Source organism: Phragmites australis, chromosome 4 (assembly GCF_958298935.1).
Source record: "Phragmites australis chromosome 4, lpPhrAust1.1, whole genome shotgun sequence".
Classification (NCBI taxonomy): Eukaryota; Viridiplantae; Streptophyta; class Magnoliopsida; order Poales; family Poaceae; genus Phragmites; species Phragmites australis.
The window spans coordinates 47,542,203-47,673,906 of NC_084924.1; the positions used below are offsets into that span (position 1 = coordinate 47,542,203).

At 44.8% G+C, this 131,704-nt stretch overlaps 11 protein-coding genes and 1 pseudogene across 12 annotated transcripts; 3 read left to right on the forward strand and 9 right to left on the reverse strand.

Annotated features, from left to right (window-relative positions):
* Positions 1-14,468: 14,468 nt before the first annotated feature.
* LOC133916936 (E3 ubiquitin-protein ligase WAV3-like) lies at positions 14,469-17,089 on the reverse strand. The gene is made up of 2 exons (XM_062360832.1): positions 16,923-17,089; positions 14,469-16,631 (listed from the first exon to the last, which is right to left on the reverse strand). The coding sequence occupies exons 1-2, from the start codon at positions 16,938-16,940 to the stop codon at positions 14,664-14,666; spliced, it is 1,986 nt and encodes a 661-aa protein (XP_062216816.1). The 5' UTR covers positions 16,941-17,089; the 3' UTR covers positions 14,469-14,663.
* Positions 17,090-21,862: 4,773 nt separating this feature from the next.
* Positions 21,863-27,179, reverse strand: LOC133916937 (uncharacterized). The gene is made up of 2 exons (XM_062360833.1): positions 25,624-27,179; positions 21,863-23,225 (listed from the first exon to the last, which is right to left on the reverse strand). Exons 1-2 carry the CDS (start codon positions 26,842-26,844, stop codon positions 22,164-22,166), a joined length of 2,283 nt encoding a protein of 760 aa, XP_062216817.1. The 5' UTR covers positions 26,845-27,179; the 3' UTR covers positions 21,863-22,163.
* Positions 27,180-29,122: 1,943 nt separating this feature from the next.
* LOC133916938 (large ribosomal subunit protein eL21x/eL21w-like) lies at positions 29,123-31,136 on the reverse strand. The gene is made up of 2 exons (XM_062360834.1): positions 30,811-31,136; positions 29,123-29,523 (listed from the first exon to the last, which is right to left on the reverse strand). Exons 1-2 carry the CDS (start codon positions 31,045-31,047, stop codon positions 29,263-29,265), a joined length of 498 nt encoding a protein of 165 aa, XP_062216818.1. The 5' UTR covers positions 31,048-31,136; the 3' UTR covers positions 29,123-29,262.
* Positions 31,137-31,904: 768 nt separating this feature from the next.
* On the reverse strand, positions 31,905-35,256 carry LOC133916939 (uncharacterized). 2 transcript variants are annotated; one of them, XM_062360836.1, is made up of 4 exons: positions 34,938-35,256; positions 34,041-34,707; positions 33,412-33,498; positions 31,905-33,283 (listed from the first exon to the last, which is right to left on the reverse strand). In XM_062360836.1, exons 2-4 carry the CDS (start codon positions 34,434-34,436, stop codon positions 32,408-32,410), a joined length of 1,359 nt encoding a protein of 452 aa, XP_062216820.1. In that variant the 5' UTR covers positions 34,437-34,707; positions 34,938-35,256; the 3' UTR covers positions 31,905-32,407. The 2 variants fall into 2 exon arrangements, with proteins under 2 accessions (XP_062216820.1, XP_062216821.1); XM_062360837.1 differs by having other exon boundaries at positions 34,041-34,733.
* A 17,241-nt stretch (positions 35,257-52,497) lies between these two features.
* LOC133916940 (uncharacterized) lies at positions 52,498-54,201 on the reverse strand. Its single transcript, XM_062360838.1, has 3 exons — positions 53,331-54,201; positions 52,929-53,101; positions 52,498-52,799 (listed from the first exon to the last, which is right to left on the reverse strand). The coding sequence occupies exons 1-3, from the start codon at positions 54,006-54,008 to the stop codon at positions 52,664-52,666; spliced, it is 987 nt and encodes a 328-aa protein (XP_062216822.1). The 5' UTR covers positions 54,009-54,201; the 3' UTR covers positions 52,498-52,663.
* Positions 54,202-58,511: 4,310 nt separating this feature from the next.
* Positions 58,512-66,358, forward strand: LOC133916941 (pentatricopeptide repeat-containing protein At2g03880, mitochondrial-like). Its single transcript, XM_062360839.1, has 5 exons — positions 58,512-60,794; positions 61,186-62,048; positions 62,432-63,042; positions 63,156-63,996; positions 65,984-66,358. Exon 1 carries the CDS (start codon positions 58,565-58,567, stop codon positions 60,227-60,229), a length of 1,665 nt encoding a protein of 554 aa, XP_062216823.1. The 5' UTR covers positions 58,512-58,564; the 3' UTR covers positions 60,230-60,794; positions 61,186-62,048; positions 62,432-63,042; positions 63,156-63,996; positions 65,984-66,358.
* A 2,152-nt stretch (positions 66,359-68,510) lies between these two features.
* Positions 68,511-71,324, forward strand: LOC133916943 (plasmodesmata-located protein 3-like). The gene is made up of 3 exons (XM_062360840.1): positions 68,511-69,572; positions 70,507-70,614; positions 70,759-71,324. Exons 1-3 carry the CDS (start codon positions 68,822-68,824, stop codon positions 70,764-70,766), a joined length of 867 nt encoding a protein of 288 aa, XP_062216824.1. The 5' UTR covers positions 68,511-68,821; the 3' UTR covers positions 70,767-71,324.
* Positions 71,325-77,799: 6,475 nt separating this feature from the next.
* LOC133914887 (noroxomaritidine synthase 2-like) lies at positions 77,800-79,168 on the reverse strand (annotated as a pseudogene).
* A 2,524-nt stretch (positions 79,169-81,692) lies between these two features.
* LOC133916944 (noroxomaritidine synthase-like) lies at positions 81,693-83,629 on the reverse strand. The gene has a single exon (XM_062360841.1). The coding sequence runs from the start codon at positions 83,483-83,485 to the stop codon at positions 81,950-81,952; it is 1,536 nt and encodes a 511-aa protein (XP_062216825.1). The 5' UTR covers positions 83,486-83,629; the 3' UTR covers positions 81,693-81,949.
* A 13,617-nt stretch (positions 83,630-97,246) lies between these two features.
* LOC133916945 (noroxomaritidine synthase-like) lies at positions 97,247-99,154 on the reverse strand. The gene has a single exon (XM_062360842.1). It carries the CDS (start codon positions 99,027-99,029, stop codon positions 97,503-97,505), a length of 1,527 nt encoding a protein of 508 aa, XP_062216826.1. The 5' UTR covers positions 99,030-99,154; the 3' UTR covers positions 97,247-97,502.
* Positions 99,155-108,509: 9,355 nt separating this feature from the next.
* LOC133914888 (uncharacterized) lies at positions 108,510-115,691 on the forward strand. Its single transcript, XM_062357863.1, has 5 exons — positions 108,510-108,566; positions 110,264-110,971; positions 111,101-111,289; positions 111,373-111,495; positions 115,440-115,691. The coding sequence occupies exons 1-5, from the start codon at positions 108,510-108,512 to the stop codon at positions 115,542-115,544; spliced, it is 1,182 nt and encodes a 393-aa protein (XP_062213847.1). The 3' UTR covers positions 115,545-115,691.
* Positions 115,692-116,480: 789 nt separating this feature from the next.
* LOC133916946 (uncharacterized) lies at positions 116,481-117,642 on the reverse strand. Its single transcript, XM_062360844.1, has one exon. The coding sequence runs from the start codon at positions 117,499-117,501 to the stop codon at positions 116,740-116,742; it is 762 nt and encodes a 253-aa protein (XP_062216828.1). The 5' UTR covers positions 117,502-117,642; the 3' UTR covers positions 116,481-116,739.
* Positions 117,643-131,704: the final 14,062 nt, after the last annotated feature.

Below are 131,704 nucleotides of genomic sequence, written 5' to 3' on the forward strand. Positions count from 1 at the left end.
ATGACCCTTCTCCGTCTTAGCTTCGCATCAATCCGGAAGTTCCAGATTCTGATTCATCTGGGAGTTCCGGATTGGGACCAGGCCGTATGTTCTGGATTCTGGACTGAACTTTCGGATTCTGGATAGAACTGAATTTCAAGCGAACCAAGCTCGAGCAATCCGAAAAATAACAAATTAAATCGACAATCTTGTTAACCACTCATCACACATAAATCAAGATATATTTTAACTTGGTTTCTCAGAAACGAAAGGGGAATGTTGTGTGTTTGACTTCCCATTTTGCACTGGAAAAAAGTACTTGAAATTTTGCATAGATTCATCTAATCTACAGTTAGATTCATCAAATTTTATCATCTATTTACGCTTGGAATGTTCTTGTTTCGATTTTTTTGATTCGTTTGTTTCGATTTTTAGAGAGAAGTTGCTGCGTTCTGTACTGGGGAATGGAATGAATCGGTTTGGTCAACTGATGGCCGTTCATTAACGCTGCATCGTAAGGCAGAAACGATTCTATTCATTCTGGATCAGAAGGATGATGTTTGACCGATTAATTAAAGATTAGTTGTGCATTCGTAAGAATGGTTGCTATCTCAACGTCATTCGTAAGAACGGCGCAGCATGCGGAGCATAGCCAGCGACAGCGTCATGCGATCGATCCGCTCGTGTCGCCTCGCCGGGCGTCTACCGCAACGTCGCGCTGGCGCTGCGTGCTTCTCCCCCCCCCCCCCCCCTAGGCTCACGGCGCGCCGTGGCCGGCCCGACACGCACGCGCACGCGCACGGGCATCCCGGTTGCGTAGCACCCAGATCATTCATCCTTCCGTTGTACACAAGGCAAAACGCGGCCGCGCGCGCGTCCGGAAAACGGCCGGTCCTCGAGTAACACTAGCACCGGTCGGCGCTCGGCGGGCGCAGTTTCGGTGCGCGCCGCGCCGTGCGCCCAGCTAGCCGCCTTCCCGCACCGAGGAACGCGCGCGCGCTCGGCCCCCTCCGCCCCGCGGCGCTCGCCGTCCCGAGCCCAGCCACTCGACCGGGACGGCCTCGGCAGCGCGAATTCGCGCTTCCAGGACGTACGCCGTGCTTGCGACTTGGTATGGCGGACACGGACCTGAGCTGCGTGGGTTTCGGTGAGTCCGGATGACGTCGATCCGTGCACGCACATCAGCTGGTTTATTCACTTCAATTTGACCGGGACATTGGATAAAGCGGATAAATCTACTTGCGCAAACACGTGCACGCGTAAGCAAATTATAGGACTGTTCAAAAATATCATCGTGAGATTTCATATATGTCATTCATCCCGCGATTTAATAGCTAGGTTGAAAAGTAGAGAGAGTGGGTGGATACGTGTAATCACAGATAAGATCTTTCGTAGGATCTTATACTATATAATTTGCTTCCCGTGTACACCACGGTGAAACAACCAAAATTTTGGTTTCACGAGCGGATTGAACATTGTTTAGTACTGGTTCGATGAACAATTCATCAAGTTGGCGGTACATGTCAGCTGACGCAATTAAACGGAAGTAGATGCTAATCCTGTGACTCCCGGAACAAACGTGATCCATATTTGTTGATTAGATGCGTGTCGTGTTGCGTTCAACGTTTGGGTGCTACAAAACGGAAAAAAAAAAACCCGTAGAATTGGACTCCCTAAAGGCATACCACATCGGCACCGCTCACTGGAAAGTTTAGAAGCAGTAATAACATGCAGGTTTGAATTTGATTCAACAAAGTCGATCGAGCATCATGAGAAACGTGTCAGATGTACCATGCACTGTATGTACAAGAACGTAACGTTTCATTGTTCAAATCTTTCCCTTCCCTTCACGAATTCGACATGCTATTTTTGGTTCTTCGATCGGTCCAATTTTCAGTGCCTCTGTAGATGGCCATATAAAAAGAGCTCTAAATTAGCAAGTGCATGCTACTATCAACCACTGTCTCCCCATCTATCTACTGCTCATGTTTATGAACCTCACGGCGATTTGTGCAAGTTGATCGAGTTGTCTGAGTTTGATCCATTCGTCAAGCATACAAATCAATGACTCGTCACACAGATATAAATATCGGCAAGACTACAAATGTCAAAGGCTGACAGAGACTCGTAACGACAGAAACGGCATGAGTGGTTGCATCGATACATCTCCTGCATTCTCGATTGTTTGCAGCATGTAGGGGTATGCTACTGTTTTCCATGATCTGGACGTGTAACCACAAGATGCTACTCCACATTTCTTCTGAACCCAAGTGCTAAACAGCTAGCATATCCCATACAACGCATCCTGCATCCACCATTGGATTTAGTCACAACGAGCTGAATCCTGCATCCTGCATTCATTCGATCGGTTGCATGTACATATCCATAAGGTTCCAGCAACATGAGAAGTCCACTCTCCAGTACCAGAAGCATCAAGATGAGCAGTCCTAGCTATCAATTTCAGAACCATTGGTCAGAGAGATTCCTCCCCCATACAGTTGTGCAAATGCTCCTTTTGGTTAAATGCCCTTTGAAAACTAGCCATTTCAATTGCGTGTGACTAAATCCTGAAAGAATCCCCGAAGCGGAAGAGAAGACACCGACGATGCAGTTTCATCGCACCATATGCATCTCCTCAAAGATGCAAGAGAGGACTCAGAGGAGAGTAGTACCCGAAAAGGACATTGTTCATTTGTTCTTAGTCTTGACAGATGGGCGCCGGAGTAACAGATGGAATGCAAAGACTCGTCCAGTGTCCAGTCCTCCTGCATGCTAGCTGCCCATTTCCATGTTTTAATCTGAAACACACACGCGAACGAATCAATGACCATGTGGCCTATCTAGCTACCTTGTTCTGATAGCGCCAACATGATACATGGCCCAACGGACCAAAAACGGTGACGCAGCACCGGGACAGATTCTGGATGCTGACTTGTTTCGACGTTTCCCGTTGACTCAGAAGGAATTTGGACCTCAAACCAACGCCATTGGTTTCCTTTTGAAATTATCTTTCCAACCATATGTGAATCGTCGAAAACGGAGTCCGGATGCGTCCTGGGCGTCCGTTTTATTGCTCGCTGGTCCTGGAGGCCGAGGCTGATTCGGACTCGAGTTGGACTGGACCTCCTGCTGTTGTTGGACGTCCTAGCTGCTCCTCCACGCCTCCAAGTCTTCCTCTATGTGTTTCCTTATCCTCTCTATGATTCCTAAACAACACATAATCATTAGGTAGTAATCTATTCTCAAAATTATATAAAGAGTTGCTTAGGAACGAGCTCACCTCTAAATTTAATTGTCGTGCGCGAGCTCTTGTGATTGGACCTTGAAAGTTCAATGGAGAATCATTGTATGTATCCGAGGGAGTGATGTCCTCATCATCCTCCCCCTCTTGAATTGGAGTCGTCCTCGACTCAAGCTCATCATCGGCTCCCAAGTAAGGTTTCAAATCTGCAATGTTAAAAGAAGGACTAACCCCGAACTCGGGTGGCAACTCAAGTTTATATGCATTATCATTTATTTTCTCAATTATCTTATAAGGACCAGCAGCTCTTGGCATTAATTTAGACTTACGCAGCTCTGGAAACCTATCTTTTCTTAAATGTAACCACACTAAATCACCCGGTTCAAGTTTGACTTCTTTCCTACCTTCACTACCAGCAATTCTATACTTTTCATTCATCTTTTCGATATTTATTTTAGTTGTTTCATGCAACTTACGAATAAAATCAGCACGTGCACTAGCATCACTATGTGTTCTTTCAGTGGTAGGTAAAGGCAAAAGATCAATAGGAGCGCGAGGGGTAAAACCATATACTACCTGAAAAGGACTTACCTTGGTGGTAGAATGTGTTGCCCGATTATAAGCAAACTCCACGTGGGGCAAACATTCTTCCCACATCTTCAAATTTTTCTTCAAAATAGCTCTCAACATGGTACCCAAAGTGCGGTTCACTACCTCCGTTTGGCCATCAGTTTGTGGGTGGCAAGTAGTAGAAAACAATAGTTTTGTACCCAACTTATTCCATAGAGTGCGCCAAAAGTGACTCAAAAATTTAGCGTCGCGATCTGAAACAATAGTAGAAGGCATACCATGCAAGCGAACAATCTCTTTGAAAAAGAGGTCAGCAATATAAACGGCATCATCACTTTTATGACAAGGTATAAAATGTGCCATCTTAGAAAAACGATCCACAACAACAAAAATGCTATCCCTCCCCCTCTTAGTCCTAGACAATCCCAAAACAAAGTCCATCGAAATATCTGCCCAAGGAATAGAAGGAACAGGAAGAGGCATATACAAACCATGTGGATTCAAGCGAGACTTAGCCTTTTGACATGTGGTACAGCGTGCCACGAACCGCTCAACATCTCTCCTCATCTTTGGCCAAAAGAAATGTGTGGCCAACATATCCTCCGTCTTCTTAGCACCAAAATGTCCCATCAATCCTCCTCCATGTGCTTCCTGCAACAACAAAAGACGAACGGAACCAACTGGAATGCATAGACGGTTAGCTCTAAACACAAATCCATCATTGATCACAAACTTGTTCCATGTACGTCCCTCTTTATAGTTCAGCAATACATCTTTAAAATCAGGATCAAGCACATATTGTTCTTTTATTGAGTCAAGTCCAAAAATTCTATAATCAAGTTGGGACAATAAAGCATATCGTCTAGACAAAGCATCAGCAATTATATTATCCTTCCCTTTCTTGTGTTTGATAACATAAGGAAAAGATTCAATAAATTCAACCCACTTAGCATGTCTACGATTCAGATTATTTTGAGAACGAAGATACTTAAGCGATTCATGATCTGAATGTATAACAAATTCTTTAGGCCACAAATAATGACGTCACGTCTCTAAAGAACGTACAAGTGCATACAATTCCTTATCATACGTAGAGTAATTAAGAACAGGGCCATGCAATTTTTCGCTAAAGTATGCAACGGGCTTACCTTCTTGCATCAAAACACATCCAATGCCAACTCCACTAGCATCACATTCTAGCTCAAAGGTCTTACCAAAATTTGGAAGTTGCAGCAATGGTGCGTGCGTAAGCTTGTCCTTCAAAGTGTCAAAGGACTCCTCTTGTGCCTTACCCCAATGGAACACCACACCTTTCTTTGTCAACTCGTGTAAGGGGGCAGCAATGGCGCTGAAATCCTTCACGAAACGACGATAAAAACCTGCAAGTCCAAGAAAACTTCTCACCTGTTTGATGTTTTGGGGCACCGGCCAACTCTTTATGGCTTCAATTTTCATCTCATCCACCTCAATTCCCTGTGGAGTAATAACATAGCCAAGAAAAGAGACTCGATCCGTGCAAAAGATGCACTTCTCAAGGTTACCAAATAAACGTGCATCACGTAAAGCATTAAAAACAGCACGTAAGTGATCCATATGTTCATCCAAAGACTTGCTATAAATCAATATGTCATCAAAGTAAACCACCACAAATCGTCCAATAAAAGCTCTTAAAACCTCATTCATCAAACGCATGAAAGTGCTAGGTGCATTAGTTAAACCAAAAGGCATTACTAACCACTCATATAATCCGAATTTAGTTTTGAAAGCTGTTTTCCATTCATCTCCAAGTTTCATTCTAATTTGGTGGTAACCACTACGCAAGTCGATCTTTGTAAAAATTACAGAGCCACACAACTCATCAAGCATATCATCAAGTCTAGGAATAGGATGGCGATATCGAATAGTAATGTTATTAATGGCTCTACAATCAACACACATACGCCAAGTACCATCTTTCTTAGGAACCAAAATCACAGGAACAACACAAGGACTAAGGCTCTCACGTACATACCCGCGGTCCAAAAGCTCTTGGACTTGCTGCTGAATTTCCTTAGTCTCCTCGGGATTGGTTCGATACGCAGCACGATTTGGCAATGTTGCTCCTGGGATCAAATCGATTTGATGCTCTATCCCTCTCATAGGTGGCAGTCCCGGGGGTATCTCAGCTGGAAAAACATCATCATACTCCTGCAAAAGGTTAGTGGCAGCAGGAGGTATCGAACTAATAACATCATCAAGCGAATACAAAACTCGTTTGCAAACCAAGGTGTAGCAAATATCATTATTAGAAATTTCAGCAAGGTCACTTTTTAGTGCAAGCATAACACCACCCTTCAATTTTATGCCCTCTACCTTAGAACTAGGTGTAGACTTATCCTTTTTAGGTCGGTAAAGAGAATTAGCAACTTGCTGATTTTCAGATTTAGTATCACGCAAATTAACAGCTCGTTCTTTATCAGCTTGTACAATTTCAGCAGGGGTCATAGGAACCAAAGTAATTTTCTTTCCTTTATGCATAAAAGTATATGTATTACTTCTACCATGGTGTATAGCATCATTATCAAATTCCCAAGGTCGACCCAATAAAAGTGAGCAAGCTTCCATAGGTACCACATCACAGTCAACATAATCAGCATAGGAACCAATGGAAAAAGAAACTCTGCAAGTTTGTGTTACCTTAGCTTTTCCAGCATCATTAAACCACTGAAGATTATATGGATGGGGGTGTTGGCGTGTGGTCAAGCCAAGCTTCTTGACCAAATCTGAACTCACCAAATTATTACAACTACCTCCATCGATGATGACACGTGCTCGCCGATTTTGGATGACGAAGAAAATCTGGAACAAGTTGTGGCGTTGCAGCTTCTCTGGTTGTTGTACCTTTGTGCTGAGCGCCCGCTGCACAATGATGCTCCTATAGGTCGCTGTGTCATCACTGCCCAAGATTTCGTTGCTCTCCTCAACAACTGGTTCTTCTTCTTCTTCAATGTCAGAGGCGCTGATGTACCCATCTTCCGTTGCAATGTATGCCCGCTGACTTGGGCAATCCTTCTGCACATGATCGAATCCATGGCAGCGACGGCATTGAATGCCAGAGGTGCGTCCCGTTGATGCAACAGAGGAAGCACTCTTGGAAGGTCCCTGCAAAACAGAATTTTTACCTGAGCCCGAAGGTCGTGTAGTGACAGGATTTGGTGCCGTAGCTGCTTGTTGCTTGCTCGCTGGTGAGGGAGCCCTGTAAGTGGATGGTTTGGACAGCCCAAATGATGGTCCTGTGCGCGGCGTGTATGTGGTGCTGGCCTTGTACTTGCCCTGCTGCTCACGCCCCTGCAACTCCTTCTCTGCAAGCATAGCAAACTGAAACAACTGGTTGACATTGTTAAATTCTTTATAATCAATAATATCCTGGATTTCACGTCTCAAACCCGAATAAAATCGACAAATAGAATCTTCGTTTCCCTCTACTATGCCACAACGCATCAAGCCCTTTTGAAGCTCACCATAATAATCCTGCACAGATTTATCTCCCTGTTCTAAGCGCATCAATTTCTTACGCAAGTCTCTATGATAAGATGGGGGAACAAATCTATCACGCATAGCAACCTTAAGCTCTTCCCATGTACGAGGTGTGGCACCATCTGCAGCTAAACCAGTCCACCAAATAATAGCAAAATCTTTAAACTCACTAGTGGCTTGTCTAACTCTATGTTGTTCAGGTACTTGATGGGCACTAAATTTTTGCTCTACTGTCATCTCCCAATCAAGATATCCCTCAGCATCATAATGTCCCGAAAAAGAAGGTATAGTAAATTTAACCTTAGCATAAGGATCTTCAGGAGCTCGATTATACATACCTCGATGGTGGTGGTGATGTGGAACGCCACCCATACCTGTGGTGTTAGTGCGAAGACGACGCCGTAATCTGTTTTGCAATGTCGCCGCTAGATCAACATTAACATCGTCATCATACAACTCATCACCGGTGTTGCTTCCATTCACATCTTCGTTGTGCACAGGACGGTTTTCCAAAGCATTTACCCTGTCGGTGAGCTCGGATAACAGTTTGTCCACCCGCTCAACCGCGTTTGCGAGTTTCATCTCAATTATCGCTTCAGTTACAGCCTTGATGACTGTCTCCCTCATCTCCTTCTGAGCATTGTCTACAACAGCTTGTAGCTGCTCTTGGCTGACACACTCCTTGAAGTCCTTTGGCGTTTTATCCCCTTCAACTGACATTGTGGAAACAAACACAACAACAAACAGTGAAGGTTATCCCTAATAATCGTACTACAAAGATGGAGTGGTGCCTCTCAATCAAGATCAGCAAAGGTAGACACCTTACCAAGCTCTTACCAGGGTTCTTACCAGCAAAGCAAAGGATACCTGGAAGGCGTGCGAGCGATTGCAGGGATGCAAACCAGTGCTGTTCAGAGGAATCTGTGGGGCTTGGAAGGCACACAAAGAGAACAAATATGTATATGTGAAACACAAATCAGAAACAGATAGTAATGCTGAATTATAGTCCCAAGTACTTGTTCTCGTTGCTGGCCTAAAGTGTTGCAAGTACCAAGTATGTGTGTTAAACAAGGTGGAGAAACAAGTATGATGGATAGGAAGAGCAACAGAAATAAAGAACTAAACAGCACACGCTAACACAGCTCACTTTGCCCTTCTCTATGTGCTCCTCTAGATATTGTTCCTCTTTTGCCCCTCTCTTTTTTCTATTTTTTGGGCTGTCGTTGTATTTTTGGGAAAATTCGACTTTTTCTTTTTATTTTTTTGATATTTTTTTTTCACTTAGGAGCACACAAGAGGGAACCACAGAAAATTTGAGCTTAAACAAGTGAAAGACGTGACCTGTAGAATTTTCTGATGTTCAGCCGTAAAATGAGAAAAATATTTGGAAATTGAAAACTCAAACTTCGGAGGCGAATTTGGGAATTCTGATTTCGCCGAACCCGGCAAAGCCGGGGACGAACGGATCCGAAACGCTGTTTCGATGCGAAAAACTCTATGACTTTTCTGAAAACGGAGTTCGTATGCAAAAGTTATGCCCGATTTGAGAAACGACTCCGAATTAGAGGACAAAACGGGAAGAAAGTGGGGAAAATATGCGACGGAGGCTAGGGTTTGATGGAAACGGTGGGGAAAAACACACGAACTAGACTCTAACACGACCTAACCAGCAACAAGACCTTGACCAGGACACAAACTCAACACGACGAACTCTGAAACTGAAATATGCAAAAGCTAAAGGCGCGGAAGGGTTGTAGGACAGGAAAAAAAAACGATATGGCAGTGGACTATGGAACGAAGGCGAAAACACTCGAAACTAAGGGTAGATATGAACCTGACGGTATACCTGAAGCTCTGAATACCACTTGATATGAACAAGGGTTCCTGATCTTCCGAAAGGTTCTGGTAACTCTCGATTTGGTGGAAACGAGACACAAGTCGATCCGGCTTCCGAACAACACAATCCGAAACCCCGCAATCGCAGCACCACGTCTCCTCTGGTTATCAACCGGCGTTGCACGGTTGACCTCGCCAAGAAGGCTAAAATCCTTGCCTGCGAATCGAAGAACACAAGCAAGAACAAGGAAGAATGCAACCAAATTGCAGATGAATGATTAATCTCACGAGTTGGGGTCTCACATGATATGAACAAGGGTTCCTGATCTTTGGCAGAGGCGAGAGTGTCGAAGCATGCAGGTTGAGACGCTCTTTTGGTTGTCGAAAACCGTGCTTGCCCCGGGTAGTCATGGCATGATCATTGATTACCGGAGGGATTGGCACTGTTGCAGAGCGCGCAGCAGCTTGAGCAGCCGGGGCAGTCGGCGCGCGCTCGGCCACAGACCCGCGCACGGCAGGCTGACGCAGAGTTTGGACAGATGCGTCAGGAGCCTGGGAAGCCGCGCTGGATGGTTCGGCCTGGGTGCGGGCGACAGGAACCGCAGGTGCAACGTCAGCCTCTGGGACCGGAGCGGGCGCGTGCAGCGCACCGGCTGTCGGTGCATGCCCGGCAGGTCCTGACGAAGAGGGCCCCATGGGTGCTGTAGGAGGGGAGGCAGTACCGGAGGGCTGCGCCGGGGTAGCCCTGCTGGCAACGACCCGAGGAGCAAGTCCTATGGGGGCAGCAGGAACTGTGGGGGCCGTGCTGGCAACAACCTGTGATGGGAAATCAACAGGGGCAGCACGACGAGCACCATGGTCGGTGATAGCAGCAGTACGACCTGCATTAACACAGCCAAGCAAACGAGGTTCGATGGGGACCGGTATAACGTCGAACTCCGATAGAAAATCAAAGTCGGATGAAGGTGGTTGGGGGGACATTTCAGCAAACGGAAAGGAGGACTCATCGAAAATGACATGACGAGAGATGATAAGGCGGTTGGAGGAAAGATCAAGGCAGCGATAACCTTTATGGTTTGAGGCATAGCCGAGGAAGATACATAGGGAGGAGCGAGGCGAAAGCTTATGGGCAGCCGTGGAGGAGAGGTTGGGGTAGCATTTGCAACCAAAAACACGAAGGTGGGAGTAGGAGGGATGGTCGCCATGGAGGGCGAAATATGGGGTGGCAAAATTAAGTGTTTTGGTGGTGTGACGGTTGAGCAAATGTGTGGCTGTTTGTAAGGCTTCGACCCAGTAAGCGGGAGGGAGGCTAGCTTGAAACAAAAGGGACCGCATGATATTATTGGTGGTGCGAAGGATGCGCTCGGCTTTACCGTTCTGCTGGGATGTGTAGGGGCATGACATACGGAGGTCGACGCCATGAGTGAGAAAGAAGGTGCGTGATGTGGAGTTGTCGAACTCACGACCGTTGTCGCACTGGACACTCTTAATGGTGCGACCAAACTGTGTGGACACAAAGGAGAAAAAGTTAGCAAGCGTAGGAAATGTCTCGGATTTAAGGCGAAGAGGAAAAGTCCATGAAAAATGAGAGCAATCATCAAGAACAACGAGATAGTATTTATAGCCAGAAATGCTAACAATGGGAGATGTCCATAAATCACAATGTATTAAATCAAAGGTGTGACTAGCTCGCGATGACGATGAGGCAAACGGCAAACGAACATGACGACCTAACTGGCAAGCGTGGCAGATAGATGTAGGGTCGTTTTTATTACAAGAGATAGCAGAACTGCTAGCTAACTTAGAGAGAGCCTCATGACCAAGATGACCGAGACGACGATGCCAAACGACGGAGGGCTGGGTGTCAGCGAGAAAAGCCTGAGGAGACTGATGTGCTGACGCCGAAAGGAGCGGATAGAGCTGCCCAGTGCTATTGCACCTGATGATCACGTTCTTGGTTTGAAGGTCCTTCACAGAAAGACCATACGGGTCAAACTCAACAGAGCAGGAATTATCAGTGGTAAAGCGACGGACAGAAATTAAATTTTTAATAATGTGGGGGGAAACAAGAATATTAGAAAGAAATAAGTTGCCCCGAGCAGTAGGAATAGTGGCAGAACCAGTGGCGGTGACAGGCAGCAAGGACCCATTACCAACGATTATATTGGATGGGGTAGAGTGTGAAGGCAGAGTGGATGAAGTGAGTATACCGGAGTTTGACGTCATATGGGACGAAGCCCCCGAATCCATATACCAGTCCGTCGTTGGTGACGGAGTTAATGTCATGGTGCTGAAACTGTTTGCCAGGGTGGCCGGATCCCAAGGACCGAGGGGCCCCGGAGCAGCAGTGGGTGCCGAGGGCTGGAGGGGCGCCTGAAGCATCGGCAGCTGGTGCTGGGCCGGCGGTATCATCAGTGGAGCGGCCCATAGTGGCGGCGGAGGGAGGCCCGGCAGGAATGGGCTGCCAGCTCCCGCCTGGAGTGGTCCGCCAATGCCCACGGGCCCCGTGAAGGCCGGATGGGGCGGAGCAAAAACGGCCTGGCCAGCCGGCCCAGCCAAGAAGGCTTGGTGTGGAGCTGGGCCGCGCTGCTGGGCCGGCGCAGTGGGGCGAGGGCCTGGAGACGCTGCGCGTTGCTGGGCCGTCCCGGGCCACAAATGAATAGTACCTGTCCATGGATTGTAAATAGAAGGCCACATGTTATTAGAATTTTGACGCCGACGACGATTCCGGCTGTTGCGGCCACCGCCGTTGCCGGAGGACAGAGCTGCGCCGCCAACGTTGTTGCGGCCCTGAGGGGGTCCCGACTGAGCATGTTGAGAGGCCCCACCAGAGCCGCCAGAAGCTGGACGAGGTGCTGTGGCCACCATTGCCGTAGATGGGTGGCCAGACTTCGTGGACATGGTGATTTCCTCGATGAGCAAATCGTTCTTGACGTCGAATAAGGATGGGAGCGGCTTCTGACGTTTGATGATGGCGCCCATGTATGCGAATCGTTCGTTGAGACCGCGTAGAACCGAGAGAACAAGGGTCCGATCGAGGACCGGTTCACCCAAGTCGCCTAGCATGTCAGCCATAGCCTTCAACTTCCGACAGTATTCGCCGATGGAGAGATCCCCTTGGACGAAATTGCGGAACTCGGCATCAAGAATTAGGGCACGGGTTTCTTTATTGCCGAGGAACTGTTCTTCGATGGCAAGCCAAACATGCCGAGCGGAGGCACCGGGTGTCATGACGTCGGCGAGGAGCTCAGGCTGGACGGACGCGTAGAGCCAGGATCGGACTGTGCACTCCATATGCACCCAGTCCAGATCGTCGGGGGGGTCACCGTCGAGTTGGACATGGTCGAGCAGATCGTATTTGCCGAGAGTGTTGAGGAACAACCCTCGCCACGTGCTGTACTGATTTGAGTGGCGTTCGAGAACGATCGGAACCAGGGCACGGAAGTTCTGCACCGCGACGGCTTGGGCGTGAAGGGCGGAGCTGATAGCCTGGGCGTTGGCGAGAGCAAGGGCACGGTTGGCTGCCGCGCGCTCTTCCTCTTCCGCGCGACGTGCGCGCTCGGCATCAGCGGCCGCCTTCTCCTGCGCCTCCCGTTCATGGCGCTGGTCGTCAGTCTCCGTGGAAGCCATGGCGATGGGTGTGCGTGTGGTGGCGTCCGGTGGCGGGAAGCGGACCGGGCGGCCTAGCGGCGGCGGAGGAGATGGCCGGTGGCTAGGGCTTTCTGCGGAAGAGCATAGGTCGCAGGAGCAACAGCCTGTGATACCATGATAGCGGATTGATCACGTAAATCGAATTGATTCATTAGATCACCAGATGTGGTTACATATATAGGTGCTCTACTACCATATCTCTATCTCCGGTTTATAGAAATAACAGACCGAGAGAGATTCTAGGAGAGCTAGCATAACGAGCGTGATACAAACGGCTCATGCACGATACGTGCGGCCTGGCCATGCACCATATGTGCGGCCATGCATAGCTAATGCCTAATATAAGTCTAACATGTTCAAACCTGGCGGCTCTAGAAGCAGAAGAAAGATCGAGCAGAATGCAGCCATCTCCAGAGCCATAAGGCGACGACGGTGCGGCGGCGCTGAGCTTGGTCTGCGTGGAGAAGTAGGACGGACTCGTAGCCGCAGCATCAAAGCGTCCATCTGCTCGGCGACCAAACCACGTCCGGGAAACTAGCCCCGGCCACATGTTTTTCGGCGCGGGGGTTGGTTGGGTTGGATTTGGACGACTCGGTGCTTGGGGTGCTCTGGATTGGACGGAGGTGTGGCGTTCAGACTCGTCTGTCATCTCTGCTCTCCGGCAAGGTCGTCGGGGAGTCCTCCATGAGCTAGTGCTATGTGAGGATGGTGGTGCACGTGCATGGACAGACGGAGCGAGGCTCGCTCTCGATCGCCAGCTGCGTAACTGAGTGGCGAGCGAGATGGTTGGCTCCGTTTCGTTTGGAGAATGTTCGATAGTGATTGCCATCTCCCAACCAGGCGTTGACCTCCGCGTTACGGGCTCGGCTCGGCTGGACGACGTCGTCATGGAAGTCCACCGTTGTGATTACGTGCAAGTCGTACATTCCTTTATGAGACTCGCACTCTTCAACGCACTTCATTACAGGCAGGCAGCAGAGGTTCAGGCACTTCTTTGCGTTTGCCTGACGAACTGCTGCGAACAAGGGACTCTGGGAGACGATGCAGTTCCATTCCATAGTTACACGAATTTCTGGCACTGTCAAAAAAGCAAAAAAGAAGGACGTGTTCTTTTGCGGGAAAAAGAGGGGTGGGGGAGATACGAAAATTTCACTAGGTATGATTTATTAAGATCATTTATTTGTGTTGAAATTTGTGTTAAAAGAGATAGGTAAAAATCAAGATTCATGTTGAAAGAGATAGGTGAAAAATAATAGAATATATGTGAAAATCAACATATAAATGAGTATTATGGCCGGAGGAAAAAATTGGACTGATATCTCCAAATCACATAACTTCCATCAAATGGGCTGAAAGTTCCTATCACAGTAGACCGTTGGTGGGCTTTGTACTATTCATAATGGGCTGGCTACACTACCCTAAATTTGTAGCTAGAAAACCCAAAGAATTTGCCGTGACATGAATAAGGTACATGAAATAGCCTGAATATTCTGCCGGTAGGTTGTTGCTAGGCTTTCATTGATTCAATATGGGCTGTTTAGACAGGCCCATACATGAATTGTCATGCCCCATCAGGATCCTTTTTGTTCTTTCCATATTTCCCTTGAAAGGCGTCCAAAGATCTCCGGATTTCAGTACATTCATTCCTCTCCCAAATTTGTACTTATAAAACCAAACGAAAATATGAATTTATATGGCGCGATGCAAACGCGTTCGTGAATAAAAAGGTATAAGCTAGTGTATCCCCTTTGATTCAGAACAAAATGTAGAACTCTGAAACAGCACTCATGTTCCCAATTATTTCTTCAGAACACAAACAGACTCCAAGTCCAAGCTCCCTCTGTATAATAACTCGCACACGGCAATACGTCTACTGCATTACTACTTCATTCGGTCCAGAGCTTCCAGGTTCTTCTCCCGCCTTGGGCTGCTGCTGCTCGGCCGACGCCTCCCGCGCCCTCCGCGATCGCAGCAGCATGGCGCGCATTGCCGGCGTCTCGTACGACGACGTTTGCGCCGCCTCGTTCGACATCCCTTCCGGCGCTACCGCGTCCAACACCCTTGCCCCGCCTGCCGGTCCATTGATAAACGCCATCGAGTTCATGGACGCTACACCGGCGCCAGGAGTAACCGCTGCGGACAGCGGCTGCAGCTGCCTCGAGTTCGAACGTTGTTGCGTGTGCATGCTGATGCCGGCGAGCATGTACGCACGCCCCGACCGCGCGTAGCTCACCCGATTCGACACGCGCCTGCGCATCTCCTGCAGCTCGGTCCCCAGCGCCAGACTCGTCGCGTCGCCGCGCCGTGCCGCCCCCGACTGCGCCACCGCTCGCTGCCTGTTCTCGAGTATCTCCACCGCCTCCTGGTGCGCGCCACGCTCCGCCGCCGCCCTCGCCGCCGCGATGTCCTCGGTCGCCTCCACCCGGACGCGTTCCCGCTCCACCTCCACTGAGAGTTCCGCGTCCACCACGTGTTCCGGTCTCATCGCCACCGTATCCTCGGCCGTCACGTTGACGTTCGCGCCACCCGCCACGTCTCGGTAACTGCAACTCACTTTGATCAGAGTAGTCTCGGTCTCGCCGTCCGTTGCTTCCGCTCTTGGAACAACCAAGAACAGCAAGAAGCGCCGCTCCTCGTCCGCGTAGAGCTCGCCGACGCGGACCGAAGCAGAGCGGCCATCCTCGTCGATGCGGCTTTCGTAACGGCCGGATTTGACCGAACTGATGCGAACTCCAGGATGCCGGCAAGCGATGGCAATGCGCGCCTCCTGCACCACGACAGTGAGCAGCCCGCCGATGCACTGCGCGAACGCGTCCTGGATGACCGCCTCGTTCTCGATAAACGAGAACGTCCCGGCGGTCGTCTCAGCAATGACGTGCATCGCGGCCGCGTCGTGGTCGTTGCCGAAGCCAAACGTGTGGATCGGCGGAGTCCAATTGCCAGTACCAGTAGGCATGAAGGACGGCGGCACGAGCACCTCGTAGCTGGGTGCGCTGCCTTCCCCGCGCCGCGTCATGGTGTAGTTGTCCTGGCCGTCGGAGAGAAGTATGACGCTGGAGACGGCGTTCCTGTACCGGCGCTCGTCGAGCACCTTGGCTGCCTTCCGGAGCCCCTCGGCGATGTTGGTGCCGCCGCGCGCCACGAGGGACTCCACGGCGCTCATGGCGAGACCCTTGCCGGTGTCCGACATGCGCAGGAGCCTGGTGACGCGGCGTGCCCCGGTCGAGAAGGACACGACGCTGAGGCGGTCGCCGGGGCCGAGGTTGTCGATGACGAACCCCATGGCCTGTTTCAGAAGCGCAAGCTTTTCCCCGCTCATGCTGCCGCTGACATCGAGCACCGTCACGAGGTCGAGAGGTGCGCGTGGTGCGTCGCTGGCGGCCACTTCGCCGTCGATCATCCCGGGAGCTTTGACGTGCACGAGGACGGCGAAGTTGTCGTGAGACGAGTCCCTTGCGATAGCCGAGTACTCGGTGTGTGTCTCGACGACCAACGCTCCACTGGATGCAGCAGCTGCTTGACGCTGGCCGTCCTGGCCAGAGGGCGGCTCCACCTGCTCGTCGTCGTCGAACACTTCTGGCTCCGCGGGCTGGAACGGTGGCTGCACGCCGTGAATGGGCTCCTGCCGCAGTAGCGTAGGTGGCATCGACGACGGCTGTGTTGGTCGCAGGAACGGCAACTCGTTCCACTGCGCGTTGCAGAGCGGGCAGACGAGGTGGCCGTGCGCGACGCTCGTGGAGATGCAGTGGAAGTGGAACGTGTGGGAGCACTCGGCCTGGAAGATGGCCTGCCCAGCGCCGGCGCCCATGCCACTGAGGCAGATGGCACACGGATTTCTCTGCATCCAAAGCAAGCATTGAAGAAATTTCTATAAAGTATTTGTTCATCATGATGTTCTATAAAGTCACCAGTAAAAAAGTCCTGAGATCATCATGAAGAAATTTATCTGTCAGATTTCAAAAACCAAGCATCTAAGGATCTAAACAGATTTAATTGACCAACATCTGTGTTCTATCGATAAACCTGAAACGAATGGCACCTCTTCTAGGAACCAATCGAGATTTTGAATACAAAGTACAGATGAAATTTCTGATAGAGAACTGCAAAATTCAGGGGAGAATTTCTTCACCTGGTCAGGACCGTCCATGTTGGGTGAGCTGCTCTGAAAATTGATATGGTATGAACAAGTCTGTGAGATAGCTGTGGGATATAAGCCAAGTGCTTCGGCTGGAAGGAAAGAATAACGATATTGGACATATCGCCGTGCTTGCCACGTTATGCTGATGCCGGCCTAGATCCCTAAACAAAAGCTGAATTCCGTAGCGCTGTGGTCAGGTCAGCCCTGAACTAGTCCATAGCCCCTATGGTACGATGTCCTTTTCTTTTTGTCTAGAGGATCAAGACCTTGTTTATTTAAGCCCTAGCTGTCTAGATATCTATAGATTCACTAGTAAAGCTAGAGCTCTACCAAACTAGTAGAATTGGAGCTAAGTAAAGAGCATTTGGGTGATAGTCGGAAGGCGACTGAGTGCTGGGGGCGGAGGGTGGGGTGGGCAAAGGACAGGGACAGCAGCGAGCGACTAGGCATAGGGTGGGGGCGGTGTGCGAACTACTGAGGGGTATTACCCTAACGGTTTTGTGAGCATCTTTTACCTGCTCCACAAATTAATATTGCAAGGAGACTAAACTCTATGAATTATACTACTTCAAAAAATATGAAACTACCCTGCTTAGCAGAACTTTACTCAAATCCAACGTGGATCCTAATCTGAAGATCTACCAAACACCCCTTGAGTGACTGGTCGACTGCGTTGAAGTGTGGAGTAAACATGGCTGGTTAGGAAAAGGTTAGAGGGATCCCTCCCTGATAAGAGAAGTTAGTTTCTTGGAGCCCGCCTTTTTTTTTTGTTTTGGACCATCCGTTGATCATGGTTCAATGGCCACAAGATTTAACATGGTACGGAGCAACAGAAAATCAAATCTATGTAGCCTTGTCAATATCCGGTAGATGTATATAGAAAGCTACAGCACATCAAGTTTGCTTGAATAACAAAAATCCATATGTAACATCTAGTCATTTAGATAAATAATAAGTATTTTGATGATTAATGATAATCATATTATTGTATCTAATAAGTTTGTTTTGAAGAGCAAATTAAAAATTTAATTTATAATATTGTTGGACAATCTTGATCCCTTAATTGATTGGATGAACGATCAAAGTATGTGAATGTCAATATTAATGATCCTCTAGTTTTAAGTGTCACGAGGAGATAAATGACACTTAGAATAGTATATGATATCTTTTTTCATTCTTTAACCGTACTATAAAGATGAGCTAAAAGTAGTAGTTTGATCTAGTTATGTCTAAACTTGGTTGGATATATACTCATGAAATTCTAGTACTAGGTAGCTCAGAGAAGCATATGAATGAGTTGAAGTAAAGTTAGAACTCAAAGAAGTTTGAATTGAACATGTTCTAAAAACTTATATACATCGGATGGTTTGACGCTGAAGCATTTATACACATCAGAGTATTTGTTTAGAAGCAGACCTTAATACTAGTACATGCTGGATGATTCGACGCAGTAAGTTGGATGCACCGAAGTATTTTTCATAAGATCGTTTTCAAGTTTGTATACGCCGGATGGTTCGACGTATACACCCGATGCTTCACCAGAGTAAAGTCCAGAAGTTTCTTCTGTTGAGTGGAAAAAGAACTTTTACACACGTCGGATGGTTTGGCACATTCATCAGAAGCTTCGCCAGAGCATTTGGTGCAATAACGGCTAGTCTGGGTGAACGATACACAATCTAGTGTTGGTAAGCTATTCACACTGGATCTTCCGACATGCACGAAAAATATGAGTGGTTCGGCAACGGCTAGTTTTGGACCTCTTGCCCATATACCCCCTCCCCCTCATTTCGTCTTCCTGGTATCCTTTGCCATTCAGAAGAGTTGAAACAATTAGTGTGATATCAAGAGACAAGGGAATGCACTAGAGTGATTTGCAAAGTTTTTAATTAAAGATTAAGGACATTATTAGTTCAAGGAGAGTAGCAAATGTGCATCCAACTATAGTTTAGGCTTAATTTAGGTAAGTAAAGCTATTGACTTATTACTCTTGTTGGTTAGCAACACTTAGCCGGTCTTGGTGATTAGAAGTGTCTTAGTGAACTCCTAAAGTTCCTGTAGGAGCCCCAAGAAGAAGCTTTGTACTTGGGTTGATGTCCGCTAATTGAGAGATGGAGAAATGATTATTACTAGAGAGCACTTGAGTCTTAGTGGCTCAAACGAGAGTGGTATCTTTAGTTGATGCTCCAACGAGAACTAGAAAATGTGTCAACTCCTCTATACATCGGAAAAGAAAAATTGATGTCTTCTTACTCATTTCTTTACTTTTTCGTATTTACTTCCTGGCAAACTTATGTTTTTCAATTATCTTTTTGTTGCAGCTTACATGTTTTCTCGCTTAGCATTCTATTAAATTTGTTCGTTGTATTTGCTTTAATATTTATCTAAGATAAAGTTGTTCGATAAAAAGAATTTTAATTATAGCTCAATTCATCTATTCGATCGTTTCACTCTCACCCTCAAACAATGATGTGTCAATTGCAAGTTTAAAAATGAGATTCGCTAGTTGTCGATCATCTAGGATTTTGTTGTCGCAGTCACATTTTATGGATCGTCTAGGATTTTGTGTTTGTTGCAGTCACTTTTTATGGCCCTTGGACCAATGTGCTTCGCGGTTTGTGATGTGATTTGTTCCATAAAATGTTATGTAAAAGGTAACTCGTGGGAAAATGTTCCCAGGTAAAAAAAAAAAAATTGTTCAGCTCGATGCAACTTTAAAAGAAAATGTTCCAGACATAAATGTGATTTGTTTCATAAAATATGACTTATGCAAAAGCAAATCTAAGTCACTTGCAAGGGATAGGGTTAAAAAGTTGATCTAGAGGGTTCGATCTAAATCCACTGGTTCAAAAAAGTGACTTAGAGATAAGCATAATCTAATCACCTTAGAAAGGGGCATCCCCTTTAAAATGGGACTCTCACGCCGAGGGCTAACACCTGCCTGATGTTCTGGATGATCCATAGAGATGGCATTAATGTCATAATTCTTCGTATCTTCTTTGTTTGTAGATGCGTCGAATTCTAAGAAATGAGTTTCATCTTTCGAAATCTTCTTCTCTATGTTGACGATTACTCAAAAGTCGAGGCAACAGTCATAGTCGGGTTTTCTGACCGACAAGCCAGATGATCACATATGTACCTTGCCAGCAAACCCTAGGTTGAAATTTGCCATAGAGCGATAAACCTTTGCCATCATAGTGATAAACCTACATCAACTCATTATGCTTCATATAGATGTTGGGTACAAAATCATTGTAGAACCCACAATCGGAGTAGCCCAATGCTGGAGACTGATACGCTTAGTTGATGAAGACATATCTTGTCGTGATCCCCACGGACGGCGTCAGTTGTCGATAATTGATAAAGTTGGTTATACAAATACTTATTTAAATAGAGATACCTAGTCATCAACTGTACATATTAAATAAGAGGACACAAGATTTTATACATGTTCTGACATTCTTAGGATAATAGTGCTATGCCATATTTCGTTTTGATTAATATTAGGAGAAGATAATTACAATGGGAATTTGTCTAGATCTAATTCTAAATATCTTAGTAAGTTATCTCATATTCTAAGTCCTAAAGCCATTATTGAATAAATCTAATCGTGGCTCGAAGCTGTTATGAATCTCAATAGATTATTTCTGCTTCTATCTGATTATGTTTGCTTTGTATTGTTTATTCGACTTCTCGCTTTGTATTCCTTCCTTTTGGACGTACCTCCTCCTCTCCTTATATATTTGAGTTGAAAAGATATACCGTATTTCACGTCTTTGAGTGTAATATTCCTGGATTGCACTACTTTTGAATATCTGGATCACTCGTGCCTAATCCTAGGATAGTTTCCAGATAGAATATGATGAATTGTTTAAAATATTATTACATATTTTATTTATCTCATGGTGGTTATAGATCATACGTGGCAAAAACTACTCCACATTGGCAAATAAAATGTCAACATCAGTAAAACCACTCTGTAAAACCGGGTCAGGGGGTGCAGTATCCGGTATTGAATAGTTTGGGGTGTAGATCAAGTCGAGTTTTTATTTGAGGGGTTAGACGAACAAAATGAATTGTTGAGAGAGTCAAGTAAACTTTTTCAGTGAAAATGCCCGGTGACCCAGCACGGCTGAGCACGAAGTCGACCCTGCCTAATTTTGGCCCATGTTTAGACGGGAAATGGTATGCATACTTAATTTTTTACTTAACGTGTACGGATACCGTGATTACTGCTGGGGGCTAACGTGATTCCATTTCACCGTGAGGTGTTGCTCCTTTTTTTTTTTCCAGTGAGTCTATCCGTCCGTGAATTTGTTCGTAGACGGGAAGTAAGAATGGTTCGTATATATACCACTGCTTTTTTAGATTCGCTGTTCTGTTGGGCGTACGGGTGTAAATGGTAAATCTAAGGATATCTATCTAATCTTTTTAATTTAATTAGTTCGATGTACTTGCATGTAGTAACGTGGGAGTACACGCTGCTAGCGAGTGGCAACACGCGGGAAGTGGGCCTATGCGGGAGTGCGGGAGCTCGCACTGCATCACGTGACATGGGCCCACATGGGGAGTAGAGCGGAACATAGGGGCGAGCGGGATTTTCGGGAGCGGAACGCTGAAAGAGTGGAATAGAAATCCGTAGACATTATTTAAGTAGTACAGATTAATAATATTTTTTAAAAATTAAGTTAATTTTTTTTAAAATAATGTAATTAATCAAATAAAAGAATATTGATAGATCTCGTTAGATTCACCTATTTGCATCTCTACTTGGACGGGTCTAGGCACCATTTTCCCTCCCGACAGAATCCGGGCTTTTCCTCAGTCAACATGGGAAATGCGTCAATTGCAACTGTACACGGTTTGCCTTGTACACGGTTTTCATCTGGGCCCTAGGACTCTGCGCCCACCCGTCCCGATCCACTCTGCGTTCATATATCCAATCTAAAAATATTATTCAAAAATTATATTGGTTGTCAACAACGCGCAGTAACAAATAACCACTGATCCATTGCATCAGCAGCAGAGTGCAGACCACTCAGAGTTCGAGACAACCTCTACGTACATACATTAAGGTAAGACATTCAATTCAACAAGATTAACACAAGAGTGACATCTCTAAATACAGCAACGGGAAAAGCCGAAAAATGATGCAACTTCTCGCACAGAGAGAAGTGCGCGTTTCTAGTTTCTGCTAGTTTCTTCACACTCGAAAGCCTCCACCGTATTGCCGGATCATGGCACAGCGGAGCAGACGCTGCTTTGACTGTTGTGATCGTCTCTACTAGCCGCAGCATCGCCACCGGCCGACGAACCCGAGAACTCGTCGCCGATCCCCGCGTGGTAGAGGAGCGCCCACAGGTGCGTGATGAACTCGCCGCCCTTGCCGAGCTCCTTCTGGTGAGCGCCTATGTTCCCGTGCGGCGCCATCGATATTATCAGCTCGCACCACAGCTCGGCCAGCACCTTCCACGGGTCGTCGCCCTGCACGCACTCCGGGAGGTTTTTCGCGAGCTTCAGGCCTCTCCACACAATGCCGGCCTCTTGGTTATCACTATGTGTTTCGGGCTTGCCATTAGCTTCCTTCTCACCGCCGTTGGCTTCTTCTTTTCCGTTGATTGCTTTTGCTTCGTCGACTAGCTTGCTGCACATGTACCGCACGGAGTTGTTGGCGATGGGGAGCAGCTTGGGCTTGTAGAACAGCAGGTAGGCACAATATTTCGACAGTGTGGTCGCCACAATTTTGTAGTCCTCCGATCCTTCAATGCTCCCGCCGTCCTCCAAATTGTTCGATCCTTCAATGCTCCGGCCGTCCTTCAAATTGTTCGATCCTTCACTGCTCCGGCCGTCCTCCAGTTCGCTGGTTGCGACGTGCCACACCATGATCGTCTCGATGTTTGTCGGGGCCTTGCAATAATCTGACAGCGCTTCGTAGCCTTCCAGCTCGATTCTCTTCTGTCGCCGCTCCAGACCTCTTGTTAAACGTTCTCTGCTCTTCAGGAGCGTATCACGTATCGTTGTCAGCACAGCGGCAGGAACCGGCCGGAGAGTCTTGCATTTCTTGACGCGGAAATCTTCGTCTCCGGTCAGCAGGACGAACGATCTTGCGGTGTGGTACAGCTTGACGATGCCCTCCGGCAGGCATCTTTCCTGGGTCGCTTTGAGAAGGTCGAACTGTCCAAGAGAGCTGCCAATGGGCTCCGCGATCTTGCCGCAACAGACGAACCGCAGTAAGCTGTTAAGGAAGGAAGGGCGTCGAAGGCACGGTTTCCGGACATATTCAGAGATCACCATAACCTGAAACATGAGTAACATGGCCCCCGTTACTTTCCAAATGTAAGAACAGTACCTGTAAGCTTAATTGTAGGCATAATCGCCCACATGGTGACTTTAAAAGAATGTAACAACAGTAACATGAGTAGGAAACAGGGCAAGCGACGATTAGCTCGAATTTGCAATTGCTCGTGATGCTTTTGCCTGAAAGATGCAGGAGACATTTGGTTGGCGTGAAATTTGATTATATTCACCAAAGTTGATCAACCTTTTATAATATATTTAAAGTTGATCATCTTTTAATAATATGTCTCATATAGACCAGTTTCTAACAAAGCTTATCATTCACCTATCTTACCTAATATTAAACTTTGTTATAAACTGTCTCTGTGAGACATATGATCAAAAGATGATCAACTTTAAATATATTATCAAAGATTGATCAACTTAGAGACGTATAATCAATTTAGCCTTGGTTGGCTGCATGCGCAATCTGCCTGGTTTATTTTAGGTGTTTTTGAAGTTTGAACAAACGCGCCTAATTCACATGGGCCAAATGTGCCCAGGCACGACCAAAAAAGATGGGCTGAATGTCTGGCCCGTCCACGTGTACGAGCCTAGGTTTCGGCCCATCCATTCAAGCCCGACAGCCCATAGTGTGCCGCGCTTCTATGGTGATCTACACTTGGATTTTTTTTTTGGACACACTTGGAATTTTTTACCTTTTAAAAACTAATATCTATTATATTATTATTTAAGAAAACAATAGCCATCATGTTCGCTCGTAAGGTCACGAAATTACCTAAAGATCTAGATCACTTGTTGTTATAAACATCTAACGATCTAAATTTAAAAAAAAACATATCAAATATGATTAATAAATACCTAAATTCGGAATTAAAAATTATGAAAAACTAACAATTTTTCATACAGTTTGGGAACCAAAATATCTAAATAAAGAGTCGAAATAAAATTATAATTATATTTATTAAAATTGAGGCTAGAATAGAAAAGATAAAGATCCATGCCAAATATAGTCTTATAAAAATCAAATTATTATAAAAAATAAATACCTAAATAAAGAGTCCATGTAAAATATAATTAATCAATAGCTAAAATTCGTAATAAAAAATAATATTTTTTTATCAAAATTCTTACTAAGATAATAGATTAAGAAATACCGTGTAGCTTAAGATCGTCACATCAAGCAGATATCAGCAAGAAAAAGCAAATCTATTCTGATTTTAGTTGGATTGCCTACACCTAATGCACGATTTTGATAATTGATCAAAATATATTTGGATCAAACCAATATATATATATACGATTTAGGTACAAATTTAAAGCATAAATAATTTTTTTCTACTAACATAATTTTTATTTTTTTAATTTTATGCATTTTATAATTAAATGATACTAACATCATGAAAAACTATATATGCTAATTTTTAATTAAAGATTATTTTGATAAAATATTATAACGAGGTTAGCCACACTAATAATATAAGTCACACTTGCTAGTTAGTATTTGATACTACAAGTTGTAACAAACGTTCCCATGTTCGGTTTAATCTTTATTCCAAGGATGGTGGAGGACGTTTGGAGTGAATACTTGCAACACATTGGAGCCGGTACCAGACTTCGATCAGGACCAAGCAAGAGATGCTACAGGGAGCATCACCTGTCTCAACTCTCAAGTGCAAGGCACCATGTGAAACTCATGTGAATCAAGGCGACAGTAAAAGACGACGCCCAAATGCGACAAACCCAACATAAACCAAACACTCGTACGTGAGCTAGTTTTAATAACAGCATGTGAAAAACTAATTTATTTTTTTAAGAAGGAGGCCGGGATGCTTTCCAAACGGCGCCGACGTGGCCCTTAGCATGACAAAGAGACTTTTTTTGAAAGAAAAAAAATAGTTTTGCACTGCTGTTATTAAAATATTAGCTTAAAAAAGCTAAAAAATTTTTCCCTGTCACACTTCCTATGCAGCATCTCTTACTAAAATTTTCCTGCAACTTCAGCAGACAATTAACTCTTTTTTTGGGGGGAAGGCAATTCCTGATTAACTAGGATGTGTCGTCGTGATCAGCGATCGCTAATACACAATCCAGTTCCAAATCGTGGACCATACATGTGACAATTACAATGTGAAGCCCAACAATGCCATCGAGAAACGTAGTAATTTGATATGACATCTTGGTCAGTCAACCGTACCTAAAATATGGCATAGCTGTTTGAGCTGATATCATTTAGCAACAATCAGCCCGGGATTAACAAAATCATTCCGCTGCAATATTTTTAGCCAGAGCGGTAGGTGATGGTTGATGAGCGAGGAGACCGAATCAGTGAGTCACTTTCGTTAGCTGAATCAAAACAAGTTCTCTACGCAGAGGTTTAGTCGATCCATGTGCGTACCTTAGTCCAGTCGGAGAAGAGGTGCATGAAGAACTCGCAGATCTCCATCCCAGTAACCATGCCCACTATGACGAAAGTGATGAGCAAGTCCACGTTCCTGCCGTGGACAACGTTGGACCTGCTCCCTTGGGGAATCCGGTAGTGCCGGACCGCCGACGCGGTGATCCACACCGACACGCCGAGCGTCACGGCGAACAGCATGGTGCTCACTACCGGGAAGCCGGAGCTGAACAAGATGGGGTACTTGGTGTAGATCAAGTCTCGCGCGAAACCGAGCTCCGTCCTGACCACCCGGAACGTTCGCTCCGAGCCGCTTCTGAGGAGGTTATCAAAGACCAGCTGGGCCTTCTTCTTCTCGCTCTCGGCCGTTGCGACGCCCGCGAACTTCCGCCTCAGCAGCTTGCACAGCGCGAAGGAGAGGCAGACATCCTTCAGCTCGTCGCCGGGTTTCTTCGATGTCAGGAGCTTCCCTTCGCACTTCCAGACCTTGGCCACGGTGACCGTGTCGCTCGCCGGCTTGAACTTCGCCTCGTACTTGTTCTCCACCCTTTCCACTTCCGCCTTGGAGTCGCCAACGATAAGGTAATTGCAATCTTCCATGGAGAAATTTGTTGTGGATTTTTCGCTCATCTCGATCCTGTCCTCGTGCTTCATGTAGTCGGCGACGAAGTTGGTGTTGGCGTCGCCGTACTTGCCGTTGGCGATCTTGAACCGGACGATGCGCTCCAGGAACTTGGTGACCATGAGCACCAAGAGCGCCCAGAGCGGGTACCGGAACTGCGAGGCGGGCGAGTAGTAGCGTACGTAGATTCCGACGAGGACGATGTTGTAGCCGCGCGCGAACTCGTGGACGGAGAGGTCGGAGCGGCGCGCGGAGACGCCGTAGCCTGAGATGGTGTAGACGCCCTCGTAGCCGGCGAGGAGGAGGATGCCCCAGAGGAGATAGAGGTCGTTGCGGAATGGCATGGCGAGCAGCATGCTGAACATGCCGACCAGGAAGCGCGTGACGGGCTGCGTCACGACGAAGAGGAAGCCCTTGATGAGGTGGCTGGAGCTCCACAGCCTGTGCTGCGACGCCGTCAGGAAGTAGGCCAACGCCAGCGCCAGCGCCACGAAGCACGCCTTGGCCTCCACGATGATGCGCAGCGCCACCTCCGAGACCAGCCCGTCGGGACTGTGGCACGGGCTGTACTTCAGCGGCGGCGGCGCCACGGCTGCCATTGTGGCGATCGTCTGATCGACCGGTTTAAGGAGAATTGGGAGGGCTTCAGCTCAGACGCTGAGACGAATTGAAGCTAAGTGTGATATCTGCGTCCAAGAGCCACCAGGTTGCAGTCGGAGAGTGTGCCTCTATGTACACCATCACAGTTGCTTTATAATTCAAATCCTAAATCACCATTGATGTGATGGTAGAATTATGGGTGTATGACTCTATTCATCATGATTCAAATCTTAGTATGCACCTATTTAGATGTTTGTGAGTTTAATAGTTATGTACATTCTTAATTGGTGCAGAGACCGGAAATTATACTTCCTTCGTTAAACAAGTTGCTTTAAGATTCGTAGTGTGCCTTAAGATCTGAACAGAAGCTAAATCTCAGTTACCACCTCCCTTGATTAACAGTGGAAGCGAGTCAACGGTCAACCACCTTCTGTGCATTCATGTTTACACATGTAGTTTGAGTCGTGTGAAGACGACGACGACGAAGACCACGAGTCCACGACGAGCTAGCTAGGTCTTTTCAATTTTAGCTTTAGGGCAGACAAGTTTGCCACTTTCTGCTGACTAGTACTAGTAGTATTGAATATTTATGAAAGACCAGAGAGGTCTTCATACTTTTTTCCTGAAGCTTTTAAGTTCTGAGCTTTTCACGTAATATCATCTGTCAGGTTTGTCTGTACTTTGTGTGGGTGAACCGAACTCGAGTCGTTCTTATCCCCAGCCACAGGCGATTCGGAAATCTGGCGTTGATCTCGCCGAAATCCTGTCTCCGGCTACCTCTCCGATGTTAGAGGAGTTGGGGTTTTGATAGATCGATGTTGGCTACAACTTGCTTTGATGTACGTAGCATCTTCACATTGATCAGTGTATTTTTTTATGTGATGAAATTTGTCTAAGATCATTCATACCATCAGGGGAACTGAATTATTTACGCCTGATTTCCCCCCTATCTCCCTTCACCAAGAAACTGCAACGGGGTTTGTTGGACTGGACTCCTCCGTGTTCATGGCCGTGGAGTGTGCCATGATGCTATGTCAAATAGGACCGATGAGCAGAAAGCGGCCATGTCATGGATTATCTCGTCGATGTGTATTCACATAGGCCAACTCGTGACTGTGCCTAATTGAACCACTGTTCGTCAATTGCTAAGTCTCGGGGCCTACTAGCCGTGTTTATATATTTCAATTTCAGCTGCCAATTTTATTTTACATAAAAAAGAGGTTCAGTTGTCCGTGCACTAGTCATAGAAGCTTTTTTTACACATGGGAGTACTCATAAGGAGGGGCGTGCTGAGTTGTCACAAGCCAAAAATAAATGCTCCGTTTGGTGAATTTACACAAGTCGATCCATTACGTATTTTTATATTTTTAAATCAAAAAATTGCCAACATATGCCCTTTTTAAAAAAATTGCAACTCTAGACTTTTCCACGCCCTGAACATCCACCTTTTTACTCCAGACAATAATTTGGGCAGTCGACAGGAAGAGGGGAAGCGCCACCGTCCAACGAGAAAAAAGGACGACTTTTTTTTATTATCAAGCGAAATGAAAGTATCTTAGATGATTGGGGAGAAAAGGGAAATGAAAGGTGAACTTGAGGTTCTTCGTGGGTCAGACTCACGGGGAAGTATCCAAGGGAAACGAAAGTATCTTACATCTGGCATCATCACCCTTTTCTTCGTTGCCATCCACCTGGTGTCATCTCATCCTCGATTGCCTGCACCTTCTGTTTCATGGTTGAGAGTTTCAGGCTCACTACGTCGAGTGAAAACCATCATTGGTTCCAGCCTTCCAGGTGTATGCATGATATTTAAACAGTTTCGTATTTTGATTTTGTATCCGTTGCTTTCCTTTGAAACGGAGGCAAGGCTCGTCTTTCACCTCTGGAAGCTACGGGGAACGTGGATACAAAAATCCTATGTCATTATGCAACTGGAAGTTGCTCACACAGGAATCCTGAGCGACAGCGATCTGAAAAAACAGCCTTCTTTCAGTAGTGGTGTACTGTTGAAAGGGTCTATTCACGTCTCAAAAACGAATTCGTCGACAGGCATATCCTTAATCCAAAATAAAGAGGGGATTCAAACAAATTTGGGATTGGACAATGTTAGAGATGAATAAATTGTAGCAAAACCAACTGCATACAGCAGAATTCGTTGTAGCAAAACTCAGTGTAAATTCAGTGGCTGAACAAGCCTGGGAATGTACCCATGCACCATGTACAATACACTTCAATTCATTTCTGAGACTATGAAGACAGACGCATAGAAACAGTATGTAATCAACCATAGCAAAATATTTAATTAACCAGTAGCCACATGGGTTCATACTCAGACAGCAAAAAAAGACTAATCAGTACCAAAAACATTCAGACAAGCATTGATGCTAAGTTGCTCAAGCTGCTCAACAGACAAGCATCTAGTAACCACCCTTGAGATCATTGACCACATCATAAGGAATAGGAGTGACTGTCTCAAGTGTAGCACCCTCAACAACCATGAAGCCAGGCTTAGGTCCCTCGGGCTGCCTCTTGGTGCTAATGACCTCACCACGGGCCTTGGCATCTGCCTTGAGCTGGTCGTTCTTGGCTTTCCTCAGGCGGAACTCCTCCGTGCACCTGGATGGCTGCACATGCTCCACGCGGACATGGATCCTCTTCCTGATGATGCGGCCATTAACCTAAAGGATCAAAGAAAACATGAGCAAATGAGATATTGCTATGCAAATTCACTACTAGTTGGATCCATCAAAACTCAAGATAAATATGCACACCAAGGTCATGTGCCTATTCCAAAAATACTATGGCATGCAAACTTACCAACACATATATTCAGCAACAAATTATACATTTTTACATGGACATGTGAACCGGGAAAATACATATATATGTTTATAAATGAAACAAGAAAGAAAGTTTAAAGATAACCGGCTTGGGGTGCTATTGCAATTGAGCTCAACTGATCCATGTCAAGTCTGATTTTAGTCTAGCAATCAATGCAACTAGAATAAAGCTACATATCCAAGTATAAACAACAAATGGGGTCTCAAGTTACATAGTGTTAGGCTTTACTGTGTGACACTGAATAAATTAACACAAGTTGGTGAGGAACAAAGTTTTCAAATGGATGCATCAAAATTGCAGACATATTCATCAAAACATAATACATGTAATAACCAAACCGACTTGTACTAAGTGAAAGAAATAGCTGCAAAATGGCAGAAAAAGTTTAGGTGTGTATCATCCAAACAGGCTCCCCAAACTGCTGCTAGTGCAGAAGAGAAGCCAGCATGACAAAGTTTGATGTATGCCCATCACACATGCGTGTGCCACGACAACCTCTCCCGTGGAATACCACGCCACCCCATGGCTTAAGGGGAAAGCGCTCGGCCTAGGGCAATTTCAATGTTACGACAAGAGATCAATTTTCGAGGTACATATACCAATTAACAGGGAATATGACTCACACCAGACACAAACATTACCAAATACTACAAGATTCAACAACTCTTGAGCAAAAAGGCAAATGAGAAAGACTAATGACAGTGTTATATGATTTGTTAAGCACTATTTGCTGTAAGATAACGTGGCTCCAGCTGGAGTTTGACAGCAAAAGCAACAGAACATTGTACCGAAGAGGTCATTCCACACACAACAAACAGAAGGCCTGAACATATGAAAGTGCAAATTCCTTGACGCTATTTCACAGAGGAATAACTCACTAATCATCTGACTATCCAACGAGTCTGCCAATCTCAACAATTAGCACGCGTACGAGATAAAATTTAATAAGTTATAACAGCACTGAACCACAATTCCTCAGATTAGGGATTTTTCAGTCCCATCAAAATAGTTTCAGCAGGCCTACCACGCCAAAAGCAACGACACGTCATCATAATCAGATCTATCAAACCGGCCGCCCATAGTGAGAAGAAACAGATGATGCTGGGGTTTCTGCGGTGTTATACCTGCTTGTTGATCTCGACGCCGATGGCGCGCTTGGTGACATTCCAGACGCGTCCGGTGCGGCCGTGGTAGAACTTGTGCGGCATACCCTTGTGCACGGCGCCGTTCACCTTGACGTCGACGTAGTCGCCGACCTTGTACGTGCGCAGGTACGTCGTGAGCGGGATGTACCCCTTCTTGCGGAACGGCCGCGCGAACAGGTCGCGCGTCCGCGACCGCAGCCCGTGCCCCGCCGGCATCTTCCTCCTGCTCCTCCTCCTTCCTGCGGCTGTGCGGCGTCGGCGGCGGCGGCGGCGGGAGTGTGCGGCGCTAGGGCTCGCCAGGCCAGGGAGGTGAAGCCTATTTATAGGTGGTGTTTGGGCCGTGGACTGTTAGGGTAAACCTTGTGTTATTAATATGGGCCGTGATAGGCTGGCTCGTCTATGTTATTGGGCCGACACCGCCGGTTTTCTTCGAGAATCCCGACACGACGGCCGACGACGGAGCCGCTTCCTCTGCACCCGCCGTACCCAAGAAGAATGCCGCGAACCGGCTGGTGGTGGAGGAGGCGACCACCGACGATAATTCCATCTGCAACCTCCACCCGGCCACCATGGACAAGTTGTCCATATCTGAAGTCATCTTAAGGCATTGTCATCGAGTAGGGTAATGATGTCAGATGGAAGTTATGGTTATGACTTGTAAGCACGTGAAAGCATGAACATTACTAGAAGTTCATCAGACGTAATCTCAAGAGAGAATACCCCGAGGTTGTACAATGTGTTCCATGTAGAGAACATGAGTTCCAGAAACTAGCCACTACATATCCGAGATACATCACCAGAAAGCATATCCAACAAACATAAAGTTAAAAATCTTCAGATTCAGGATTCACGGTTGTTCTGAAATTAACACAGTAAGGGAATCTGAACAATAAAAAGCTAATTAGGGCATATGTCCAAAAACAAAACCTGGTCAAATATCGCGGCAACTTCCTTGTTTTAAATAAAAATAATACTCAGAGCAATCGCCGTCGCTAAACATCTTTCTGCAATGAAGTACAAGGAAACAGCACATCATCTAGGAAGAACAAAAAACAAATGGACTATCATGAATGTTTTGCACTGAAAATTCAACCATTAATTCACAACTTTAAGCTATTACATTATAAGGGTCAGGTCTAAGCTCTGTACTAGAGGAGCGCCCCTTTTACTCTCCTAAGACAAGCCTACCAAGAAGTTTGTCAACTACACCCTATCTGTAATATGAAAGATAACAATACGATAAAAAGGAACAAAGAATCTAACACTGAGTACACCCTGGTGATCAGTTCCCATCAATGTTTCATGGAAGGGGAAGCTACAAAAGTACTCGGAGCGGTTTCACTCGGAGTTAGACTGCTCTGCGAATTCAATTGGCACAAGGGCTGCTTAGTCTGGATAGAATCAGATGAAAGAACAATACCACCAGATGCATGATTTGATGAATTATGCTCACTGGAAGGCCTCATTTGTGACGTTGCTGCAACATTGCTTTTCTTAACTTCAACACATTGGCTCGCCTTAGCTTGAGCAAGTAGCTGATTAGGATGCAGAGATTGAGTGCTTGCTGACTGTTGACCTAGTGGTCCATTGCTGCAACATTGCTTTTCTTAACTTCAACACATTGGCTCGCCTTAGCTTGAGCAAGTAGCTGATTAGGATGCAGAGATTGAGTGCTTGCTGACTGTTGACCTAGTGGTTGGTTGATATAATAATTAGGTACACCCAGCTCATATGCCAAATTAGCCAATGGACCTTGTGGGTATTGTGTTCCCTGAGTGGCCGGTGAGGTGCACCGTGAGAGCTGCACTTCGGTACCAACTACCGTGTTAGGAGCAAGCTGAGGATACAATGGTGGTTGATACTGGTGTCCCTGAGATCCTATTGGTGCACTGAGAGGAAGCAGAGGGGGGTAACTCCGAAAAGTTCCAGCACTGATGTGATCTCCTGGTGGTACTTGTGCTGTCTGAAATGTGTGAGGGTATGCTGGCTGCATCTCGCCATAGCTAGGAACAGAAGGTTGCAAATGTTTAACATTTGAGAATGTATAAACTGGAGGAGCAACCCGAGCTCTTCTGAATCTATTGCTTGGGAGTGTAGTTCTTTGCATAGGACATGGCACTCTCGGCAGAGAGATACCCTGCCCCGTATTCTGTCGAACCATAATAGCGGGATCCACCTGTTGATTTTGGCTCACAATACTTGAAACAGGAAATCTTCCGGTAGAAGGTATGATCACATTTGCAGAAAGCTGTGAGGATGGTTCTGTTGAACTTGAGTGAAAGAAATTCTGGATATTTCTTTGTTTAGGCGTCGGCTGGCTTTTGCGCTTGGATAATTGCCTAAGTTTATTCCATTTTGCATCCTTATCTGTAGCATGACAATGATCACTAAGCACAGTGCCTTTTCCCCACAAGGCACAAGGAGCAGGAGAATCACAGACATAACAGTGGCACTGCATTTAAGAAATAAGCACATGTATGACAATGTGTACATGTTGGAAACGCTAGGAATTGACTATGTGCTAACATACACATCATAGATGATGTAATGCAAACATAGGAAAGGGAGTTAACTACTGACCATATTACAACGGCTTGCATGAGAACTGGAGCTGAACGGCAAGATAGCACATAGATGGCGTGGATGAGGGAAATCCCTGCATGCTAACTGAAAAAGAATATACAATTGTTAGGCCACATTATACCCTCTAGAATGCATAATCCTAGCAATACGTAAGAAGATAACAGAAGGGAACTCATAAAGGACATCCATGATGTGTGGCATAACAAGGAGGCAGTATGACATTGAAACATAAAAGTTAGTTGATGCATAAAACTAGACATTAAAAACAGAGACTCGCAACAATGATAATTATTAACAAGTTCCTCAGAAATAATAGTTATTAACAACTGCATATACCCATGCAAATGTTAAATATTTACCAAAATATAGTTTTAACAGCACCGAGAACGAAAGAGATCAATTAAACTTGGCTCAGCAGCTAGATTCTAAAACAAATTAGTAGATAGTGAAATTTACGTCTTCCTACATTAGCTACATAGCAAGAGTGCATAGTGTTAAGAGGCGACAACCCAGTCAAAACATGTTTGAGATATAAACCGATGATGGCGTACGCATGACATGGCATTCAATCTCTAATGAGTCACGGTGACGAAACAAAATAAAGGAAGTAAGCAGGAGAGCAATACCTCTCCTTTCTCGGCGACTATCTGCAATTCATCTTCTGAGGCATCTCGCCGAGGTTCCTCCTCCTTGGCAACGGCAACCGCCTTTTCAGGGTCACCGTCCAGAATGACGCAATCATCGTCATCGGCATCACGCCGGCTCCTCTTGCCATCCACCACACTCTCCTTCTCATCCCCCATAGTCTTCGTTGCATCCACCAGAGAATCCATGAACTCCTGTATGAACGCAGAATCATCCAGACCCTCCCCAATTGCATCGTAGTCTTCTTGACCTAGTATTTTCTCGGCCCACTCAAGGCCATCTTCGGGTGACTTTCGCTTGCCAGCACCAGGGGTCTTCTCACCGTCTTCTTCGTCGGAACTGACCTCGACAACAGCCGCCGCCGCCGCCGACCCCATCCACTGCAAATCCCTCTGAAAACTTCACTCCAAACAGGAAAAGCTCAACTCGCAGAGCCCCAAGAAACCTCACGGTGGGCAATGAACCCTCCTCCGGAACGCCGCTGCACTAGCCGATCATCGGGGAGATATTGACGCCGGCCACGAACTTGGACCAAACGGAGAGCGCTTCTTGGGGACGCGTCATGGAGGATGCCGGGCCCCGGGCCTATAAAAATTGCAATCTGGCCGCGAAAGATCAGGATTTTTCGACAGGGGATTGCGGCGGCGCCTGGGAGAAAGAATCAAAGAATGTGCCTAAATAGAAACCCAAGAGGTGGAGGGAAAAAATCACAATTTTGGAAATTTCGCTGCATTCTAGAACTTCCAGAACCCAAACCTTCGTCGGAAGAGAAGACCAGACTAGTATACTCCTAGAATACTAGATCAAAAAAGAAGAAGAAAAGGAGGACAAGTAGATTCATAAAAACAGTAGAACGGGCGTGAGAACCGAACTGGTACCTCGGGGTCTCTTCTTCGTTATCTTCGTGACGCGCGAGGGCGAGGAGAAGACGAGACGGGATGTGGTCTTCGGGGAGGAAGGAAATATAGAGACGGAATTGAGAAAGCAGAGCAACTGCACCCCGTCTCGCTTTTGTCAGTTTTTTCGGCCGTTGCGCCCGGCGCTGCTAGCCTGCTATGCCTCGCGCTCGCGCCTCCGCGCACGAACAGCTCGGCTCGGCGCTGGTTTACGAGCTCGGGTGGGGCCCCACGGATTCTGAAACCACCCGTCAGTAGAATGTCTTGCCCTCGCCGCTTTGTCCTCTATAAAATCTGGACTAGTATCCTCTTCTATACTACTACACGGCTCCTATACATCTATTGATATATATAAGCTCGGATCTTACCTATCAGCGATCGTATAGTACGTCAGAAAATTTCCATCCATAAAACTTCAGATTTTGTCAGCGTTCAGCTGCGCGCGTGCGGCGGTGCGTGGGAAAATAATGCTAAGAGACTTGGTCTAATTTATTGAGAATTAATTTAGAGTCTAAATTCAATTCATAGACTAATACGTAGTAAATTGTTTTCTTTATTTCATCATATATAATTTTATTTTTTTGTTTGTAATAATAAATTACCACATGTTACACTATAAATTAAATCTAAACTCTAAATATATTAGAGCAGATCCCGTAACATTATTTTTCGGTGCGTGCTGGCCGTAGGACGAGGGATAGGAGGGGAGGGGAGGGGAGGTGAGCGGACGGTGGATGCAGCAATTCTCTTCGTCTGCGGTCCCCGCGGGGAGGTAGAAGATTGGGAATCATACTAGCGTCTAGTACCGGACTACCGGTAGTACTTTCTTCCCTGCTTCACATCACATCTTCTTCTTTTTCTTTTGAGTGTGCATGACATCTATTTTTGAGATGTCGTGTGAGCTTTATTTTTTCTCCTTCTCTTACCTGATTTGAGGCCGTCTCCAGCGGAAGCTTCAAACACGGCCGTATCCCTGTTCACACGCGATTTGCCGCTCGATGACCCCCGCAACTCGCTTCAGCAGCAGCCGTATCGATTGGTGTAGTGATATGGGAGGGAGATCGACGCCGGTAAATTTATGACCAGCAAGAGGAAGCTACAATACTCGATGATGTGACTGTGGATGACTATGAATTTAAATGGAAAACAAGAGTAATAAAAAATATAAAATAAAATAGGTACTGAAGATAGAAAAAATAGATAATATTATAATAGTATTAGCGAATGTTATAATAATATTATATAAAATAAAGTTTTAAAGTATATATTGGAGGTGAGCTATATCGGCCAAATAGTCACTAATTCGACAAATAATGGCACCTAGCCTGTGCTGATGAGTTCCGGATCTAATTCCACCGCCCACTTCCAAATTTCAAGGGTTAGTGCATTTGGGATACTGAGATCGTGGAGGTGCTAGTGTATGACAGGCTAGAAGTATCATTTTGCAATTAAACAGCACCATAGCCAAAATATGTAACAGCCAACAATACAACTAATTTGAAAGTGAAATAGACACTCAACATGAAAAAGAAAAATACACTGTCAAGATGCTTGCGGGTGATGTGTCTTATCCACACTATTCATATTTGTGCTGAGATTTGTGCACTACACATGAGAAAAAAACACATGTGCACTCCACATGTGTAGTGTATAAATCTCAGTGCACAGTGAGGGGTGGGATAAGCCACCTTACCCGCATGCCATTTGAGGAAAACTTTGTTACGTGGATAATTGTATTTGAGACAAATTAAGAAAGATTTGTTTGGTTGACATCCCTCCAACTGAAATTCCAGTAACATGTAATACTAATTAGTTATTTAGGATTGGTCATCTAGAGATATTTTCCAAATAATGCATTGAAATTTCAAGGTAAGACTGAAAGCAATTTACAAACCGGACAGGTGGCTAAGGTAGCGCTGCAGGGCGGGCCCACTAAGGGATATGTGTGTACATATGTACATCCAAATTTTTTTACATTTTTTTTATATGTTGAATTAAGCCCGAGCCCCATTGACGGCAGTTAGGTCACAGCTCAAGCCGCAGCCCATTGCCATAGGCATGAGCAACTGCGTCGCGAGCGCGAGGCAGGCCCAGACGGCAGTGGCGATGTCAGCTTCGGCGCAGGTGCGAGCAGCCAGAGGTGTCCAAATGGGCCTATCGGGCCGGCCTGGCACGGGCCCAGCTCGATATGCACGGCGGGCACGATGCAATGGTTGGCCTCGTGGCGCACGGCTGACCCGATTGCACAGCTAACCTGAAAAAATAAAAAAATAGCTACAAAATTAATATATATATATATATATATATATAATAGATACAGATGAGATAAAAAATATAGAAAATAGATTAAAAAAATAGTTACAAAATTAAAAAATATATAAAGAATAGCCTGGCCCAGGCGTGTTGTGTCGGATCGTGCCCGTGCCAGCCCGACTCAGCTGAGTCGTGCCACGCGCTCGACCCAGACACGACTTGTGGCCTCGTGCCATGCCGTGCCTGGGTCGTGCCTACAATGTCGTGCCTCGGTCCAGCCCAGTAGACACGGCCCATTTGGACATCTTTACGAGCGGCTGCGTTGTCGCAGGCATGAGCCAGGCCTAGGCGGGGCACGGTGCCGGTGCGGGAGCAAGCAAAGCAGGCGGCGGTGGCGATGGCGACGGTGGCGGTTGAGGCGCGAGCACAAGCTAGGTGGGTGGCGGCGGCTGCTGCGGCACGAGTACGAGCGACGCAGCAGGGTGCAGCAGTGGCGACACTAGTAAGACTAAGTAAGATTAAGATTTGGTACTAAATATTGATCATCTAAATAAAGAATTGATACTGATAACATGTGAAGTGAAGTAAATTGACATCGTGAGAAAATCCAAAACAATAAAAAGCAAGTTGACGATACCTCGATTCCTCTTGTTTTTGTGAGATTAGTAATTTAAGCATTTGATGTTTTCCTAGCTTTGGTTGTCCAAATTCCAATGCTAATGTTGACTGATACACAACAAATAAGATCTGGTTATATTTGTTGGATGAAAACTTGCTTATCAATTTACACAATCTCTTTGAAGTCAATATGTGCTATTTCATGTAACCAGTAAACGGTTACAACTTATCAGTACGGTGTTTGCAACTTTGCATGCTTATCAGATGATGTATAGATTTTCAAATTGTAACAGACATTTCCCTTTATATTGTTTACAAAGACTTGGAGTGTAGGTCTGTTCCAAGTGAAAGAAACAACTCTTCTTTTGGTCATTGCTTATTCTTTCAGGATGGCAATCTAAAGAATAAAGACTTGGAGTGTAGGCGAAACAACATGGAAGTTTGAAGAACATGTTTTTTCATTTCATTCGGTCATTGCTTATTTCTTCAGGATGGTTTTGTGACAGGCATACTCTCCAGGCTCATCAATAAGCAGGCATGTCACTCTCCATTAATCACATGGATTGTTCTATGGCCCATTTGGTTCCCATGGCTGTTCTTGGTTGACCATATGAGAATGCATATTGTATCATGATAGTATTTGGCTGTTTTCTTACATGTAGTTCTGGTAACCAGATTGAACATGTGCAGTGGCTTTTTTTTTGTCTAGGATGGCCTTTACCCTTTAGACTGTTTTGTTGTATTACAATGCAAAATTGAGCGAGGTTATTTGTTGTACTATTTTGGTGTATTTATTCAATGTTCATATGCTCATATGCTTACATTTATGGTCATATGCACCACATTTATGAGCACACTATGACTCAGGTTTTTGTGATATACTGATATGTACAATCTATTGGTGTACAATCTATTGATGTGCACTTTATATTTTTGGTGGACTTTGGGGTTATAATTCAATCTATGGTTTCTGTCACCCTGTGTTTTCCTTTGAAGAATGGTTTCTCTGTTCGAGGATTTCCATTTTCCAAGGTGTATGCATTCACACACCAAATGTCTGGTTTAGTTGAACTCGCCATCATTTGAATTGGTGCTCACAAACCTTGTTGTTAATTGAATTGAGTTTGTGACTTTGTGCTCCCTTTTTAATTTATGGTCAAAATAGGTCTGAGTGCTAATTTGGGACAATATTGATGTCCCTAACCAAATTGATGCTTGCTAGCTGTGAATTGATTGTAATTTTTTGTCTTCATGATCCAAAGGTAGCATGATCTGTACTTCTGTATGTCTGGCATGCAGTTGATGGTCAGCAGTCAATAGTGTCCAGTAAAATGTTGATGTATTATGGTATGAGTTAAATTTGGTGCCTTTGTTTGTTATATGCTATCATTTCTTGGAGTCAGTTAGGGTTCTGGTTTATTGATTGAGTGTGTCATGAAATGGGATTTGATCATTGTAGTTTACTTCTTACTCTACAGCTGTGCACAGAGCTTCAACTTTATGTTAGCTGATTGGATTAGCTTTATGTAGTATGTACATCCAAATTCAAAATCCCGAGCCCGCCACTGTAGTGTGGTGATGCTTCACAACGAGAGGGAGAGGGATTGAGCCACCGATAAGGGCTTATATGTAGCAATAGCATGGAGGCGCTAGTGCAAAGGAAGAGAGGACAACACTGATGGCCTAGCAAATAGACTAGTCGATGTGTGTACGCATTATGTATACGAAGGGAAAGAGCATCGCAAGGCGTATATATACAGGGCATTAAAGAGATGAGTCAAGGTGTGAATGTGTTAGACATAAGATAAGGAGCCTGTGTATCATGAGCAGGGCAGGCCTTGAGATTTCAGTGGCTCGGGATGAAACTAAAAATGGCCTCCCCATTGTACATAAACATCTAAATATTTATATATCAATTGCAAAGGTAATATCCTAGGTATTGTCACAGCCCAAAATCCGTAATTACATAATTAAACATAAATATACTTCTTAAGTATTATGTTTAATTTTGTGTGATTTTGTTTGTAATACTAGAGCAATTCGTTTAAAGTCATTCGGATGAGAGAAACTAATCCGAGAGAGAGAAGAATAAAAATCGCATTAAAAATACCTCCTTTCTCTAGCAAATGGGGCCCACATGTGGTCCAACCACCCCTCCCTCTCCCTCATGTGCAGCCACATGCCCTCCCTCACTCTCCCGTGCTCTCTCTCCACCCGTGCAGCAGCTGGGAGCTCTCCCTCTCTCTCCCTCTCAAGCTTGCTCTCCCTTTCTCCCAAAATCCGATCTCAAAAGAAGGATTTGAGGTATGCATGTGGTACCATTGAATTCTCTAGCTCATGAGCTACTCATCTATCAAATTCATTTTCGTTTTCGTGGAAGAATCGAGTAGTTCTTGAAGTTCTTGAGCTTTTTGGAGCAAAAATAGAGTTTTGGATAAATTTGAGCTGTGGAGTCGTGTTGCTAGTTGATAAGTGAGTTGCAGGACCATTGGACTATCCCTAACATATTCCCTTTAGGCTTGTAGAAGATCGCAACTCGAATCGACCAAAAATCCACTCGAGAGCACCTTTTCTGGGCTGACCCGGATACTCCGGTCTCACCTGGATACTCCGGGTTCAGCAGAAATCGTCCACCGAATTGTGTTCAAAATTTGTTAGGGTTTAGGGTGCAAGATGGGTTTAGAATCCTTTGGATATGATATATACACATTTGTGTAGCACAGATTTGTAAAGTGAGTCGAATTGACCGAGGGAAAAGTTATAGAAGAACCTAAGTCTGCCTCACCCGAATAATCTGGGTAAACCCAGAGACTCCGGGTAGTTGCATTAACGATTAGCCTAGAGCCTCTTCCGGAACCTCACTTAGAGTGTCCGGCACAGCTCAGTCCAGATCAGCCCGGAGGTTCCGGGTTAAGTTAAAATAGTGGCTAACCAAGCATCTTCACCGGAGGATGGCCCGGAGGCTCCTCCGGATTCACTCAGATACTCCAAGCCAGTCAAATAAAAAGGCAATAACCGAGTGCCTCTTCTGGAGGTTCACCGGAGGGTCCGGACCCGGATACTCTGAACCAACCCGAATACTCCGGATGGCTATTATTTTCCAGATTTCATTTAGATCGTTTAGTATGGCATTGATTCGCATGTCTTGTACTTCTAGCATGTTGTTTAGCATTGTGGCATACCTTGTTGTATTCACTCATGCTCATCATTGCATGCCCTCTTCTTTAGTGAATAAGGAGCTGGAGCGGGAGGCGACCGTGGTAGAAGACGACTCCAATATTCCGGATTTCTACGAGTGTTGCGTGGGTAATTATAGGTAGCCACCTGAGCAGCAAGGCAAGTAACTAAGCATATTGCACCTTTGCTCAATGGAATGAAGTCTAAAATTGATAAACTATGCTTATGTATGTTTGCATGTTTAGCGAGTCGGTGTCGGGTATAAATGGGTAGATCCTATGTTGGTTGCATTAGCTCTATCTTGAGATAATATTTACCCGCATCCTTGTAGCCTTGAGAGCATGTTGTCATCTAAGTACAATTTTGACTTAAATGCTTAGCAATGCTGTCAGAGGATTAACTCCAGTCGCAGGGATCCCGAGAGACCCCTTTTTAGAGATTCGGCCGGGGGGATGATCCTGAGTATGTTCGTCGGAGAAATAAATAGGAATGAATGCAACTGCCGGTGGTGGTGGAACGACCTAGTGCAAAAAGAAGTAAATGCACCGGAATTTAGACAGATTCGGGCCGCACGGGGGCGTAACACCCTACTCCTGTATGGATACTATAAATGCCCTGAGGAAGTCCCTCAAGGATGTTGTTGGTTACAAGAATGTTGGTCTATCCTAGAGCCTGGGGCTCTCTGTTCTTCAGCCTGTCTCGTGCTGCTCACTTCTCGACTGTGTTTCTCTTGTGCTGTGTTCTTGTCTATGCTTGTGCGCCCTCTCTTTTCTATACCCTTTCCGGATGCATTCAACTATATCTGCTTCTGTGCCGCCGGCTGCTTTAAGTACCCGCCGGCGGCAACGTGCCCCGAACGGGAGGGAGGGGGCACGAGTTCCGAGACACCATAAATAGAAAGGGTGTCATCATTTCCTCTGGGTGAAGTGACTGGAGGTGGAAAATACGGCACACGTCCGGTCATCCGTCACCATAAATGGCCTGGCAACGGACGCCGTGGAGAGGGCCCAGCGGGCAGCCGCAGAGCGGCCCGGCGTGCCCGCCCTGTCTTGTTCCCCTGCCACAGCAGCGCGGCAGACGGAACGCCTCGGCCCTCACGACGTTATCCTGAGACGGGCCGGATGGCACGGGACGGGACCCGTGCAATTAATAACCCCACGCCTCTCTGTCAGAACGTAGCAGGAACTGACGCCGAGCGCGGCGGGAGCAGTTGGAGGTGACAGGCCACACACGCTCTTTAAATATGGCCTCGGGCCTTTAACTGGCTGACTCCTCATCGGTGGGCCCCTCGGGGGCCTCCACCAGGGGGCTTTCTGGGTCGTCGGGGTACTGAGTGCTCGGGGGTACTGTTCACCTCCCCGAGCATTCCCTCCCGAGAATACCTTTTCTTGTCCTCGGGGAACCGAGAGCTCGGGGGTACTGTTCACCTCCCCGAGCACTCCCTCCTGAGAATGCCCTTTCTTGTCCTCGGGTGTTCGTGTATCAGGAAACAGGGGTCCCTGAGTCCCGAGACCGGGCCGGCCATCCGCCACGCGTCACCATCCCGCGAGGTCCACCCTGCGAGATAAGAAGAAGCTAAGTCCCGGGAGAAGGTGCTCGGGGCCGCCGCCTCTGGTTCCCAAGCACCCCAGTTCCCCGATGATCCGCAGAGTCCAAGTACCGGGAAGGAAGTGCTCGGAAGGGTTCTCGCCTACCCCCGAGTACTGTAGTCCCCCGATGATCCAAACAGCCAAGTGCTCGGGAGAGAGTGCTCGGGGCTGCACGTGGCAGCCCCCGAGGACTCGGTTCCCCGAAGTTCTCCCCCAAGTGCTCGGGAGAGAGTGCTCGGGGCTGCACGTGGCAGCCCCCGAGGACTCGGTTCCCCGAAGGTCTCCCCCAAGTGATCGGGAGAGAGTGCTCGGGGCTGCACGTGGCAGCCCCCGAGGACTCGGTTCCCCGAAGGCCTCCCCCAAGTGCTCGGGAGAGAGTGCTCGGGGCTGCACGTGGCGGCCCCCGAGGACTCGGTTCCCCGAAGGTTCGCGCAAGATCGTCCGACGACCCAAGGGATCCCATCGTCGAGGTGTCAGCCAGTCAAAGGCCCAATACCGCATTTAATAGGCACGCGCGGCCTGACATCCTGATATCCTGACATTCTCAGCTGCCCACGCCCTAGTGTCAGATCCTGTCATGCTCTGGCAGGGGGGCGTGGGTCCATTAAATGCACAGGTCCCGTCCGGTTTCACCCGGGTGCCTCGGGATAGCGTTGCCAAAATCGAAGCGCTCCGCCTGCCACCCTGCCCTGGCAGAAGAACAAGACAGGGTGGGCGCACCGAGCACCTCTGTGGCTACCCGGTGAGCCCTCTTAATGACGCCGGAGGACATCCGCAGTGGCGGGTGGTCGGATGCACGCCGCATTTTTCCACCGCCCCTGTCACTTCGCCAAAACGGAATGATGACGCCTTTCTCCGTGGCGCCTTGGCGTTCGCGCCCCCTCTTTCCCATTCTGGATAAGTCGAGGTCGGTGCGCCTATAAAAGAAAAGAGAGCGAAGCCAAGAGACGGACGAAGCTAGACAGGACGAGATCAAGAGAAGAGACCAAAAAAAAATCAAGGTGAACAAGGCAAGAAAGCCCCGACAACCCTCAAGAAGCACACGAAGCCCAGATCAAAAGGCGAAGAACATCACAAACAAGCTCAAGCCAAGCTAGAACACGAGAGCCTCAAGCTCTCTGTAGACAGCTCACCCCTGTAACCAGATACATCCTTGAAGAATTCCCCTCAAGGATAGATATAGCACTCACACAGGAGTAGGGTGTTACGCCTCCGTGCGGCCCGAACCTGTCTAAACCCCGGTGCACCCATTTTTCTTGCACTAGGTCGATCATCTCCCACCACCAGCCACTGCATTTATTTCCGTTCCCATTTATTTCCCAGACAAGCTCGTTCAGGATCATCCCCCCGGCCGAATCTTTAAAAAGGGGTCTCTCGGGATCCCTGCGACAGGAGTTCATCCTCCGACATCGGGGAACCGAGTGCTCGGGGTACTGTTCACCTCCCCGAGCACTCTCTCCCGGGCACACTTGTTCGGATCCTCGGGGAACCGAGTGCTCGGGGGCTGCTGCACGCAGCCCCGAGCACTCTCTCCCGGAACTTCCTTTGGTGGGCCCTCGGGATACTTGGGTGCCCAGGGGCTACGGCCGGCGGCCCCAGGCACGTTTCTCCCGGTACTTAGCTATCCTGGTTGTCGGGGGACTAGGGTGCTCGGGGGTCACCGTACATCTTCCCGAGCACTTTCTTCCCGGTACTTAAATTTCGTGGATCATCGGGGAACTGGGGTACTCGGGGGCCACCGACTGTGGCCCCGAGCGCCTTCTCCCGGGACTCGCTCTTTCTCACCTCGCGGGAGAGACTCTGCGGGATGGCGCCATGTGACGGATGGCTGGCCTGGCCTCGGGATTCGGGGACCCCCGGTTCCTGATACACCGACAAATGCGTAGGTCACCGGTAGATGTTGAGTGGTGGAATGTTCCATCGTTCGCGAGCTATAGGTTTAATTGTTGTTCACAATAATTTTAACCTTGATGGGTTGTTGATGATGGTTGTATGAGTAGTGAGTATGAGACGAGACGTGGGCGGTGTAGGAGGTTTTTATCCTGCCCGGATGTAGAGTTCCCCTGGGTAGGTCGGAAGAGGAAACCAGACACCGTAGACCAGTTGCGTCGTTTAAGCATCGACCATCGGTGTAGTCAGCTTTAGCACTTACCGTACTCACCACATGCCGATCTAATGGTAAAGCGAGCCGAATACCTTTGTAGCTGTGGTCATTTGGGGCCTGAACATCGATGGTGTGAGCGAGCGAGCTTGTAGTGGTACTAGTTTGCTCCGGGAGCAGTTCTAGTACCGTCGCGCCGAAGGATGCATGTTTCAAATGATCGGGGCTTATTGGGAAAGATTGATATGAGTACCCCCTTGTATGGACCTATGTGGTCATGCAAGCTGTATGGTCTTCAAGTCGTGTGGGTCCAGGAGTAACCCCTGCAGGGTGTAAAAATATTTTAAAATATTGCGCTTTCGGTCATGAGCATGCTTTTGTCCATCTGCATTGGTCGTAAAGTTTTCGCTTGTGGTTGATGGTTGGTATATATGGGAGATGGTTGAATTGGTTTTTGTTACATGTATGTTCATAATGTTTCCAGTTATTTATATTCATTTGGTTATGACAGGGTAGAATTATGTTTTGTTGGTTAAGTTAGTTGCTCACACCTATATGTCTAGGTTGCTTACCACTTATGTTTAACTTAACTATGTGGCTTTTCCTTGCTAATGGCTCAATGCATAATCCTTAGAGTCGAGCTATGTATATGTGCTCTATATGTTTTAAGTCTTGCGAGTACCTTCGTACTTATGCCTGCATTTTTAGGTGTTGCTAGTGAGGAAGAGCTAGTGTTTGGCTACTTCGTGCCTGCTGTGCAGGGTGACGGGCAAGAGTAGTGCATCCTACTCTCGGAGGTCGTGCTTTTGGGGTGGAGCCTAAGGGCATGTGGCTCTACTCTCTTTTGTTGTATATGTTTATGTTTCCGCTGCATAGATGTTGTTACCTTTTGATGTAAATTGTTGCAAATAGTTGCTTGCTTAAGAATTATAATATAAATGTTAATTATTTGCTCTTTCTTAAGCTGTGTTGTGATGCTAAATGTTAGAAGGCATGTGTTCCGATCTTGGGCACAAAACACGTGACGGGACAACCGGGATGATATTCTGTTTAATCATCGAGATTGTGATTATAAATAATGATCCTCTTGGTGATTAATTAGAATATTATTTGGACGGTTCCTCACAACTATTAAAAAAATTGTTATTGCTAACGATGATACATTATACAGTCATGAAAATTGAAATAAAAAAGGCATCAACAGTTGACAACTAGTGCAAAGCTAAAAAAAATCAAATCAAATTAACAAAATCTTACCATTTATCATGAATGATCTGTAAGAATTTAAATCCATAATCCCCTTCTCTTGAATCGATTGGGGTTTGGGAATTATGCCTTCATTCAGTTGAGGATTAGCCCTTGATTCGATTGAGCATGAGGACCTTGTTAGGAAGGAGGAGAAGAAGGGAGGGGAACGGGCGAATAATGCTTACAACGATCGCTTCTGGGATCGTATCCATTCAATGAAGGCTAGTTTGGAAGGTGGCGCCTAATGCCTATGTACGTACAGGTAAAAACCAGTCAACCACAATCAGGCGATGCTTCTATTTGGCTGGACTATGTTTAGTTCAGGGCCCTAGCTACATAATACGTTGGGCACTTGCCACTGCCCACTTGGGCTAGTTGGAGTATTGGAGAGTTGGGCTCGGTTGGGACAAAGCACGCTGCAACATGGGCCATCGAGTGGTGAGTTGGGCTTGGACGCTTGGTTGCTAGCAGGTTGTAGGCCCCATTCATATGCATATGCACACATGGCTAGGGGGGCCCGGATTTTGGTGGCCCAGGGTGGTCGCCTCGTCCGCCCTACCCCAGGGCCAGCCCTGGTCATGAGCCAAAGTCTCAGTTAATACATGTCAATATCCACGATTGGAAATTAGGTCCCATTTGGTATGGATTCATATTCTGCTAAACGTTTCTCTAGTGGATCAGAATCACCTCTAGAAATCATTTGGCTAGCTGGCTAAATATAGTTTCTTGAAAGAGATGATGGTAGTGCAATTGACCGCTTTTCTCTTGTGTTGTTATGTTGTTTTATATGTATAGTGAATGAATTGGTTCATATCCTTTGTGGCTTTGCTGTTATTTCAAACAATGCAAGCCTTTTGTTCAGTGTAGTTCCAAGGACTAGGTTGTAGAAATTAGAACTATTTTATGCCTTTTATGTATACATACAGGTGATATGCTTGTAGTAGGCTCGTAGTCGTTATGAATCATACCACTGCATTTCTGCATGAACAGCCAAACATACAAGTACCATGCTCTTTCTACAACAAAACTCAAGAATTAAGCACCTCATCGTACAAACAGACCACAAAATCAACCAACAACTACGTGATCAAGCGTGGCACCTAACCTAATGCTATATCATAGCAGCATAAGTGACCACAGATTGCACTTTGACATATTGAAATTAGGACTTTGTCAATTCTGAACTACACATAACCACATTGGACAATAATCATGTGAACCAAGCCTTGTAATAGGGGGGGGGGAGGATGGGTCACCTTGGGAGAGGGCTCGACAGGGGCGTGTGCTCGGGACGAGGAGGGGCCTGGGCTCAACGGCGGCGGTGAGGGCTAGGGGGAGGAGAGGTGCAAGCTCAATAGCAGTGTAGGCTTAGGGGCGCAGGATCGACGGCGGCGGGAGGGGTGCAGGCTCGACGGCGGTGCGGGATCAACAACGACGAGAAGAGGAGGAGGCAAGACACACGGGCGGATAGGGTTTTGGTAAGATATTTTCACTAGTGGCAATTGCGGGTAAATACATTGTAACTCGAGGGGAAGTTGGGACCAAACTACCCGTTTCTCTGGTGAAACGTCTGTTGTGCCGATTCAGCCCAAAAATAAGAAACGTTTCGTGGAGAATGGTGTGGCGCGACCCATTTGGAATGCCTCGGGCCGATTTTGAGGAGAAACAGTTCTGATTCCGCGAACCAAACGGGCGCTTAGAAGTGTTGTGCGAAAGGAGGGAGAGAGCATCGAAGGATGTTTATATGATATTAAAGAACAAGCCGAGGTGTGGATGCATTATACATGCTTAAAAGGAGGGATCGACGTGTCATAAGACAAAGTCTCAATTAATCCTACCAATATACATCCTAGGAAATTAGATGTGTTGTGGGAAAGGAGGAAGAGAGCATCAAAGCATGCATAGATGATATTAAAGAACAAGACAATGTGTGGATGGATTATGCATGTGTAAAAGGAGGGGTCAGCGTGTCATAAGCCAATGTCTCAATTAATCCCTACCAATATTCATGCTAGGAAATTAGATGCGTTGTACCGGTAAGGGAGCCAACATCAAGGGATGTATTGAGGACATTAAAGACAAGACAAGGTGTGCGTGTGTTATGGTCATTGAATCAAAATCCTCTGACTTAATTTTGACTATAACAATTATGTTAGTTTATTGTGACAATTTTACTATTTACGGTACAATATAGTATAAAATCTGATTTATTCATATGTGATTCAACGGTTCACAGTAATTTAAAGTCATCATCTTACTTCACCAAGTCAGAGGATCCCTTTTATGATCATTATGTGCGAGTGGTGAACATCTAGAGGTGTTCAGAGGGTTGGACACATTGCAACCTAAATAATTATGCATACACTATTTGAATTTGTGTATGTGCCACAGTGGCGCACAAACAATGACCGTTAGAAGACTAGTGCCACACACAAATTTTAAGGGCATACGCATAAATACTTTCAGAATGTCACACAACAGGAAAAGAAAAGAACTTCGGGTGGTATACACACATATATTCTAAATTTTAAAAAAGATTCAGGATTAACACAGGGATTTGCTTGACGCGGGCACAACGCGGCGCATAATTATTCTGATCAAAACTGCAAGCGGGCTTTTGCTGCAAGGGGGCAGCTGTCCCGGTTCAGGTCCTATCTGCACAGATGACCGGAAAAGAATAAAGAGGAGACCCTAGACGAATAAAGATAGGAGTAGGGCACAAGAGTGGTAGATTTTGACCAAAGTACCGAACCCATGAAACGTATAAGTACTACTGCTTCGCAGCTAAGTAACCAAGCCAGCTTAGGCCTCCTTTAGATATAACGTAGCTTTAGGATTTATAAGTAACCAAGCTAGCTTAGGCCTCCTTTAGATATGATGTGGCTTTATAATTTATTTTTAAAAAAAATGATCGAGAAAGTAACTATGTCTATTGAACTTTAGATATGATGTGGCTTTAGATCTTATAAGTAAAAAAAAACTCTAACAGAAAATGGGTTATAACTGTTGAATTTTAATTGTTGATTTTTATAATAAATTTTTAGTTTCTTAGCACACAAAAAATATAAAAACTCCTCTCAAATTGCTTAGCAAACTCAATTTATTTCAAACACAACTACTTACTCAACCAACTAAAAACCACTAAAAACTAGAGCTAAAAGCTAACTCTCTAGATAGTTTTTGACTTTTTATGATAAAAGCTAGAAAAAACATATCAAAAGGGGCCTTAATAGCTTGCTAGCTCAATTTTCGTCAAACCTTTGGCAGAGCAGGTATGATTTGAGGAGGTTAATCGATTATGGTAGAGATACATTTGGGGTTTGCAAATAAGGCTTTTAAGAGTAAAGTCATATCCAATATATACTTTAAAAATTCGTCTCTTATAATACTATTACAGCATTCCCTAATACTATTATAGTACTTTCTATTTTTTTTTCATCTCTAGCAGCTACCATATTTCCTATCTTTTATTACTCTCCTCCTCCTTTTGAATCCACGGTCATCTTCTATGAACAGTGATATGGCTAGCTTTTGCCGTGCGCAAATTTACAGCCAACTCTTACCACCGCATCACTGTAGCACACAATCCGATCTATGCTAGAGGGGGATACAAAGCAGCAGATGTCACTGCCGCCTCTGCTGGAGCTGACCTAAGCATGCAGCATGCAGCTCGCTGGTGCGTCAAGACCAGCGGTAGCCGGTAGTCCAACAAAAAAATTCACCATCACAGAACCAACAGGCTCCGAGGGGATCTCTCGAGGCAGGACAGACACTCGATCTGCTCTCGTGATTCGTGTTGGGCAGATACGGATACAGCTACAAGTCAAGGGCTCTTTGCGGTTGTTCCGCGGTGCCTGAAGGCCCCTCTGGAATAGCTTAATGGGCCGGTTGCAAAGCCTAACTCTCTGGAATCGTTTGCAAAATCAATATGGTTGTGATTGCGAACGCTTATTGAGCCGAACCGGTGGGGTTTCAAGCCCATGTTCGCACGCGCACGCTCATGAGAGAAAGTGATTTATTTTAAATAGTTTTAGACTCATGTTGTTGATAATAGAAATATGATGTGCTCGTCGCTAATGGAGTCAATAGTTTTATAATTCTTTTTAGTAGATGTGTATGTATAGGTTGTAGATCTTGAATGTGTGTGATGTGTATATGTAGAATATGACGTGTGTTCAGATACTACACTTATATCTAGTACTGAGGCTAAAAAAATATATGATTGGTTGCTCGCATGTGGTGTCGCCCGTATGAATCCTATACGTAGGTTGAGGGGAAGCAGTTTTTTTTTAAAAAAAAAGAGAGTATTTGATTGGTTGTTGTTGAGAAATTTATGAAATTATAATGTTTTTATAGGCTTTCTTCGGTTGACCGGCAGGCCCTTTTGGCCTTTGTTTGGGCTGGGCCTATTCAGCTGGGAGTACAAGGGTAGGGGCGTCGGTGTAGCTAGGGTTGAGTGGATAAAAAATATATGAAAAAGAGCAGAGGAGAGCGGGCTCGAATGGTGCTGGAGGGCGCTGCTACTGCTATATGGCTAGTTTCCTTCTCGCTGTTCACCGATTGAAAATTCTCTCCGTGTTTTTGCTCTCACACCTTTATCTCTTCAGTTTTAAAGGGTTCATCTTCTGGGCTGGATCTGAGTGGAGCTCGTGCTTTGGCTCGGTGATTTAGTGCTGAAAGTGATTGGGTGAAGGAGCTTGGTTGTTGGGGCTCTTTGGTATTGTGGTTGCCAAGGCTCGACCTCACATGCTGACGCGGTGCGGTGAGGCTTTGTATCTCTATCTTTCTCACCGGACAGCGGCAAGTGTGTTGTGCCTTGTCTCATTTCTCTGTGCATTCAAGCAAATCACTTTGTGAGTATTTTACCTTTTATATATTCTATACAACAGGTTCATACTTTTGTATGCTCGAAGATGATTCATTGTTCTGAGATTGGGATTGTTTACTGAATACACTAGCTTAGCATGTGATTTCTCATGTCATCTGGTTGAAATTGGTAGTTCTAGAGGCTCAGTGGTGTGTTCCTGTTCACAGTGATACACTTGTTGATTTGGATTATCTATATACTACTTGTTATTTTTATCATTGGATTAGTGCTGCAATGAGTTCTAAGTGCTCTTTACATATTTGTTTCTAGTTGGATTGCTAGTGCAAGTTGTTGTCTCTGTTCTGTGCAACTTGCTGTACAATCTTATATATGGCTCGGCAATGATTTGTATCTACTGTTTTGTTTATGAGCACTCTGATATTGAACTGTAGCACTGTCCTTGATGAGCCTTTTGAACTTTAGAATTAAATTCAGTTTATTTTGCTAGCTGAGATCTTAGAAACATTCCTCAACCAATGACTTTCTTTCTTAGACAATTAGAGAGCAGGGCATTGAAAGTCCTGGGGCCAATGGTTAATTTTTACTTAGAGCACTTTTATACATCAATGTATCTGTTGTCCAGCTTTTGAGATATACATGAATATAGAATCTGATAGTTCTGTTTTCCTGCAATTATAATCAAAGGTCATGTATACTTGGTTCATGTTGTTAAATTTTTATTTTTATACATATGGAATAATATCAATGCTCATATTATCTTATTAGATACAACAGTTGTATCTATATGGACAGGTTGAACTGGATTTATGTTTAGTTGATTAAATCTAAGGTCGCATGAGTGCATGCAATAGCTGAGATTCTGATTGGTTCCTCGCATGAAGGTGATTTTGTGACACTAATAAGTGGACCCGACTGCATGAGCGGATGCAGCAACCTGCATCCGTCGAACCAGGCTATGGAGGGAAGCTCGAATCGAGCTTCTCTCATGAGCCAGATTGCGTGTGTACATTTGCATCTGTCGGTCCAGGCCGTAACAGTGAATGCAAGCAACCAAACACACTTCTGTTTAAGATTATACGCATCCACCTAGGGATGACAATTGGACCCGTGGGTCTGGGAACCCGCGGCTTTTGAACCCGACGGGTCTGGGTTCAGATTTAGATTTTCACCCACGGGTCTGACGGGTTAGTTACCCAAAATTAATCTAGTCAGGCTCGGGTTTTCAGCTTCACCCGCAGGTTCCCACGGGTCACTTGAAATCCTAGTCCAAGACCAGCCCAACTCACCCAACATGCTAGACCTACTCACACAGCCGGCCTCCCCACATAGCTTCCCCGACACGGCAACACCTGGCCTCCCCGCGCAGCCTGGCCACCCGACCTCCCCGATGCCCAGCTGCGCCACCCAGATGTTGCGTCGCCACCCCTCCTCGCCTCACTGTTGCCCCGCCTGGCCGCTCGGGTCAACAAGCTCCTCGACCCAACAGGCATCCTGCGGATGCGGGTTCGGATCTCGATTTTCACCCGCTTGTCATTTTGGGCTCGGATCAAGTTGAAACAGTTAGGTTTCGGATCAAACGTGGTTTTGCTCCACCGGCCCTAACCCGACCCATTATCATCGCTACATCCGTCGAGCCCAGATCGATTCGTGAGGGTTGCTCTGAATCTTTACTGAACTTAAGCGTATAGAACTTAACAGATCACTGCGATTTGCAGCTCTGAAGGAGCATACAGAACTCAGGCTGCAGTCTGCTTGCTCATTGCTACAAGTCAAAACAGTACATAACACACAGGCTGTAGTAGCTCATAACACTAGAATTATCGGAAAGCTAACCTACTGAAACGAACACACATTACTACTACCATGGTAGCTTCAGAAACAACGGAAACGATGTTCAGGTTGTTGCCGACGCCAGAGACGAACGAGAAGGAGCAAACCCCGCGTAGCCCATCGCGTCGTTGCTGCTCTCTTCAGGCCCATTGCCGTCGTCCGTGTCCCACAGGAACGCGGCGTGCGCGGCGAGGACGTTGCTGCACCGCACAAAACAGGTGATCAGAATTGATCATGCCAGCGAGAGGAGGACAAGCTCGCATCAGTAAAAAAAGAAACAGATCAAAATGATGCGACTTTTTTTTGGTAGATGAAGTTATGAGATGCACCTGTCCTGCGGGGAAGCCTTGGCTGCCCGTTCGAAGTAGCTGGAGGCGCGCTCTTCGTCGCGGTGCACGTCCCAGACCAGCTTGGCGTACTCCGACAGCAGCTCCCCGTCGTCTGGGTCGGCTAGAATCGCTCGGGAGTAGTACTCCTCTGCCCTCCGGTAATCCCCTTTGACCTGAAGTTGAATGTGCAGATGCCATCAGAAATGTTGCGTCTGTTTTGCAAGATCTGAAGACCCAAATTAACAGTAGAACTACAACTGCACAATGGTCTTACAATTTGTAATAACACGTACTAGTATGAAGTGATGATAGAATTATTTTTAAGAATTATGAAGTTGTTTAGTTGGCATGTAACAACAATCAGAAAAAAAAAAAGATTGCAAGACTGAGAATGCTGCTTACCTGGTAAAGGAACTGTGCATAGTTCCTCAAGAAGAGGCCGTTGCAAGGGTCCTCCTCGATCATGTTCTTGTAATGCATCTCGATGCCGGAGCGATCCCCTCCGTTACCCGACGTCACCAAGTAACTACCGCCGCCACCGATTCCGCCGGCGCCGGCCCCGCCGTCGTCGCTCAGCAGGCCCGAGCAGAGGCGATCGATCCCGAGGCCCCTGGCCAGGAACAGCGGGTGCTCCTGGGAGTAGGTGCTGCTGCCGACAAAGTCGAACTGCCCAAAGCTCAGCTCTCGCTCCACCTCGTAGTCGTCGTCGTCCTCCTCGCCGTCCTCCGTGGAGGCGTTGCGGGCCGTGAACGACTGGATTGTCTCGAGCGCTGCCGTCCTGGCGCGCGGCGCGCACTTGCCGGACGGCGGGAGGAGGTGGGTGTGGGTGTCGTCTGCGCGGCCGGCCAGAGAGGCGAGGTTGCCCTCCGAGCTGGTGCGGCGCATGCCGCCGGCACCGTGGCCGCGCAAGCGCTCGTGGTCGGATCCGCCGCCGGCCAGGTGGCAGGAGATGGCCGGCGGGTGGTAGGCGGCCGCCGGCGACTCGGCGAAGTGGACGGCCGGGGAGGAGACCGCCGGCGAGTGGCAGCCGGACGGGTGGAGCGCGCCGAGGACCGGCGTGGAGGAGCTCCTCACAAGCATGGCTAGCTATCGCCAGTCAAGCAAGACCCCCTCTGCACAAACACTGATACGCCTCACAGGACGTCGGAGTCAGCGTGATCCAGGACCAGCTAGAGCTTGGCTTGCAGAGGCGAGGTGAGGTGAGCTTGCCGTGCGCCGGCTTCAGATGCAGTGTTGCTGGTAGCATGTGCTTGGCTGTTTAAAAGGGCCCAGACGAGCTGCATGCGTCCACGGGAAGAGGGGTGTGGCGTCGGGTGCACAGGCGAGCTAGCAGTGGAGCGATGTGGCCGTGTGGGGCGGGGCGCGCGTTGGGATTGGACGGGCTCGGCGGCGGCCGCGGCCCTCACGTTTCGTGCGGTGTGGCCGTAACTGGCCACTCCCTTTCCGGCTCGGTCTCGTGTTGGTTTCTTGCGCTTTTTTTGGAAGCCGCCTTGCGGGCGATGCGATACACATCACACATGGGGACTCACGTGATTTACGCCGGGGAGGGTTCCTTCTCTTCGCGACTGGTGCCTTGTGTTTATGATTAGATGTGAGCTGGCTAACTTATCAATTGAGCTTTCGTCCACGTCAAGGGAGCTGGGTCTTGGGAGTCTCCACCGTATCTAGGAGTGGCTCAACACGCAGTGGCTGATGCAGGGATCGAAATCCTCTTCCTATGGTGAAATCACAGATGAACAGTAGCGTGGAGTAGCGATATTGGATATGATCCGTTCACTTCAGATTTAATGGTTCAAATCAATTTGATGTCACCGACTTTACCAATTGGTGAAGTTTAGGGATCTCATTCTGATGTGGAGGATTTATTCATTTCTCTCTTTCTATTTCTTCTCTCTTTTTTTCCCTCTCTTATCTGTAGAAAAAATTGTTAGGACGGCCCACAAGAGGGACTTACTACGAAGTAGGCCCTCAGCCCCTTGGATCCGCCCCTTGCAACACGTGTTCAAGCAACACCTGACACGGGGTGCGTGTAGCTGTATGGTCTCTGTTGCTTTGGTGATTTTTTGGTTGATGCAATTGCTTTAATTTTTTGAAGCAGCTTGACACGATATCGGGAGAAAACGAGCGAATAAAAAGCGGAAAGAGATCATTTCCTTAAAATCTAAATGGATTTGCCAAAACTCAGACACCTGAAAATTTTCAAAATCTCAATGGACCCAAAACCTCAGTCACCTGGCGTGCCGGAAACATGGGCCAAAACCTTCGATGATTTGTCTTATTGGGCCCATCAACTGCACTTTCGGATGAAACAGTTGATAACAAAGATGGGCTAAGATACTGTTTCCTTTTATACGAACCTAGGGCTCATTTGGATTGCTTTGATAGATGCCCTGTCATTTTTTTGGTGTTTGACTGCTGCGACGCAGGCAAATATTTGGATAGTAGCAGCAGGTTGATGCATCCTCACGATCACCTATAGTTCTTTTTCACGCCTATACCAAACGAACTCACGGACAGCCGTTTCGTACGTTAAATAATTGGCTCATCCAACTCTTAGCAGGGCAGAGGTGGACTAAAAGCAAACGTACCGTGACCTTCAAAAGACAAGTTAGGCCCAGAGCACGTATTCTCACAACCACGCCGAATCGCAAAGCCTGCTGAAATGCTTAGATCTGTTTGGCACAATTTTTAAGTAGTTTTTTAATTAAAATCAGAAAAACTCTGCTAAACAGTAGCTTTTAGCTTTTAGTTTTTTTAAGTAACATTTGTGAGAGTGATTATCTAAAATAAACTAGAAACTGATGAGCTGAAAAAATCAGCTTCCCTGATTCACTTTCCCGCACGGAATCACTTTCAGCCACAAAATACTCTCCCAAATAATCACTCCCCGCAAAAAAATTGAATCAGAAATAGCTTATCAAACAGGCCCTCAAAGCAGCTCACGTCAGAGTGAAGTGTTAAACACTTAATTTCACCTAAAATCATGATTAGCTCTAAAGGCAGACACGTCTAATCGTTGAAGCGTGAGAACTAGCCGTTGTTCGATGACGCCATCAATCGAGGATGAGAAGCATGATCGCGTTAGTGTAGTCGATCGCCAGACGTCATCATGCAAGGGAGACGTCGACCTTCCTATGTCCTCCAGCACTAGATCGATCGGAACTAGTAGGGTTTGTTGAGGTTAAATCTATCTTAATCAATTGTTAGATGATACGAGATGGTCAGCTCCTACTTTTATATTGCGCTGGGTCACAGAAAACCAAAACCACGAGTTGTTTTTGCATCTGATCAGGACACGTGGTAGAGTTAGACTCCCTTAAAAAAAACGGACGTTGGTTAGCCTGAGATCAACACTAACATGAAGACCGGCGCATGAAATCCAAACCCTGAACCTCCCTAGCTTCCCCACCACTCAAAGAAAAATCTGCTCCATTCATGAGCAGAATACTCATGAATATTAAATACTCTATCAATATATCATTATAGATGTTCATTTATTTGGTCCCTTAGTTTATGTAATATTGTAGTATATGCGATAGTTAGCCATGCTGTTTCATTGGACGTGGAGGCTTTTATTTTTAGTCTTTTACAGTTTCAGATTTTGTAAAAAATATGTGAACAGTGAGTCTGCTGTTCAGGTTGCTAAAGATGGTATGAGTGCGATTGCATTTTTAATTCAGAATATTAGAGCATTTGTGATGGCCGTGAAGGGTTCTCCATTGCAATGGGAGGAATTCCTAAAGTGTGCTACTGAGTGTGGATTGGACACAAAGTCGGGCCTCTCACTTGATGTTTCTACTAGGTGGAATTAAACGTATACTATGTTGAGGGATGCTTTATATTACAGGGCTGCTTTTGAGAGGCTCATGTCTTGCGAACGTGGCAGGTATGAGAAAATTGCTCCTTCTTCTGCAGAATGGGAAAAGGCAAAATCTTTTATACCATGCTTGAAAAAGTTCTTTGATCTCACTGAGTTATTTTCTGGTACATTATATCCAACTGCAAACTTATTTTTCAAAAGCTTCTGTAAGATTAAGTTCTTGCTAATTGATTGGTGTCATAGTGATGATCCTACTATTATTAGCATGGCAACTTCTATGAGTTTTAAATTTGAGAAGTATTGGAAGAAGTCCAATGTTGCTCTTGCTATTGCAAGTGTTCTTGACCCTAGGTTCAAGAGAAAAATTGTAGAATTTTATTTAAGGAGGGTGTACAAAAATTCCTATCAAGATGAACTTAACAAATTTAATTGTGTTATGAGGAACATGTATGAATGCTATGCTGCTAGTAATCCTTTATCTTTAAAGAGTAAAGCACCTGCACCTTCAACAGAGGCAGATTTGTTTATGGACACGGTAGATGAGGAACTTGATAGCTACCTATATAACACACATGACCTGGATGATGATGCAAACGACTTGTATAAGTACTTGGCAGAACCACCATTAAAGGTTACCAAAGTCAATTATCATATATTTGATATTTTAGAATGGTGGAAGGGTCAGAGGGATGAATATCCTATTCTATGGCTGCTTGCTCGTGATGTGCTTGCCATGCAAGTGTCAACGGTAGCTTCGGAATCGACTTTTAGTGCTGGTGGCCGTGTTGTTGATCCATATCGTTCTCGTCTTGATCCTGAAACGGTACAAGCACTGATTTGCACTAAAGATTGGATAGTTGCAGCAAAAAAGGTGACAATTTAAACTTCTACTCATGTAAAGTCTTTACATTTTTACTAATGTACATGTCTTGATATTTCAGGTTCTAAGAATGTTTCATCATTGGTCATTGATCTTGATATTCTTGAGGGTGTTGCTAATAATCTGATGTTTGAGGTATAAAATATAAATTGTACAACTACTTCTATTTTCTGTTTTTATTTGTGCAAAATGACTTGCTGGAGATTAATTGAATAATTTTTCTATAAAACAACATGACGAAGACTTGGCAAGTGATGATGATGAGCTTGAGATTTAGCTGTAGGCCGCCAAAAAAGTGAAGAAAGAGGAAATTCAAAAGTGAAGAGTTTGTGTTGTGCTTGGTCAAATAATATTGTATGGACAAAACTTGTATGGAGACTTAGTGTTGTGCTTGTATGGAGACTTAGTGTTGTGTTTGTGACGAGGTTGTGTTGTGCTTGACTGCTTGTATTGAAACTGAAATTCTTGTGCTAAATATTTGCGCTTATATGAAATTTTTATCCTTTTACTTGTCAATTAGCAATTGTTTTATCATAAAAGATGTATTGATATACCATATACTCATGTCGATTATAGTCAATTAGTCATATTATGTATGACTTCATTAAACTAGTCGTATGTGATGTATAACTTGTGAGCTACGTTTTGGTGTTTCCGTTCAGAATTATCGATCCCCGATCGAAATCGACATATTATCGATCCGATAATATCGTTTTCAATTTTCCGATATAACCGATACCGTATTCGTTTTCAACATTACCGCTACCGATTTCGTTTAAAAAAAAATACGAAAATAAAAACGATTTTAGCGTATTCCGATCATTTCCGACCGTTTTCTATCTCCCGGTAAAAAAATCTGCTCCAAACCGCGGTCCCGCCCCCATCAGGCCATCGCAGCCAGCCGCAGTTGCCGCAAGCGTGACGCCGCGCCACCTCATGCCCGCCGCGGCCGCGGCCACGGCCACTGCAGGCGGCGACCCGGCCGTCCTCCACGCGGTCCTCGTCAAGACCGCCTCCGCCTCCCGCGCCGCCTACAACCTCCTCCTCTCCCGCTACCCGCCGTCGCTGTCGCTACCCCTGCTCTCCCGCCTCCCCTTCCACCCCAACGCCGTCTCACTCACGTCCTCCCTCGCCTCACTCTCCTCTTCCTCTCCGTCGTCCGCGCTCCCGCTGCTTCGCCGCGTCCTTGGCATATCCTCGTCCCTCCTCGCCGATGGTCCGCTCTCCTCCCTCCTCCGCTCCATGCCTCCGTCCCTAGCGCCATACGTGCACGCCCTCGCCTTCAAGCTCGCCCTCTCCTCATCACCCTTCTCCTCGTCCTGCCTTATCACTCTATACTCCCGATCCCGCTCCCCCGTGGCCGTCCGCCACCTGTTCGACGAAATCCCCGTTGCAAACCGAGACCCCGTCTGCTACTCTTCCACAATTGTTGGGCTCGCGCAGAACGGCCGATACGAGGAATCTCTGTCCGTTTTCGTCAGTAGGCGCTCCAATGCTGTTTGTTCAACCATGCACCCACTGTCCGCTGCTCTCCGGGCGGTCGCGGGGCTTGCTGCGCTGGAGCAGACTTGTGGGATTCATGCGCATGCCGTGGTGGTTGGGCTTGATGGGAATGTGGCTGTCGGGACTGCGCTGGTTGATGCTTATGGGAAGGCCGGACTCGTGGATGATTCAGGGAAGGTGTTTCAGAGGTTGGGTGATAACCAGAACTTGATCACGTGGAATGCGCTGCTGTCTGCGCACGCGCAGCAGGGAGACGTGCAAGCTGTCATTGGATTGTTTAATCAGATGGCGGAGCTGGGGTTTACGCCCGATGGGCTCACGTTCCTTGCTGTTCTCACAGCATGTAGCAATGCTGGAGCAGCAACTGAGGCTGAGTTTTGGTTGGAAGCAATGCAGTCCAAGTACAATTCGAAGCCTGGCCTTGAGCATTATACTTGCATGGTGGGTGCAATGGCACGGGTGGGGCGTCTAGAGGATGCAGAGTGTGTCGCATGTACAATGCCATGCGAGCCGGATGCAGCTGTGTGGCGCACACTTCTAATGGGCTGTGTGGTTCACCGCAAGGTTGACTTGGCAAAAGCCATGGGGCATCGGCTATTGGAGATTGACCCCAATGATGACTCAGCCTATGTCATGCTTGCCAACGCCTGCTCGGAAGCTGGGAGAAAGGATGAGGTGGCTGAGGCATGGACTGCAATGAGGGACCGGGGAGTCAGGAAAGAAGGTGGTCGGAGTTGGATTGAGGTTAGAGGGCAGGTACATGTGTTTGTTGCAAATGAAAGAAGGCATGAGCAACTGCTAGAGATATACGGCAAGTTGAATGAACTGATTCAAGAGGTAGAGAAGTTAGGGTACAAGGAGGGAGACGAGGGGTTCTGGCATCATAGTGAAAGATTGGCCCTCGCATATGGGTTGATCAGTGGTGCTGTACCATCAAGAAAGGTGTTGAGGATAGTGAAGAACTTGAGGATATGTGCTCATTGTCATGAATTCTTCAAGTATGCTAGCATGGTAATCGACAGAGTAATTGTAGTAAGGGATGTCAACAGGTATCACACGATTAAGAAAGGTGTTTGCAGTTGCGGAGACTACTGGTGAAATACTTAATTTCTGAGGATAAACTTTGGTGCCAGATAGCAAGAATCATTTCTGTGATTAACTGATTATTCGGATACAACATGATAATATAATTGTCACTCCGGAAGAAATTCTCTGCAGCATGTTCTTGGGAAAATTGCTTGTACTGGTTACCATAGGACTTAATCCCTTCCATACATGGTTGAAATTTTGAAGAGAACTTTTATTTTATGGTGTTGCATAGACACCATAACATCTTGTAGCTCATGAAACATGAATCAAGATGACAGTGATGCTATTTAGGTACAATCACTCTGGGGAACCATTTGTGCCTGCTGATTAACAGTTTGGGGTTTCTTAGTTGCCCCAGTTCAATAGTATTAATAGTTGATACTTGTTCTCATCTTGGTTCTGGTATACAATAGCTCATCCCACCCCAGCAACATAAACTGCTGAGATGAAGTACCCTTCCTCAGTTGCTCTGTAGGAGCTTATTTGATGACTGCTAAAAGCAATGAACTCTACAGCAGAAGACTTGTGGCTTTGCAGGACCGAGTGTAGTACAACAAAGGCACTATTGAAACATGTGAGATTTTGAGCAATGTTTTCTTTTGGCTTTTGTACACTACTGAATTTTCTTCACAGTAATCCTGCTATGAAATTTGGAATATGCCTATATAGATTATCAGGGAAAACATATGTTTATGGCCATCACTAGCTAATTAGTTTAAACATCTAATTAGATAGCATCCATCTTCAGTCCAACCTTGAATAATTGACATATGGTTCCCTTTTTCCCTTTTCAATAATCGCCTTAATTTGGTCTTATTTGTTAATTATGAAATTATTTACCTCTCATGCAATGTATTCTACTTAAATATAATGTTCTCAACTATTTATTCAATTATTGTCTCTTTTTCTATTTGTTAAAATGAGTGAATGGTTAATTCTCAGTGTGCTTGTTGTTTCAATTCCAGCTGGTGTCCCTGCATTATCCTCTTGAACTTGTAGAGGTGCACCGCAGTGCTAATTTTCACTGGACAGAGTATTACATTTAATGGTATTATTTGTCCTCTGCATTTTAAAGACTAAGCATTGGCCTTCCAGGGTAGCTATTGTGGCTCATATATTTAATCATGAGACAGCACCAGTGTCCAGACTTTGATGCTGCTATTTGACTGAAAACTTGAATTGTTCAGAGAAGTTTACGAGTTTTGGTCTTGAAAAGTTGTGTTACTGTTATCTAGTTCTGTATTACTTTGTGACGTAAGGTGCTGTTTGTTTTGGAGAAAATGCATGTTTTTTAAAGTTATTGCTAGCTTGATCTGCCATGCTTCACTCTGGCTTAATATGTTGCATGTGCATGTTGATTTATCATGTCTGCTGGAGTCTGAAAGCTTTGGTTCTTTACCATGCATTTGTTTTCCTTCTGTCAAACTGTCACCAAGAACAGGAAGAGATGGCTGTATAATAGTTGAAGAATTTAATAATTTGCACATATGATCCTTGTCTCATTACGAGCGTGCTGTCATTAGGAAAGATTCTTGTCGTCAATTAAGAATTCAAGAGAATTCTACTAACGGTTCCTTTTCTATGCATGTGTGAGTGAGCAGGACAAGTGGTCTATTATTTAAGATCCGAAAATCGTTCCCAGATGCAAAAAATTTGTGTGATTTGATCTCAAGAACTGCACTATAACAGTTATATCTTGTGGGTTCTGAAGTCACTATTCATTCAAGCTGCAAAGGGAAACAAGAATTTTTTTTAAGGACTAAAGGAAAACAAGAGTTAAAGAAGGAATCTGCAGACAAAAAAATTACCCCAAGCATGAGGGCTCAAGGTATGATCTATGAACTTCGTCTAGAAAAGACCATGTTTTTTCTTTGAACTAGACAGCAGTTGTTTCAAACTCAAGTGAGAGTGGCATCAGTTACATTGGATCCCAAACACTTGCATCAGCAGTTGAACATGACAAATAGAAGAGTCCAGATAGCAAGCTATGGTCGCAGTTTAGAAATCAGAGCCCAGGAGCAAGGCAGATGTTTGGGCAACGTGTGCGTTTTCCATCCTCCTAACATTACAATATAATAGTCTCATACAGCTGTTATGCCTGTAACACACTTAGCTTGATGAACGTTTCTTTCCTTCTCCCAGATTCTTTATTTAGCAGCATTGTACTTGAAAGTTGACTGTCGTGGTACATTTCCTTCTCCCCTCTTTCAGACGAGAACACTAGTTGCAAGCTGGGGAGGACTGGAGGAGCACTGGCTTGGTATTCGGCATTTGCAAACCGGTGGCTTCAGTGGGCAACAGAAGTGCAGAACGAATCTTTGATCAGATCAAACTTCGTTGCAACCACCCTGCAAAAGCAGTCGTACACATCTGCCAAGGTTGAGCGGCGCTCCGAAGTCTGAAACTCTGAATCGCATTGAAAGGGACCAACGCACTGTTGAACGGAGTTAAGGAGTGATCAGAATCCGGGTCATGTCAAAGCATCACTCACTCCCTCTTCCTCCTATCTAGAGGCAAACTGGCAAAGCATGGCGCGCGGATGGATCTTTTACCCGAGGTTTCAATGTGCAAATGCAGTAGGCCAGGAGAGTAATGCTAAGCCTGCCAGCCTCTCCTCGCTTTTCACCTACTCGTTCAATGTTTCAGTGATGAGCGAGCGAATCCTGAAGCCTCCCAGGAGCACTTGTGGCGTGGGTCATGCCTGAGAGTTGCTGAGCAAATCATTACCACCACCCTGCAGTTCCACTCGGCCGTTGCCCACTTGGTCTATGGACTGTGAGTACCCTGCCCGTCTCCGTCAGGTTCTCGCCGTCCATGTCCTGGTAATTTGCGCAAACTTGATGCTTCAGTTGACCATAAAATGCTACTCCTACTGTTGCCACCCATGTAGGCAGCGACCCAGTCACTTAAACATCTTAATTTGGTCTTGCTGCAGTGTGCGGAGACACTATCTTAGCAGAATTCATTAGTAGTTTTAGCTCCGATTATTATGTTGGGTTATGGTCCATGCATGCATGCGTCTCCGACAGCCATGCACATACACACACTTCCCCGAGGGCCCTGGAATTATGTGGGAGTGTTTTGTCCCACTAGGGTGGCAGTGGCACCATTGCACTCATCTAGGCAAAGGCAAGACCGCAAAGTACAATGATAATGGCCAGTGGGAAGAAAGTTATACCTATAAATGTGCATCGCAAGTTACCTCTCGGTAGTGAAAGTTCCATGGCCAAAAGCGAGCCCAAAGTGCCCTAGATGAACCTTGAACACCAACTGACCATCTGTGCCCCTCACTTTGTTCCTTAACACGCTTAACTTGCTTGGTACTGGTACTAGTTACTGGACTGGAGTTGAGTGGTATACAAAGGAAGGAAAAGGAGGAGTAATCAAGGAGGAAAAGATGATATGTTACACTTGGAGGTACATCTATGTTGGGGATGAGTATACGGGTCGAAAGTTAAAGGGGTCCCTTTGCACCTGGTGAGAAGTAATCGTCATGGAAAGAGGAAAGACGATCAAGTGAGAGGAAGTTTCGTGCTCAAAGGATGCCTGTTTTTTCTCTCACTTTGCTCAAAGGATGCAATTCGTGAAAGGAACGCAGGGATCGACTGGAAAAACTGCTTTTGTGGAGTAGAAAAGCGTCAGACCTTGTAACCAAGACCGACTGAGCAAGTTATTCCGTAGGGTGAAATACCGAAGTTCATTGTGCAACTTTCAGGTACCATTTGCATACCTGGAGCTCAATGTGACAAGTAAACAAGCGTTCAAGCTCCAGCAAGGTATGCTTCCCCTGGTTTGCTTCAACTAAGCTCTGCATGGTACTTCACATATGAATGTCAATTGTCACAAGCATTTTATGTCAAATCTATTAAACTACTCCATGTGCTAATTATTAAGCCGTACCAGTCACTGATCACAGCCATTGTACATAAGGTTTCTTTGCAAATGTAGCAATAATCTGCTCCCGCTTGTCTAAACAGCAGAGCAGACCGCACACCAAAAATCCGAGCCGTCTCTCTGTTTCAAACCTGTTTTCACTCTCATGGGACCTCACGGCCAGGGTTCAATTTACGACGGTAGCCGGTCAAAATTTGCGGTTACCAACCTTACCGCTCCGGTCTGGTTTCAGAAACCGAACGATAATCGAATTTGAATTAAAAAAAATTCGAAAAAATCAAAAAAAAATAAAAAAAATCCTTAAAAAAAACTAGACACGATTATGAGACCTTCTGTGAAAAAAAAAATCAAAAATAATGTCGTTTGCATCATATTCTATAGGGAGAAAATTTGAAAAAAATGAAAAAAGTTCAAGCGTGCGGCTAAGTTATTAACTCATATTAAGGAAAAGTTTAACATGCAAACACATATTTTTCTTGCGTATCACTTATCTTAAGAGGAACTTTAAAATTGATTTCACTTCATTTAGAGTTTTATTAATTTCTCTATAATTTTTACAAAGTTCACAAGCATAAAGTGAATATGTTAATAAACAGTACTGTAATTAACTTTTTCATGTCTACTATTAATTTTACTACATAAAGCATAGTGTAAATAAACTAATAAAAGTGGTTTCACTAATTTTAGAGGTGTGATGAGTCAGTTATGAATTAATCTAGTCGCAATATATTTACACAATCATGCATGTTACAATAACTAATTCATGAGTTCATGTATTTTCAGAAGACATAGGATCATGTAAGAAGACTAACAAAATTAGTTTCGTGATTTTTGGATTAGCAAAGAGTAAACTATGTATTTAACGGTTTAACAAATATATTTTCTCACGAAAAATTTTCAACTTTTTTATGAGTATAAATACTTTTATCATGTAGATCATGATACAAGTAAACCAACAAAATTTGTTTCACTTGATTTGAAACTCAGATGAATTAGTTATTGATTTTATAAGATTGAGTTAATTTTTAGGTTTTTTTGTTGAACTTCACTGAAAATCGAGAAAACTGCTTGATAAATCGAGCGGTTATCGACAATATGAAAAATTCGAGAAAATCGCTCGGTAATCGGTCCGATTCGACCGGTTACCGAGAGACGATTCTAACAAAAAATTTCACCAAATTTTAAATTTTAGCAAATGAATTTTGTTCGAATTTCAGCTGAATTTCAAACGGTTATCGTGATAATCGTGAATTTTCAATAACCACCGAGCTCGATAATCGACGGCCGGTCGGTAAGTTAAACCTCGCTCACGGCCTCACCTGCTGCTGGCGCTGGCGCTCACTCTCCCTGCAAGTCGTTTATAGTAGAAGCCAGCAACCGCTAAATTCTGAAGGCACATGCACCATGGCGGCAACACAGTCTGCATATACAGCATGCATTTGCAAGTAGGCTGTAGAGTCAAGGCTCCTCATTAGCAGGTCAAAGAAAGAGAGAAAGGTCTCTGATATTCTCATTCCTCCTCTCAGCAACGTAAACCAAATTTCAATTAAAAAACGCAAACAAAATTCCTCGGTGCTGCAAGTAATCTAGTAGTTCCTGTCTCGTAAAGCAGGAGTCTTGATTTAATAGAGATAGTTGTACCTTCTACTCAAGTAGAAATTAAACATTAGTTTTATTTTTTGTGTGTCTTATTAAGATAGATTTTTTTTAATAGTAAGCGAGTGTCTAAGACATCTTTGATGATTTTTTAAATTTTATATTCCACATCTCTAATTTTCGATAGATATTTTGTGAGTATATGCATATAGTGATATAAATGTGTGCGTACTCTTTCCAAGTTATACTCATGTTTTTTTTTTTTTAAAGTAGGAGTATCTAATGTCACGGCTGTCCATAACGAGATCTTGATGGGAGAAACAAATGTTGCGATTAAAGGAAAACAAGGACGCTTGGAAAGGGCATGAGGATCATCTGCGGCCAAGGATAGGACTGCGTGCGCCATGGCACTTGGAAACATGAGTACAGCATTACACTTAGAGATACTCGGGCAGAAATAGTGAAAAATTCCAAATATGATAGTAAGTAGGCATGCTGAGCAGCTGATAGGCCATGTAATGGTTGGCCATTGCTCTTAACTTTTCGATGGTGTTACTAGTGAAATTGTTACAAGTAAAATGAACCATAGTAATTAATTCTACATGTACTCTTGCTGTTACCAAAATAATAGTTGCGATACATTTTCTAGCTATGTTAGCAAATAATTAGCAATTACTGTTCTCCTAACCAAATAAACAAAACAAATTATGACTGCCTACCGATCACTATAATTAACTACTTAACCAAGTAAAGTTGTGTTGTTCAATAGAAAAAAAAAATGATACGAGTTTAAACTAGCAAATAAAAATATAAAATGATTAAAATTTTGCCAACAAACACAAGAGCCTTATAGAAACAAGCTTAACTAGATAACAAAAAACTGATAGCCGTTAGGGAAAGCTCTTTGTTCGTAAGTGATCAAAAACTCTGTCCTCAGAAATCGCATGTCCTTCAAACAAAAATAATTGAAAGAGGAGGTGTAGAAGATCCAAGACACGCCAAATGCCAAAGCCCCTGGTCCTTGGTCCTTTGCATCCAGATCTCGGTGCACCGTGCATACGCTGGTCCAAAACCTCCAACGCAAGTACGGCATCAAGAAAGCCCATTGGCCTCGCACAAACGAACCTATTAACTACGCATTCGAAGACTGAAATCAACTTCATGGGTTACTCCAAACTCCCTACATTTTCCCAGGCAAGCAAGCAGCAACACGCCATTGGAGCTGTCATATCAAGCACCACTTCATTCTGATATTGTTGCTTAAAGTCAAATTATTATTGGGAAGATACAAACTGAAAAAAAATTATGCCGACATGCTTACTAGGTCACTTCGATACTAAATTCAACCATTGACTGAACTTAGTAGGAATTTATAGAGCTTAGCAGCGCTTCGGGGTTTTGGAGACGGTTTCTTCAAATGCATATTTATAGGGGTTTTGAGTAAGGGGAGGTTCGTTAAAGATAATGCTTTAAAGAGATAAATTCTAGTCTTAGTTTGATACAATTTCAAAAATGCATCTATAAATATGGGTCACCCATATACATGTAACTTGTACTATTATAGTTGAGATGGTCTTTAGTGTTTTTTTCTAAGGCATTAAAATGTTTTTTCATGTTAAAATCGTGTCTCTCGTGTCCATTAATTCCAACATGAGCATTTGTAGCTGACTGATATATAATGCCAGTAGATAATTGAGATAATTTACTATGTGTCACTGAATGTTAATAAAATTCTCAATTTATGACTAAAAAATCACAATCCATTTCATACCATAATTTAATTTTTTTCATCCTTAAAATGATATTATCGTCGTAATGAAGGTGACAACAGTGGCATACAAGGGATGATGAAAATTTAAGTTTTTTCATCCCCTATATGTCACTGCTATCACCTTCGTTATGACAACGGTGGCATATAAGGGAAGGAAAAAAAATTAAGGGATGATATGGAATGTATCATGATTTTTCTAGTGAAAAATTGAGAATTTTATTAATATTTAGTGGCACACGGGGAGTTATCTCTAGATAATTACTCCAAGTCACTCTCAACAATAAAGGTAATGCAATTTCCGATTAAAAATCAACCATTCTTCTTATGCTACATCAGTATCTTTTTACGAATAACTCTCCCCCCTTCGCTACTTGTCGGTACCGGGAGCCGAAGCGAAGGAAGTATCATTTTCATTTGATTTTTTTCTTCGCTGGCACACCAAACTTTCAATCGGAGCGTGGTATAAGATTGTTTTCGTGAAGTCACTTTCTTACCCAGGAGTGTCGAAATTATTCAAACAATCTCCACTACAAGCCTCTAGTCTGTATAGTAGTATAAAAAGAAAAGCTTAGAAGCCGCTTTCTGGACAACAACATTTAGTACTTATCCTTTATCTTAAGTGGCGTCTAAACGTTAATCTGCAGACGTGTTGCTTCTAAAACCATAATCCTTGTTAACGTGAACCCCATTGCAACCAAATCTGATGAGATGAGTGATAACATCAGCATGCAACAATTTTCCTCCCCTACTCTGCACACAACATCACCTCCCTTCTCTGCCCTTCACTAGAAATACGTACTCTTTTTTATCGGCGCTTTTCTATAGCGCGGTCTTTGTTATAAACTTATGGATACGAGATGGGAGCTCGAACCCGTCGGCTCGGCTTCATCCAAAAGCGTTGCCACCAAACTTTATACTCATCTTTAGAAATACATACTTTCCCGTCCCCTTTCCCCTTAATCATGACATTACCATGGTCATTCGAAACCAATTTTAGCTTGGATAGTTTTACCTTCTATTCATTGAGGTTTGCTCTTTGTATATTTTCGCCAATCTTTAAACTCTGCACTTTTTATTTTCAGTCAGCGTCGTATGACTGCATGTGTAGATGTATACGTACGGCTATAAGTCTACTGGTGCTTTTAAGAAACAGTCTTGCAAGAACCAAAGAGGAAAAAAAATTAAAGAACAAGGCAACTGACGCCTGACGGTGGGCGAGAGCGGAGGCACCGCGAGAAGGCAAGCAGAAAGCAGTACGCTCCACAGTACACACCGCCATCACAACGGGAAGCAGAGTGGTGTGAGAGGAGTGTCGGGGAGCGGGGGCGCGCGACGCCGAGATGAGCATTCGCAGAGCTCGCTTCCTCCTCGTCGTTCTCGCCGCCGTCGGGCTCCTCCTCCACGTGCCGCCGCCGGTGTCGTGCGCCGACCTCTACGCGCTCATCTACAAGGGCTGCGCCAACCAGACCTTCCCGGGCGGTGGGCTTCCCCCCACCATCGCGGCCCTCTCCTCCGCGCTCTCCGCGCAGTCCGCCTCCGCCAAGTTCTACAAGACCTCCTCCTCCTCGGCGTCGGCGCCCTCCACCTCAGTCTTCGGCCTCTTCCAGTGCCGCGGGGACCTCTCCGGCTCCGACTGCGCCACCTGCGTCTCCCGCGCCATGTCCTCCTGGTCCGAACTCTGCGGCCCCTCCGTCGCCGCGCGGGTCCAGCTCGCCGGCTGTCTCGCGCTCTACGAGGTCTCCGGGTTCCCCCAGGTCTCCGGCATCCAGATGCTCTTCAAGACCTGCGGCACGGGGGGCGGCGGCGGGGGCGACTTCGAGATGCGTCGGGACACAGCCTTCGCGCAGCTCGAGGGAGGCGTCGCCGCCAGCACCGGCGGGTTCGTCGCCACCAGCTACCAGGCGGTGTACGCCATGGCGCAGTGCGAGGGCGAACTCTCCACGGGGGACTGCAGCCAGTGCGTCACCCAGTCTGTGCAGCACGTCGAGGTCGAGTGCGGCGGCGCCCCCTCCGGCCAGGTTTACCTCGACAAGTGCTACATTAGCTACAGCTACTACCCCCACGGCGTGCCCCATGGCGGAGGCATGGGAGGTCAGTGCGCTCTCGTGGCTTACCTAGTTAGTTCAATCTAACAAATTGGTGCCTGTGCTGTGCTTGCAAGTTCCCTTACATGTAGCATTCTGATTCGATTCCTTGTTGATCGATAGTGACTCAATCCAGTCGCGGGTATATCGATCGGGTTGAGCAAGTTTGGGGTAATGCGGCGTTGTTCTAGTGGAACCAGTCACTAACATTTTAAGGTTCGTGTGCGTGTCTAGTTTATGGTTGTGAAAGTTTTGTTGGTGGATTTGTTTGAATGTGAGTTGGTGAGATCTTGCTAGGACTCTTTGTTTAGTTGTGCTTGAGAATTGATTGATAGCTGTTGTGCTTGTGGATTGATTGATAGCGATTGCGGGGTGCCCTTTGGTTGTTCCTTTGGTTGTTTTGGGCAAATTTTTGTACATTAGTTTCCTCTCAGGTGGTCATTGTATAGATTACAACCCTTGTGTGGTCCAGAATTATAGGTAGGTTGGATCTGTGAGGGTTTCTTTTACATGTTGAGGTGGAACTTTGATTGAGATATGGCATGATCTTGTTCCTATCTTGTTTGGTTAGGTTAGTTTACTAATCGAAGGACATGGATGTGCATGTTTGCAATACCCAGGTTCTCCCTCTTTCTTTGTGGATTCGACATGTTTCTTCAGCTAATTAGGTCAGCTTAGGATATTGGACATTACTGAACCTCCATGAATCCCATTGTTTTGCTCAAGCTTTCTATGGGTACTATATTGCAGTAGGTTAGTGCAGTTCCATTTGTCTCGTTTATGCATCTGTCTATTCGGGCTTTGGTAAAAGTTGGTGTTCGCTTGCCTTTTGCCTTTCTTTTAGGATGTATCGGAGATATGCATCTATGATTGTTCCCATGATTAGACATGGTATCCCTAGTTTGATCTATCGATTTGCCTCTTCTCGTTGTGCTTCTCAGGGCAGCAGACAGGAAAGACTGTAGCCATTGTGCTTGGAGGAGCGGTAGGTCTGGGTTTCCTGGTCATCTGCTTGCTTTTCGCCAGGAGTCTGGTCAAGAAGAAGGATGGTGAGTTAGTGGAAACACAAGCACAGGAAGCACCACAGCTTTCTTGAGCTACCACTCAATCTGCATCTGCCACTGCTTCTTGTTTTCCATCTGCCCACTGTTCCTTCTTACGAAACCTGTGTACATTTCGTCCTGTGCTTGCAGATTATTGATGGGAAAGCATGGAGCATCTGGACAAAGGCATCGGGGCATGGTGTGCATTTTGATAGAAGTGTGTGTGTTTGTTTCTTCAAGGTGGTAGTGGAATACAGAGGGGATTGTTTTTTGGCTCTTCTTCCTCTGGCCATGTGAGGGTGCCATCCCCTATGATGAGTGAGGGAAAAAGATGGCGACCTGTTCAGAAAACGAAACGGTTCTGGGGGCTATTTTGGCTCACGATTAGTTGGTGGATGATCTCTGGGCTGTCACCTTTGTCTCTCCTGCGTAGGGCTCTAGGAGTACATTGATTCTCTTGTATTCATTCCCCAAAGGAAAATACTCGTAGGTGTAGGCAGAACGTATTTAGTCTTTTATTTAAGGTTTCCGGGAGCAGGTTGAGTGTCACTTGGTAGGTTTTGCTATGGAAAAATGTCCATATGTTCTGGAACCAGGTTTTAACTCTAGGTTCGGTATAAGCTGGTGATACCGGTGGTCAATTTGTCTCTGGCTTTGCTGATTGACATTGCTGACCATGAAACCACACAGCTGTGCAGCTGTTCTCTTTTGACTTGTTAAATATATTCGTCGTACATTTATGAGTGTTTGCTAGAAAACTTTGAGAAACTAAGTTAAGCTGTTTCCTGATTTGTTTATAATGAGTTATTGATAATGTTGGTCTTGAGTGGAATTTGGTTGATATGAGTGTATTTATGTATGATTTTGCTTATGGCTAACTATTGTTGAAAAGTACAATGGAGTTGGTGTGAGTCTAGGAAATTTACCTCATTGGATTATTCGGTGTTTGGAATTTTGCACTCATCGTATTATTCGGTGTTAAGGTGAAGGGAGCATTTCAGCGCAGAAAGAAAAGTGGGAGTAGTGCACCAGATGGTTCGGTGAGGGCAAACGACGTCACCGGACTAATTTTTATAGAGAGGGTGTAGAAACGAGTCAGGTAGAGATGAACGCACCAGAACATCTAGTGGTTATGTCTTGTGTACATCTGACTATTTATTGAATAAATTCTTGCGGAGAGGTTACAAATAAGAGTTTGGTGTATGTGAACTAACCGGATAATCCGGTGATGGATATGAGATCACCGGAACTTTTCTTATGGAGAACATATTAGCGTGTATATGTGAACATGCACATGTGCCTTTGTCTCCCATACATGGGGCACTCTAGGCGACACCACGACGCGCGCAATCACAGGAGTGGCCTCCCACAATTCCAGGAGCCAGGATTGGATACGACAACAACCTAGGGTTATTCTCATGCTTAACCATTCTATGTTTAGCATGCATACATGCGTATCGCGTGTATTGCTCCTAATCTGTTGCCTCCCCCCTCTCTCTCATGTAATCTATATATGTACCGATCCTTGGCTAATGGAAATCATTGCGTGAGTATTTTATTCTTGCACGCTCTCATGGTATCAGAGCCGCCAGATGCCTGGCCTCCACGGCTGGAGGAACCACTAGTGGACGTGCTCGCTAGGAAGGCAGAAGGTGCAGACGATTTGTTGGTCATGGTTAGCTCCTCCCAGGACATAGATATATTCACCAAGGGTTTGTCATCTTCCCTGTTCACGGAGTTCAGGTCCAGTCTGAAAGTCCGCTTCGCTCCTGCTCTGATTGCAGGGGCGTGTTAGCGTGTATACGTGAACAGGCACATGTGCCTTTGTCTCCCGTACATGGTGCACTCCAGGCGACACCACGACGCGCGCAATCACAGGAGCAGCCTCCCACAATTTCAGGAGCCAGGATTAGATACAGCAACAACCTAGGATTATTCCCATGCTTAGCCATTCTATGTTTAGCATGCATGCATGCGTATCGTGTGTATTGTTCCTAGTCTATTGCCTCCTCTCTCTCATGCAATCTATATATGTAACGATCCTTAGCTAATGAAAATCATTGCATGAGTATCTTATTCTTGCACACTCTCATGGTATCAGAGCCGCCAGATGTCTGGCCTCCACGGCTGGAGAAACCACTAGTGGACGTGCCCGTTAGGAAGGCGAAAGGTGCAGATGATTTGTTGGCCAGGGTTAGCTCCTCCTAGTACGTGGATATATTCACCAAGGATCTGCCATCTTCCCTGTTCATGGAGTTCAGGTCCAGTCTGAACGTCTGCTCCGCTCCCGCTCTAATTGTGGGGGCGTGTTAGCGTGTATACGTGAACAGGCACATGTGCCTTTGTCTCCCGTACATGGCGCACTCCAGGCAACACCACGACGCGCGCAATCACAGGAGCGACCTCCCACAATTCCAGGAGCCAGGATTAGATACGGCAACAACCTAGGATTATTCCCATGCTTAGCCATTCTATATTTAGCATGCATACATGCGTATCGCGTGTATTGCTCCTAGTCTGTTGCCTCCCCCCCCCTCTCTCTCATGAAATCTATATATGTACTGATCCCTGGCTAATGGAAATCATTGCGTGAGTATCCTATTCTTGCATGCTCTCAGAACAAATTTTCTGTATGCAAATGAAGTTGAACTCACTGGATGGTCTGATGTTCAGAGCAAAACGTATCGGAAATCCGGTGTTCACAATTTCTGTATGATGTGCTTTTATTTGAGGATTTTTGTTTTGAGATAACCTAGAGATAGTTTTGAAGTGGGAGAAATATGTGCTTGTTTCATGATGTGCAGGTGATGGATGCAACTTAACAGTTGACAGCAGGATAATCAGAGCCAAGCGGGAGGCTTGGTGGCGGACAATTAAGGAGGCTAGGCGGAGTCAAGTGTGATCTTAGCGGTAGACGTGAAGGTCAAACAAAGCATGGATGGAGAAGGATAAAGATGGCGCGTTGACAAAGTCAAACGAAATGGATGTTGGTGCAAGTAACAAGGCGGCTCGAGGGATCAGGAGTGAGAGAGATTTGTCGACGGTCAGGATCGTAAAATGGAGTACACGTGTCGACATCAGAGCGCTTGCTTAAGGTGTAAGCAAGTGGCGAGTCATATTTTTATAAGTGTGCAGAGGGTTTTACGGTTGGGTCTTAAAACTGTGGGAGGATTAGAGGAGTATATGACACCATCGTGAATTGTAGGAACGAGAATGACGGCTAGAGGGGGGTGAATAGGCGCCTCAACAAATTTCTTTCGAAATAGATGGTCTTTTCCCATTTCTTACCCAACGCACCTCAAAACGCTCAAGCGGAAGCAAAAGAATCAGAGAGACAAAGTAAGAAGACTAGTTCCATGGTAATATGACTCCACGGATGGAATATGAACTATAGGTTCCATTTAAGACTATTCTATGTGTCTTTATGCTAAAAAAACTCGCAACTTTCAAAGAAACTAGAGAAGATGGACACCGAACAAGTTTATCCTCCAAAATGATAGTGTAGTGGCAAGGAGACTCAAGATCCGCTCAAATACATGAGTATGTGTGTGTTTAAGCCACTAGCATCAAGAAAAAACAACCCCGAAAAGGTGAAAAACTGCAGCTCAAAGAAAAGATCACCGGGTAAAGAATCTCTCCAAGTTGATGATCTAGAGGCAAGGGTACTCAAGATCCATGAGCCTACACTAGTATGTGAGTTTTTATGCCTCTAGCAACAAGAAGAATGACTTTATAAGATGTTAAAATTTGATCCAAAAAACCAAAATAAAAATCAAAACCGAAACCGAAAAACTTGTAAACTTGCAAGGGAACCAATAGAGGAAAACTAGAATGAGGAGATTTTAAGCATAAGAAAAAAAAACATAAACTTCATTACTCAAAGAGGCCAGTCCTATTTTAAGCGGATTACAAAGATTTATCTTTCAAAACTCTCACATATTACATAGGCTAAGCACTCATTCTTCTCTCCTCTAAAATCCTAGCTCTAAAACTCTCAAATGAGTGGTACAACATGGCTTAAGTGGCTGGTTCAAACTCTTCCATAGCCCTACCCCTCTATTTATACACCTAGAAAACTTGACCTCTAAGTTTCCTAGCTTTTACCCAAAATACCCCTCTCTTGTAATACACTCCTACCTACCACCGAGGGTATTTTGGTCTATTTTTTCTCCATTTATCGGACGGTTGCGACGCCTTCACAACTTAGCTTCATTTCGACTCAAGTTTCGCGATGGTGCCACGTACTCCTCCAGTCTCCCCACGGTTTTGAGGCCAAACTGCGAAACCGCCTGCACGTTTCTCAAAGCGTGACTCACCGCCTTACTTACACCTTAAGCAAGCGCTTCGATGTCGAGCGTGTACTTCGCCATGCGATCCTAACCGCCGATAAGTCTCTTCCGCTCCTGATCCCTCAGACCGCTTTGTCACTTGCACCGACAACCCCTTCGCTTGACTTTGTCAACACGCCATCTCCATCCGTCTTCAATGCTTTGCTTGACCTCCATATGTTCAGCTAAGATCACTTTTGACTCTGCCCAACCTACTTGATCGTCTAGCACAATCACTCCGCTTGGCCCCCATTATCCCGCCGTCGATCGTCAAGTTACATCCATCACCTGCACATCATGAGACAAGCAAACACATATCTCTAACTCTAAATCCAATTAGTCTATAATAAATATGTTTAAATAAAATCTCAAATCAATTCAAATCACATCAAAGCTAATGCAAAACCGAAGATCATCAAACCAAATAAATGACAATGTCAATCACTCATCACAAGTAAATCAAGGTACATTTTAACTTGGTTTCTCATGAATCTTATGTCGAGGCGAAGCTAAGTCATGAAGGCGCCGCAATCGTTCGATAGACGGAACAAGAAATAGTTCAAAATACCCTCGGTGGTAAGTAGGAATGTACTACAAGAGAGAAGTATTTTGGTAATAAACTAGAAAATTTAAGGATTGAGTTTCCTAAGGCTATAAATAGAAGTGCAGGGCTATGGGAGGAGAGACACCAACCACTTGAGCCCCTTGTGTAACCCATCTGAGAGCCTAGTGTTAGGGATTTAAATGAGAGGAAAATAAGTGCTTAGACTATGTAATATGTGAGAGTTTGAGAGAAAAATCCTTATAGCCCGTTTAAAATAGAGCTGATCTCTTTGTGTAATTAAGTTTATATTTTTACATATGTTTAAATTTCCCTTCGTCTAGTCTCTCTATTGGTTCTCTTGTGAGTTTGTAAGTTTTTATTTTTTATTGTGATTTTTTTCTTCTTTTTAGCTATATTTTTTCACTTTTATGAAGCAATTCTTCTTGTTACTAGAGACATAAATATTCATGTACTTATGTATTTGAGAGTCTTGAATTCACTCGTCTCTGGAACATTAGCTTAGAGAGTTACTTTTTTCGGTGACTGTCTTTTTGTTTTGATTCATTCAAGTTTCAAGCTTTTATGTATAAAGACATATGAAATGGTCTTGAATAAAATTTATAGTTCATATTCCATCTGTTGAGTCATGTTGATTTGAAACTTTTTTTTCTCCTTTTATCTCTCTTAAATTTATACTTCTATTTATACGTTTTTAAGAGCATCAGATGAAAAAGAAAAGTAGATCCTCTCTCCCCTCTAATCGCCTATTAAGTACTACAAACCTGCTGCTCTAGCGTCTAACAAGGACCGCGTCAAATTTGTGACGTTGCGACATGTCGCACTGTTGTTGGTAGAAGAAAAATGTCCTGACATCATATAAGAGTCGAGTAGTCAGACATGTGTTGATCTTGTTTGAAAGGAAAAATGGCCTGCCAAGGATACTTCTGTACCTGTTGTCGATGCAATAGGATCAAGGTAAACTGTCAAGCATAATTCTTTGTTTACTTTGCCGCAGAGGTAAATTAGTATCCTAGGCCGTGTCTTGTGTGTGCTCTGGGTTACCGTCAGACTGTCCTACAGTGCTACACACTTGTCAGTGGCACTACCCAAACATGATGCAGGAGTATGTCTCTTTGTTAGGAACACATGACAATCTTGTTGCTTTCCAGCATGGGCCAGCTGAATCCAGATGCTATAATTTCACCTACCCTAAGTAAGAGGGGAATAATAATTTATAAAAAGAGATATAATATTCTGTAGTCGAGCACCATAGAAATAATATATTGTAGCATTAAATTCTATCTGTGAGATACAAAAGCTCACAATGGAGTTCAGTGTGAAGTCAAAGGATCCTAGTTAGGACCAGTTATGACTGCTGCATCGGGTGGTCCAAAACTAGCCAAATTTCTCATGGGCCTCCCCAACAATTTTTGTAAGGCTTGTTTGGTTTGAGCCCTCAACTAGCCTCACCAAAATTTTAGTGTCATTAAAACATAAGGAATGCTAAAATATGGGCGAAAAAAATATTGTTTGGATTGTGGCTTGTCAATTCACAGGTAATACCGAAATGCAAAAGAAAAAATATTGTTTCGATTTCAATCTTTCAATTCTTGCCAAAGTAGTACACACATGCTATTGTTTTTTCCTACTAAACATGCCCAAATAAATTATTATTTTGTAGATATAATTGTAAGAAATATAATAGTGCAAACGAAGCATAATTCGAATATATTGTTTAGTAGATATAATGATTTAAAACTTGTTAATATATGTTTTTGGAATCCGCGCAGCATTGTATTCCATCTGAGCTGCTGCCACCTGGCTTTGCTTCCATCGGCTGGGCACTCAATACATTGGCGAACGATTTGGGCGCCCACGTTTTCACCCACACCTGAATGGGAAATGAGCTTGATTAGGCGAGCCAATTTTTAGTCTCCATTCAAACACACACCAAAAAGTTTGGGCATGACCAATATTTTGGTCAGGCTAGCATTTGAGCAATCCAAACATGCCCGTAGCGTTGTACCATCGCGCGCATGGAAAACATTGGTGAGATAGCGATTGTCTTGCCAAATGGGTTGCTAGTTAGCAGCCAGTAGCATGCATGTCATCATCGTGACACGAGTAAATCAAGAGAGACAAGACGGTATGTATCTGCGTGTGATGCATGGGCCTGTCGTTATGTATGCCAAATTGCTTTCAGCAATCGACGGCCTTTGCTTTTCAATACCTCGTATGGAAACACAACATTAGCACAAGCTTAGCCGTGGCTCATAAAAGGTGGAAGGAAATTCTATAAAACCATTCATCAAAAGATCTCTACAAGATTCTAATCCATATTATTCTTCTCTGATTCAATAACTGATACATGCAACTAAGAGAAATGAGAATGACACGTAGTATACACAAAAGTCTCCTTCCCATAAAGCCCCTCCTCCTGCGTACCCTCATGGCGAGCCCATGCTTCATGTGGAGCATGATGGAAAGCTCTTCGGTTCCACGACGTACCCGGGCACGACCTCCACATCGAAGTTTCAGAGTGTGGCCACCGCCAGCAGCCTTCATCTGCAAGAACGCCACCTCCTTGCCGAGGCACGTGCATGGTCCGGTGTTGAACGCGATGAACTTGTAAGACTGTTCGGGCCGTAGCTTCCCTTCCTCGGTAACCCACCGCTCCGACCGGAACTCCACGCAGTCCTTGCCCCACACGCCCTCCATCCTACCCATGGAGAAGTTGAACACCAGTATCTTGTCGCCCGCCTTCACCTCTTCCCGCTCGATAGCAGTGACGAACCCAGAGATTTCAGGAAGCCTGAACTGGGTGCAGTCTGTGCCTATGCAGGTTAGGTTTTGCTCAAAATTTGATCAATCTAAGTCACGAATTTTCTCATAATCTATATACAGGTAGGAGCGGAACCCAGACGGATGCCCAAAGTCGCCGGGCCCTGGGTCCACCACTGCTCGGCAGCACGTCGCCGGCGACCACGGCCTTTGTTCGAACGGGACGGCTGGGTGACGCCGCCCTAAGTATAGGGACTCGCAAAGGGCAGCGTGCAGGCACACCAGGCTGTTGAGCTCGCTCGCGTCAAAAGTCACCATGCCGCTGGTCGTGTCAGCGACGGCTGCGCCTTTCCGTGAGGCGATGACGAGGGACAGTTCGTCTAGGAGTTTCTGCTCGACGCACGGGTTCGTGGGCACGAGGCGGACGAACCACGTGAGCGCCGCGCCCGTCGTGTCGCGGCCGGCGAGCAAGATGGTCGTAACAGACCCGTGGTCGTGTCGTGTCCCGTAAGGACCCGTCGCTACTGTCAGTAGTGACTTCGTAACAGACGAACGATGACAGCAAGTCTGCGGAGTTAGTGACCCCTTCGTTCATCTTGTCGGTCCGGCGCTGCGCAATCGTCTCCGCGACCAAGCTGTCGATGGTCCTGCGAGCAATGGCCATCTTCCGCTCCATACGATGGAGGGGGAGAACCGTTTGTTCACTCTCCGGGCCACCCGTACGATCTGGGGATCTTCCTGTGCCGCTTTCGCCCGCCGTGTTGGCCACTCGAACGGCAAGAACCGACGTGCGCACCGGAGGTTTGGGCCTCGGCCGCGCGGTGAGCACCGAGCAGTGAGTGAGGTGCGTGGGCTGGGTAATCCCTCTAGAGCTTTCAAGGCCCGTGCGGACTGGAAATATTTTCATCGTGTCGGCTGATTGCAGCAAGCCGGGCCTAGTATTCTCCGAGCGCAACTGATGTGGCGCCCCCCGCCCCTTCTTGGCACGGGCCGATTGCAGCAAGCCGGGCGCTCCCCCTTCTTGGCACGGGCCTAGTATTCGCCGAGCGCAACTGATGTGGGGAGATCTGCTTGGCTGTCGAGCATGAGAGCATCACACTGGGCGTAACATAACGGAAGCATCGCTCCAGATTTCAGATTAGAGTGACAAGAAATTTGTTTCTGATTGTCAATAGTGTTTGCCAGCTTGTTTGCTGAAAAGGATATATAGGTTCCAGTGATAGGATTCTACCGATCTCAAAGGTGCTGTGTGCGAATCCAGGTCACTGATCACACTGACGTTAATACGGTTAACATTTTCGATCAGAAAGTCTCAGGATAAAGTCCCAAAACACACATAAATCACGTTAACTTCGTCCTGCTGGCCCATGCCCCGAATCACCACAGCCAAAAGGTTTTGGAGACTCCGGCCCTATCACTCTATCCAACACTCGATCACTTGCACAATTGTCCGCAACATTTCTCGGTGCAGGCAGCTAGCTAGGCAAGCAGACCAGACACCCTGTTCCAACGCAGAAGATAGCTCGCTCTTCCCGGCGACCATCATCCGCGTCAGAAAGAAAGGCAGAAAAAGAGAGGAAGGAGACCAAGCTCCGCTGCTCCCATGCGATGAGACGCGGCTCCCGACCAATTTGCACACACACGTTAACGATGCGAGAGCACGAAACTCGTGGCCACCAAGGCAGCAACATCCATCTGCTGCAATCTTGTTTGCGCTTCGCTAGCTTTCGCGTTCTGGCGATCCGCAGGAAAGATGGCTCGAGTACTAACTACTAACTAGGACGAAACGAAACTACAGAGGCCGGCGCTTGGCCACGGGCTCACTGGCTTGCTCAACGATCGATTCGCTTCGCCGTCGCTTGGGTAGAGCTCCTCTGCGCTGCGCATGCAGTCGAGGCCGCGCACAGGATACACACCGGATCAGCACTTGATTAATGGCTGCCTGCCCATCACCCGTTGGCGCTTAGCAGCGCGCCACATCGCGCGACGTCACGTCTTGCACTTGGCGTCGCGTGCTGTGCTGTGCTGTGTCTGCAGCCGGCTTCTGCGCATGGTCCAGCCCCGGCTACAGCTTACAAACTTTGCTGTGGTCCAACGCGGCTGCTCCAACATTCAGCCGTGAAGTAGCTGTGTCACCTACCGCGGGTGCAAGCTGAGTTCTAACAGGGCGCATCGATTAGCTGCAGTGAATTCACAGTTCACTAGTATCTGTGATTTCAAGTTACAGGGACCGATGCTTTAGCAGGGGGGTTTGCTAGGTAGTAAGCTTTTTTCCCTCATCAGATGCTTTAGCAGGGGTTTGCTATATTATAACCATGTACTTTTAATCAAACAAGTTAGAATTATATAAAAGATATAGAGAACCTTTACAGTACACCATGATACTAGATGATGGAGAGTATCATTATTGTGATCCAACCGTCCATTTTAGTAGGTATTATTGTAATTATCTTGATACCTTTAGAGGTAATTACGTCATTGACTGACCGGACTTCAGACCTTCGCCACCTATCATCGACTGACCGACGGAGGGTGGAAACTCTAATAAATGAAATGAACAGAATAAGTGAAAGCTTATCCGAAGAATAAACTAACATTTTGATCTTCCATAATTAAACATATAATTTACAAGTTTATCATAGTTTTTTTTTCCAATCCTACCCTTATGATACCTATGATACTCTTTAATGATACCCATAATACTGATGGGCGATAGAGTATCATTGGACCAATCTAAACCACCGGATGAAGAAAATGGACGGTATACACTCATTTAGGTGTACTGTAAAAGTCCTCAAGATATAACCATACATTCAAGTATAGCTGCATGCGTAACTGTCCAGCTATTCCGTAGTTAGTCTAAATATCATGAAAATAAATAGTTGTTGGTCGATTCATATTTGACAGAAGGGGCTAGTAGTTTCAAGCTGTTGATACTGTTAGCAAGCTGAGCACTTGTTTTTGTTATGGCATGGTGGCTTTAGGTGTGGGTAGAGTGCCTAGCTTGGCCGGTATGCGTCCTTGATCCTCTTTTGCTGTTTGCGGTGTGTTGAGTTTGTGGTCTTTGTAATACTGTTATTTGTTTTCAATAGAAACAGAGCTTGTTCTTGGATAAAAATATATATATATTTGACAGAAGGGGCCATAAATGATGAGCGTGCGGTGTCAATTTAGAATAACTTCTGACACGGGCGTAGACAGTAACGTAGGAGCAGGTTCGAAGCAACTGCCCAAATAACTAAACATGGGATTAGTCGGAAAAAACTAAAAATGGAATGTGCATTCATCTACAAACTTTAATATATGTTTATACTCCAGAAATGCAGAGTTTATCACCCCTCCAGGAAATGATATGCTTGAAAGTTTCCTATAGAATGAAAAAAAGAAAGCAAGAGCATGCATGCATGGGAACTCCGACAGAAATACACGGGTACAATCACGTCATGTGACTTAAACATATATCGCAACGTACATATGCACATATATGCTGGTGCAGTACATGAAGGCCTCAATTTTTTTGCTAGTATAGCACGCCAAATTACCAAGCGCACATCGATGGCGTTGCCGGGCACATGCATGCATGGATATACGTTCTGATACCCGTCACACTATACGTGTAGCTACGTCCGGCCGTATAACAGCGTAACACGCCGTGCAGCCGCGCGAGACGTGTTCAGTCAGGAGCTAGCTAGCCGTGGCAGGCGTCCCTTCTCCTGACCCTGACGGCGAGCCCATTCTTCATATGAAGTATGATGGACAGCTTGGGCTCCACGACGTGCCCCGGCACGACCTCAACGGCGAAGTTCCAAAGCACGGCAGCCGCAGCGGTTTTCATCTGCACGAACGCCATCTCCTTGCCGAGGCACGTCCGCGGCCCGGCGTTGAACGAGATGAACTTGTAAGACGGCTCGTACCGCAGCTTCCCTTCCTCGGTGATCCACCTCTCGGGCCTGAACTCCATGCAGTCCTTGCCCCAGACGCTCTTCATCCTGCCCATGGAGTAGTTGAACACCAGTACCTTGTCGCCTGCCTTCATCTCCTTCCCGCTAGGCAGCACGTCGTCGGCGACCACCGCCTTGTGCTCGAACGGGACGGACGGGTACAGCCTCAAGCACTCGCACAAGGCTGCGTGCAGGTACAGCAGGTTGGCGAGCTCGCTCGCGTCGAAGCTCATCATGCCGCTGGCTGTCTCAGCCGTGTCGACGACTCTCCGGGAAGCAATGGGCTCAAGCTCGTCCAGTAGTTTCTGCTCGACGCGCGGGTTCTTGGAGAGGAGGTAGAAGAACCACGACAGCGCCGCGCCCGTCGTGTCGCGGCCTGCGAGCAAGAGGTTCACTGTCGTGTCCCGTAAGAACTTGTCATCATTGTCACTGGTGTCTTCGTGACAGATGAAGGATGACAGCAAGTCGGCCGAGTTACTGATGCCTTCATTGAGCTTGTCGGCCCTGCGTTTTGCGACGGTTGCGGCGACGAAGCTGTCGATCGTCCTTCCAGCAGCGGCCATCTTCTTCTCCTGACCTACTTCAAGCCTGTTCATCAGCTTCCACAACGGCACGGGGATGATGTGCCGTAGGAAAAGCGTCTCCAACGCATCGTCCATCGCGCGCGCGAAGGGAACCACGGGCAAGCCGATCGCCAGGCACCCAGGGTCGACGCCGAAAACGAGAGTGCAAGTCATGTCGAACGTTAACCTCAGGAACACGTCGTGCAGATCACACGGCCTTCCCTCGTCGGCGGCGTGGGCAAGGAAAGGCAAGAGGCTCTTCTCCACCATGTCGCGGCTGCACCGTGCCGAGAAGGCGCGAAACCGAGGACCGGTCATGAGCATCTGTGCCTTCACCCGCTGGCGCCGCCACGACTCCCCATCGGCGTTGAAGATGCCGCCGCCAAGGACGTCGAAGATTTCGGCGAACTCGTCACCTTTCGGGTAGTTGACGAAGTTGGACGTGAAGATGTGCCGCACGTTGGCCGGGTCGCAGGTGATAAAATACCGCACACCGGTGACCCCTGCGCGGGCTTCGAAGTTGCAGCCCGTGCCGGTCAGGACGGCGGTGGCCCAGTCGTGGAAGCTGTGGATGTTGGCGATCATGCCGGGGAGATGACCCACCATCGGCCATTCGGTCGGCTCCGAAGTGCTCGTTTTCTTTGATTGCAGGTGGTAGTAGTAAAGGATGAGGCAGCAGAGAATAGGAAACAGCTCTATGGACAGAAACAACGCATCCATTTTTTGGGGGAAAGTTGGATGGAAGATTACGATGCAACATGGCTATTTGTAAGCGATTGATCCATGGTCTGTGAGAGGCAGGTGAGATGTCTGCCATCAATTCTTCTGTGAGCAATAGTATAATGCATGAACGATTGGGCTTATCGTTTCCCTCCCTCTTTCGCTTCTCCTTGGACCCAATTGGAGAGATGCATCTCTACATTACGTGCGGGGGTATATGCACCATCCAATTGTGCTTCGACGTTTGTGCAAATACGTTATAGTGAACAGAATATGGGTTGGTTTATTTGAATTTTGAAATTTACATCAATCTCGAGGCACATTGAACGGTGGTGATGGTACATGTACTGATGCACGCTTGCAGAATCCATGTTCGACGCAGTAGAACTAGAAGTCCAGAATTCTGCAAAACAAGGATATCTTATTGGATTTCTAAATGGTATGGATTGATACGTGTTCACCAATACTCTCCATCTATAGTGTATCTCAAAAGAAAGAAAAATATCTATACAGATTGATTTTGGATGTTTTTTAGAAAATGCATCTTTTCACCCTTTTAAGTGTAGGAAAATGACTGCACATTTTCTATAGGCAAAAGAAATTGTGATCGAAGAAATAAATTAATTATTGTTGTGATTGAAAATCGTTTTTTTTGCATGGAGAAAATGAAATTTATTTGTCTTTTAATGTATACCTCTAATCTTATTTCTTTTTCGAAAGTGATAGGTGCTCCCTGAGAAATGTTTGGATGGTAGCTGATGGTCTGGATTACCCCGAATCCAAGGGTATTGAGATCGACAAGAGGTAGTGGGATGGTGGATCCGTCACGACAACACGGAGCAATAAGCCTTCCTCGAATGCGGTTTTTCCTACTCTTAAGCACATGTACTGCACCGTTAGATATGCACTGAGATAAGAATAATATATGTAACGGAACAATATTTGATTTTAAGTCATTTGATGCTTGATTAACGGAATAATATTTGATCTTAAGTCATTTAATGCTTGATTAGATCCATTAGTATTGATTAAAACAATATTTGATTTTGAGTCGTTTAATGCTTGATTAAATCCATTAGTATTGATTAAAACAATACTCCCTTTGTTCGAATATATATATATATATATATATATATATATATATATATATATATATATATATATATATATATATATATATATATATATATATATATATATATATATATATATGGCGTAGATTTTGTTTTAGCACATAGACCAATAATATAGAGAAGATGTCTAAGTTCTCCAAACGAATTCAATGATACTCTTTATCTCCACCATGCCAACCACTTGCTCTTCACATTCCTCGCCTGAGTTAAAATGTCATGCACGAAGGCATGTGCATTAATTCAACAAGTGAGCAACGAGCTGATGCTTAGTGCCAAATGGAAAAGAAAAGGCGTCAGTGCCAAAGGGATTTTTTGAATGTCTGTAGGCGCGAATGCAATTTGTTTTGCTTGAATCCAACTGTCCTATAAAGTGGAGTATTGTTTGAAAACCCTATACTCCTATCCTACACGTTGGCTTAACAAACCAACAATTATGGAGGAGCCTGTTGTTCCAGACCTAAACGAGCCAATACCAATGATAGATTGAGATGATCTTAATCAAGATGATCTTGATGTCAACACAAGTAAGCCACCCATTCTACTCAGTCTTTTTACACCGTTGTATTATCCTCTTGTACATGTAGTGCTTGAGTATGAAAACAATTGAATTTGTTTTTCTTTATTGTTTTAATTAGATGAAAGTGGGGATGGTAGGACAAGAAACTTCTTATGTGATGATACACGAAGAGCCATTTACTCTATGATTTTAGAGAGAACTTCTCCGTGTTATGAAACGTGGAGTGATGAAATCTATAGCTAAAGATATGGACGTTCCGTTGAGAGTTGTTCAGCATATATGGACAACAGGGAAGCGTGGTGGAGGAATACATGTTGTTTGCAATAAGAGGACTACGAGTTGTGACCGTAAAAGAATACACATTGATCCACAAGACATCCGTGATGTGCTTCTTCGTGATCGCACAACTCTGAGAGATTTAGCACACTCTCTGCATGTTACTCCGAGGACATTGTTTGTTCGTTTGAAAAAAGGGGAATTAACATGGCAAACAAATGACATTAAGTTCTCTTTGACCAAAGAAAACAAGGTCAAGATAAACCACTGCGAGCTGTCAAAAACAAGTGTTTCATTGGAAAGGTGATGTTTCTTGCGGCCATTGCTCGACTAAGATTTGATGACCAAGGCAATGAGACATTCTCTCGGAAAATTGGTATTTTCCCTTTTACTTATACAAAGCCAGCCTAAAGGAGTAGTGTAAACAGACTTGCAGGTACCATGGTCACCAAACCTATGCCGTCAGTAATTAAACAAGCAAACTATCAGGTCATATCTTATCAACAAATTTATGCTTTCCATAAAACAAAAATGGCCAATAGAGGACTCAACACATCATATATTTATTTAGCAAGATAATGCAAGAACCCACATTGATCCCAATGATGAAGAGTTCTGTCGAGTAGCCAAAGAAGATGGAGTCGATATCCGTTTGATGTGTCAACCTCCAAATTCTCCTAATCTAAATATCTTAGATCTTGGTTTATTTTGCTGCAATTCAATCCATACAAATGAAGAACTAATCGAAGACAATAGAAGAACTTGTGAGTGCAGTTGTGAAAGCATATGAAGAATATCCGATGGATCGGTCCAATCATGTCTTTCTCACTCAACAATCTTGCATTAGAGAAATTATACCAGAGAAGGGCAGCCAACACTACGTCATGCCACATATGAAGAAGCAAATGCTAGAGAGGAAGGACGATCTACCAAGAAGTCTAAAATGTGACTCTCATATTGTAGAAGAAGCCAGGGTGTACTTGAATTAGTCTTCTATAATTTTAATTTGGCTTTCTGGTTAGCTACTTGTTCACTACTTGATCAAGATGTTTTCTGAACTACTTAATCAAATTGTTGTTTAATTTCTGGTTGAATCGCAAAGAACATCAGAGTCTTATGCTTGTTAATTTCCTCACGTAAACTAGGCCATGCATGCATATTGCTAACACAAGTAACAAAAGATAGGAGAACTTTGATCTCAAAATAAGAAAGGAAGGTAAATTTTCAGAAAGGTTGTTTGGATTTCTTCAAAATTATCGTTGGCAGTAACTTCCTCCTCCACAACGGTGGCGGCGGTGACCGCAACTTCTATGGAGTCTTCGACCATGTTTATGAGCTCGTAGTTGTTCTCGTCCTCAGCGATGGTTGCAACTTCCAGAGAGTCTTGAAACCACCATGTTCATGAGCTTGTCATCCCTGTCACCGTGGTCATTGCCTTCGGAGTCTTGAACCACAATGTCATCATCACCATTGGAGTCTTGAACCACTATATCTTCATTGTTGTCACAGTGGCCATCGCTCTCACCCTCGAAGTCTTGGACCACCATGTTCATGAGCTCGTATCGCTGTCACTATGGCCATGAAAGTCTTTGTGGCCGTTGCTTTTGCCTTCGGACTCTTGAACCACCATGTCATCATCTTGTTCCTTCGTTGTTGCCGCATGGTGAAGCTTGCGATTGTTGCATTTAAACATTCATGCATGCCGGCTGTTAATGGCGTGCATGGAAGAAAGTGCAGTGCGTAATTATCTCAGAGCAAAAGGTCGACAATTGGCTAAAATACATGGGAGAAAGTGCACGCCTTACAAAATTGAACAAATGCAAAACTCAAGTGCGCTCTATAAAGTTGAACGGAGAGAGTAGAAAATATGTGAAGCTTGCAGCTGTTGCATTTAAACATGCATGCATGCATGCATGCCGACTGTTTATGGCGTGCATGGAAGAAAGTGTAGTGGATTAATTAGCTCAGAGCAAAAGGTTCACATGGGAGAAAGTGGACACCTTACAAAGTTGAACAAATGCAAAACTCAAGTGCGCCTATAAAGTTGAACGGATGGAGTACTGTATTTGTTTTGAGTCATTTAATGCTTGATTAGAGCCATTAATACTAATTATGGTCATCGTTGTGTGCACGTGGTTTTTAGTGTTGAGGAGAACGGCGGATCCAAAAGCCTTGTGCCGCACTGCTACACAAAGGAAATGTATAGTTTGATTGAAACCCTTGTACAATCGGTTTCTGAGCCAACTGTATTTGATAATCGACTGTCAAAACACATTGTACAACCAGTTGGTGTCTCAAGCTGACTGTCATATGTCTACAGATCAAAATAAAAAACGACCGACGATGCTGTGAGCATGGCCCCGCCGGCGTCCAGATCCAGTGCAGGTGAGCATCCCGTGAGTCGATGGGCACGAGGCAGATGGTGCGGTCGCGGACGGTGACGCTGAGTCCCTCGTCGGCCCTGCAGTAGATGCGGCAATGCGGCAAGTGGGTTTTGCGCCGTGCCCGCCGCGGGTCCATCACTGGTTGTCGTCCTCGGCCCACTCTGAGAGCACAGCGACGGACGATGCAACCGAACTCCTTGCCGAGGTCACAGCTCTCCGTCCACAGCACCAAGTCATGAAGGAGCTCCGGGTTGAACTGCGGCAGCTTCACCTGAAAGCACAGTCATTTCGTGGCTTTGACCGATTGTAGAAAGACTTCAACACAGTAGGTACTACCCATGAACAGTGGCGGATCTTGAGAAAAAAAAACTTAGGGACATCTTCATCTTCTTCTTCCTTCCACCTCCTGAAGGGGAGGCTTGAGGGAATCCGTCTATGCCCACGAACTAACTCTGCTACTATTACAATCAGTTTCTTGGTGGAGCTAATTGTACAAATATTAATACAGTTGGAATTTTATGGCTGGTTGGGATCATCCTTTTGGAACCAACTATAGGTTTATTTTTTTATAGTAGTATTGTTAAATGGGACGGCACGTCATCAAATCGATCCACGCTGTCGAATGAAATCAATGGGCGCAAAGTTGATCTGCGTACACTAAACGGGAGCATAGAAAATACAACTCAAACTTTTTTATATTAGTATAGATATAGATAGGAGAAGATGATAAGATATGGGCCACTGACTGGATCTCTTCATCAGATCAGAGAAAAGCGAATGATTTTGTAGCAAAAAAAAAAAAAACCCCCTAGTCACATGATACGTAATCCTTTTTTGTGTGGTTGCTGCATATTTTGAAATTATCATGAGACAGTATTTATTTCTTAGTACCAAGCTTGTTCTGTTATAAAAAGAGTTATTCTCAGGAGAAAAATAATGGGGGAAAGAAGAGAACTGCGATCTTGCATAATAAAATGGCACTGGCTGTTTATAAGCCACTGATCGTTCTAATTGCAGCCCAATTCTACTATAGAAATTAATAGGGATGCTAATTTTAGGTGTACAAAATATTGGGAAAATCAGACAAGATGGAAATGCGGTTCGTTCGTCAAGAAGACATTATATTTTTGAACCACTGGATCACAACTAAACACATCAGCCAATCAAATAGCCAGAAAAAAAATAAGTGACTCACTCACTATTATTAAAAATAGATCATGCAACTTATAATAGCAGAGCCGTGATGATAAAGAAAGACCTAATAGTGGAGGAAAATAAAATACCATGCGGAATTAAACTAAGGCTAGCAAGGCAAGAGAAAAATATTATTGCTTGCACCACTAATTTCCTTGTGGGCCAAATATATATTTTTTCCGCGTGGACACAATTTGTTAGTGGAATAGTGGCGAAATAAAGGGATCATGTATTTATGGTGGACCCAATTTGCTCTAACTCAAAAAAGCTAGCGAACTGCTGGTGCACAGACTGCACAATATATGTAGGACGCAAAATGCAGGTCCGTCCTTGTGAACCTTCTCCTTCTCGAGCCGTCCCGTTGCCATACCCAATCAAAATTGACGAGTTTTGCCTGCACCACACCGCGGCGCCTGTAGGGGAGAGAAAAAAAACTACTAACCTATAGATGATCAACATTATTGATTTGTATTAAGATTTATATTAAAGGTGTAGATAAAAAAAATCATAAGATATATAAGAAAATTAAGTAGATAAATAGATATCAGTCGAGAGTAGCAGCTTGGGCATGGATGCATGTGTATGAGGCAGTGAGCGACAGGGACGCCGCACTGCTCGGCGAGGCCCCTCATGCATGGCGAAGCCGAAGCCGACCAAGGTGTCCCGGCCGGTTGGTAGCGAAAGACCCGCGCCGCCTAACTCACCGCACTATACGGCACTAGCGAACAAGGAGTAAAACGTTTGGCTCAGCTCGCGCGCGGTTCGCGAAGATCAAAACTGATAGCCGCCGTTCTCGTGTCGCTGCCCTCCATCATGTGCCGAGCGCGCCATGCCGCGGGCGCCGGCGTCCGGACTCGCGCGTTTCGGTGCGAGAGCGCGATGGGATCGATCGATGCGCCCCAACCGCCCACGGTTAATTCCGCGCCGGCTCTGTTCTCCGTGTTGCGTGCTGTTTCAGTGAGTGCGCGACGACGCGACGTTACGCTCGTTTCCTCGCACGCGCGCATGCGACGCGCCGCGATCTCTTTCCTGGACCAGCTGGGTAGTTAGCTGGTGTTTGCTTTGTCAGTGTGTAGCTCTCGCCCTTGCTGAAGGGGCTAATGAGGCACAGTAGTCTTGGCTTCGTTTGTTAAAATTTGTTGTACTGTGTCATCGTCTTGAAACAAAAGTTTTGAGTGTCTAAATCCTCTTTAAAAATTTGATTGAAATGGGAGCACGCACGTAGCGGGCTTATCGGCGATTGTTTTTCGCACCTTCTAAATTCCAGACGACCGTGTAAATATGATAGGGTTGGCGACGGTGGCTTCTTGACAGGGTTAATTTGGAGAGGGGGTTTTCTTCGTCACCGAGTTTAGGAGGGAGGCCAGCCTAGCGGATGAGGCGGACGTGTGGGCGCCGCCAACCGTAGGCAGCGGAGGGCCGTCGGATGGGTTGTTGGTAGGGCGGGGTAGATCCAAAACTGAGAGGTTTGTGCGACGGGGGTAGCAGGCATAGATCCGACTGCGATGACATCGCCGGTGTGAGTAACGATGACATCCTAAGAGAGATGAATTATGATTAAAAATTAATAGCTCTAAAATCTTCACACAATAAATCTATCTCCATTTCTATCCAAATGTGCTCTAGATTTATCTAGTGTGTCTACTCTACTGCTCAAGAGAATTACAACCTATTCTAGCAAGGTAAATTGCAAGTATGTAAATACGAAAGCGTAAATAAGGTAGAGAGATAAACTCGGCATAAGAAATTTTTATCCTATATTATCGGTTGCACGAATGCTACCCCTGGTCCACGTTGAAGCTCCACAAAGGATATGTTCCTGATCACCGAGTATCTTCCAGTCACACCTCTTGAGCTACCAAGTCACCAAAAAAAAACCTTAAGCACGATGAGCAACCAAGCCACCAAGACGAAGTCTCACCACTAACCTCTTTTTCGGTCACTTATGCATCGTCTTCACTAGCCGTTCGAACCCATCAGAACCACTTCTGAACACCGAATTATCTGGTGTATACTTTATCTCTATCATCAGACTATCCGATGTGTATACTTGAGCCTGACCGAGCCAACTTTTTCACTGTTCAACTGTATGGTGTATTGATCTTCTGATCACCGGATCTTCCGATGTGTATACTTTTATCCTCTCTGAGTTCTGAGAAAATACTCCGGTGTGCACTATCTTTTCATCATTGGATCTTCTGTTGTATTGATCTTCAATCTTCGACGGTTACAGAGCTTCTGTTAAATGCTCTGGTGTATATTGATTCTGATCACCGGACCTTTTAGTGAATACAATCTTATTTCAATCTAATTTTTCATCCTTTTGAAAAATGCTCCAGTCTGGATACTTGTGATATCATCGGACTATCTGGTGTTGTCATTTTCATTGGGATTTCTCTAACTCAATAAATTTTTGTCCTGGCTTCGATGGCTTCTTCATGTATTGTATCCATAGGACCTACTAATATATATTCTTGACAAACATGTTAGTCCCAATAAATATGTTATTATTAATTATCAAAATCACAATTATAGTCTAACATAGCCATTTTCACTACAATCTCCCATTTTTTGTTATTGATGACAACAAAACCAAATCAAGTGATAATAATAAATGATATAAATTGTAGAGAACATAAAGTCTTACCACATTGCTTGGATGCATATTTTTACTACTTAGTCCCCTTTTGTTCTGGCTCTCATTTCTCTATTGCCACTATCTCCTTTAATAGACCTATACAAGAGCTTCTCCATTGCATATTTTTTTATACCAAATGTAGATAAGTCTCTCTTTATCAACCTTGATATCTTGTTTGTTCTCCACTGGGTATGTATCTTATTTTGGTCATCAAACTTCTCCCCTTTTGTCAAAAATCTCAAAAAAGCTACAAACACATGTTAAACTCGAGGAAAAGCATTAGATCATATGGGAGAGAACTTCATAAATCATGATCCATATAAAATGATATCAATTTAATAGATATACCAATTGTAAAGATAGTAGATATTGGTATCAGTTGAAAAAGATAAATAAGGATCATAATTCATGGAAGTCAAGGATATAATCTAAACTCCACTATATGTGCGCATGCATATGATGAGACCCATTTATAAATATCACTTGTAGAAATATAGCAATATATGCACAACTAGATAATAATAAAGGAAGGAAGTTTAAACTATATCATGTATAGAGGTAGCTTAAATGAATAAATAGATTGACAATGATATCAATTGAAGCCTTTAAGTATTGCATACCTCTGGGGACTTGTTGATCACTCCATGAGACTACAAAAGATATTACTTGAAACACATATTAGTCTCAAAATTACAACCCATAGAATATACTCCCCCTAAATATGTGCATACAAGTGTTGAATACTTGTAAGAGATAAGCACTTGTTATTGATAACAATAGAGATTTATCCTATAGATTAGATCATAGCACATGAAAGATACCAATTATAAAACCACTGCTACGAAAGGAACATACAATTAATAAACCATGTAGTTTGTGTATAAGAAAGAGAGAAACATAAGCAACATATCATATGAAAAATATATACTAGACATTGCAATAAATTAAATTTCCTTCTCTTTAATCTCCTTCTTAACTTGTTTGCATTGAAAGGGCTTGTTGCCTTTTTTATGGCACTTGAAGCATATCACAATGTACCACTCCGTAAACTTCTTACTATGGTAGTATGATTATCTTGAGGAAGTTGGACACAGTTATTGCCTTTTAATCTTACCAAGTTCTTCTTAATTTTCTTCACTTCTTGTTTGTGCTCATCATTCTCTTATGCAATGATGTTGTTAGGTGGTTCTACAATAGCATTCTCAATACAAATCTCATTGCAAATGGATCAGCTAGATAAAACAATTAAATCCTCACAAGAAGTAGAAAGATTTACCTTAGATTTGAAATTAAAGAGAGAGATAGATTGCTTCAAATGGATCTTAGTTTGAGATTCAATGCACTCAAATTTAGCAATAAGCTCTTCATGCTCCCTGTTTAGCAAATTAAATTTGCTCAATAATTATTCATAATTAGAAACAAAGGTATCATAAATATCATTAAGGGTATTGAATTTTTTTAGTTCTTTGGATTGTTTCTTTAAGAACCTTTGTTATTCATTGATCAAATCAAGAAGTTCTTCATGGAAGTAGGAATCATCATACGATTTATCATCACTTACATCGCTATCCATATATCTGATCATAAGGCACTTATGAGATAACTTACACGATGACAACTTACATGATGACAACATTGGGGAAGAGCTTCTCTTAGAGAGGAGGATAGTGAAGCTTGCATCACTTGAACTCGATTCTTCATCGTTGCTCACCCATCTTCCTATTTTTGCGAATGCTTTGCTTCTTTTTCTTGTCTCCCTCTTGGCCTTGATCTTCTTCTCTTTCTTGATATGATCAATTGTTTTGATCAAGACATTTAATGATATTAGATGACCAATCTTGGTATTGATCCTCTTGATATTTTTCTCTACTTGTAACATGAGCTTGGTCATCTTGGGATTAATTTATTCATCGCTTGATGTGCTTTGATCATCCTCTTCATAGCTCTCTTCATCTTGATCACTATCATCTTCGCTTAAGTTTGACTTTTGCTCTTGTTTCCTCATCATTGCCTTCATGTGTTAGCATTGATCTTGCTTGCTTAGGAGAGCAAGGTTCTTAGTGTCGAATGAGGTAGAAACTTCAACTCCTATATTCATGGTCATCTTATGGGCGACGATCTTGCTAAAAACTTAGCTTGGAGTCATCTTGCTTATTTCATGATTGTTGTAGATGATAGATACAATTAGCTTATACTTCGAAAAAAGAGCTTGAAGTATTTTTCTCATCACTTGAGCATATTCAATTTGTGCCAAACCTAGCCTATTGATCTCATTGACAAGAATATTTAAACGTTAGTACATGTCATTATCACTTTCATTGATAAATTGTTTGATGCTATTTAGCTTAGTAACAAGAACATGATATTTCTTATTGCCTTTGTGCCTTTAGGTATTTCAATGGGACTATTCCAAATATCATCTGTATTGGTGGGAGAATAAATACGATTAAATGCATCAATGCATCAAGCTAATAGAATGATACTCTTGGCCAATGTATCTAATTGCTTCTCCTTGTTGGTGATACGTTGCCTCATCCTTTCCTCAATGACTCTCCAAACATCTAAACCTTTAGCTTATAAATAGTAATTCATTAGAATTTTCCATCGGAAAAATTAGTGCCGTCGAAATGTGAAACGCTATGGGTATCTATCCTAACCCGACGTCACAACTCTAGGATGTTAAGCCTATCAAGAGCACAAGGCTCTGATACCAATTGTGAAGAATGGTGACGTCCTAAGAGAGAGGTGAACTAGGATATTTAAAAACTAATAGCTCAAAAAATTTTACAAGATAAATCTATCTTAATTTCTATCTAAATATGCTCTAGGCTTATCTAGTGTGCCTACTCTACCATTCAAGAGGATAGCAACCTATTATAGTAAGGTAAATAGCAATTATGTAAATATAGAAATGTAAATAATGTAGAGACACAAACTTGGCAAAAGAGATTTTTATCCTGTGGTATCAGTGGCACACAAGCCACCCTTAGTCCATGTCGGAGCTCCACAAAGTATACGCTCCCGGTCGCCAAGTCTCTTCCGATCACGGCTCTTGAGCTACCAAATCACCAAGACAAGGCCTAAAGCACGATGAGCCACCAAGCGACCAAGGTGAGGTCTCACCACTAACCTCTCTTCCGGTCACTTATGCGTCGTCTTCACTTTAAAGATTTAGTCACAAAGACAAGGACCTCCTCGTCCGCGCACAATCTTCTTGTCGTCGCTCCATAGAAAGTCAGAGGGTCAACAAGTTACCGGCGAGTTACAAAGACTCCAAGGCGTCGTCGTAACTCTCAGTATACTGTTTAATCACTCCTTGATCCACTCTTTAGATTGCAGCACCTAGCAACACTTCTCTCTATACCTATAAGCACTAATCACCTTGGATGAACATGTTTAGCGCTTTGATGGTTTGGATGTCTTTTAAAATGTATATGAGATTCTCTGGACTTTAGCACATTCAAATGGACGAGTGGAAGAGTATATATAGCCTGAACCCCGTGGACTAGATGTTACTCTAAGACTCAACTTTACTGTGAACATCAAATGATCCGGTGTAGACAGTGGTACAAGCACCGGACCATCCGGTGTGTACAACCTCAGAAACTAACCGTTAGAACCCACTCAGAACAATTTCTGAACACTGGATTATCCGGTGTATACTTCACCTCAGAAACTTGAGCTTGATCGAACCAACTTCTTCACTGTTTAACTGTCCGGTGTATTGATCTTCTGATCACTGGACCTTCTGGTGTGTATATCTTCATCTTCTCTGAGTTCTGGGAAAACACTTCGCTGTGCATTATCTTTTCATCATCGGACCTTCCGATGTATTAATCTTCAGTCTTCGACAGTTGTAAAGCTTCTATTAAATGCTTCAGTGTACACTGATTCTGATCACCAGACTCTCCGGTGAGTATAAACTCATTTCAGCTCAGTTTTCCATTCTTCTGGAAAATGCTCTATTTTGTATACTTGTGGTATCATCGGACTATCTAGTGTAGTTATTTTCCCTCGGATTTTTATAATTCAATCAAACTTTGTCCTAACTTCGGTGGTTTCTTCGTGTTTTGCATAAATGAGACATACTAACATATATTCTTAATAAACATGTTAGTCTCAATGATTATATTGTCATTAATCATCAAATCATAATTATAACCTAATAAGATCATTTTCGCTACAGCTGAGGGCGAGGAGGCTGGTGGGGCTGGGAAGCACGTTGCAATGGGGAAAAACTCTACGAAGAAGATGACCTATTGAAGAAGAAAGAGGATGGCAACGTGATGCTCATCCTACGGCTGAGGTAGATTGACTAAAAGTTATTTGTTTTCAGCGACTGAAAAATAATATCACATATTGTTTTTAGTATAGTAGAAGTTTCCATGCACGACAGTGTTTGACCCATGCACGCCTGTACTTGCATTTATTCTCCTTTTTTGAAATCAAGTATGGTTTCATCCACCACTCCACGGAAAAGATCGAAACCACTCCGTTCTTGCAATGCTTGCATAAAGTTAATTATTTATTTCAGTAGGGGCCAATCTACAAGGTGTACAATGGAGAAAGAATTAAATTTTGGATTGCTATCTGGATACATGACACCCCTGAAGATCCAATTGCCGGAGCTATACAATATGACCCCAGATGCAAATGTCAAGGTGGCTAATTGTTTTGAGGATGACATTTTCAGAATCAACTTCAGAAGAGCTCTGACTCCCTCAGAATTAGAGAGCTATAAGGCTTTGAAAATGTTGATAAATTCCATTAATTTAGATAATTTGGATAATAAAGTCTACTGAGATCTAGAGAATTCCAATAACTTTACCACTAAATCCCTTTATCGCTTCATTCTAGACGGTGGAATAAGAAGTGAAATCGTTGCTACCATTTGGAATTGCAAAGCTCCACAACAGATTAAAATCTTTCTCTGGCAGATGTTTAATGATATGTTGCAAATTGCAACCACTTTAAAGAGGAGAGGTTAGAAGTGTAGTGAATCCTGTTGTCTTTGTGATAAAAAAGAAAATGTATATCATATTTTTTTTCTAATATTTGCTTACGAACTTCACATGAAGTGTAGTTAGAGAATGTTTTGGCTGGACTGAGTAACCCAAGATCATTGCTGATTTTGCTCTTGGATGGCTGACTCAGAAACTGAACCTATCTATAAAATTAGGTCTCTTCTTTTTTGCAAGACTTAGCTAGGCGACTTGAAGTGCTCGTAATAAGATGACGATTGAGAAGACCTTTCCTGACAAGATAATTAATGTTCTTCTTAATAGTTTTTATATTTACAGAGTTAAAAAATCTTGTTCAAGAAAGACGACAGAGATAAGCTCAATCCGGCTCTAGTGCTTCTCCTCGAAATGGTGCAACAGCTTTCATCATAATTCGAGTGTCCAATATAATATTATGGAGTTGTTATCTCTCGACTGTGTTTTGCTGCTGACATGTGACGATAATGTACCTTGCCTTATCTTACTTGTCTTCTGTTTTTGTTTTGTTTTTTCGGGTGGTCTGGTGGTTGTGAACATCTAACTTGCTTTCAATAGATGCACAGATCGTTCCTCCGTTAAAAAAAAAAAAGATCGAAACCAGTTCGAAATCTAGCACGATTCAGGACCCGAAGTTCATCTTCCTCGTGAAATAGAATACGATACAAGCAGCACTAGTTTCTAGTAGAGAAGCAACGATCGATAAAACGTACACGTACGCAACACAATGCAAGTACATACATGCATGCACCTTCTAGTACATACATGTCAGTTAACGTACCTACTGGTCAAACGCTACTGACCATTATACCAATACACGTGCTTAACTACTAGCTGCTTAGTTACTGTTCATCTTTCCTACTCAGCAATCATCGATCTCAGGCAAGCGCCTGCCTTCTCTTGACCGTCGCCATGAAGCCATTCTTCATGTGAAGTATGATGGACAGCTTGGGCTCCACGACGTGCCCCGGCATCGCCTCGATCTCGAAGTTCTTCACCACGGCCGCAGCCGCGGCCTTGAGCTGCAAGAACGCCATGTCCTTGCCAAGGCAGGTCCGGGGGCCCGAGTTGAAGGACATGAACTTGTACGATGGCACGTACCTCAGCCTGCCGTCCTCTGCGATCCACCGCTCCGGCCTGAACTCCCTGCAGTCCCTGCCCCACGTGTCCTCCATCCTCCCCATCGCGTACAACGACACCAGGATCCTGTCCCCGGGCCGCACCTCGTGCCCGCTCGGCAGCACGTCGGCGGCGACGGCTTCCTTGAGCTCCTGCGGCACGGGCGGGTACAGCCTCAGCGACTCGCACAGCGAGGCGTGCAGGTACACGAGCCCGCCGAGCTCGTCTGGATCGAAGGTCACCATGCCGTCCGGGGTGGTGCTGGTGCCCTTGATGGATTCGAGCTCCTGCAGTATCTTGCCCACCACGTGCGGGCTTCTAGCGAGGAGGTAGAATAACCAAGACAGCGCCGAGCCCGTCGTGTCGCGGCCGGCGAGCATCAGGTTGATGGTCGTGTCGCGCAGGAACGCGTCGACGGTGTCCGAGTCCTCCTCGTCGTCGTTGATGTAGGACGAGAGCAGGTCCGCCGAGTCCTTGATTCCGCCTCTCGCTTTCTGCGCCCGCCGCTTCGCGATCGTGTCGGCGATGAACCGGTCGATGGTGCGCCACGACACCGCCATCTTCCGCTCGTACCCGATCCTCAGTCTCCTCGCCAGCTTCCACCACGTCTGTGGGACGACGTGGCGGAGGAGGAGCACGTTCATCGCGTCGTCCATGGCGCGCGCGAAGGGCACCTCAGGCAGGCCGACCACCAGGCACCCCGGGTCGACGCCGAACACTAACGTCGTCGTGGTGTCAAATGTCAGCCTCAGGAACACGTCCTGCAGGTTGGCCGCCTCCCCGGTTCCAGCGAGGTGAGCGAGCAGCGGGAGCAGAGCATTCTCGACCTTGTCGCGGCTGCACCGGGATACGAAGGCCCGGAACGGTGGGCTGGACATGAGCAGCTGCGCCTTGGCTCGCTGGCGGCGCCACGACTCGCCGTCGGCGTTGAAGATGCCGCCGCCGAGGATGTCGAAGATCTCCTCGTACTCGGGGCCCTTGAGGTAGTTTGCGAAGTTGGAGGTGAAGACGTGGCGGACGTTGGCCGGGTCGGCGGTAACAAAGAACTGCATGCCGGAGCGCGGCGGGCCGGTGAAAGGGAAGTTGAGGGGGCTGGCGGTGACGAGGGAGGTGATCCAGTCGTGGAGGCGGTGGAGGTTGGCGAGGAGGGCGGGGAGCATGCCTACCAGGGGCCAGTCCAGCGGGATCACTGGGTTCTTCCTCTTGGACCTGATGTGGTAGTAGTAGAAGACGACGAAGCAGAGGAAGGAAAGGGAGAGCTCGAGGAAGGAGACCCGAGGCGCCATTGTTTGCCTGTGCTGCAGAGCAGAGGAGGTGCCGCCAATGATTGTGGAGATTATGCGAATGGCTGCACGTCTTTAAAAACTATTCCCACAGAAGATGCATGTGGTGAGAAGTACTCCCTCCAGTCCAAAAGATCGTTATTTTGCGTTGCGTATGGTCATCAATATCTCTTTGATGAGAGGGTACATCCAAAGGGGACCAAAGAGTTCCAAAGCGAGATAATTAGATTCCAAGTGAGAAGCCGGATAAGGCATACAGAACCAACCTAGTCAGAAAGGAAAAGCAACCCATTAAAATTTACTATAGAGTCATATCATGACAAGATTTATCCTATAAGAGTTTTATGATTTAAAACATGAAAGAACTTGTTGAGATCCTTATAATTATATCTAGACATATTTTTATTGTAATTATCTTTTACTGAGATTAATCAAGACGAAAAATGATATAACTATTATCCTAAGAGAGACTTTAACTTGTATAAAATACTATGTCCTCTTCTTCGATATACACAATTGATGATCATATATCTCTATTTTAAATAAGTATTTGTATAATCGACTTACCAATCATTGACACCATCATACTTTCCACATACGTTTACTCCTTTCTTTTGCCTGCATGTAAGTCCAAAATTCTCACATAATTGCCTGATTATAGGATTAACTTCACAATTTCAGAGAAAAAAGCCCATAAATATAAGGTCAGAGAGGTCATACAAAGCCAAAACAATCGCGTAAAATTCTTGGGTCCCAAAGAGACCCTGGAAACAAGCTACACTTTGAATTCCGTGCTTAATAATACATATCAGAGCAAGCTAGAGCTAAACATGATTACAAATATTTCACTTCAATTGAAAAAACATGCCTAACCATAGTATTGTTCTAGAGTTCTCTAGTCCTTGGCTCCCAGCTGGCTGCGACAACCCTGAACTTGTGAGTTGGCCAGTTGGGACCATGCGTGCATGCTTGATCTTCAAAAAGTGAAAAGAGAAGAGAAACACCCCACATCCAAAAATCTAAGCCGTACAAAGTTAAGCTTTGATCGATCTTGTTGTCATGTCAAGCACCCGGCCGGCCTGGCTCTCATCACGCTAGCAAGAGCCGGCAGTCACATGTGTCCATGCAGTGTTGGATGGAACGTGAAGATTAATAAATAATGGTGCGTGGAAATGGTGCTTGTTATCACGAGCAAATCTAGGACCACGGCCGTTCGGTACAGTACTTGCTCGATCCCTTGGTGCTACGTCCTACTCCTACATGTGAGAACATGATAAGCTCAATCATGCATACATGATCTGGCTCGATCAGTCCACAGCCACACAAAGGAGCTGGAGTGTACGTGCGTGCCATGCGTCCATGCATCGCTCCAAACGGACTTGAGTTGTGCCATCTTTTCCCAACACTTAGATCAGCATCTTGCATGCATGCACGTACATCTTATTATCTAAAGTGCATGGGATTGGAGAGCTCCCTGTGTGCTCCCTACTGTAGCCCTGTACCTGACGTGTTATGTCTATTACTTTACGTGTGCACGGTAGTAGTTGTTCTCAGATATTTAAAAAATAAAAAATATTTATTCCATTCTAAAAATAACATAGTATCCTGCTCATTTATTCTCTACAAATAGGACAAGAGAAATATATCCAACTCTCATTTGGAAAACTTTAGTCATGGATAAAAAAAATCCTCATAGCCTTTTTTTTTAAATTAGAACTTCTATTATCCTTACTATGCTATATATCTTATATACTAAAGTGCTATGACGTGTTATGACTATTACTTTACCAACACTGTGTGCACGGCAGTAGTTGTTCTCACATATTTAAAAAATAAAAAAATGTTTATTTCATTCTAAAAATAACTTAATATCTCGCTCATTTATTCTCTACAAATAGGGTAAGAGAAATCCAACTTTCATTTCGAAAACTTCAATCGTCGGTCAAAAAAATCCTCATAGGCTTATTTTTTCAAATTAGAACTTCTATTATCTTACTATGCTACCTGTTTCTTACGAAATGATAATTTTAGTCAACAAATATGTATGATGTGCTGCTATTTAATTAAATATGTATGTAATTTTTATTTATATAATTTTTCTTTATGTATCTCTATTTACACTACAATATAAATAGGGGCAGCGTAGGGCGGCATTCACCTAGGTTGTTCAGTGCGCGCCCGCCCTGCATGCTCAGCAGTCCAGCAGAGAACTACGCAGTGCAGTAGAACTTGGGACCGTGTGATAACGTGGTCGCTATCGCATGCGCAGGATGAAGCCAGTGGCGTGGCGTATTTTGGGTCGTTCATCCATACAGCATCGTCGCTTAGCTTGATATGACGATATCGGTTATGTTTTCAGACTCAGTCATGAGCCAGGCCTTATACGAAAGCTCCTTTTATAATTTATATAAATACACACTATTGACGGACGCAGCGAAGTCAGGAATTGATCTTCTTAATTTCTCCTCCATCTCATCTCGTTGTTCTTCTTTTTCTTTTCTTATAAAAAATAGAAGGGAATTATAAAGAAGTAGCAGCCGGTAGGAAGACTCCAGCCCCTCCCGCCTCCGGAAGATCCACCGTTGTACATTCGTAAGGAATTAAATGGTCGATTTAAAGCAGTCGCGGTCTCAAAATAGTTTAAGTTCATTGTATGATCTCTACAGGAAGTTTATTGAAGCCCTTTCACTGTTGTTTTGCCTTTTTTAATTTTCTTTACTAATTTGATTTATCCATTACTAGTGTTTTGTACTAAGTCTATATTATATAAAATACGAGTTGTTTCGTGTTATCTCTTTTCTTCTCTCTTTCCATTAAAAAACCCTCTAAAATTTTAGTAATTTACTTACTTTTACTATCCATTTCATGCTTCAGTCTCCTAACCTCATTACTGCCTACGGATATAAGGGTATGTTTGACAGAGCTTCTAGGGCAGCTTCCCGGCTTTTAGCTCCCTGAGTGTAATCCGTAGCAGTGATTCTCTGAAATGAACTAGAAGATAGGGAGCTGAAAAAAACAGTTTCTCTTGATTCAATTTCCTCACATAATTATTTTCTCCATATAGTTTATTCTAGAGAATCATTTTCAGCTACAAAATCACTTAAAAAATCACTCTCTAAAAAAATTGAATAAAAATACCTCTAACAAACAGGGAGTACTAAGACCCTTAACCCTTAAAAATAGAAGGGAATTATAAAGATGTAACAGACGGTAGGAAGACTCCAGCCCCTCCCGCCTCGGAAGATCCACCGTTGTACACTCGTAAGGAATTAAATGGCCGATTTAAACCAGTTGCGGTCTCAAAATAGTTTAAGTCCATTGTATTGATCTCTACAGGAAGTTTATTGAAGCCCTTTCACTGTCGTTTGCTTTTTTAATTTTCTTTACTAATTTGATTTATCCACTGCTAGTGGTTGCGGTCTTCAATATATAAAACATGAGTTGATTCATGTGTCATCTCTTTTCTTACTTTTTTTCATTAAAAAAACCTTTAAAATTCGAGTAATTAGGACTTGTTTTACTAATTAAAATTAAAAAATAGAAGAAAAATTATTGGATAATCTTTTTCTCTATTTTTTTATCCCATCTAAAATCAAACTACAATATCGCTCCCAACGTATTCATTCTGTTGTGCTCACATAGCGTATCCATATCTTCGTACTTTAAGTTTGTGTTTAATATTATCACGTTTAATATTTGTATATATATATATATATTTATATGAAATGGCTGTCTCGATGTCTCCAGCTAGTAGTTGTACATCGCCAACCTCAATTATATATGATACTGTGCATGTACGTGCTAGCCAGCAAGAACTTTATATCGATGTAACTCGATTGTGCGTAAGAAAAAAAAAATCGATATGCATGATGCTAATCTGAGGCTTGCATTGGATCCACACGGCTGCACGTCTAAACAGTGTTGTACTGTTGGCTAGACTACCTTGCTATGAGTGACATTATACAGTGGTACGTACTGGTATGCGGAATGTGATGCTTGTCAAATTTTGGTTTGAAGCAAGTAAAAGTTTGTTTGATGTAGATGTGATACCTACTTCGCGAATAAGTGTTGAAAGCGTGCAACCAAATATATACCAGTTGGTTCATGGCCTTATCTGGGACCAGCTAATAGCATGCAGGCGAATCACTGAATCAGATCTGTAGTACTCTCTCTTTGCAGAGCCCTCTTTGCACAGTAGCTGGAGGAAGGACAGCCCGTACGTACGTGTTTCACGTATCTCGAAGCCTAGGTAGAAGTGTAGAACCCTGTTCCACACCTGTTACAAGGCATTTTAGGCATTGCAGCAGGGTTCGCACATGCATGCAGTGGAGTGGACTAAGCTAGGATTAGGCGTGGCGTTTAGTTTTGACGGATCTCCAAAGTACTGTTCAATGCAGAATCTTCCCATACCATTAGTCCACCACCTCTTCAATGATTCAGAACCAACCATGCATGAGATGAAATCATCGACGTATCCTGAAACGCCAAGCCACGTACGTAGTGCCACCTTCTGCTCCAAAGGCAGCAGAGCTGAATAGTGCCGCGCCATCATTTTAATCTCAGCTATCTGAATCTACCAATGGTCTAGATTAACTGCTTGAAAAAATATTAATTATAGGTTACCTCTAGTATTGCAGTGGATTTTCAAAGGCGACTTATTTACTTTTAGTTTCTGACGTCATAATTGAAAACATTTTAAAGAGATTTCCCTGGCTAACTAAATAGATTTCACTGCAACTTACCTAGTGGGGAACAGAACCCTGGTGAAATTACAGAATGGCTGCTAAGATATAGTAGCGAGCAATCAAAAGAGTGTGGCTGCTAACAACATTGCTACATGTACAACTAACCATTGGAGTGATCTAATCGCTAAAATCACTCGGATAGAAGATCGTAAATGCATCGGATGGTTTAAATATATGGTTGTACTCGAGTTGTAATCAAATAGTTATACGTGAAACATTTCCCTAATTGAACACTCTACTTCACCTACGCGACTAGTCTCCACACGCAACGTCGCGCCTGCTGTCACGATCGATCGGGACCAAGACCTACGTACGTAGCCTGTGGCAATTCTATCGCGTGCGGTAGTGCAGGGCATATCATCAAGGATCTTGTTCTTGTGTTACGTACACGTACGTCGAGATCGATGGCGATGACGATATTGCACATATATCATCGTTCGTATCAATACAAAGTTATAGGGTCCAAGGCTATGCATGCATGTCACGATGAAGGAGCAAGATGTGTCACCAAACCGAGCAAATGGACGAATTCAGCCATGCCTCTTGGTTGGCCAAAAATCGCTGATTTGGTAGCTCTTCGGCCTGTGGGAGTAAGGACTCATATGGCCGGGACGAAGCATCTGTTCGACATGCATGCATGCATGTTGCCATGTGGGTGATGGATGTAGATAGGTTCTATCTAGCTGTGTGGATTCTAGCTAGGTAGCTAGTGTAGATAGGCTTTTGTCCGGGGCTCACTAACTGATTCATTGGAGCTTGGTAGTTCAGTAGTCGTCTGATTAAGGACCAATATATATGTTCACTAAGCTAGATAGGTAGCAAGTGTAGCACAACTGAAAATGAACAAAAAAATGTCGAACAGGATTCGTACGATTTTTTTGCATATCAAGAAGATTCTAAAGGATTAATTAACTCGTGCTATTATTTCAGTGGCGATTGGAAGTTAATCAGTAAATGCTACTTATAACTGTTGTGTTGACGCCGGCGTGGCTCAGTTCGGTCGTTTTGATGAAGAAATGACGCGGATCTATCCTTGATCAACTTTTTTTTTTATCGTCGTGGGAATCGACGCACGCATGCATCCTTTTCCTTCGCTGTCTTGCTGAAAGCTGCGTGCATAGAAACCGCAAAGAAATCTGGTGACCAGTCGAGGCCGCGAATGATCTCAGTATAGTCGAGAATCTTAACAGCAGCTTGGGCAGCACTGTCAGTGGTCTGTATTATTGTGAGGGAGAGGCACGTGGGACCGCAAGTAACATTTCGACGACCAAGATGACAGCAGCATGGACCAGTGCCTTTCTTCACTGTAACAACTTGAAGTAGCGACGGATCTTAGGCCATCTTCCATAAAAATTCTAAAAATACATTTCTATAATATTATTATAGTATTCTCTATTTTTTTCTATCTCCAACAACCACCATATTCCTTACCTTTCGTTACCTTACTTCTTCCATCAGACCCACACGTATACTACGTAAACAGTAATACGGTAGCCCATTTTCAGCGGCAAATTTGCTGCTCGATGGCTCCTCCCGCATTACTGTGCCGAAGGATGCCGCTTCTGCTGGAGGCCACTCGCCCGGTAAAAATCGGCGACAGCTCTATCCGCATTAGTAAACAGTGATACAGCCGATAGATACGGTCTCTCTTGGAGACAGTCTTAGGGGGGTGGGAGCAGCTAAGCTCCCTCTTTTTTTTAAAGAGAAGAATGAGAAGAAGAGAGAGATGAGACAGAGGAGGTGAATGAAAATCAGCCTCTCTGTAATTTCGCTGCATCCGCCGCTGGCTCGAAGGTCTTCATTGTGCTATTGCGTTTAGACCGGTGGATGTGACAGCAGAAACAGACAATGTCCCTATCTCATTTTCCAATCAAGAAACTAAACCAATCTTTATTCCTTAATCTTAAAAAATTACGGAAGAGGTGACACGGTAACTGCACCGGCCATGCGCATGCGCATCTCGGAACTGCTTTGTTGGACGATGTTTGTGTGCGTGCGTGTAAGAAAATATTGGCGCGCTGCACCAGAGACATCTACTATGGCTCGACACGAGCTGCACAACAGAAAATGGAATTAGTCAAGTCAAAAATCTTTCTTTGCATTTCGTCTTGGGCCATCTCCTCTTCGGGGTGTCTTTTCGCCGGACTGGGCTAGAGGCCCAGTTTTTGCGTGCCAGTCTGATTCCAACCCTAGTTGTTGGGCCTATGTACGCACAATCGGCCCGGAAAGTCTTACTATTTTTCCATATTCCTCTGCTAATCAACTCCTGTGAGATTACTAGTTTCAAACATTCCTAGTCACAGGCTCACAGCGTAGTACGTACTACAATAGAAACTGCTGAAACGGCAACGTGTCAACATCTAGTTAGGGAACGTTTAGTAGTTCTGCTTCTGATCTAAATTATTCAGGGAAAATGATTCTCTAGGTAATTTTTTTAGAAAGTTATTTTGTATGAAAAGTGAATCGGGGAAATTAGTTTTTTCAGTTCTTAATATCTAGTTTATTTTATAAAATCACTCCTAAAAATTTACCCTAAAAATTGAAAACTGTAAACTACTATTTATCAGATTTACTACTGATTTCCTGATATGTGAGCTGTGACAAACAGCCCTTAAACACGTAGAACTATGCCGTCCGCTGCTCGAGCTAGGCTCACGTCAGTTGCTAGTTGCTACGGATTGCTGGGCACCTACGCGGCTGCGCTACACTGTCGACACATGCAGCGGGGCCGCCACCCCGACCCCGTCCGGGAGTGAATCTCCCGTCCCGTCGCGCGATCGGAATATGTCCGCCGGATCGGCACCCTCGAGAGCGCGCCGATTTGGTGTCCACCCGTGCGGCCCGGCACGGGCACAAGGCCCGCGCCCACCCGCCTCCCTAGCGGCGCCTGACGTACGTCGTACCCGTGGACCAGGCACGGGATCCCACCCGTTCTTCCAGTCAAAACACGCGGCGTACGCGCGCCCGATCGGGCCGATACAGAAATTTTTTTGCGACTCTCATCTAACGACACATATTATGTTAGAAGAGGAGATCTGATCCTATAAAATTTCCGCGAGCGCGACGGAATCGCGAGGTCTCGGCCTGTACCGCCAAAGCGGGGACACCCGTAGCGCGGCGCGGATCGCTTTTCGGCGGCGCTGCTTGCACTTGCGCCATGCGCGGCGCAGGCTTCCTCCTCGGCTGTCCCGCCGTACTACGCTAGGGCGTGCGCAGGGATTTGGCCTAGCTAGCTCTCCTCTCTGGCTCTCCAGGCCTACGCACCAAGGGACCGAGAGATTCCTGCAGAGGCTGGGGGAGCGTGGTGCCCTAAACTCTGTGGCCTTTGGGGCTTTCTTTACGGGACTGATGGGGCATTGGTTCCATTTCGGTGGGTGCATGCTAGCTCTTGTGCGTTAAGCTTCAGATCGATTGTTCTTGCGTTACTTTCTGTACCTGATCCGCGATGAGGGGGAGGTCTGGGGTCGGAGGGCCTGGCTTGTCCCTCACAGGTACTGCATGCGTACGTGCCTTTGCATGCATGGTTGGTTTCTTTTTTCAGCGAGCGGCGGTCGTTTGATATGGTAATCTTCGGTAACTCACATTGTTCTTCCGGAGGCTGGTGACACTGGAAAGTGGCTGTGCCGTGTCGAAACAGTAGCAGTCTTACTCTGTCTTTTGCTGAGGAGAGCAATGATTCGGTGAGAGAAATGCAAAATGCTCTTGCAGGAACTTGCTAGCTATGTGAACTAGCTAACACGTGTCGACTAAACGTAGCCCGAGCGGAGGAGACGGAAGCTGCAAAGTGGAGAGTGGTGACTGAAGTGGAAGATGTTGAGGTCAGTTCCAGTACGTACATCGAGTTTGGACCAAGTCGAAACGAGAGACAGGTTTCGTTTGACGATCCTACTGTTGAAATCGCCCGTCTCATCGCGAGATCGGAATCTGTCACGCAAGTTTTCGATGCCGATATGCTCGAATCCGCTTCGTAAATCTTCATGGCAAACTGCAAATTAAAGGGCTACCTACCTAGTTAAAGGCTCATATATAGCATGTTACCACCGCACGATCCTTCGTTTTACGGCTTCAAGCGGAGCGGTATCATATCGATCGGTGCCTCATCCTAGCTTGAAGATGAAGATATGTGTCGAGGCACTGCATAGATCGCTAGCTAGCTAGGCACAGGCTGACAGACATGAGAGGACCCAAAGCAGTCGACCGCCCGACCAGATTCCAATCGCATTGTCGACTTCATTACCGAGGTTGTCTTCCCAATTCCGTTTACATGTAATCACAACAGCAATCAGCTGCTGACGCCCTTTATTTACGTAGTCGTTCGTGCAAATTAGACGGCAAGATTCTCTCTCTAGAGTATAAAAAGTTTAGCAGGGTAAAATCTCCTGTTTGCTCTAACCAAGTTCTGTTTGCTAGTTTGATTATCACACCAGACGACACCACCAAAGATAGCAAACGACGACCATGCAGTTCCCGCGCACTGCCGTTCTCCCTCTCTATAAATATCGAGGTCGCGTGGTCGCCATGCTTAGGCTCAAGCGACTGCCTTTTGACCTTTCTTCTTCCTTCCGATAAATACATCTCTCTCTTTCCGGGCTATAGCTAGCTTCGATCGGCACTCCATCCCTCTTCCATCGGCTCATAGATTTGAACTGATACTTTGTATCTCCCTCCCATACTGTGTAACCAACACCAGCACACATATATACCCGGCGGAGTTCAGTGGTGCATACACATAGAAACGATGATGATCTTCGAGGAGGATGCAACCGGCATGGCGATACCGGACGACCTGTGCATTGTAAATCTCCATTCAGTTTTGTTGTCTAGCTATTTTATCATTTCTGTTCTTATTCTTCGTTAGTGTTGTTTCACTATGTTTCCGTGCTTGCATGTGTATCTGAATTAAGCTAGTTGAGTAACGAGTTCAGTGCGCTGCATTCTAATAGGAAAAATATGGACACTGAATGATGCAATGCTTGCTTTGATCATATCATATTATAATACTTCCTCAGTTATTCACTGTACCAAGCAAAATCGCCAGTCAAGATATTTTTCAGTATTGATTAGCACAATATATAACTCTCAGCAACTAAAAGTACTAAGGAAACACGGTCTTATTCATATTCCGTAAATTAACACAATTTTCTGTACTGCCAAATGACTAAATGAAGGAGATCGCCCATGTAAAGTCATAAAGGCTAGAATGGAAGATTTTTATGCCGGCTAAAACACCCCGTTTACGATGCCCTTGGTCAGATCAGGTCGCATGCTCGATCGGGATGAGCGACGAATTCCTGGAGGCTTCTTTCCAGAAATAAGCACATCCTGCGGAATAATAGCATCCATACATAAGGCCATGCACAGGCATTTAGAATCTGGCATTCGTGTGCGCTGACTTCTTGAGCGCAAGTGTCGCACAGATTTCCGGATTCTGCCTGAAAAAAGAAGTCTTGTGCATCTGCATGGCCAAACAGGCTTATTTTCGATCCCCTCTCTTTCATGACCGATCCTCGCATATGATGATTCTCCATTTTATGGCCCCAAGAAGAATCCTCTCTCTTCAACAGAACATGTTGGAGAAAGTCTGTCCAGAAAGCTGCACTGCACACCAATCTGATCATTGGTGCTGAAGATTGACGGTACCCACCATGGTTCCTGACGATTGCATCGCTGTAATTGTTTCTTCAACACAGACCTTGCTCAATTCTTCCTGAGATTTGCACAGTGCTCCAAATCCAACCAAGCAATTTTATTTCCTTCTGAAGATCTTTTGCTGGCGTCTTTCTTGCATCCTTTTATTGAAATAAGTCTTTCTTGCTTCCTTTTATAAAAATAAATCTTCAATTTCTTGCATACTGTGCATGCATGCTCATTGGATTATAACTGAAATAACAATGCGCTGTTTCCTAGGACAACTGGCACTTGCCTGCACATGTAATGAAATAGTGTTAGGCATCTATTATGCTAAAGCACAAGCAGTGTAAAAACAAGCATTTAAAATCCAGATGGCATGCAAATTTGATCCTGCGGCACTACCTGAGAACAAATGACATTTTTCTTCTTTCGCGTCTAGTTCTTGACAACTTTGTATTTAAATTGCATGGTTGCGTTTGCTCACAGTTTTCTATTGAGAAATTCGCTTCAATATAGTGGCATTGTTCAGAATATCCCATGGTTGCATGCCAACAGCTTTTGATCCCTCACAAATTGCAGAGAACTGCACTACAAAATTGTATTCTTTGCAACAAAACATAATGATGCACCTAGCACCCACTGCTTTCTCAATGAGTTTGTAAAATAAGATTCCACTAGAATATCATGTAAGTCGTTTGTCATTCAGTCAGACATAAATAATGCTATTGATATGGTCTGTGTCATCTTTTCTTTTCTTTTTTTGAGAATCATATGGTTTGTGGTTTTCACGATTTTATTGTTGGAAGTACACTCATTTAGCAAAAAGAAACTCACAGGTTTTGCCCCCTCCAAAATTTACAGGAGGATATTTCAAGCCCCGTAGCTACTCACATTCTTGACTTCTGTTACGACGGTCTTGGTGATGACCTCTTTGCTGTGGTGACCACTACCTCCGTCCCATTTCCAGCCTCCTCTGAGGATGTTTCATCGTCTACCACAACCACCCCTCCTCTCTGCAGCTACAGTGATGAGACTCCAGCTGCTGCAGCCACAGCGTTCTCCCCGTTACCCTCCTTCGACTCCACTCTCACAGCCCTACTTGAGCAAGAGCAACACCATGACCTTGACACCGAGCTCCTTCACCCCATCGATGGCCTTTCAGAAGCAGCATACTATCCACTTGCCACCGACGAGGCCAGCACAGATCAATTCAGCCAAATGGAACTTCCAGAGACCATTGCTGAACCAGTACCCCCAATGCAAATGACCAGCAGGACGCCTGTCTTGATGCCGCTCGCTTCAGGCTATGGTGAGTGCTTCACAGCGGCACTAGCTGGAGGGTACATGGGCCTGGATGGAGCCCTGTATCAGCAAACAGGAGGAATTCTTCCGACCTGCAATGTAGATGCATCACAAGGAAGATTCTTCAACAGTGCAAGTAATAGTAGCATTGGTATGGTGATGATTGGTGAGTATCAGAAGATGATGGAAGGTGAAGGAGAACTGACCATAACATACATCGATGAAGATTCCATGCAAGGGGCGTTGGTTAACAATGCAGAGATGCAGGTAACATTTTATATACTGAGCATTATACCACATACCACAATGATGCCTGATAAGAGCACAGCTCAAGGAACCAGCTGATATATGCAAAATCTCTTTGGCTTCTTACTCGACATTATATAAACTAAACAGGTTGGTGGAAATAACCAGCACCTGATAAACGGATGCAACGGGAGCCCACCAACATTACCTCAAACAGAAATATCAGGCTTGGAAGATCCCACATTCAAGGTTAACCGCTTATCACCTGAAGAGAGGAAGGAAAAGATCCATAGGTACATAAAGAAACGGAACGAGAGGAATTTCAGCAAAAAAATAAAGGTACTATTGAGCAATCAATAGAAGCACTACCTGCGCATGGACATCTTATCAATTCAGCTGTGCTGATACACAACAAAATTCAGTATGCATGTAGAAAAACCTTGGCAGATAGCAGGCCCCGTGTCCGTGGAAGGTTTGCAAAGAATGATGAACTTTGTGAAGCAACAATATCAAGCTCCAAACATCATGAACATTATGAACAAATAGTAAGTTTTCAAGTAGTACACTGTCTTCTGTCTTTTCAGAAACTAAAGTCCAGTTTAACTAAAAACAATGATAACAAAGAAATGTTAAAGGAAAATGTTACTTGCTGTGCCTCGGAGACATTTCGTGAAATACATAACTCATCAGTTTCAATTGTTCCATTCTGTTATATGTTAGCAAGTTAGGATGTAGGGGGGGGGGGGTCTGTTGACAATACTCTCACCAACACCCTACTGCACGAGCAAGCACAGGAGCACTCTCCTCACTGCTCTTGCTGGAACACAGGAGCACAAGGTGGTTTTAGTGTTGCAGAACTGGGCAGTTTTTCTGTTATGTGTATATCCATATTTATAGAGTACAAGAGCTAGTGTTCTAATGGACTTTTGCTACTGAACCAGCAGGACAGTTTCAGCTCCTTATCTGCTCATAAGTGAGCTACAAGAATATCTACTCTAGCCCATAATTCCTAAGGTGTATTCACACACACCTTGCATACAAAAACTAGATTTAGCTTTGACTGCTCAATCTGGACAGATCAGGTTGCTTCTATGCTGAGCTAGCTTTGGTTTCTAGAAACAGCCAAGGAAAAATATCTAAGTAGTCAAGACTTATCTGATAATCACCCCCTAAGTCTTTATACCGATTTAGACCATGCCAATCCTTGTGCGGAGCTCTTGAAATCTGACTCGTCCTAAAGCCTTTGTCAAGATGTCCACGAGCTGGTCTTTTGTGCTGACAAAACAAGCACAAATGCTTCCATTCTCCAGACACTCTCTGATGTAGTGGTAGCGAGTATGAATGTGCTTGCTTTTTTCGTGAAAAATGAGGTTCTTACTCAACGCCAGGGCGGACTTGCTATCCATCCTCAGTTCTGTGATGTCAGCTTCCCTTTCTTTGAGCTCACCGAGCAGTTGAGCCAGCCAAACGCCTTGGTTGGCAGCCGTCGTGGCAGTAATGTACTCTGCTTCACCAAGAGCTCAACGCCACAATGCGTTGCTTGAGGGACTGCCAACTGACCAGGCTCTTGCCGAGGAAGAAGAGGATGCCGGCGTGATCGCTATCGTTGTAGCCGATCAATCGAGCTTCTACCTCCCCTGTTCTCCGCTTGTAGTGGCAGCCAAAAGAAATTGTCCCCGCAATATAACGGAGGATGCGCTTCACGGCCGTCATATGCTCGGAGGTAGGCTGCTCCATAAAGCGGCTCATGAACCCGACTGAGAAAGCCAGGTCTGGCCGTGTGTTGACGAGGTAGCGAATGCTACGGATGAGTCTCGGGTACTCAGCCGTGTCGACAGGAGGCGCCGTACTGTCGCGGCTCAACTTGAGCATTTCTTCCATTGGAGTGGCGCATGTATTGCAGTCCATCATCCCGGTCGAATCCAAGATCCGCTGAGCGTAATGCGATTGGTTGAGAGAGATGCCGCTGTTTTCGTGCTGCTGAACCTCAATTCCGAGGTAGAAGGAGAGCCGACCAAGGCTGCCCATCTTGAATTGAGCTTGCATTTCGCCTTTGAACTGCTCGATCTCTTATGAGTCTCCTCCTGTGATGATGAGGTCATCGGCATAGACGCCGACGAGCAGTCGCGCGTCCTGTGAGCCTCGAACATAGATGGCGTGCTCGTTAGAGCTCTGCTTTAAGCCGAGGGACTCCAGCGTGCTATGCAACTTCCCGTTTCGTGCACGTGGTGCTTGACGTAGTCCATAGAGGGCCTTGTGCAGCTGCAACACCTTCCTCTCCTCGCCGGCGATCAAGAATTTTAGCGACTATGTCATGTATACTTCTTCGTGTAGGTCGACGTTGAGGAAGGCAGACTTGACATCCATGTGGTGGACATGCCACCCTTCATCAGCTGCAGGTGCTAAGAGAAGGCGGATTGATTCAATCCAAGTGTCAGGCGCGAAGACCTCATCGAAATCCACCCCTGGCTGTTGCACATAGCCTCTGACAACTAGCCGGGCTTTATGTTTGACAACCTCACCGAATTGGTTATTTATCTTGTAGACCCACTTGAGTCCGATGGGCCAGCACCCTGGCGGCTGCTCCACCAGCTTCCAGGTGACATTGTCTTTGACGACGTGCATCTCCTCTCGCATCGTCGCTTGCCATGCTTCGTCCCGCTCTGCTTCGGTGTAGCAGCTAGGCTCCTCGCCGCTCACCAAATTTAGGTCACCATCGAGCACACACGGTGCATATTCGATCGGCACATCATCGTTGCCGAGGATGTTGTCCGCCGTCCGAAAGCGTACGGGACTATCATCGTGGCTTGTGTCGAAGGTGCAGAATCGTGAGGCGATGGAGAGATGAACTCTTTAACGGAGTCGAAGGCCGCTGCAATTGGACTGGTGTGCGGCACGGTGGACATCGACGGGCTTGGTGGCAGATGCAACTCCGGCGCACCCCCTGCACTAGCCAACAATGGCTGCAGGGGCTCCTGCATTGAATACTCGACTGTGAAGTCGCTTGATTGTGCGGGGTTTCCGCCAGCCTCTGCTTCCCAGCTCCAGCATGCGTCCTCGTCGAACACCGCATCACCTGTCACTTGGACACGCTGCGTTCGTGGGTCGTAGACGTGGTATGCATTGGCGCCGTCTGTGTAACCAATGAAGATCATAGTGGTGCTCCGATCGTCCAACTTCTTCAAATGCGGGCGCACATCCTTCATGTACACGACACATCCAAAAGTGCGTAAGAAGCTGACATCCGGTTTGCGGCCATGCCAAGCTTCGTATGGAGTGAGGCCATCGAGGCTCTTGGTAGGGCGCGGTTGAGAAGGAAGACCGCAGTTGTAACGGCCTCACACCAAAATTCCATCAGCACCTCCCTTTGCTTTAGCAGGCTGCGGGCCGTGGCGAGGATTGTTTGGTTGCGCCACTCAACCACCTTCTGCTCGTTGATGGTCTCACCGAGCATACTGAGGGAGCCGACGATGCCAGTTAGCCACAACGCGAAGTCGCGCATCATCTTGATGGCGTCCCAAGCATCCTTCATGGTGTTCTTGGTGGCGAGGGTCGGAATCATCTCGGCAGGAACTGAGCGCAAGATGGCTTCCATAGCCACCCTGTCCTCTTGGACATCCGCGTCACCATGCTCTACTGCATCCTAGAGGTTGCGGACTTGCAACATCACTTTCAACATCAATGACCACTCTGTGTAGTTGGTGCGTGTGAGGGTGGGAAGGGTTGCCGAGCCACCGAACTCCCTCACGGTCCGCTGCACGATAACCTCACGCACATCGTCGTCAAGACGTCGTGGTCTGCACGGAACTGGTGAAGGCGAGCCTTGACGCTCGTGGCGTGGCGGCGTCCTTGACACCTCGCTGCGAGGTGCAACCTTGACGCCATGGCTCAAGATCCTCTCTAACCTTGCTCTGTATACCAAATGTTGACAATACTCTCACCAACACCCTACTGCACGAGCAAGCACAAGAGCACTCTCCTCACTGCTCTTGGAACACAGGAGCACAAGATGGTTTAGGTGCTGTAGAACTGGGCAGCTTTTCTGTTATTTGTATACCCATATTTATAGAGTACAAGAGCTAGTGTTCTAATGGACTTTTGCTACTGAACTAGGACAGGTTCATCTCCTTCTTATCTGCTCATAAGTGAGCTACAAGAATATCTACTCTAGCCCACAATTCCTAAGGTGTGTGATTTGGCTTTGATTGCTCAACCTGGACAGATCAGGTTGCTTCTATGCTAAGCTAGCTTTGGTTTCTAGAAACAGTCAAGGAAAAATATCTAAGTAGTCAAGACTTATCTGTCAGGGTCCATGTGGACTAGTCAGAACAAGGTTGTAGTGGTTGAGGTCATGAGTCCAGATCCCTACTCTCCTTAAAATTGAAGATGCATGATTCCTTATGTATTCTCATTTTTCTCATGATGCATGCAAAAACTTTGGTAGATAGATTTCTATACATAGTTAACAATAATTCTTTACCCTTTTCAGGAGCATATGAAAGAAGATGACATGCTTGACACTTCTGATATTCTTGCACATCTAAGTGGGTTAAATTCCTACAAGTACAAGTGCAACGTCGAATCCTGGATATAATTCTCAAGTCTCAACCATGCAGACTAAAAAGACCTGTGATTTGTTTCCAATCACACAACCATTAAGCACAGTTTTTCTTTCCAGTAAAATAAGGTTACAGCTTTAGAAGCTCTCTAGCAGGGCAAATCTCTAGTCTAAATAAATGTAGAACTGGTGTATTGTATCAATCTATTGTCACTTGTTTGCCATCCTCACGAGTGAATGTGGTAGTTAGTCTACAGAACTACATAACCGTGATTTGTACATAGAACTATGTCCTTATCTTAATATAAATAAATAGTTTAAAAAGTTACTTCAACATTTCTTTGTTGCGGAGTCTAGATTTGGTCTGCCCAAGTATTCACAGGACAGCATGTAGCAATGGTACATCCGCATAACCTTAAAAGCATGATGACAAAGCATAATCTATGTAAACTGAATATAATGGAGTGTATCATCCCAACTGCCTTTTAGCCCTGTGCCCCCTATGTGCAGAAGGCTCAAATGTCAGAACTAGCGACAAACAATATGAACAAGATTCGAAATAAGTAGCTAGAACGGAAATGCAGATCACAAACTTAGTTATTTCCACTCATGACACTATGTTACTTATCGTAAATGCAACAAAACCCTAAAAAATCTAACAAAAGACCTGAACTGAGTATATTATTCAGCATCAGACAGCATAAGTTTAGTAAGGTCCAAGATTTTGCCGAATAGTTCTAGTGTTCATGCAAAAGTAGAGAACTCATTTTGTTAGTTTCTGCTTTAATTTGGGTAATTCAAGGATAAACTATAAACTTACAGAAAAGAAAATCCCTTGAAGTTCAAGCACTGCACCTGCCATTTAGGTAACCAAGCGGAAGTGAAATACAACACCGAAAGTGGGCTATTTGAAGCTAGTGGTATTGTCGCATTGCAAATATCCGTTTCAGCTAAACTACCATCAACATCAAATTTCCAAACAATGAGACTACTATGACTGAATGAGAATGTAGACAACAGTAGTCAGCATTTTCATATCAAGATTTACGCTCACGCACAATTCCATTGATGAAGTCCATGCAGTTGGATCCAGAAATTACTGCACAGTTTCTTCAGCCAAACTTGTCTGACATTCAAGAACTAAGATACAAGTACTCGATCAAAACCATCTCTACATATATATACCTGATATAAGAAAATGTACAACAGTTGTGTGCTAAGTGCTAACTCACTAATGTAGTAATGTTGTCACCTGGGGCACGGGCACAGCAAGGGAGAGCAACTCTGAGGCCCCTCGCTCCACCAATTGACACCCCTCGCCATCCATCTCAACTATTCCCGGATCCAAGAGTACAACTTGGGGTTCAGATTTGCTACACCCAAGTAGGACTAAACTACTTGGCCTGGTGAAGCCGAGGAACCGAACGCAGCGACCGCTTCGACCGCCCCAGAACCGCCCGCCGACCCAGATGGCAACCTCCGAGGCGATCACGGCAACCTTGACGACCACCCCGAGCGCGTCGACCCCGTTCCTGAATCCCTTGTGCACCTGGAGCCCGAGGAAGCCCTCAATGATCTTGGACGTATTCTTCGATAGCTTGTAGCTGGACTTGAGGATCGCGAGCACAGCGACACCGGCAGGCGACGCGGCGGGGATCGGCGCGGCGGTCGCAAGTCGAAGGAGCGACGCGGCGGCGAACGCGGCCTTGAGGCGCTTGGAGGAGGGGAGCGACGGGAGGCGCGCGGCGGGTCCGAGAGTGCGCGCGGCCTTGTAGGACTTGGATGCAGCCTTGGACGCTGCGATGAGCGCGGCTACCGGGGAGGAGGCCGTGGCGAGGACCCGCGGCGCCTTGAGCGCGGCGGCGGCGGCGGACGTGGCTGCGGCGAGCGGCTTGAGCGCGCGGGAGCGGGAGAGGACGACGAGCAGCCGCACCCCCAGCGCTACGCCGAGCGCGGAGGTCGCGGCGGCCGCGAGCTCGTACGTGGGAGGCATGGCGGCGGCCCTCGCCTGGAGGCGCAGGCCATAGGAGGCGAGACGGGAGAGGGTGTGCGCGAAAGGGCGTGGAACGCTAGGGAGCCGACGAAAAAAAAAAGGTCACGGGTTAGCCAAGTGGAGACGAAGGGGTGACGTGGGTGCGGCCGCGATCGCGCGTTGGGTGGGAGGCCGCGGGCTGGCTGGGTGGAGTTGGATGCGGGTGGGACGTGGCAGATTTTTTGGCTGACCTGGGAACTCGGCGGTCGTGCGGTGCCGATTTTTCCCGTGGGATATGCCAAACCCGACACGCAGCGGCCGTCATGGCATCATGGGTGGGTGGGCTGCGGACGGCATCATCGGGGCCGTCCATTCCACCGCGCAAGACCGTAAAATGTGATTAATTGTTTGGACTGAATCATCGGAACATTGGTCCCCAGGCCCGCCCGCGTGGCCGCGTTCGGCATGTTCCGTGGGCTTCGTTGCCGAATGCCGTAGTGTTAGGCCGCTACTCCGAATTTTCTCAAGACCAAACGTGGAAGGCATGCAAGTACGCAAAGACAAACAGGAAACTGACGGAAATGACAAGCGAGCTTTTTTTTTACGGGAGAACAAACTCTGTTTCTATTTTAAACAATATATTAGATATAGCTACCATATTCCAAAAGTCTTTAAAAGAAACAAGACAAAAATATAAAAATATTTACATATATAACACTGATAGTTAAGATAACACTCTACAAGCTAAGTTAACACTCTAGGATATGATATAACTCTACGAAATCAGAGACGAGATCTAACTTGGTTAGAAGTTATTGCATCACTACACGATCTATTCTAGAGTTGGATCAATTTTCTCAATATCATTCTCCTTAAGCAGGTTTTTTCAACTCTGCAAGTAAAAGAGATCTTTGAGTAGAGAAACAATTAGCTTGTTAGGGAATGTCTTTTTAATTATCATCTTGTTATGAACACACCAAGTTGCCTAGCTACGACCTGCAAAAAAGAAGAGACACGGATTTACAGGTAGATTTAGAATCTGAGTCAACCGGCCAAGAGCAAAGTTGTTTAGGATCCTGGGTTGCTCAGACCAACCAAAATATTCTCTAATTACACTCCATATAAAGTTAGCAAGAATACGCTGGAAGAAAATGTGGTCGATATTTTATTTTTTCTCACATAGGTAACCATACTCATTGGCCTTCCAACCTCTCTTCTTTAAAGTGGTGGTAGTTTAGAGTTTATCGTTGAACATCTGCTAGAGAAAAATCTTTATCTTCTGCGGGATTTTGCATTTTCAAATTTTCCCACTGATCTTACTTCGTATCCCACCATCGAGAATAAAGCGGTAAAGAGATATCGTGGTGAAGTTCCGGGACTTCTCTAGAGTCCAATGAAATTTATCGTCCAGATCATCTAAATTAATGGAGTTTAATAGAATCTTCAACTCCTCATATCTCCCGGATTCAGAGGGGGTCAAAGCTCTTCTGAAGCTAATGCTGAAGGTACCATCCTCGAAACAATCAGCCACCTTGGCCATTGTATCTGAGTCATTTTGTATATATCAGGGAACTATATCTTTATGGGGTACCCTGAATCCAGGTGTCTATCCAAAATCTAGTCTAAAGATGTCTAAATGGGACAATCGGGCCGGCCCGGCACGGGCCCATCTCGGCACGGCCCGATTGGCCCATTTACTGTTACGGGCCGTGCCGTGCCGGCCCGCGTGCCGAGCCGTCGGCCCACGGCACGGCCCAACTGTCACCGTGCCGTGCCGGGCCGGCCCACGGCATGGTCGGCACGATGGGCTCGGCCGGCACGATGGGCCCGTTCAGCACGATGGGCCTGTTCGGCACGGTGGAGGCACGACAGGCCCGTTTGGTACGACGGGCCCGACCGGCACGGTGGAGGCACGACGGGCCAGGTCGGCACGGGAAGGCACGACGGGCCCGGCCGGCACGGTGGAGGCACGTTGGGCCCGTCAGCACTAAAAAAATAGAAAAAAAATCCAAAATAATAGCTAAAAAATCCAAAAAATAATAAAAAATATAGAAAATAAATACATAACATCTTTATTGATTGGTTGCCTCGTTAAAAACCTTTCTACTAGAAGGAAAAAAGAGTACAACTAATGATTATGCTCCGAAAATTACATGGTTTCATTAGAAACCCCAGAATTTTGCTTGCAATTTTTAATATGCTTCCTCAAGTGTCCCGTTCCATGTGAAGATCTGGCACCTATTTCTATGCTGCATATATTACACTTAGCAAATCTTACCTGTTCCCCGTTAATTTCTTTGAAGACATTTTCAAAATGTTGCCACACCCATGATCATGCACGTGAGTTCTCGGCGTCTTGATCCATGAATTGAAATATGGAATTGGTTTCTTGATGTGAAGTGACTACTGGCTACTTGGCTAACAAATAGGAAAAGAGAGATGGGTGGGCAGGGTGGGTAATGAGAATACATGGAGTTTGAGATAGAGTAGATGGTATTTATAGGCCACGATGAGAGGAGAGGTAGGTGGGGGTGGGGCCGCGGGGGGTATTTTAAAAAAATAAACAAAAAATATGAATAAAAAAACTTAGAAATAATAGGGGCACATGATTAATTCTAAAAATGAGCTTTATTGATAGGTTGCCTAATTAAAAAACTTTCTAGCAAAGGAAAAAAGAGTACAACCTAGCTCAGAAAATTTAAAATTACACGTTCTCATCAGCATCTAGATACAAATTTTGGAATGATTCTTCAAGCTCAGTATTTTCTGCAGTGTGTTGCATTCGTGCTTTAGCTTATTCCCAATCCTTTACTATGGTGAGTATTTCAACCATCTCACTTGACAGATTTGTTCTTCTCTCTTCGACTATCCTTCCTGTAAGACTGAAGGCAGCCTCAGAAGAAACTGTAGATACAGGAACCGTTAACAAATCTCGCGCTAACAGTGAAAGCACTGGATAATTCGTCTTGTGCTCATGCCACCATTGCAGTATGTTGAAGTTTTCTTGTTCGTGGCTGATAACGTCACTGTCGATGAAGGTAGTTAGCTCCCCTCCGGATGTTAGAATTCCGGTGCCTGTAGACGATCGTGACGAAGAGTCTGAACTTCTTGATGAAGAACCTGCACCAAATATTTTTCCCCCACGTTGTCGTCTTCTTACTTGTTGTGGGTGCTAGTGGAGGTCGTTGCAGGCGAACTCCGCCATACTTTGTTTCATATTTACTATAAACTTCGAATAACTTAGAACGAACATTAGTATAATAATTAGAATAATCATGGCCAAGAGCATCATCTAGAATTGCGAGAACTCTACAGAAAGCTGCAATTTTAGCTCTAGGATCTAAAATAAAGGCAAAGGCGTATAACAAAGGAATTTCTTTTCAATACTTTAAGAATTTAGATTTCATAGGAACTACACAATCTCTTAGAAGATTGTCATTTTCATAGTTGTTTAAATGAGTAGCAATTTCAACAATATTATGCACTACTAAACAAGATGTTGGATAATAAACTCCTGATAAACTCACAGTTGAATCATAAAAAAATTCAAGAAACTCCAGTATCCTTTCAGCAACATACCAATACGCTTCCGTGAGTAAAGTTTGACCCCCATGCTGATGATAGTGTGTATGAATAAACAGACCAAATGTGCTCTTATATGGTATAATATTTTTAAGCATCAAGAAAGTAGAGTTCCATCTCACCGGCATGTCCAGAGCAAACTTACGTGGACGCACACCCATTGCAACACAATACTGTTTATATGCTGCAATTCATTGGTTAGAGGAGTTCACAAAAGATATTGCAGTACGAAAATCTTCTAAGTATCGCGATAACCTCTTCAAACCGGATTTTACTATAAGATTGATAATATGACAAGCACAACGTTGATGTAACAAGAAAGATTCAGCATAAGTACTAAACAACGGAGTAAGAATATCCATTGCTCTAAAATTTGCACCAGTATTATCTAAAGTGATAGAAAATATTTTATTCGTGAGGCCAAAGTCTGCAACTACTTGAGATATTTTTTCAGCAATATTTTCACCGGTATGCGCGTTGTCAATCAAACGAAAACCTATTATTCTCTTTTCTAATTCCTAATCATTATTAACAAAATGAGCAACCACACTAAGATAATCCTCTCTAGCCCTACCTGTCCATATGTCCGAGGTCAAAGCAACTGAAAATGTACATGTTTGCAACATTTCTTTAAGTTTGCTACGACACGTATTGTAGTATTTTACCATATCCCTACTAGTTGTCTGTCTAGAAACATGCGTGAACCTAAGATTATGAGCTTGCTTAATGTAATCTTCAAATGCAGCAGACTCACCGATATTGAGTGGTAGATCCGCTCTTGCAATGAAGCGACATAGCTCTTTTCGAGCATTGGTAGAGTCGTACTCCCAATGATGAACAGAGCCGTCGGGGTTGTACTGCAACACCGTCTGCTTCATGCCTGCTCCACTCTTTCGCTTGCAACTTATGACGTGCCTCTTCAAGTGCCCCGTTCCACCCGAGGGCTTTGCAGATAATTCATTTTTACAAATATAACACCTAGCATACCTAACACTTACCCCATCTTCCTCTTTGTAGATCTTTTCAAAGTCTTGCCAAACTTCGGAAGCACCGGCTCTTGATCTTTTAGACCCGCTGCTTGCTAATGTGTGCGCACTTGTAGAGCCTGACGATGGAACTGCTGCTGCATCACCTGGATCTGGATGTGAACCAACCGGAGGTTCACCGTCGGGTCCATCATCACCTGCAGCACTGGTATCAAAGGGGCCATAGTCCCCTGTGAGTCCTTGGAGAAAAAAAATCATGATCTATGGATGTATCATGATCACCGGCATCCATGATCAATGTCGAATGACACTACAAAAATTGCAAATATTCAAAGTTAGAAATAATCAAGTAATAAAACTAATAATAAAATAAGACTCAACAACGATGCAAAAAAATCACCAAGATTTCTTCAACTTCAAGATAGCAAGTCAGCAGGATGACGATTTTGGAATTGCTCGGATTTTTTTTGCAACAATTCAAACTAATTTTGCCAAATTATCGCTAATTCTCACGAACTTTGAGACAAGAATGAGAGGAGGAAACAAGAGAGAAAATTATGTTGCTGGTGTGGAATGGAAGGGCAAGGTGCTCCTCTATTTATAGGTGAAAAATGGTGATTTTTGCAAAATTTTTCGAATTTTTTGGAGCTCAAACGGTCACAAAACGGCTATAAAATTCAAAAATATCGGGTTAACGGGTTAAACGGGCCGTTCCCGGCCCGTTTAACCCGTTAACCCGTGTGCCCCCGCTTGCCCATCGTGCCCCCACGTGCCGACCGTGCCGTGCCCCCCGCGGTGGGCCGTGCCGTGCCGTGTCGGCCCGGCCGTGCCGTGGGCCGCCGCGTGCCGAGCCGGCACGGTGGGCCGTGCCGTGATTGGCCGCCGCGTTCCCGGGCCGTGCCGTGCTGGCCCGGCCCGGCCGTGCCGTGCCCGTAACGGCCCGCCGTGCCGCGCGCTCGGCCCAGGCACGGTCTATGGCCTCGTGCCGTGCCGACCCGGCCCATCTCGGCTCGGGTCGGGCCATGCCTGGGCCGTGTCTACAGTTCCGTGCCTCGGGCCGGCCCAATAAGCACGGCCCATTTGGACATCTTTAATCTAGTCCTTTTCCTATTATGCACTATTTGGACAGCCCCCCATAGAAATAAATATTTAACTTTGTGTAACCCTTGCCAGAATTGTGAGGAACAGATGCTCTTAGAGCCAAAGAATTCTCCGTCTCTCATGTATTTTGCTCTTAATAGTCTTTACCAGAGCGAGTCCCTATCTTTGTGGATTTTCCAAATCTATTTCACCATTAAGCATTGATTCATGATCCGTGTATTTATGATGCCCAGACCACTTTATCATATGATATTTGAATTTATCATGTGCCCCTCTCCAGAAAAATTTGGAACGAATCGAGTCCATCTTTCCATGGGTTCCGGCAGGGAGGAGGTAGAAGCCCATAATATATATAGGGAGACTACTCAAGCTAGTGTTGGTCAGAACAAGCCTTCCTCCTGAAGACGTGTTTTTCATTTTCCAAGGATATAGTCTCTTCTGAAGCTTTTGCACCAAAGGGTCAAAAGCGGCCAACCCTATGCGCTAATCATCAATTGGAATTTTGAGGTATTTGATAGGCAGAACCCCTAATTTACAATTGAGTATATTGGCACATGTCTCTTTAGTTGCTTGGTCCACCCCAAAAACAAAAGGCTCTCTTTTGTGAAAATTGATTTTGAGACCTGATAACCATTCAAAGCAGTACAAGATGATCTTTAGGTTAAAAATGGTAACCTCTGAACAATTTATCATAATCATTGTATTATCAGCATATTGCACATGAGTAATCCCTCCTAGGATAAGGTGGTCTATCAGTCCTAAGACTAGGTTTCTGTCCCTAGTCTTATTCATCATTGACCCCAAAACCTCGGTCACAATATTGAATAAGATTAGAGACATGGGATCTCCCTGTCTTAGACATCAGAAGGTTCTAGAGTATGGGCCCCTTTGGTCATTCACATTAATACAAACCTGTCCACCTTGAACGGTTTGCATAACCTAGTTCGCCCATCTTTGAGGAAAACCTTTTACGATCATGGCTTCCCTGAGGAAATCCCATCTCACATTATCGTAAGCTTTTTCAAAGTCAATCTTGAGAAGGAGCCCCTGCTTCTTAGAACGTCTTAGCTCATTTAATGTTTCATGAACAATGACCACTCCTTCTAATATATTTCGCCCCTTGATAAAGGTCGACTAACATTCATTAATCGCCCTGCCCATTACAGGGCTCAGCCTATCAATCATCATCTTGGTAAAGACTTTGTAGTCTATATTTAGAAGACATATAAGTCTATATTGCTTAATATTGTTGGCCTCATTTGTTTTTCGAATCAAGGTTATAACACCATAGTTAAGTCTCTTGATATCCAAATTGTCTTCATTAAAGTCATTCAGCATGGCATACATATCACCCTTGATAGCATGCTAGAATTTCTGGAAAAAAAAAGAGACACTGAACCCATTAGGCCCAAGTGCTGAATTAACTTCCATGGATTGGATTGCCTCATCTAAATCCCCTATCTCAAAGGGGTGTTCCAAAGATTCCTTGTCTAGAAAGGAAACCTTCTCATTCTGACTCCAGAAGTTTTGTTTTAGGTGCACACTTTTATTTGATTGGGAGCCAAAGAGTTGTTTGTAGAATTCTATGATATGTTTCATGATGTCCTCTTGTTTCCTCACCACACCTGTTTAATTCTGCAACTGTCTGATATTATTTTTTCTTTTCCTTCCATTGGCACAGAAGTGAAAAAACTTGGTATTCGAGTCACCATGAAGAATCCAGTCCTGTCCACCTCTCCTCTGCCAGTATATTTCTTCCATGAGGTAAAGCTTTTCTAAATCACACTTAATTTGATATCTAGCTTTCCATTCTTCAGCAACTAGGCCATCACTATCTGCTTTGGCATATAATCCTTCCAGCTCATGGATGAGGAGATTCTTCTAAACTTTATTTAGGCCAGTTATTTGTCTACTCTGGCCAGTAAGAATTTTTTTGCTTCTAACCAAACAGCCATGCTAGCAGTCTAGGAAATAGATTGTCTCATGCATTTTGTTTTTGAAGGAAGCCCATTTTCCTTCAAATAGCTCCTTAAACCCTGGTCGAAGCATCCATTGCTTCTCAAAGTAAAAGTATTTAGGGCCCCTCACTTTGCTCTCTCCAGAGTCTAGAATGATGGGGCTATGATAAGAGCCAATTCTGGTAATGCTACATGCACTGCAGAGGGGGAACCTTTTCTCCCAATCAATGGTGACCAAAATTCTGTCTAGGTTAGCCCCCAACTCCGTGTATCTCTTTTAGATGTTAGTTACCGATAAATGTATTAAACATCCCCATCAAATGATAATTTACATTCCCATTATTTTTGTCTACAATAGACCTCAATAGATTAAAGTCACCCCATCAGAATGGGCAGGGGTTGACACTCGCAATAGGAACCCAACTCGTGAAGGAAGTACTCAGACCCGCTGTGGTCCATTGGCCCATAAACCATCACAAGGATCCATCGAAAGTTAGACACCTTGTTCCTTAGGACCAACTTAATAGAATAGTTACGAATGTGGGCATCCTCCATCTCAATGATGTCATCCCGAACACCCATGAGTATTCCCCCCGAGTGCCCCATGGCCGGCAACCATTGCCAATTAAAAGGGCTTTGTCCAACGATTTCAGCTAGCTCCTTGCTAGTGAAATAACACTTAATAGTATCTTGTAACCTCATTGCATCCAGTTTTTCTTGAGCGATGTATTCTCTAATTTATTTTCTTTTGGATGGTTTTCCCAAACCTCTAACATTCCAGAATAATGTCTTTATTCTTCCTCCAGCCTTTTTACATGCTTTGGAGCCTGTTTATTCTTTCTTGATCCTCTGACCTTCGTTGACTCATATCCCCTGGCAAAGTTGTCTATAACCTCCATAGACTCATCTGGGTGTTCTCCCTCACCGTGAGGGGAGGGTTTCCCTGCTAGTTTGGCTAAATACTCCTTGTAATTAGCCTCCGCTAGGCATGGTCCAAGGGGCTGAGTCATACTATCCCCAAAACCCCACCACCTGCTATCAAGTACTCAGAGTTTATTGGAAGTGCCTTTACACAAGTTCTACTTTACTTTACCCCAGAGGGGGCCCCGGGTCGAATTTCTCGCTCAGGTTTATTGCATTTTCATGCAGGTGATTTAGTCTTGCCATATCTTCTGCTTTAAATGCCGAAATCAATTCTATTGTATTATATACTTGTAAGTCAAGTTTGTTAATGACATCGAAAACATAAGCATCAGAAGCATTATTCAAAATAGTAAAGGGGTTATTAGAAGGGATACTTTTTTTCTCCAGGTTCTTGACCCTCAGTTTATTAATGGCCTTCTCTTGGATGAGAACTCCATCTCTAGGGACCCTTTTGCTGAACTTGGTGGTAAAAGTGGATTGTTTGCCCCCTCTAACTCTTCTTTTAACTTGCTCCTTAGGAATAGACCATCCTAGTCGATCTTCCTTTTCAGACTCAGATGACAGCACCAGCTCAATGCCCTTGTCACATTTTTCAAGGAGAGTCTCCTTCATGGAGGCATCTTCCTTGGTGTTCTCCCTGATAGAGATTGCTATAACAGGTCCCATGCTGGTATCATTGCTATTTCCCCCCAGGTTAGTGTCTTCTCTAGGACTGCAAAGTGTTGGCCATTTGTAGCCGTAATGCAGTAATGTCCCTCATTGTTGTGAACCAACAAGTGGCCCTTAGGTATCTTAGTTTCTATCTTGTCAATTACCATTATTTGAGAGTTCTCCTTCTCTGACTGCTCCATGCCAGACTGGATGATTTTGTTTTCATATCGCCCCACAGGACTGAGACCTCCCCTTTCCTGCTCCATAAGGCCAGAGCAGAGATCATCAGTTTGCTTCTCATGGTCGTTGAAGCCAAGCATCAGCTAAGCACCTTCAAATTCATTGGATTCATCTAGAGAGGTCTCCAGATAGCCCTTATATTCTATTATCTGATGGATAGAAATAAGGTCTTATATCTCCCTGATAGCAGGACATGGTTGATGTTTGCCCCCCAGTTGCACATGATCTACCCAGGACATAGTAACCCCCACCTTGGGGTCAAATAAAGCAAGAGGTAGGACTTGCATACCCTCCTGGCTATCATGCTTCTCCTTTGGTTTGTGCTCCCTTTGCTTATCTGCTTTTTTGGGTGTCTTGTTTAACCCAGTTTCAGCACCTTCCTAGAAAGAGGAGTCATCAAACTCACTTTCATCTTTATCGAGATCGTCATCTTTAGGAGTATCTGGTTTAGGTCCCTCTTTAGGTCCTTTCCCAGATAGCCCTTCAGTCACTAATCTGATATCGCGACTTCCTCTATCAAAGTAAATCCTAGCAAAGTGTCGAATTTTGTAAGGGTCTAGGCAATTCACCTTTACTCCGACAGGGTCTTCTCTAATAAGGCTCAACTCATCGACCACCAAAGGATCAGCTACGATGGAAGCAATCTCCTTGATCACATCCTCATCCTTAGGATATGAAGGAACTCTAAAAATCTTAATCCACACTGTTTGCAACATGTTCACCGTAGCCGGTTCTCTGTCATACTTGGAAAATTTAACCTTCAAAGTTCTCAATTCCACATAAATCATTTTGGCTATGGTTTCCATAGTTTCCTTGCTGGGGAAAGCACCTACAAATTCATTAGTGTCTAATTTTCTGACATTCCAGTCCCATTTAGGATCTATTACAAACTTCAACTCTTCTTCCAATTTGCTCACATATGCTTCTCCTTGCAGCACCATGCTCAGACAAGAATTGAAGACTATGCGATTCTTATCATTTCCAATTTTAATAGGGTAAAAGCCCTGATCAACACCGAAACCAAACATTCGAATATTTCTATTGTTATTCTGACAATCAACTACCATATGGTCTGTCTTTTTATATTTGTAGTACACCGGTTTATTGTTGCAATGCATTTGGTAATGACTCACGGTTTAACAACAGAAACACAACATTTTTTCTTCGGAGGTGATTTGCTTAAGAGATTTACCTTTAATGCCTTAGCAGGGGAGAGGGGGTCGTTCTTGGTGTTGTTTTGCGCCCAATTACCCCAGCCTTCACGAGAGGCACCGGGGTCCTACCGCTGGCAAAAGGCCGTCTACTTCCGCGGTTTTGTTGGCTCAACGCATAAAGAGACGTCGAAGAAAAAGCTCTTCTAGCTGCAGGCACCACGAGCGGGCCAGTCCACGTGTATGGACACGACGGAGTGCTCGCAAGTGTCCAGCCAATAGAAAAAATGATTTGGGTTAGACGAGCGAGACCGACCAATCTTCTACCGGACATACGAGCTCGTCAAGTGTCAGCATTCAGTAGCACAGACTGCTGCATCTCTCTGCTACGTACGATTTTACGAACGTCCATGTAGTTGAAAAGAGCAGTGCATTGCAGCTAAGTTGCACTCCTCGATTGTCGGTTCCTCTCCAAGTCACGAAACCTTCTCAATTCGACAGGGTCGAGTTTACATGCACGGTCCAGAAAATTTCTCTCCGAGGATGCGTACCTCTGATTTGGCACTGCTGCTGCTTGCTTCGTGACTGAGAAACTGAAATGCATCACACGTCACGGTGAACACGGTTGCGTGCCGTAGAGCGGCCGGACAAGACACCCTCCAGGAAAGGTCGGTAGATACAACATTTCTTTCCGAATACCTAACGATCATCACACGCTACGTACTATGTACACAACACCGAAACATTCAACTACACAAAACCACTCGGCTAGCCAGTGCTGTCTGTACTTCTTGCAAACAAGAAGCAAGCACATGTACGTGAGCGACGAATGATTGGTCTTCTTGAGCGTTATGTACGTGCGTGCCGGAGATGATTGAGCTGATAAAGAATTCAGTACCATATGCATGCTAGTACTGTCAGTTGCGGTGGTTATCATATCATCCAATTGTTTGCATTTGTGGCACGCAGGGAGTCAACACACACGTAACAGAGCACTTCTCCCGGTACACTTGTCTTTGACCAGCTTGCAAGCAATCTCTTCTGTTTCTTTAATCTCTGCGGCTGGAGCACCAAGGAAGATGTCAGGCCGGCAATGGAGAACAGCGATGGTGGCGGTGACGAATTGACAATAAAACTATTTGGTTCTACCTCGATTCATGTATTTATGTTTGAAAGAGAGAGAGACCGCTGGTATGGGCGTGACACCGTTCTTCCGATCTGTTCCAGCTTAACATTATCTTTTGCTGGGAATTATGGAATCAATTTTTTTTTAGGGAAATTATGGAATCATGGTGAGCATAGAACGCTGACGGCGATGGTAGACGACGTCCAAGAGCTTTCCCGGTTGCTTGGTTTACCCTATTCTGTTTGACCAGACAGGGACCGTGCAGATCAGGCAAATGCTCCAAGCAAATTAGGAAAAAAAGTCTATACAACGGTGATGTAGACACACCCTTCTTCTATAGCACGGTCTAGATGACTATCACCTCCTAACGTGGATTTTAAAATGATAAATGAGATTTACTCAATATTAATCATATATATCAACTAATAAACAATTAAAATATAATTTTTTATTTAGACGAGATCTACAGCTTTAAAACTCACATTAGGTACAGATGACGGCTGCCAAGGGTCTGCCAAGGGCAGTGCTGTATAGATTTTTTCCTGAAAATCAGGTGTTGATCAAACATATCTTTTTTTTAGTGGGGGTTAATATGTAACAAATTGTTGACAAAATTATAGCACTCATGTCATGGTCACATCAATATCTTAGTTGGTTGCTTACCAGGGTTTGAAATCATATAAATATACTCTCTCTAGTTATAAATACATGTTATTTTATATAAGACACGGACTCCAACATATAGTTTTGATCACTATTTTTTATTAGAATATATTTATAAAATTCATTGAATTTGTGATATTATGAAAGCACTTACCAAGATAAATCTACACATACGATTTTAAGGTTTGCAAACTAAATATTTTGAAAGCTTTTGTTAATCAAAATTTTAAAGGTTTAACCGAACCTGTTGGTGGGTAATTGAAAGGATCCAATGACCCAAGAAGGGGGTAAATTCGGCTATTAAAAAATTACTCCTACCGAATTTTAGAACAAGTAGCAATCTTAGCTTAAATAAATTGAAATACGACTACACGATCAAGCTAGACGGATGCATGAAAAACAAGCACGCAAGTTTTTTAAAGTGAGCTATATATACCTCTCACCCCCTTTGTTGGGGAGCTGCTGAATGAACTCGTGCACACATACTTCCAAAGCCATCCAATAGCCTTCCTAACTCTTCTAGAGCTCAAATTTGTGCAAGATTTGAATATTAGGGTTTGAGAAGTGAGATTGAGTGCTAGAAACAAAAAATTCCATTTTGAGCACTTGCGGTCATCAACAAGTTTTTGATTCACAATCTTTTCTCTTGGAGCTGTGAGCTCCTAGATGGCAAGGCGTCACCCGGAGAGCACCCAAATTTGTGAAGTGCCGCGGAAAGTTTGTGTTGCCCTCGTTGATTTGAGTAAAAACCCTCGCTTGATCTTTGTGGTCGTTTGGGAGAGGAAATGGTTGGAAAAGACCTAGTTCATGCAATTTTTATTGTGGTAGATATTTAGACTATGTTTTAGATTTGATCCAATGTGTTTAAGATTAAGCAATTAGTTGAGATGTGTAGCCCTCTGAATAAGCTTTCCGTAGAGACTAAGATCACCTACATCGGATATCGGATTAGAAAGTTATCGTCATTTCTCTAAGTGTCACATGTGCTGATAAGGGTGTGATGGTGTGACCACCCAAGAACTCCGGTCTGACGGTCAAGATGGCCAGTCCGACCATTGTAGCTTGCAAAGAACTTGCATCTCTCTGGAATAGGAGGCGGTCTAACCGCCAGGTGTTGCCAGTCTGACTGTCAAGGAAAAGAGAGTTTTGGTAGTCTGTTCGAGGCTCGCGGTTTGAACTCTAGAGGCTTGAAAAAGCTATAGCGGCTAGTTTTAAAGCTATTGGTCTAGTGGCGATCTGACCGCCAGTTGTACTGCAGTCAGACTTTGGACAACGGTGATGTTTTTTGTTATGGCCTATATATATCCCTTGCCCGGCAATTTGGAGGTACACTCATGCCCCCATTGAGCAGCATGTGTTGCACATAGAGAGATGTGTGATGTAAGAATCAAGTGTATTTGCATTAGAGAAGGCACTTGGTGAGGGTCAAGTTCATCTTGGCTTATTACTCTTGTTGTTTTCCAACACCTAGACGGTGCGGTGGCATTGCGATCCAGTGATCTTCTCAAAGAAGCTTGTGAGAAGGCCATGTGTGATTGTGAGAGGCTTTGTGCATGCCTTGACAGAGTGGTAAAGTGCAACTATAGTGGAATCTAGGTAGTGAGTGGTTCATTGGATTAATCCAGATCAAAATCAAGTTGCTTGTGATGAGCTTCTTCTCATGATGAGAATTGCATACTTAATAGAGGAGCGATTAAATGCTTGAGCCCACCTCAATGTGGATTAGGGGGGGACCAACAAGTCTCCGAGACCACGGTAAAAAATCCAGTGTCTCCTTTGTGGTTTGTCTACTTAAGCTTATTTATATTGTGCAATTTACATTCTTAGAATTATAATTTCTTA

Coding starts and splice junctions, on each gene's coding strand:
- LOC133916937 (XM_062360833.1), bottom strand. CDS start 26,844: ATGGCAGCCGTGGCGCCGCCGCCGCTGAAGTACAGCCCGTGCCACAGT. Junction 23,226..25,623: donor TCTTCTCCGACTGGACTAAG/GTACGCACATGG, acceptor CTCATGTTTCAG/GTTATGGTGATCTCTGAATA.
- LOC133916938 (XM_062360834.1), bottom strand. CDS start 31,047: ATGCCGGCGGGGCACGGGCTGCGGTCGCGGACGCGCGACCTGTTCGCG. Junction 29,524..30,810: donor GCGTCGAGATCAACAAGCAG/GTATAACACCGC, acceptor TTGATCCTTTAG/GTTAATGGCCGCATCATCAG.
- LOC133916939 (XM_062360836.1), bottom strand. CDS start 34,436: ATGGGGTCGGCGGCGGCGGCGGCTGTTGTCGAGGTCAGTTCCGACGAA. Junction 33,499..34,040: donor TAGTCGCCGAGAAAGGAGAG/GTATTGCTCTCC, acceptor ATTCTTTTTCAG/TTAGCATGCAGGGATTTCCC. Junction 33,284..33,411: donor ATGCAAGCCGTTGTAATATG/GTCAGTAGTTAA, acceptor TCTTAAATGCAG/TGCCACTGTTATGTCTGTGA.
- LOC133916940 (XM_062360838.1), bottom strand. CDS start 54,008: ATGCTTGTGAGGAGCTCCTCCACGCCGGTCCTCGGCGCGCTCCACCCG. Junction 53,102..53,330: donor ATGCACAGTTCCTTTACCAG/GTAAGCAGCATT, acceptor ATTCAACTTCAG/GTCAAAGGGGATTACCGGAG. Junction 52,800..52,928: donor AAGGCTTCCCCGCAGGACAG/GTGCATCTCATA, acceptor TGTGCGGTGCAG/CAACGTCCTCGCCGCGCACG.
- LOC133916941 (XM_062360839.1), top strand. CDS start 58,565: ATGCCCGCCGCGGCCGCGGCCACGGCCACTGCAGGCGGCGACCCGGCC.
- LOC133916943 (XM_062360840.1), top strand. CDS start 68,822: ATGAGCATTCGCAGAGCTCGCTTCCTCCTCGTCGTTCTCGCCGCCGTC. Junction 69,573..70,506: donor CCATGGCGGAGGCATGGGAG/GTCAGTGCGCTC, acceptor TGTGCTTCTCAG/GGCAGCAGACAGGAAAGACT.
- LOC133916944 (XM_062360841.1), bottom strand. CDS start 83,485: ATGGATGCGTTGTTTCTGTCCATAGAGCTGTTTCCTATTCTCTGCTGC.
- LOC133916945 (XM_062360842.1), bottom strand. CDS start 99,029: ATGGCGCCTCGGGTCTCCTTCCTCGAGCTCTCCCTTTCCTTCCTCTGC.
- LOC133914888 (XM_062357863.1), top strand. CDS start 108,510: ATGATGATCTTCGAGGAGGATGCAACCGGCATGGCGATACCGGACGAC. Junction 110,972..111,100: donor TTAACAATGCAGAGATGCAG/GTAACATTTTAT, acceptor TAAACTAAACAG/GTTGGTGGAAATAACCAGCA. Junction 111,496..115,439: donor ATGAACATTATGAACAAATA/GTAAGTTTTCAA, acceptor TACCCTTTTCAG/GAGCATATGAAAGAAGATGA.
- LOC133916946 (XM_062360844.1), bottom strand. CDS start 117,501: ATGCCTCCCACGTACGAGCTCGCGGCCGCCGCGACCTCCGCGCTCGGC.